The sequence below is a fragment of the Notamacropus eugenii genome, chromosome 3, assembly GCF_028372415.1.
Source record: "Notamacropus eugenii isolate mMacEug1 chromosome 3, mMacEug1.pri_v2, whole genome shotgun sequence".
Taxonomy (NCBI): domain Eukaryota; kingdom Metazoa; phylum Chordata; class Mammalia; order Diprotodontia; family Macropodidae; genus Notamacropus; species Notamacropus eugenii.
In genome coordinates, this window is record NC_092874.1 from 419,398,643 (window position 1) to 419,542,821 (window position 144,179).

Sequence of the window (144,179 nt, forward strand, 5' to 3'; positions counted from 1 at the left end):
GAGCTAGATTAGGAGACTAGAATAAATACCTCAATTCTTGTCTTATCTCTTAATTCACGCTGGCTGAATGTCTCTGGGAAGCAACGGAATTCCTCAGTTCTCCCGGCAGTTCACTAGGACGTTGAATGGCAGAAGTGTTGCAAATCTGCATTTGTAGAAGGAGTTTCTTTATTAGAACTTCCTACCCTGATGGAGTCACAAATTTGGAAAAAACATCTTCAATAATCCATCAGAAACTAAAGAAAAAGACATAGACAATTAGTGCTTTCCAAGAAAGAACTTAAACTTTACTGCATTCAAGGAAATACGCCCCCATCTGTTAGTGTCTATACCTTTGAGATTATATGTATGTATATGTGTTTGTGCGTGTGTGTGTATACACACATTTGCTGTATATTTTTTTTGGTATTGTCTCTTTAATTAGAATGTGAGCTCCTTCAGGACAAAACATATTTTCTCTTTGCATCCCTAGAATGGAGTACAATCTGTAGAACATAGTAAGTGCCTAATAAATGTTTGATGATAAACTCTGAAATCAAATTAGCATATTTTAAAATTTACATTGCCTTTTGTACTTCAATATTTCTTACAAGGTACTAAAGCTGTTTGTGTACTCTAAAGAACTAGCTTCGATTTGACTGATAAAATGCAGAAGCATTACAGTTGTTGCCTTTTCAAGGGTGTAGTCTAAAGAGGACGATCCCCAGTTCCCTACTGAGAGAGAGCAGGGTGAGAAAAAAAAACAGACTAAGCATAGGAATCTTTTCTTTGAATAATCCTACCTGATATTTGTTGTCACAGGTCTTGGTATATCACACACATGTCATTATCTGGAAGCATTGTTCTGTTCCATGGAATATAAATGTTGAATTTTTCTTTAGAATTAGGCTGCCTTATTTAGATGAATCCTCCTTTGGAATTCCTGTCCATCCTTTTCAAATGATGACACCATTAGGGTAAAGTATAGAAAACACTATGAAGATTCTAAAGTACTGTACAAAAGTAAAGGGCTAGTACAAGGAGTATTATTACTGCTATAAACAGTGGGAGAGGCATTGTCTCCCAGGTTATTAGGGTGTCATTTATGCTAAAGAACTCAGGATAGAGGAAGCCATTATTTTCTTAGCTTCCTTTCTCAACCCTGTGGCATTTTGGTTGCCGCCAGTATTTGTCAGTTGGCACTAGATTTATTATTCAAGCCCAAGAGGATATTAATCACAGCTGTTGCACAAAGACCATTATTCATAGGTACAAGGCTAATTTCAGCAATAATCTTTCTCACTTCTGAACAGGCTTTGCGGCCAGGTTAAAATTATGGCTCTGGCTTTCCTCTACTGAATTATTGAGTTGTTGACAGTTTCTCTAGCACAGATTGGTACAGTATTGGAACTAGAATTCTGAATGACAAAAAGTACCCTTCCGATCTGAAGATTTCACTTCTGACTGTAATTCCTCCAGCCGCAGAATTCAAAAGTAGCTTTGCCAGAGGCTCAACCCAGGAGCTAGGGAAGAGACCCAGTTCCATGACTAAAGGTCTTATCCTCCTGCTTACGTTAAAAAAAAAAAAAAAAAAAGGAAAAAGAAAATAAAGAAAAGAAAAGCAATAAAGGAAAAGGAGAAAAAAGCAATAAAAAGAAAGTTAAAAGGGGGGAGCTTCTAAAGCAGGAATTATTAACCTGTGGCCCAGATAACCCCAAGAAGTCCATGGAGAGATTTTAGGGAGGTCTGTAAAACTTGGATGAAAAAAATTACATCTTTATTTTCACAAACTTCTAACAGAAATTTAGCATTTTCTTTAATTTTTTTTTTTAAAAACATGATTCTAAGGAGTGCATAATCTTTACCTTGCTGTCAAAAAGGAAGGCCACCAAAATAAATGAATGAATGAATGAATGAATGAATGAATGAATGAATGGAGTGAATGATTGAATGAATGAATGAATGAATGAATGTTATGAACCCATGGCTTGGAATTTATCCATGCACTAAACTGAAAATGAAAAGCAAAGCAATGTCTCTTCTTTGATCCCAGAAACTTCAATATATTCCTTCTGTCCTAGATCACTTGCTTCTATAAAGAGAAGGAAGGTAAGGGTTAATAGCTATCACATTAATAGCCTAAGAAAAAGGTGGGGCAGGATAATAGGTAGGTGCTGCAGAAGTAGATGAGGTTTTTCATTTCACTGCTTGTCATGTAACTTGCTGCTTTCTTCACCTTCTTTCAATGTTTGTTTCAGCAATATTCAGTTAATCATTTTACCTTGGTCTCTTAGACAAGTGATGTCAGCTCTCTGGCATCTCAGACGTCTGGCCCTGGTCACCATCATCCCACCATCATTGCCAGATGCGTGTTCTTTTTATTTCCAAGAGCCATCTTCACTGACATCTTGTCAGCTCTGTTAAGGTACAGAACCTAATCATTTCCCTGCCTGACATATTTAAAAATACTCTGACATCATCCTTTGAATGTTGGTTTGAAAAGAGGGAAAAGAGAACACCATTTCTTAAAACTGGATAATGAACATGCAAGAGGCAGTTTTATTTCAGAATTATAATATGCTTTATTAAGTGTTGTCTGATGATCTTTAAATATTTTATTCATATGACCTTTAGTGTAGCTCTCTTTCTAGTCCATTTCTTTTTCAGAGACCATAGGCTAAAGTGTTGTTTTTCCAATGTTATTAATTAGAAGCCAACAACAGTGGGACAAAGTAACTTTAAGGGATAGGAGGTCACTTGTCTAGATGGTCCAGTTCATTAGCCTTATTAATCTCATTTCCTCATCCTGAATATAGCTGACTACTCCCCCATTTCCTTATCTTTAATTCTATTTTTATATGAAATTCATTCGTTTTCTTTTTAGTTTACAACATTCAGTTCCACACGCTTTTGAGTTTTAAATTTTCTGTCCCTCTTCTTCTCTCCGCTCCCCAAGGCAGCGTGTGATTTGATATAGGCTCTACACATACATTCACATTAAACATATTTTCACATTAGCCATATTGTTTTAAAAAATTGTAAGCAATGGAATGAGCCACAAGAAGGAAGATACAAAATAAAACAAAAAAGAGAGAGAAAATAGAATGTTTCGATTAGTATTCAGCCTCCGTAATTCTTTCTCTGGATGTGGATAGAATTTTCCATCCTGAGTCTTTTGGAGTTGTCTTAGAACCTGGCATTGCAGAGAAGAGTCAAATCTATCCGTTAGTCATCGCACAGCGTGACTGTAACTGTGTACAGTGTTCTCCTGGTTCTGCTCCCCATTTTAATTCTATTTTTATCTGACTTTTGCCCTAATCGAGGACACCTGTCTCCTCTCTGCAAATTCACTTTCCGTCATTTCTTTGAAGACCTAGTTCAAAACTCCCCTCCACCAAGAATTCTTTCCTGATTAACCACACTCAATTTTCATAATCTTATCTTCTGAGCATATGTACTATACATTTCCCCTATACTTTATCCTTTCTGTGAATTAGGCTGCTCTTAGTTCCTAAGTGGCCTCATGGTATCATATAGCTGATATGGTACTAGAAGATTGAACTTCAAGCTCTAAACAGGTTACAACCTCTTGAAATTTTGTGAGTCACTTAAATGCTATTTCCTCATTTTAAAAATGGAGGAAGCAGTAGTTTTTCTGCCTAGCTCAACCTCTCATGAGATCAAGTAGGTCTCAAAGGAATAGGACAGGAACAGACCTCAGTGGTAATCTGACCTATTCCCTCCTGATATAGTGAATTCTGCTTATAACATCCTCAGTGAAAGTGAAGTCACCTTCATTCTTCTCTGACAGAGACCTGTCTCTGAAATTGTGTTTTTCAAATCAGTGCTTTCTAAACTGATGGCTCATCCTGAAACTTCTCTCCATGCCCAGAGCCTCATTGATCTGGAAAAGGTTACTACCCTTGCAGCCTAAATAACCAGGAATATTCCTCTGTAAGATCCACCCACTTTTTCCCACTGATGATTTCCTCCTGCAGTCTATATTTTGTGAAAAGGCCCAGATTGGTCTTTGTTCATTCTCTTCTTGGCCCCATTTTGACTTTGTGGGCCTTAGAACCATGCCCCCACAAGGAACCTACCCCTCCTCTTTTGCTTTATATATGCCCTTGTTTTTCAATGACCTCCTTCCATCACTGGAATAAAAGCTCTTTGAGGGCATTGACTATCTTTCCTGTTTGCTTGTATTTGTATCCTCAATGCTTAAAATGGTTCCTTACCCATAGTAAGTACTTAATAAATGTTCATTTCTTTCCTTCCCACATTGAAAAGAGAAGATTTGGATCCAGAGATGTTACCACCTGAGTGATGATCAACAAGTTATTCAAGATCTCTCAGTTCCATTTTCTTCATACATTAAACAATGGGGTTAGATTATATAATGTGAAGTTCCTTCTAGTTCTAAGTCCAATATCCCCTAAGAAGAAGTCATCTAACATTTGAATGAAAATGTTCAGTGATGGAGAATTCACTACCCCTTAATAACAACTCATTCTACCTATGAATAACACTATGAATAGCATTGTTAGATCATCCCTGACATGCTGAAGTGAAATCTGCCTCCCTTTCCCTTCCACTAGGGCCAAGGAAAACAATTCTAATCCCATTTAGGCAAGATAATGTTTCAGTAAAGGCAGAAATCATGCCTATATGCTCCTCCCCCTCCTCCCAAAAATCACTTCACCAGGATAAGCATCACAATTCCTCCAACTTGTCCTGTTATTGTGTACTTTTAGATCTCTTGTAGGGTTGTTGTTCTCCAGCAGTAGACCCACAAGATAATAAACTTAGATTGAGTAGAGGCATCACAAACCATCTAATCCACCTTCATTTTACATAAGGGGAAGTTAAAATGAGTTGCCCAGGGTCAAGTAGGACAGTCAGAATTTGAGCCCAGGTTTTTCTGACTCCCCGGGCAGTATTCACACTAAACAATGATTCCCTCTCCATATCACACTGTATCCTTGTGCTCCAGCTTGTCAGTGTCCCTAGTGAAATGAAACACCCAGAACTAACACAATACTATAGAACAGTGGTACTAAACTGGAATAGAAATGAGGTGGAGTCACTAATCCATACATAAGGATCCCTGCTGTCACATACTTAGTTTTAAAATGTAATATTATTTACGTTTTATTGTATTTTTAATTTATTTTGCTAAATATTTTCAAATTACATTTTATCTGGTTGAGCAACACATAGGACCGTTGCAAACAAGCAACATTTTGGTTAGATGATGTCTTTCAAAGAAGAGTATGTCAGAACTATTGTTTCTGTGCATGTGTGTGTATGCGTCCAATGTTGCTAATATATTCTTATATTATATCAGTTCCTGTGTTCCCCACCCACCTCCGCCCACAAATATAATTATTGATTCATGTGGAAATGACATCCAACCAGAATATTTTGGTATTTATCACATGAAATACTTATGCTATCTAGTCATGCCTCCCCTACCCTCTGTAGGATTGTGGTGAAGATCAAATGATTTAACACATAGAAAGATCTTTGCATACCTTAATGTAAGCATTTAATATCATCATTACTTGTGCTACTGATTTTTATAGTCAGATGAAAGACTTTATATTTAGCCTTATTCAAGGTCATCTTAGCTTTAGTCCATGATTCTAGCCTATTGAGATTTTTTTTTTAATCTTATTATAACCATAAAGCCCATTTAAATGAATACTATTGCATATTTTTTTCTTTTTCAAGAAATGAGAATATGTTTACTAAAACTCTCTATTCTCTTTTCTGTCACTCTACAACCTTAAGTTGTGGGCCACAAAAACTATGATAAATACCTACAAAAGACTAGGGGTCTCTTTTTTTAAATTTCCATTTATTTCATGAACTTCCAAGGCCAAAAGATTTCTCACCTATCAGGTCAATCTACTGAATTCTCCCCAGTTAGATGTGGTAATGTCTCCTGACAGAGGAGGTAGAGAAAGAAATGGCAAACCACTCAAATATCTTTTCCAGGAAAACCACAGATGGGATCATAAAGAGTCAGACACGACTGAACAACAAGAAGATGTACTATAGGATTATTTTCTCCTTTCTTCACATCTCAATGGCACTTAATATTGCATTGATGATATGCTTCTTAACTGAATGTTTACTGGAAATGTGAAAGGAGAGGCAAGAGAAAACAAGCAAAAATGGAATGAGTCTAAGAAATAAAGGTTGAATCAAAGAGCTATATTTGTACCACAGAAATGGATTAAATTACATAAATAACCAAACTTACTGTATTCAGTAATATTGCACTATTGTTAATTATACTAAAAGGGAGGGAGCCAAAATGGTGGAGTAATAGCATGCACTTTCTAGAGTGCTCCTGCCAAGCCCACCCAAATACCAGTGAAAAAAATGGCTCAACAAATTCTGGAGCGGCAGAACCCACAGAATGATGGAGTGAAGCAAATCTCCAGCCCAAGACAGCCTGGAAGGTCCCTGGGAAGTGTTTATCATGCCACAGTGGGGAGAGGGTACAGTCCAGCTTGGGTCACACAGATACAGAAAGGACCTGAGCAGAACTTGCAGGGACTGAATCTCTTGAAGTTGTGGCAGTTTCCAGACTTTAACACCCCAAAACTCCAAGGACAAATTGGAAAGTCAGTGGGAAAAGCCTGAGGGACCAGTACAGGAGACTGGAGTGGTCAGGCCCCAGCCCCAGGGAGACAGAAGGGAGAGGGGCAGAGGAATTTGCAGCAGCCACAGCAGCTGCAAGGGCAGCTGCAGCCACTGTTTCTGGAGATATAGGTGCCTAGATTGTGGGAGGATCAAGCTGCTGACAGTACACCCCCCAACTCTCACTGGAAGCAGAGAATTACCTTGAGAAAGAGGTCAAAAGTCCAGTAAATGGCTGGGAAAATAAGCAAAAACTAAAAAAAGGATCAGACTATAGAATCATATTTTGGTGATAAGTACAACCAAAGCATGCAAACAGAAGAAAACAAAGTCAAAGCTCCTCCATCCAAAGCCTTCAAGAAAAATATGAATTGATCTCAGTTGATGGAAGAGCTCAAAAAGGATTTTTAAAATTAAGTAAGAGAAGCAGAGCAAAAATTGGGAAGAGAAATGAGAGTGATGCAAGAAAATCATGAAAAACGAGTCAACTTCTTGCTAAAGGAGACCCACAAAATTCTGAAGAAAATAATACTTTAAAAAATAAACTTGCCCAAATGGCAAAAGAAACCCAAAAAGTCAATGAGGAAAAGAATGTCCTAAAAAGCAGAATTGGCCAGATGGAAAAGGAGATGCAAAAACTCACTGAAGAAAATAATTCCTTAAAGACTAGAATGGAGCAGATGGAAGCTAATGAGTTTACAAAAAATCAAGAAATTATAAAACAAAACCAAAGGAATGAAAAAATAGAAGAAAATGTGAAATATCTCACTGGAAAAACAACTGACCTGGAAAAATAGATCCAGGATAGACAATTTTAAAAATATGGGACTAGACATTATCTTTCATGAAATTATCAAGGAAAACTGTCCTAATATTCTAGAACCAGAGGGTAAGACAAATATTGAAAGAGCACACTGATCACCTCCTGAAAGAGATCCGAGAAGAAAAACTCCTAGGAACATAGTAGACAAATTCCAGAGTTCCAAAGTGGAGAAAATGTTGCAAGCCACCAGAAAGAAACAATTCGAGTATTTTGGAAATACAATCAGGATAACACAAGATCTAGCAGCTTCTACATTAAGGGATTAAAAGGCTTGGAATATGATATTCCAGAAGTCAAAGGAGCTAGGATTAAAACCAAGAATCACCTACCCAGAAAGACTTAGCATAATAATTCAGGGGGAAAATGGCCATTCAATGAAATAGAGGACTTTCAAGCATTCTTGATGAAAAGATTGAAACTGCATAGAAAATTTGACTTTCAAACAGAAGAATCAAGAGAAGCATGAAAAGGTTAACAGGAAAATGATTTCATAAGGGACTTACTAAAGTTGAACTGTTTACATTTCTACATGGAAAGATAATATTTGTAACTCTTGAGACTTTTCTCAGTGTTTGAATAGTTGGAGGCATTATATACAAATAGAAACAGGGAGCAAGATGACTTGAATAGGAAGGGATGATATCTAAAAAAAATAAAATTCAGGGATGAGAGAGGAATATATTGGGAGGAGAAAGGGAGAAATGGAATGGGGCAAATTATCTCTCATAAAAGAGGCAAGAAAAAACTTTTTCAATGGAGGGAAAAGGGGGAAGGGAAGGTGGAAAAAGTGAAGCTAACTCTCATCACATTTGGCTTAAAGCAGAAATAACATGCACTCTCAATGTGGTATGAAAATCAATCTTACACTACAGGAAAGTAGGGGAGAAGGGGATAAGTATGGTGTGGGGATATGATAGATAGGAGGGCAAATGGCAGGAGGGGATAATTGAAAGTAAATACTTTTGGGGAGGGAAAAGGTCAAAAGAGAGAATAGAATAAATGGGGGGGAGGATATGATGGAGGGAAGTATAGTTATTCTTTCACAATATGACTTCTATGGAAGTCTTTTGCATAACTACACATCAATAACCTGTATTGAACTGCTTGCCTTCTCAGTGGGGATGAGTGTGGAGGGAGGGAGGAAAGAGAAGCTGGCATTCAAAGTTTTAAAAATAAATGTAAAATTTTTTTCATGCAACTGGGAAATGAGAAATACAGGTAATGGGGTATGGAAATCTACCTTCCCCTACAAGAAAATAGAGAACATGAAGAGAAGGGAAGGGAGGGGTGTGATGGAAGGGAGGGCAAACTGAGGAAAGGGGGTAATCAGAACACATGATGTCTTGGGGTGGGGTGGGGGGAAAGATGGGAAGGAAAATTTGGCACTCAAAATCTTGTGGAAACTAAAAATAAATAAATTAATTAAAAAAATAATATGCTAAAGGAGGGGAATGTTTCAAGACTCTATGCTAGATTTGAAATCAAAGGTTCTTATAAATATCTAGATTACAGTCAAGATGTTCAATCACTAATGGCTAAAAAAAATAGCATTTGCTAATTAGCTCTCCTGAGTCAAATGTGTTTCCTGCAGTTAATATATAAAGGCATTTATTTATAGGACATTGTTAAGATGGAAAACTTCAAAAAAATCTATTCTACTACATTTTATATTACAGATTTGATTAATTATCTAGCATTGTACTTTCAATCAACTGTCTTGTAACTAGAGAAAAAAAAACCCAAGCTCACTATTCCAATAGCTGGTTCAGAAATATATTGGGCTTTTCAGTGCTATGAACTTGGGATTTCTCTGAGTCAAATGCATTGCTAATGAAAAAGCATAGGACCTTATAGTAATGAGGCTTTTGATTTTCAGCGGCTAGAATCAATTTATGCCATGGTTGTTTTAGAAAATGCACATTGTCCTGGATACCAGAGAAAGGAATAATTTTTCAGTAACAAGGACAATATCAATCCATCACTAGACAGAGGTATTATATCTACATGGTAGAATTTAGATATGGATAAGTCTGGTACATCACACTAAATATTTCCAAGAGCTAGAGTTGTTCAGCATAAATATTTTTTCTTTGATGATAAATTATTTTTTTCAATTAGCAAAAATTTACTTTCTCACCTCCACCTCTAATCTGCCTCCCCTGCCCAGGGAAACAAATAAAAACAAAGCCACAGTTACAAACAAGTAAAGCAAAAAAAATTTCTGCATTGACCATGATTAACATTATATACATATATGTATATGTGTGTATATATACAGACATATAGATACATATATAAATGTATGTAATGTGTGTACATATATATATATATATATATATATATATATATATATATATATATATATATATAATTATACAGAGAGAGAGAGAGAGAGAGAGAGAGAGTCCCATACTGCACTGAGTAATTCACCCCTCTATCAGGAGATGCATATAAAGTGATAAACCACTTGAAATCCTCATTCTTTGTCACCTTTGAAAGAACCATTTGAACATCCTTCAATACAATTTGTTTTGTTTAGAAACAATCCCCCTCCTCTCCTTTCCTTCCTCCCTCCCTCTTCTTTCCCCTCTCTCACTCTATTCCTCCTTCTCTTCTACCTATTTCCTATTTCCATTCTTCTCTTAAGATCATAAAGACAACAGAACCATTTGCAGGTCTTGTCTTCTAAGACCCCCATTATGATTCCTGAAGATGACAGGGCTTAGAGGGATCATGCATGCAATAATTCCCATATTTGAATATAAGCAGTTTATCCTTGTTTAGTCTCTTCAATCTACATTCCATGTTTTTGCTATTAGAGACCTCACATTTTCTTCTGTTTTTTCAGTTTTTTACTTTGTTTTAATATTTCTTGCTCTCCCATAGAGTAATTGGTTTCTATTTGCTCTACTCTAATTTACATGGAGTTTGTTGTTGGGGTAACTTTTTACATCATTTGTCCCAAATGGTTAATTCTCTTTCCAATTCAGTGCTCACAGAGTACCCTGATTTAGGAAAAAGTCTAATTACTTCCCCCACTCCACTACATCTAGAGCTCTGCAAGTTCCTGGATTTGAATCTGAACCACACTAAAATGCTGCTGGACTCAACTCCTTTCAGTCAGCTGGAAAACTCTTGACTCAGAGTGAAAGAACTGTAGGTTCTTTTCTGGTCTGGGATTCCTGCCATAGTCATTCTTCTGCGCACTAGGATTAGTTCTGGAACTGAGACCCAACTCTCCTCCTAGCATCTTCATCATGCTGTGACTGCTCATTTCTGAACTTTCTCTTTCTCCTTTTACTGTACTTAGAGCCTTTCCACAATGGAACACCATCCTGGGTGCAGGTTCTCTTTTGAGTCTTCCCTGGATTTGTGAACAAGATCTGGTAGTGGGTAATAAAGCAATCAGGAAAGACCTGCCCCTGTCACAGTGTCCTAGAATGGGTCTAGTGGTGCCTTGGAATAACTTTCCTCACAACTACTAGTCATATTGCTGTTTTTCAGAGAGTACCAACATCTTGAGAGCACTGGGTTATCACTAGTCTTCCATATATTTCCCATTTTTCATTATTTCTCAGCAATTAATGTAAGTGTCTCTGAGATAATACTCTCAGTATGATTTTGTTCTGGGTCTGGAGACTTGAACTCATTTAGAGTAGTTATAAGAATTTTCTGATAGACATGGACAGTGATTACATAGGATGAGAATGTGGGAATTGGTGGCAATCTGCACCATTGGAGGAAATATCTATACTGACAAGATCATGAATCCACTAATGAATATGAATAGGCATTCCATGATAGGAAATTAGGCTTGCAGAACTGTATGCAGTAGGTGGCAGGGAAAGAAATCACAAATGAGGAATTCCTATTCTTTTTTACTTTTTGAACAACAAGAAAAGGATAGTTTCCTTCAGTTATGAATTTTTCTTTTCCCTTTTGCTAATTTCTTTTTTCATTTCAATGAATGCACTTGGCACAATGCCTAGCCACGTAGTACAACTTTAATATATGCTAGTTGATTGATAACTGTCTGCCTTCTCCTGATACATTTTCTCATTTTCTAACTTTCTAAACAGCAAATCGAATTTGTTATTTTTTTCTCTCTTTTTATTGAAATTGTTCAATTTCTTTTTTAAAAATTATTTTACCTGTTTTCTGTGTTTGACAATCACTTCTATATATCCTAGAATTTTTTCACTCTCTTCCCCTAATTCCCCCTCCATCACCACTCTCTTCTTGAGACAACATATAATTTAATATAGGTTCTACACATATATTCCTATTAAATACATGTTGCACAGAAGAATTAAAGTGAATGGGATAAACCATAAAACAAAAGAAAGCAAAATACAAAAGAAAATAGTCTGCTTCTATCTGCTATACAATTCCACAGTTTTTCCTCTGGATGTGGAAGGAGTTTTGCCTCAAAAGTCCACTGGAATTTTTTAAGTCCTTGCATTGCAGTGAAGTACTAAGTATACCAGAAAAAATTCTTCACACACTGTGGTTGTTGCTGTGTACAAAATTCTCCTAGTTCAGCTCCTTTCACTCAGCATCAGTTCATGTAAGTCATTCCAGACCTCTCTGAAGTTTTCTTGTTAATAATTTCTTATACCACAATAGTGTTCCATTACATTCATAGACCACAATTTTTTCAGCCATTCCCAAATTGATAGGCATTCCCTTGATTTCCACTTTTTAGCCACCACAAACAGAACTGCTATAAATATTTTTGTACATGTGGGACCCTTTCCCATTTCTATGATCTCTTTGGGATAGAGTCCCAGAAGCAATATTGTTGCATCAAAGGGTAGGCACATTTTTGTAGCCCTTTGGGCATAGTTCTAAATTGCTCTACAGAATGGTTAAATCAGCTCACAGGTCCACCAACAATGAATTAGTGTTAGAACTCTCCTACACCTTCTCCAACATTTATCATCTTCCTGTTTTGTCATGTTAGCCAATCTGAGAGGTGTGATGTGGTACCTCAGAGTTGCTTTGATTTGCATCTCTCTAATCAATAGTGATTTAGAGCACTTTTTCATATTATTATAGATAGATTTAATTTTTTCCTCTGAAAACTCCCTGTTCATATCCTTTGATTATATATCAATTGGGGAATTATTTTTACTCTTGTACATTTGACTAAGTTCTCTACATGTTTTAAAAATGAGGCCTTTCTCACAGACACTAGTAATAAAAATTCTTTCCGAGTTTTCTGCTTCCCTCCTAATCTTGGTTACATTGGGTTTCTTTGTGCAAAAACTTTCCAATTTAGTGTAATCAAAATTATCCATTTTGCAGTTCTTAATGTTATCTATCTCTTGATTCGTCAAAAATTTCTCCATTCTCCATAAATCTGACAAACACACTATTCCTTCCTCCCCTAATTTGTTTATATTATCAATCTTTATACCTAGATCATGTATTCCTTTGGATTTTATTCTTGTGTATAGTGTCAGGCTTGGTCTATACCCATTTTCTGCCACACTTATCTAGTTTTTTCAGCAATTTTTGTCAAAGAGTGAGTTCTCATCCCAAAAGCTGGGATGCTTGGATTCATCAAAAAGTAGATTGCTTCATTCATTGACTACTGTGTCTTGAGTACCTAACCTGTTCCACTGGTCTACCTCTCTGTTTCTTAGGCAGTACCAAGTGGTTTTGATGACTGCTGTTTTATAACACTATTTGAGAACTCACACTTCTTTTCATTAGTTTCCTTGATATTCTGAACCTTTTCTTCTTCCAGATGAATTTTGATATTTTTTTCTAGCATTAGGAAAATAATTATCTAATAGGTTGATTGGTATGGCAGAGGATAGTAAATTAATTTAGGTAGAATTGTCATTTTTATTATATTGGCTCAGCCTACCCATGAGCAACTGACATTTTTCCACTTACTTAGATCTGACTTTATTTGGTGACAAGTGTTTTGTAATTGTGTTCATATAGTCCCTGGGTTTCTTTTGGCAGGTAGACTCCCAAATATTTTATAGTGTCTACCCTAGCTGGAAATGGGATTTCTCTTTCTATCTCTTGCTGTTGGGCTTTGTTAATAATATATAGAAATGGGGAGAGGAGCCAAGATGGTGGAGTAGAAAGATACACATATGCTAGCTCCAAACCCACAGCCCATAAAATACCTGTGAAGAAGAACTCCCAACAAATTCTGGAGCAGCAAAAGCCACAGAACAATGGAGTGGAGGATATTTCTGTTCCAGAGAGACCTGAAGAACTGACATGAAAGGTCTGTCTTGCACTGGACCCAGAGCAAAGCCCAGCCCTGCCTTGGCCATGCAGCACCTACAGGAGCAGATCCGAGCAGGCTTCAGGGACAGAATCCTCAGCAGCTGCACAGGTCTCTCCACCCACAGGCACCAAAGGTCAGTGAGAGGGTCTTTTCAGCTCGCCAAGAGGGGAGTGGGGTGTCCGCATAACTCAGGACTCCTTGGGAGGCAGCAGCAGAGGCAGCCACGGACAGGGGCTCCCAAGGCAGGCAGGAGCTCAGATCCATTGTGGAAGGTCTCCACATAAACTCCCTAAGGGAACTAAGCCCCTTGAGGTGGCCCTGCCCCTACCCAAGCACCTGAACTTAATCTCACACTGAATAGCAGCCCCACCCCCGCTGAAAGCCCTGAGGCTAGGAAACAGCATTTGAATCTCAGCCTCCAAGCACTGGCTGGGTGGATCTGGAGGTGACGTGGATGTGGAGAGGACACTCAGAAGTCAAGTAACTGGCTGGGAAAATGCCCAGAAAAGGGGTGGGGGACGAACAAGACCATAGAAGACTTGGTGAACTGATATCTCTTCTCTTCCTTTCAGATGAGGAAGAACAATGCTTACCATCAGGGAAAGACATAGATATCAAGGCTTCTGTATCCCAAACATCCAAAATAAATATCCAATGGGCTCAGGCCATGGAAGAGCTCAAAAAAGATTTTGAAAATCAAAATCAAGTTTTTTTTCAAAATCAAAATTTTGAAAATCAAGTTAGAGAGGTGGAGGAAAAACTGGGAAGAGAAATGAGAGAGATGCAAGAAAAGCATGAAAAGCAGGTCAACACCTTCCTAAAGGAGACCCAAAAACATGCTGAAGAAAATAACACCTTGTAAGATAGGCTAACTTAACTGGCAAAACAGGTTCAAAATGCCAATGAGGAGAAGAATGCTTTAAAAAGCAGAATTAGCCAAATGGAAGAGGAGGTTCAAAAGCTCACTGAAGAAAATAGTTCTTTCAAAATTAGAATGGAAAAGATGGAGGCTAATGACTTTATGAGAAACCAAGAAATCACAAAACAAAACCAAAAGAATGAAAAAATGGAAGATAATGTGAAATATCTCATTGGAAAAACAACTGACCTGGAAAATAGATCCAGGAGAGACAATTTAAAAATTATGGGACAACTTGAAAGCCATGATCAGCAAAAGAGCCTAGACATCATCTTTCATGAAATTATCAAGGAAAACTGCCCTGAGATTCTAGAACCAGAGGGCAAAATAAGCATTCAAGGAATCCACCAATCACAGCCTGAAAGGGATCCAAAAAGAGAAACTCCTAGGAACATTGTGGTCAAATTCCAGAGTTCCCTGGTCAAAGAGAAAATATTGCAAGCAGCTAGAAAGAAACAATTCAAGCATTGTGAAATGCAATCAGGATAACACAAGATCTAGCAGCTTCTACATTAAGGGATCAAAGGGCATGGAATAGGATATTCCAGAAGTCAAAGGAACTAGCACTAAAACCAAAAATCACCTACCCAGGAAAACTGAGTATAATACTTCAGGGGAAAAAAATGGTCTTTCAATGAAATCAAGGACTTTCAAGCATTCTTGATGAAAAGACCAGAGCTGAAAAGGAAATTTGCCTTTCAAACACAAGAATGAAGAGAAGCACGAAAAGATAAACAACAAAGAGAAGTCATAAGGGACTTACTAAAGTTGAACCGTTTACATTCCTACATGGAAAGACAATATTTGTAACTCTTGAAACTTTTCAGTATCTGGGTAGTGGGTGGGATTACACAGACACAGACACACACACACACACACACACACACACACACAGAGCACAGAGTGAATTTAATAGGATGGGATCTTATTTTTAAAAAAATAAAATTAAGTGGTGAGAGAGAAATATATTGGGAGGAGAAAGGGAGAAATGGAATGGGGCAAATTATCTCTCATAAAAGAGGCAAGCAAAAGACTTTTCAGTGGAGGGAAAAGAGGGGAGGTGAGAGAAAAAACATGAAGTTTACTCTCATCACATTCCACTAAAGGAAGGAATAAAATGCACACTCATTTTGGTATGAAAACCTATCTTACAATACAGGAAAGTGGGGGAGAAGGGGATAAAGCAGGGTGGGGGGTATGATGGAAGGGAGGGCAATGGGAGGAGGGAGAAATTTGAAGGCAGCACTCTTGGGGAGGGACAGGATCAAAAGAGAGAATAGAAGCAATGGGGGGCAGGATAGGATGAAGGGAAATATAGTTAGTCTTACACAACACAACTATTATGGAAGTCATTTGCAAAACTACACAGATATGGCCTATATTGAATTGCTTGCTTTCCAAAGGGAATGGGTGGGGAGGGAGGGATGAAGAGAAGTTGGAACTCAAAGTTTTAAGAACAACTGTCGAGTTCTGTTTTTGCTACCAGAAAATAAGAAATACAGGTAAAGGGGCATAGAAAGTTATCTGGCCCTACAGGACAAAAGAGAAGATGGGGACAAGGGAAGGGAGGGATGATAGAAGAGAGGGCAGATGGGTGATAGAGGCAATTAGAATGCTCGGTGTTTTGGGGTGGGGGAGGGGACAAATGGGGAGAAAATTTGGAAGCCAAAATTTTGTGAAAATGAATGTTAAAAGTTAAATAAATAAATTAAAAAATAATATATAGAAATGCAGATGATTTATCTGGGTTCACTTTGTAACCTGCAACTTTGCCAAAGTTGTTTATCATTTCAAGTACTTTTTTACTTGATTCTCTGGGATTCTCTAAGTAGATTACCTTATCATCTGCAAAGGATGACAACTTAGTTTCTTCTTTGCCTATTCTAATTCCTTCAATTTCCTTTTCTTCTCTTATTGCTACACCTAGCATTTCTAATACTAGATTGAATAACAACAATAATAGTGGACATCCTTGTTTCACCCTTTATCTTATTGAAAATGCATCTGGCTTATCTCCATTGCATATAGTGTTTGCTGAAGGTTTTAGACAGATACTGTTTATTATTTTACGGAAAGTTCCATTTATTTCTATGCTTTCCAGTGTTTTCAATAGGAATGCGTGTTGTATTTTGTCAAAAGCTTTTTCTGCATCTATTGAGATGATCATGTGGTTTCTGTTAGTTTTGTTGTTGATATGATGAATAATGCTAAGAGTTTTCCTAATATTGAACCAGCCCTGCATTCCTGGTATAAATACAACCTGATCATAATATGTTATTCTCATGATATGTTGCTGTGTTCTTTTTGCTAATATCTTATTTAAAATTTTTACATCTATATTCATTAGAGATATTGGTCTATGATCTTCCTGGTTTAGGTATCAGAATCATATTTGTATAATAAAAAGAATTTGGTAGGACTCCTTCTTCCTCAATTTTCCCAAATAGTCTATATAGAATTGAAATTAACTGTTCTTTAAATCTTTGATATAATTCGCTTGTAAATCTATCTGGCCCTGGAGATTTTTTCCTAGGGAGTTCATTGATGGTTGTTCAATTTCTTTTCCTGAGATGTGATTATTTAAGTATACAGTTGCCTCTTTTTTAACCTGGGAAATTTATATTGTTTAAAATAATCATGCATTTCATTTAGATTATCACACTCCTTCTATCTATGCATATCCCTTTTACATTTCATAATAAATATACAATTCTCAACATTAACAAGTATCATCTTCACTTAGAGGGATGTAAACAGTTTGCCCATATTGCATAACAAGCTTATTGGTTTTTTTTTTTTTCTGTTTACCTTTTAATGCCTCTCTTGAGACCTGTGTTTGAAGATCAAATTTTCTATTGAGCCCTAGACTTTTCATCAGGAAGGTCTGGAGATCCCTTGTGTCATTGAATATCCATCTCCTTGCCTGAAATATTATTCTCAACTTTGCTGGGTATTGATCGTTGCTTGTAGTCCCAACTCCTTTGTCTTACAGAATATCATATTCCAATCCTTCTAATCTTTTAACGAAGAGGTTTCAAGTTTCTTTGTGATTCTGACTGTAGTTCCTCAATATCTGAATTGTTTCTTTCTGGATGCCTGCAGTATTTTCTCCTTTACTTGATAGTTTTGGAATTCGACAATGACATTCCTTGGTGTTTTTAGTTTGAGATTCCTTTCAGGAGATGAATGGTGGATACTTTCAATGATTATTTTGCCCTCTGGATTTAGGATTTCTGGACAATTTTCCCTGATGATTTCTTGGAAGATATTGACCAACTCTTTTTTTCATTATGGTTTTCTGGTAGACCAATAATTCTTAAATTTTCTCTCCTGGATCTACTTTCCAGGTCAGTTGCTTTTCCAGTTGGATATTTTACACTTTCTTCTATCTTTTCATCTCTTAGGTTATGTTTGACTGATTCTTGATGTCTCATAGAGTCATTAGCTTCTACTTGCCTGATTCTAATTTTTCTCAAATTGTTTTCTTCAGTTAATTTTTGTATCTCCTTTCCCATCTGTCCAATTGTTCCTTTTAAGGAGTTATTTTCTTCAGTTAGGTTTTGTGCTTCTTTTTCCATTTGTCCAATTTTTCTTTTAAATTCTTCTGTGATTTCTTTTTTTTTTCATATTTTTTAAAATTATTAGTCAGTTTTTCTTTGATTTCTCTAATTTGACTTTTAAAATCCTTCCTGAGCTCTTCTAAGAATGATCTTTGTGCTTTAGACCAGTTCATATTCCCTTCTGAAGTTTGAAATGGGAGTACAGTCTCAATGCTGACTTCTTTGGTATTCATTTTTAATCCTTGTCCTCACAGAAAGATTCTATAGTCTTTTATTTTACTTTTAAAGTAGATCTCTAGGTCTAGGGCACAGGATGCTCTGTCCCACAGTTCTTGTGCCCAAAACTTGAGGCTTTGTGTGTTGTAGCCTCTGGTTATTTCAACTAGAAGCTAAAATGCTGCAGCTTACCTATTACTGAGCTGACTGGTGTTGGAAAGTAGAGGTCAAGTGAAGCCTTTTTGTGTTTCCCCAGAGTTACCCCACAGCTAACTGTGTTAAGTGTGGAGGAGACGTAGTCTGGCCACAGGAGGTCTACTCTGCTGAGCTAAAGCATAAGCAAACTCAGTGGTTGGTGATCCTTTCTGCACTAGTGTCTTCCTGATTCTCCTGGGGTGCTGAGGCAAGCCTGGGGTCCTGCTGTTGGTGGTTACAGGCTTCATCCCCCTGGGGCTCAGAATCTTCTCCTACTTTGCTAAGATAGGGATGTCTGGGACAGCTCTAATCTTGCACTGGTCCCCTTCAGCCACAACAAGAGGACCCTCCTTAGTGATTTTCCTAGCCTCATAGGCTTAGAGACGGTTTACCCCTTCTTTTGCTCGCATTGTTCTAGGATTGCTCCTGGGGAGATAGTCTCTGGGCTCTTCAAGGTCAACAAGGGGAAGAAGATAGCAATTATTGATTATTCTTCCATCTTGGTTTCTGGAAGTCCTGGGAATTCTGTTTCTTAAAAAAAAAAAAAAACCTGTAGCTGCCCCTGTTAAAATATTTCTGGGCAGTGTAGTTTCTATCACAAACTAAAGGGGAATATTACAAACAAAATATTTTTGCACTCTCTTGTTGATGAAGTATTTAGAATTAGAATTGTACCAATGAGAAAGAGTTTTAATAATGGCAAAGAACTAGAAATTGAAGGGATACCCATCAGCTGGGGAATGGCTGAACAAGTTGTGGTACGTGATTGAAATGAAATACTACTGTGCTATAAGAAATGATGAACTTGATGATTTTAGAAAAACATGGAAAGACTTGCACAAAATAACGAAGAGCAAAATGTGGAGAACCAAGAGAACATTGTATACAGCAACAATAATATTGCTTTAAGAACAACTTTGAACAAATAAATTATTTGATTATTGTAGATACCCAAATTAACTATAAAGGACATAGGAAGAAAGATATTATCTACATACAGAGAAAGAACTGATAAATAGAATTATGTATAGAATAATTTTACATATATTTGCCTATTTGTGCCGAATGGTAGCTATTTTTAGGGCAGGAAGGAAGGAAGAAAAAAATAAATTTACATGACTATTTTGTTGTATTGTTGAAAGGAATGGCAAGTTGTGCATAGCAGACTTTTAGTTTCATATGCAATCATCTTTTTTTATTGTACTATGGTATTCTTCTATTTCTATGGAAATTCTTGTTTTATTCTATAAATTAAAAATAAGATTTAATAATGAAACAAGTGTATGTATTAAAAACCCCTGGGATGTTATCAATTTTATTTTAAAACTTCCAAAATATGTTATCCTTATTTTCTATTTGACTCATTCTTTATATTACTAATTTTATACTCAAAAACAACTGAGCAACAACAAAAAAAAAGTACTCTACTGTGAAGTAACTTCTTAGTTATTACCTCTATAAATCTATCTTTAGATGTATTTTAAGTATATCTTTAAATTTTTCTTGACACATACTTCTCATTGTTGAGTCTTTTCAATCATCTCCAACTTCCTGTGACTTCTTTTGGGGTTTTCTTGGCAATGATACAGGAGTGGTTTGCCATTTCTTTCTCCAGTTCATATTACAGATAAGGAAACTGAGGCAACCAGAGTAACGTTACTTACGCAAGGTGACACAGCTAGTAAGTGTCTGAGGTTAGATTTGAACTCACATCCTCATGACTTCAAGGCCACTGCTCTATCCACAGTACCACCTACCTACCCAAGACATACAAATATCTAGAATACATGAGTGATGGATTGATTATAAACACTGGTTTTGGTTGGGGGAAGGGAGGAAGAGGAAGACAGAGACAGTAGTTCTTACTGAAAAACAAGGGTGGGGCAAAGAAAATGGTTGTTTACTTAACTATGGTAATTAGAACAGAGCACTAGAAGAACATAAAAATCAATTTTAATTTAATCAATTGTGAGATTCCTACAAAAAATGTGTTTGTTTATATGTTATTGTTCAGTTTTATCCAATTCTTCATGATCCCATGGACCAGAGCACACCAATACTGTCCACAGAGCTTTCTTGACAAAAAATACTTGGAGTGCTATATGAACATGATTATAAAATGCTTTTCACACAAATAAAGTCAGATCTAAGTAACTGAGAAAACATAAGTTGCTCATAGGCAAGACAAGCTAATATAATAAAAATGACAATTCTACCTAAATTAGTTTGGCTATTCAGTGCCACACTAATCAAACTACCAAACATTATTTTATAGAGCTAGAAAAAATAATAATAAAAAGTTCAGAATATCAAAGGAATTAATGAAAAGAAATTCTAGGGAAGGTGGCCTAGCCATACCAGATCTTACACTGTATTATAAAGCAGCAATAGTCAAAACTGTCTGGTACTGGCTAAGAAAGAGAGTGGTGTGTCAGTGGAATAGGTTGGATACACCAGATGCTGTAGTCAATGAGTTTAGTAATCCACTGTTTCATAAACCCAAAGACTCCAGCTTCTGGGATAAGAATTCATTATTTGATGAAAACTGCTGGGAAAAAATGGAAAATAGCATGGCAAAATCTAGGCATAGACCAGCATTTTACACTGTATACCAAGATAAAGTCAAAATGAGTATACAAACATATATAAATAATGATACTATAAGCAAACTGGAAGAGCAAGGAATAGTTTACCTGTCAGATTTATGGAGAAAGGAAGAATTTCAGACCAAATAAGAGATAGAGAACACTATGAAATACAAAATGAATGATTTTGATTACATTAAATTCAAAAGGTTTTGCACAAAGTCAATGCAACCAAGATTAGGAGAGAAGCTGGAAACTGGGAAAGAATTTTTACAACCAGTGTCTGTGATAAAGGCATCATTTCTAAAACATATAGACAACTGAGTCAAATTTGTAAGATACAAGTCATTCCCCAATTAATGAGTGGTCAAAGGATATGAAGAGGCAGTTTTCAGAGCAAGAAATTAAAGCTATCTACAGTCATATGAAAAAAATGTTCTAAATCATTATTGATTAGAGAAATGCAAGTCAAAACAATTCTGAGGTACCACATCACACCTACGAGATTGGTTAACATGTCAAAACAGGAAAATTATAAATGCTGGAGAAGATGTGGGAAAATTGGGACACTACTGCATGACTGGTAGAGTTGTGAACTGATCCAGGTATTCTGGAAAGTAATTTGGAGCTATGTTCAAAGGGCTATAAAAACTGGCATACCTTTGACCTAGCAATACCACTTCTAGGTCTGTATCCCAAGGAAATTAGATGAATGGGAAAAGGACTCACATGTATAAAAATATTTATAGTAGTTCTTTTTGTGGTGGCAAAGAATTGGAAATTGAGGAGATGCCCATCAATTGGGAATCACTGAACAAGTTGTGGTATATGGATGTGATGGAATATTAACGTGCTATATGAAATGATGGGCAGGCCAACTTCAGAAAAACCTGGAAAAATTTACATGAACTGATGTTGAGTGAAGTGAGAAGAACCAGGAGAACACTGTACACAGTAGCAGCCACAAAGTGTGATGACTAACTTTGATAAGCTTATCTCCTCTTAGCAATGGAAGGATCCAAAACAACTCCAAAGAACTTATGATGGAAAATGCTATCCACATCCAGAAAAATAACTATGGATCTGAATACAGATTGACACACATTATTTATTGTCTTTTTTCTTTTTTTGTTTCTTCTTTCTTGTGGTTTCTCCCATTGGTTCTAATTCTTCTTTACAACATGACTAATATGAAAATAGATTCAATATGAAGGTATAAGTAGAGCTTGTATAAAATTACACACAGTTTGGGGTGGGAGGAGGGGAGAGATGGAGAGAAAATTTGGAACTCAATATGAAAGTAATTGTGGAAAACTAAAATAAACATTTTTTTTTGAAAAAGCTACTTGGAGTGTTTTATCATTTCCTTCTCCACCAATTAAGACAAATGTTAAGTGAATTGGCCAGGGTCACACTACTAAGAAGCATCTGAGGTCAGATTTGAACTCAGGTCTTCCTGACTCCAGTTTCAGTAGTCTCTCCAATGAGCCACCTAGCAGCCTTCATGTATCTAAATCAATAACAATATTGATATCAATATAGATACATATACACACATACATACATGCTTGCATGTATGTATGTGTATATATATATATATATGTGTGTGTGTGTGTGTGTGTATATATCAGTAATTGCTTTTTTGCTGACACTGGGGATGATACTGATAATTTTGTAACAAATGAAAAGTATATGTGTATATATGTATGTATACACATACACACGTATTTATTTATTTAAAGAACAAAATCCCAATTTAACAAAAACCCTTAGTTTCTAAGCAACTTTTCTGATGACTAGCAGTTTCCAAAAAAAATAAGGTTTTTTTTTTAATGTATTCTGGTTGCTTATATAATTCACTGTTGTGGTTTCCTAAACAAGCTGGGGCTTTGGGAAGGCATTCCGAATATGGAGCAGTGTTCTATCACCTTCTAAATCCTCCTTCCCTTCTTTCTGATTCTCTGAAGCATCTATGAGATTCTCAGTCTTCTTTTAGAGTTAATAACACTCAGGGATTAGCCATAGCTAGAAGCTGTCAACTGTTCAACTTATCAGGGAACAACATGACCTGTGGGCCATGAACCATGCAGGAAGCAAGGATAAGTTATGTCTGTAAAGAAAAATACAAAATAGAAATATTATTTCTGTTATAGTCATTAAATAGTAGAAAAATATATTGGGCTTTAGACCACATAGCATGACCCCATGAAATTTAAAAAAATGTAGTCCAAACATATACTTACATTCTCCAAGGTTTTTTAAAAATCACTGTTTAACATAGTATACACATTTCTACTCTTCAAAAGATAATTTTATTACATATTAACTGAGTTCAGGGCTCCCTATGTCATGCCCCTGTTAAAATCAGATAAAAATGTTTTTGAGGTGAAATTCTATTTTAAGATGAGTTATTTATCAACACATTCCATCTGAGACTTCCTAATGACTTATAATTTGAGCCTCCTTCTGTGGTTTGCTTTTGGTCATGTAGAAACAATAGGACCTTCATTGTCCAATTCACTGCCCAGTAATCCAGTTGGTTAACACAGCATCCATGATACAGGTAATTCCTACATGTAATAGAAAAGTGCCTGAGGAGGGGAAAGTCCAGTGTATATTGTGATATGAAATCTCATTTCAAAGATAATAAAACCACATTATATCTCCATTTTAAATGCATGTAAAGTTACACTAAAAAGCTGCTTTCAAAATTATGTGTTTATGTAGATGTAGATTTATAACAGGAAAGAAATATATTCCCTTTCAAAGAGGCATTCTCTATTGGATTCAAAGCTATAAAAAGCAGTTGTGACCAATCTCACCTAAAGAAAATAACTCACATTTATGTGACCAGCTTTTTAAAGTCACATCAATCCTATGAAACTGTTCAACACACAGTCCAAAAGCATTAATTGATTACAATGTACAAAGCACTTTTCTAGGCACTGAGGATGCAAGAACCAAAGCAAAATAGTTCTTGAGTGCTAATAAGAAGCTTATATTCCCCACCCTTCAAAGGGAGAACCTTAGAACAATTTAGTAAGAGAATGAAAAACATGTGTTCTTGATTGGAAAAAGACAATCACACAGTGGTCCAATGGCATTTAGAGACTATATGGCCACAATTCCTCTCTGTAAAGTTTGTGAAAGAGGCAAACAGAGCAGAGGAGCTAGAAAGGACTTTAAAAAATCTTTTCAATAAATCTCAATACCCAAAGTAGAATAAACAGACTGCTTATGACTGAGATTTAGTGTACCTTAGAAAAATGGTCCAGATTTGGAAATTTTAATATCTGGCATTTTTTTTAATTTTATCATTCTGACATCTAATAAAATTATAGAAATAGCTCTAGAATTATGAAAATACCTTTTTCCACTTAAGCTAAGGGTTTCAAGGTGAGTTAGAAAAAAAATGCCACATTTCCACAAACTCCATCTTAGTAAGCGTTTATTATGTACCTGCTATGTTAGTTTCTGGAGAAGGAGGAAAAGAAGGAAATAAGCATTTATGAAGCACATACTACTTGTCAGGCACTCTGCTAAATACTAGGGTGACAGTAAAATATAAGCAAAAAGAAAGATAGTCTCTCACTTCAATGGATTTACATTCTAATATGGGAAGGGAACACTAATTCCAATTTAGGAGTTTAAATGGGGATGGTGAAGGAAGGGAATGATGAACGTATTTGGATTTGAAGTCCTGAAAGTCAGAAACAGGGTTGAGAGGTGAATTAAGGCTGGCTTGGATGTCTCCAGAAAATGGAGATCTTGGGAGAAAATAACCAATAGGAGAAGAGAGTGGGCCCTCTCCAAAAAAAGGCAAAATTTAGATAAGAACATGGTCTTTTATCCTGAAGAGGCAACCCAGTTGTTTGTCCCTCGTTCTCAAAAAAGAACCATGACATCAGGCAGGTGATGCCATGACATACAAGAGAATTGGATTTAAGTGAGCCAGGGCTGTGAAAAGTGAGCAACCTCCTCACTCACTCTCTTCTGATCTGGGTCCAGTGGCAAGATGTAGCTCAGAATTACTGGATGTGCAGTGGGAGAGCTTGGGCTTTTTAAGCTAACATTTTCATCTGGTCTCAGTTTAACTGAGGCAATGCCCATTCAATGATTAAGGATAGTTCAGAAATGAGGCTGACAATAGTCTCTTTTACCTAGTTAAAAAAAAAAATCAATCTGGGAGGGGAAGACCCTCAGGGCTTCTGGCCAAAATGAAAGCAATTGCTATTTACGTTTATTCTGAGTCAATCTGGGTCCATACAATGATCAAGTGGGGCTTCCCTGGGATTTATTGTTGGCCAATCAATGAAAGAAAGGATGATTTGGATTTAAAGCTTGGTTCTTAAGAAAAAGATCAAGCTATAAACCCCATGATATCTTGCCAGGTTCAAGAGATCAAAATTTACTTTCCTTTGGGGAGAGCACCCAGAGGTAAGGGAGTCAAACCCTGTGTAAATATCATATACACACACAATAGATAAATAACAATGTATGGTAATCAATAAATAGATAAGGATTTATTATGTGGCTAAAATGTGCCAACCATTATGCTAAATGTGGAGGATAAAAAAATGGAGAAAGAGTACCTAGTTTCAAGATCACAATCTCAACAAGAAAATAAACATGCATAAAATAGCTATAGATATGATAAATAGGAAATAATTAGCAGAGGGAAGACACTGGAGTTTAGAGGGATTTGGGATACATTACTACAGAAAACAGAAACTTAGTTGGTAGTCAGGGAGATCAACAGTTAGAGCAGAGGAGGAAGACCACTCCAGACATGAAGACAGGCAGAGAAAATAGACAGAGGCAAGAGATATCTTGGAATAGCAAGGAGGCCAGTGTCACTGAATTGAATAGTTTGTAGCTATGATGTAAGAGGTGTAGTACTGAGGGGGTGCTTGGGTTCATGTGCTTGGGTCCCAATTCTAAAATCATGTTTCTCTTTAAAAATCACATTTCTCTCTACCCTCAAAACACTATCCAAGACAGTTTCTGGCTAGCCTGACCCAGCAACAACCAATATCTCCCTTCCTGATACAGCAGCCAGCTGAACCTATAGAACTTGTTTGTCTGAACCAGCTGGGTACTGGCTGAACAGGCTGTGCAGTGTCCTAACAGCATTTGCTACTCACTGAACAATCATGTATCCTAGACTTAGATGTATGTATAACCCCTCACATTTATCTTGTCTAACAAGACATTGATGAGAGCAACCTGAGCATTCCTGCGTCAGTCCTGACCACTAGTTAACTTAGTGACTTTTCAGGCCTTAAACCACACCTCCAGGTAATCTCCTTTTGGGCTATTTCCCGATGAACTCTGGGTAAAATACCTTCACAGTAGATACCAAAAGTGCAGGCTCTTAAAAGAACTAACCACTCCCTAATCCCACCCCAAAACATCTAGTTAGTATATTTGGCATATATTTCATTATAAAATATCCTATATAAACTTTACCTGTACTCCTCTAAAGTTGCAGGTTCTCTAAGGGAAATAGGGAGCCATTAGAGTTTGCCAAGTAAGAAGGTAACATGGTCAGAACTAAAGTTTAGGAAAATCACTGTAGGGGCTGAATGGAGGATGAAATGGATTTATTCTGTGCTACTATCTATTAGAAAATGTACTATATACCAAAAAATATACAGACAAAATGAAAACAGCCGTGCCCTCAAAGAGTCTATACTTCACTGGCAGGCATGGTAGTGGTACATAACATAGTACCTTATGAGTGTATATATATATGTGTATGTATATACATACACATATATATATATATATATATAATAACTTAAGGATTGAGAAAATATTAACAATTGGGGTGGGGGGGTCAGGAATTGCTTTTGATAGGAAGGGGCACAATGAAGTAAGTCTTGATGGCAGGAAGGGATTGATTCTTAGAGGAAGAAGAATGGCAGGAGTACATTGCTGCCATGAGAAATAGAGTATGCAAAGTGATTAAGGTGGAAAATGGAACATTGATTATGTGAGAACAAGTAGGACAATTCATCTGGAACCCTTGTGTAAAAAGAAGTATTATACTGTGAAATGAGACTGACAAAGGAGGGTGGCATCACAATGCAGCAGGTCTTAAATGCACCCTCCGTTGATACAAATTACAACCCCTCCAGACCTTAGTTAATGGCTTCATGAGTTGCTATGGCTGGGGAAACAAATTACAGTCTGTAATAACCCTAGTGATGAGGCTCTCTGAACATAAATAAGACAACAAACAGACAGTCCATTTCTGGGCCCACAGTCAAAACATTTCCTCATTGGGAGGACCTGTTAGAATTTGTCATTTTTTAACATAGACTTCTAGAACCCAGGGTCATCGCTACACCATGGTGAATCATCAGAGAAGGATTTTAGTGAAGGATAATGTGTAATACAAGTGCTGAAATACAAAGAATGAGAGTCACAGGCAGATCCTAACATCCTGAAGTGACAATCCTGTTAAAAATGCCAGAGTCTTCATTGAGTTAAACAATTTGGGCAGATGTAGTTCAAAACCCCATGGGATTCCAAGATATCAAAATAATGATAACAATAATGACTAACAAACATAGGAAACACTTTAAATACATTATATCATTTGATCCTCACAACAATCCTATGTAATTATCACCATTTTAGAGATGAGGAAAATGAGGTATTCAGAGGTTAAGGAATTTGGCAAAAGGACAGCTGGATGGCGCAGTGGATAGAGCACCAGTGCAGGAGTCAGGAGGACGTGAGTTCAAATCTCACCTCAGACACTTGACACTCACTAGCCGTGTGACCTTGAGCAAGTCACTTAACCCCAATTGCCTCAACCTGGGTCATCTCCAGTCAACCTGATGAATATCTGGTCAGTGGATTCAAATGGCTCTGGAGGAGAAGTGAGGTTGGTGACCTGCACAGCCCTCCCTTACTCAAAACAAAGTCAAGTGCAAGTCATGTCATCATTTCTCTGATGGCATGGTCTTTTTGGCAACAAAGGGCGAGCACACACACACACACACACACACACACACATACACACACACCAAAGGCATTCAGGTCTGTTATGATAATGACATTTATGTTAATAAAAGATCTTCCAGTCTCAGATTAGGGGAAGCTTGTTTTACAGGAAGACCCACACCTTTTGTTTATTGCCAAGGAGGCACTAGATCAGGAGAGTCCTGCCTTCCTGCCCTCCTTCTCCGAAAAGTGTATATATAGTCTAAGGTAAGGTTTTGCTTTGAAAGAATGTTCCTGTGATATGAGACTCTGGGTAGCTGTATGTGCCCCACCTCTCCAGCCCTTTGAGAACCTGGATGTTGGTGCTTCTCTCTCTGGTAACTATGTATGTATGTAATGGTCAGACAGTTGGATCTGTCTGTTGATCTGTGATGTATGTATTGCTAATGGTTAGACATTAAGAAGCCCTATCTGTTGTGTTTATTTCTCTGCCTGAATTTTCTCTATTGGTGAATCTAATTAAAGTAGATTGTTGACCCCCTTTAAGTTGTTTTCCTTAGAAGAGAAGATCGAAGAACCTGTACAGCAGACCCTCCTGTGTATGCCTTGGTGCTTGCTGCTACAAGGTATAGCACTCTATTCATTATACCACCTAGCATAGGGAGGGGCAACTGTGGTTGGGTCTTTTTCTCCAAAAAATATAAAGAAGTGATCACATGTAAATAACTAGATACAGTCAATCCTCAACATTTACACCTTACCTTTCCCTACTTCAAGCATTCCTATATTTTCCTAAATAATCTTATTTTCACTTCTACATTAGCAACCCTACCATCTCTGGCTATATGAGAGAGAGACAGAGACAGAAACAGACACAATACATGCAAGTTTCTAGAATGGCTGGTATCCTCCTCGGTATTTCACTGATCTTGTTCACTCTACCTTTGTAAAGAGTTCCTGTGTATTCGTTGTATGTTTTTATTGTTTGACTTTACAACCCAAGTTTTATGTTGCATTTATGCCCTCAAAGCACAGTGCAAGTTCTTTGAGCTCTAAACCCAAGACTACAGTGTCAATAATGTGTCTAAGTGAGAAAATAAAGGTATTAGATAAACTTTGTGCCACAATGTCTCCAGCTGCTGTTGGCCTAGAGACATCAAGGCCAATCCCATCATTGATGGCAGCCTCAAGGTTAAACATCAACTGGCCTCTGCTATGATCCCCTACTCCAAGACCCTTAAGAATCTCAAATGGTACATGAAGCAGACGTTGCTGACTGATTATTTCAAGATGGTGCATCCTTCATGATCTCTGATATCCTCCAGCAGCCATACGGAGCAGAGTATTGGAGGTGATGCTGAAAGGTCTCAGCATCTTCTGATAGCAGTAATTAAAGTCCCAGCAATCTCCCCCTTGGTTTTCAAAGAAGTGACAAGGTAAAGAGGCTTACAGTAGTGTAGTGTGCAGTACAATGCCCTCATATGACCATCTAACACAGTTAAAGGTAAAGTTTTGGTTAAAAATGTGTTAGTTTTAAGAATATTATTTCCTGTATAATATTTATGGTACTATAGTTTTCATGTGTTACGAAAAGTGAATATGGTCTGAAATTGTTTTGCTCTTTTGTTTTTTATTGACATGTTAGCACAAAAGGTCACAAAATTCTAGGGAATTACTAGTGAGAAAAATGTTTTGCATGTTACCAAATATATTTTGTGTACTGTATTTTATGGATTATTTCATGGTTATTGAAAATAATTGCAGAAAAGTATCTTCAGCAATCGCTAGCCAAAGATTGACCTTTTGGGTGGTTACAGGAACTGAACTCTCTATTTCCCTTTGGTTCAATGTATCAAAATTCTGATTCTTTACTTTGGCACTCTCCCTCCTTTGCCCCCCTCCTTTGCGAAAGTTAACCTTTAATTGTATATAATTATTAATTGTATATACAATTGTGTATTGTGTATACATAATAATAGTATTAATATGCATATTAAATGTCTATATATATTGTATATATAATTATAATATATGCAAAGTATAATATTGAAGGCAATCTAAAAGGGAGACATTAGAACCAGGGAGATCCAGAAAGGACTCCCACAGAAAGTGGCCTTGATTGTAATTCTTGAAAAAGACCGAGAAAATCAAGAGGCAGAGATAAGGGGAGAGAGTATACTAGGCAAGAAGGGACATCCGGTGCAAAGCCACAGAGTTGGAAGATGTAGGGTAATGTTTGAGAAAATACAAGGAGGCTAGAGTTGCTGGATTGTGTGGAAGGAAGTAAACTGTAAAAAACAAAAGAGCTTTGAATGCCAAAGAAAGTACTTTATACTTACTCTTAGAGGCAAAAGAGTATCACTGAGTTCAGCGAGCAGTGAAATAACATGGTCAGGGCTATCTATGCTTTTGAAAAAAAAATCACCTTGGCAGCTAAAGGGAAGATAGATTGGAGTTGGGAGAAACTTGAGGTAGAAAACCAGTTAGAAGAATGTCATGGTAGACCAAGTGAGAGGTGATGATGTTCTGAACTAGGGAGATGGCTATATAAGTGAAAAGGAGAGAACAAATACAAAGGATATTGAAGACAGAGTGGCATGATTTGGAAATGAATTGGATAATGTATTAAGAGTGAGAAGTTGAGGATAATACTGGATTTGCAAGATTGGGTGGCTTGGGTGGAGATCTAGATAGTAATGGGGAAATATGGAAGTGCAAAGGGTTTGAAGGGAAAGATAGTAAGTTCTGTTTTGGACATATTTGGTTTGAAATGTCTATGGGACATACAGTTTAAGAAGTCCAAGAGGCAGTCATATATCCTTATATCTTTGTACATATTCTTATCTTATATGACCATACCAAAGAGAGAGAGAGAATAGGAGTAGATATATAGAACTGGAAACCTTCTGCCAAAAGATGAGAGTTGTACCTATGAGAGCTGATGAGAAAATGGTATTCATCAACAAGAGAAAGCTTCCAAGGATGGAACTTTAGAGAATGCCCAAGGTCAGTGGACATGACATGGATGAAAAACTAGTAAAGGAACATGGAAAGAAGTGAACAGATAGAGAGAAGGAATACCAGAAGAGAAGTGTCACAAACACCTACAGAGGAGAGTAGATAAACATTGGCTACATTGAATGGGATTGATTGTAGAACAGAAAATAACTATTTTTTAAATTACAACTCAGTGAATTACATTATTTTCTTTGTCCACATGGAAAACTTTTGTTGAAAGGGTAAAGACAGTTTTAAAAAAGGAGACGGAATGAAAGGTTGTAGCTGATACCAATGTTAATAAGATTCCCTCAGGAAGGAACAATTTAAGCAACCCAAAAATGAACAAGGCATGGGCTAAGGACTCTGTGATACAGATCAGGTCTGTTGAGTATCCACCTGTGCTCAGCCATGGCTACATCACTTGAGACACTGTTAGCACTTGCAAGCTGTGCCTAGCTGAAGTTGGTTCGAGAAACAAGGAGCAAAGGGTTAGCAACACAATTGAACTAAAATGACGCAGGCACCACTCAATATAAGGAATGTGCCATATTGTACATGAGTTCCTTCAATATCAGGACGTGTTGGGTGCCAAGATTGTCTGAACTCTGGCTTGACTTGAGACTTTGTATCCTTCTTGGTTCTTGGGACTCAGAGACATCTCATTACTGAGCGATTCTTTCTATCCTTCATATCTTGCCCCCCATTAACCTTGAATTTCATGACTAATATCATAGTCACTGACCCTCATCCTTTGTACAACCTACATTCTGCTTTGGTTTCTCACTAACTGAAACCTGTCACTAGAGAATTTTCTTGCCCTGACTAGCCTGGCCATGCAAACAACACGACACGGCGATTGCAGCCAATCAAACACCTAAACCACACCCTATATGCACTCACCAATGGGAACAGTAAATGACAGAGAATCACAGGATCATGAAACATAAATCTGGAAGGGACATTACAGTCAGCAAATTCAAAATATTCATTTTACAAATGTGGAAATCTTTCAGAGAGATTAAATGACTTTTCCACCAGAAACAAGTAGTAGAGAATGGCATGAAACATTAGTCTTCTGCCTCCAAGCCTAGATCTCTGTCCACCACATTAACTTGACTCTTATGGATATCTCCTTGGTGGGCACGTGTGCACTGTTTGAACTTTAATAAGCCAGAACAATTAAAATAAAAACAGACCAGGATATTTTAGATTACTAAGAGGAAAGAGAATTTTTATTCTGGGTCAAGACTCAAGGACCCTTTAAACAGAAAAAAAAAGTCACAATTCAAAAGGAACAGACTATGTATTAAAAAGAGGGAAAAGCTGCAGTAATGGAAGGGGAATAACTCCTTTAATATAACCACCAGGATCCAAGATGGCAACTTCAAGGATATTAATACCTCTACCTTGGTTCAACCAAATATTCCCCAAAACTATTAAGCTATACTACTAAGGGGGAAATAGACAAAAATCAGGTTCCTACTTGCTACTTATTTATCCTAACTTAGTCAATCAACTAGCATGTATTAAGTAGCTACTACGTGAAGATTCTGTGCTAAATGCTGGGGACAGAAAGAAGACAAAAGACAGCTTTTGTTTTAAAGGAGCCCACAGTCAAATATGCAAATGATTATATGCAAATAAAATACATTCAAGATAAAGTGGAGGTTAACAATAGCATTCACAATTAAATGGTCAGAATTCATGGTTCCATGAAAAGCATTTTGAACTTCAAGCTGACTTTGACTTCCAGTTCTGATAATTTGCTATTGCATAACCGTGGACAAGTGGCAACCTTTCTCCCCTTCAATTTCATCATCTATAAAAAATCTTCTGAATTAGGTGATCTGTTACAGATAGACATCTAGAAACCTATGATTTTACTAGAGTATGGAGCATGAAGTTTCAAAGTGGACCTGAACAAATTGTCTTTTCTAGAAAGAATTACCCCAACTCCACCTGCCACTGCACTTATTTTTTTTAATATTGAGAACTTTGTGCTGTCTGAATTACCTGTCAAATGATAATTAGCTAATACACTCAATAGATTTTTAAATAAGAAAGTCCATTTGTAGAATACAGTAAAATTACAGTAAGACTGTCCATTTCTGCTCAGGAAGGTTATTGTGTGCCTTTGCTCTCATGTTTCATGAATCTTTTCCCAAGTTTTGCTCCAAAAAGTCAACCGGTAACATAATTGTTTCCCTTCCTTCGGATCTTCCTTCTGTACTCCAGAAACAGAACTTCCAGAGACTTCTGATTCAAATGCCAACTTTTTATATGACATTTCAAAGAGCTTTAATAATGTTCACTGGAGAGTGGATGCTGCTTGCCTGATATTTCTCGTTTCACTGTCTTTGAGAATCGAGTTCTCTCCTTTTAGAGATTTCTTCTTCTAATTTGTTGTACTAATCCACTGCAAGTTGATCTTTGAAATCTTCCATCTTTGTTTCAGTATCATGAACAATCCCTTCTGCCCTAGTCACAGTTTCTACACTTTCTTTCTTTCCTCTTATATATTTAAGTGTTTGTCTCTGTGGTTTATCCTATTACAGGGAATTCTGATTGAATATAAACTCCTGGAGAGAAGAAACTCTCTTTTTCCTTTGTCTCCACAATGATTAGCATACAGTAGACTCTTAAAAAATGCTTATTGATAGACTGATTGGTGGTATTCGGAATAATCTAGTGTTAAAATAAAAATAATTTTAGGTATCATCAGATGCAACTTTCTGATTTAACGGAAGAGGAATTTCACAGGCTCAGGAACTGAAAGAGACCTTAGTGATCATCTAGGCCTAACCATTCATTTTAAGATTGGGAGAACTTAGGCCCAGGAAGATTAAATAACTTTCCTAAATTGACCCAATAGTACTAGATTAAAGATGGCTATTATTGGGGCATCATTTTTCTTGTCTTTTTTTCTCTATATACTTTATGCTTATATCAAATGGTCAACATGCCTTCCAGGTATGAGTAGGTATTAGGTTAATTTAGTTAGATGCACTTTAAAGATTAAAAAAAATGATAACTTTAATGTAAAACCCATGCTGGGGAGAAAGTAGAAACTTTTTTTAAAAAGCAAAACAATTTTTAAGACTTTTAGAGACTGCAGATTTTTAGATTTTATTTTTTGTTCGGTATTTCATCCAGAGTACAAATCCTATCCTCAGATACTTGCTAGCTGTGCAACTCTAAGCAAGTCCTCAGCCTCAGTTTTCTCATATGTAAAATGAGGATTAAAAAACAACCACACATAGGTTTAGGTGCAATACTGGCAGCCACCACACAGTGATATGCCTAACTCATTATCAAATGCAGTAACATACATACAGAACCTTGCAAACCTTTGTTGCTGTTTCATTGTTTCAAACATATCCAACTCTTTATGACCCCGATTGCAGTTTTCTTCTCAAAGATGGTGGAGTGTTTTGCATTTCCTTCTCCAGCTCATTTTACAGATGAGGAAACTGAGTCAAATAGGGTTAAGTGACTTTCCCAGGACGACACAATAAGTGTCTGAGGTCAAATTTGAACTCAGATCTTCCTTACTCCATGCCCAGCATCCTATTCATTGTGCCATATAGATACTTAAATCTCTATAAAAAATAAATGCTAGGCGCTATTATTCCAAGGCATATAGGTGGCAAAGTGTATAGTGCTGAGCTTAGAATCATGCCCATTTAAATTCTGCCTCAGTCACTTACTAGCAGTGTGACCTGGGCAAATCACTTAACTTCCTTCAGTTAAACAGCCTCAGTTTCCTTATCTGTAAAATGTGAATAATAATAGTATCTACCTCCTCAGTTTGTTGTATCAATTGAGATAATATATTAGTGTTTTGAAAACTTTTAAGTGCTATATTGAGCTAACTGTTAGTATAGTTATTCTGTCATCGTTATTATTTTCTATAACAGGACATGCTAGAAATCAGGATACGGGGGTTTTTTCACAGTTCTGCTGCTGTGTGTGAGTTTGAAGAAACCAACCTTTGGGGGTCTCAGTTTCCTCATTTGTGCAATGAAGCTATTACCATCTCCTTTGTGCTTTCTCCATTTCTCCAATTCTATGATTCTTTTCTAATTTGGGTAGGGCACTTTTAGAAATAATCCTGATTTTTATTGAAAACTAGGAAACTGAAGTCATTTCCAAGGAGTCTAAACAGGAGCCTTTCACTCCATAGCTGACCAGATACACCCACCAAGAGTGCAATTAGGCAGGGAGAAATAGCTACCTATGGGGGAAAAAGGAGAAATTTCTTATGCCTCCAATGTTATAGGGGTCATATGTTACTTAATGAATATTCTTTATCCAGGTTTTAGTGCTATTATAAACAGCCTGGAGAGAGAAAAAAAAATATTTCAAGGAGAGCAAAAAAACAAAAAAAAAAAAAGAAAGAAAGCTTAAGTGGTTATTTTATTTCAAATGAAAACTAGAAAAAGAAAAAAAGAAAAAGGGGGGGGGGGGAATTCATGTTCAATTAGACAGTAGCAATTACAGTCCAAGCCTTGCACAAACTTACCATTTGTAGATTTCGTGATTCTGCCCACTCTTCTACCTGAAGCATCTGAATGGGTCAGGGGTCTAATTGCTTTGATAGCATATTTTATACAGAACAAGTGGAGCGTGAATGAACACAGGGTTCTGTATTAGGTCTTCATGTCCTTTCAGGTAAGCGTAGTGGTACAATTACACTAAGAAACCAATTTGCTTGGAATTTCCAGAGTTTACTTTGAGCAAAGTCCCTTGAATTCCTTCAAACAAATGAAGGGTGCCTATGGATTTCATTTCACATTCTCTAAAGTAAATCTCCTTTAAAAGAATAAATTAGCAGAATCATGCTGCATTTTTAAAGACATATATGCATTGAACAAGATCACTAGTTTATTACAGGATGGTTGTCTTTTTCCATTTTTGATCCCCCATTGGCTGGGGGATATATCCCCTGTTCCTTAATTAATAGATATTGAGTATAGTGCCGATGATTTAATATAAACCACCACTAGAGTGCCTAGGAAATCATTACTGTTCATAAATAAAGAAGTTATCTTAAGTCCCACTTTGATGCTTTATTGGTTTTGAAGTGATCTTGGTTTTTGGAAGACTCTTCTAGCGAAGATTAAAGTTTCAAATTTTTTTTCAAGCTAGAACATCTTTGAGTATAGGTCTAGTGTTAGGATCTGTCTGTTGCTTGAGAACCAGCCTAGCTAAGTACAGAGGAATTCATTAATATCATTAATAGAAAATTGACCAAAAGGCATTGGGATTTGAGGAGAACAGGTTGTTTCCTTAGCAACTCATGAAACTGCCTATCAGAAGTATCACTGATGAGGGCTGGAAAGCTAGAGGAACCCCAAGGCTGGAGTTCCCTGAATGGGCCATCTGGAAAAGAGTTTGCAAACTTAAGCATTCTTGAGTTCAAGGTGGGAAAAATTTATTACATTTTTCAGAGGCAAGAGTTCTTAGGGAACCTGAAACATCAGAGGGATACAGTTAAAGATTATGTAGGGTTTTCTATAGTAAGATACAGGCCAAACATGCTACTTAGGTGATTTGCTGGGGGGGGGGGGGGGGGGGGATTAGGGCGTGGTTAAGGAGTGGTTAGTTCAAAAAGGAAAATGCACTTTTAATATCAATTGCATAGGTATTTTACCAAGAGTTCATTGGGAAATAGCCCCCAAAGAGGGGTAGGTTGTTGCATGCAGGTGTGGTTTTTAGACCTCAATCAACTAACTGTCAGGACTGACTAAGTAATATGCAATCGGCTCTCATCAATGTCTGTTAGACAAGACAGATGTAAAGGAGTATACATACATCTAAGTCTAGAATACATACGATTAGCCAGTAAGTTGTAAATGTCATTGTGATCCAGTACACAGCTGCTTCAGCCAGTACACAGCTGGTTCAGACTAATAAATTCTATAGGTACAGCTGGCTACTGCAGCAGGAAGGGAAATAACAGTTTTTGCTGTTTTGCTGGGCAGGCTTTTCTTGGGCTGGGGAGAAACTGCCTGGGATAGTGTTTTGAGGCTAGAGAGAAAAGTGATTTTGAGAGAAATGTGATTTTAGAATTGAGGTCCAAGCATAGACGCCCAAGCACCCTATAATCACTATCGGTATTGGTTGGTCAAGGGAGTTTTAATATCAAACAAATCAAAAGAAAGCAGATCCAGAGCTGAAAGGGACATCAGAATTCATTTAATCCAACCTCACTTTACAGAAAATAAAACCAGGTTAAAAGATGTTTCCAAGGTCATGCAGGCAGTAAATATTAGAGGCTTTCAATCCAGGTCCTCTGACTCCAAACTAGTAATTTTTTTTCATTCTACTAACTGTCTCCTCATCTGAATTATCTGAAGTAGAAAAGTTAAAAAGCTACATTGCAAATTTGTAATTTATCTTTGAAGCAAAGGGCAAACCCTGATGTTGCTGCCTGTGACTGGTAATCAGTCAAGGAGCACAGGGCCCAGGAAGGACATAAAAGACCAAATCATTCTTAGAATGAAATGTTCCCCTATTGACTTGCCTGAAATTCCTAGAATGTTAATAGCCAATAATTATAGAGAACTGTGCTAACAAGGTCTTGAAGTTTCAATGAAATCCTGCCCAAAATGAGTTTTCCACATAGGTTATATTATTTGTCCTTGTTTTATTATTTTAAAGGAAAATCTGCCCTCAAATCCGTTAAACTGTCATAATGAACATGATGGAAATAACCAATGTTAAAGGAGCTATGGAAAGACATGTATATTAATACAAAAGACAGACTACAGTAAAACCATTCTGGAAATGAATTTGTGAGAAAAGTCACTAAATGGTCCCTATCCCCTTTACCAACACTTCTACTATTGGTCATAATGTATTAAGGAGGTTAAAAATAGAAAGGTCTCATATATACTAAAATATCCATAGAATCACTTTTTACAGTAGCAAAACAAGTAAATGATAATTGATTGGGTAATAGATGAATAAATTATAAATGAAACAATGGAATATTATTAAGCCATAAGAAATAATGAATACCAGAATTCAGAGAAATGTGGGAAGATTTGCATAAACTGAGTCAATATAGAGTAAAAAAACCCCAAAAGAACAGTACTCACAACTGAAAATAATGTGAATGAAAACAATGCTAAAAAGCAATTGAATGAAAAGATTTATCTTTGTCTCCTGCTCCTCCCAAGTTTTCATGTTCGATAACCTCAATTCTTTGAACTAACCATTCCAAACATTTTCCAAGCTCTCTGACATCAGGTTTTTCCTTCCTTTGTGTATCCTTCAGTTTTTCAATGTCCTTCCCAAATTATGGAGAACAAAAATAGCTCTCCAAATGGGGTGTGGCCAGGACAGAGGACAGCAGTCAACCTAGCCAAAGAAAACTGAAGTATAAGCACAAAGAAACCTGATGAGAAGCAATAAAGCTGGGTCATGAGCAAGACAAGATGAAGTGTGACACACTTTACCTTTGGTAGGACATTTTAGTCTGCATCTTATGGAATCTGTGTAAAATTCCAATTATATGATAGTCCAACTAACAGAATATTTTCTTAATCTTTCTGACTTTCATTCTAAGATTAGAAATATTACTTAGGGGAAAAAAAGCATATTAGAAGCCAATATGTTTCAGGAGAATGACAACTCTGGGCACTGATTCAACCAAATACCTTTAAGCAGAGTACCTACCTGAGGGCACTAATTAGAAAATTGGTACCATTCAACAAATGAGATTAGAGAGGCTGTATGGTGCAGAGGACAGAACTGTCCATTTGATGAAATGAGTTGGATTTAAATCATGGTTCTACCACTTGCTAGCTGTGTGATAGCGTTGGTCAAGTTGTTCAATCTCTCTGGGTCTCAGTTTTCTTATCAATAAAATGAAACACTAGGAAGAGATGATCTCTAAGTTCTCTTCCAGCTCTACATTCTTTGATACTCCCTGTTAGAATGTAAGCTCATTCTAATCATGAATTGTTCAGTCTTTGTACCTGTATCCATCACAATGCATGAAACATAGCAAATGCATAATAAATACTTGTTGAATGATTGAATGCTGCTGCCATTATAGCAACCAACTGTATTTCTATGGTGATATAGCTGTCAGGTTATTAGGAAAAAATGCCTAGCAAATGAGATCATTATGCAGATCACTTTACAAACTTTTAAGCATTATTTCAATGTAAGTAATTGTTGTTAATATTGTCAGCACTTCATTTTGAAAGAGGAAATCAAAATGCTGTCAGTTCAACCTTTGCTCTCAAATCAAACATGAGCATGGCAGATGCCAAATACAAACTTTATTTTCACATTTACTTAAATAGCTTAGTAGGCAGCATTAGCTCAGAAGATACCAAAATGATAACTGGAATAACATAACTATCTTCTGCATGGTTGAGTCCAAGTCGCCACTTGGAAGTTATCCACAGTTAGACTCAGCAACTAGGGCTTCTTTAGCTGATGACTCTGACAATAAGTGATATTTTGTTACCTTCTTTTTTGTACCATTCGGGACTGTGCTAATTTTTGCAAAGCTCCCAATCATGTCCATGACCAGGGTGCAGTTCTGTGGAGTTTATCGAAGCTGACAATTTGAAAGTACAGAAGGTTACATAGCTATGCCAGCAAGTGCAGGGACCACCCACTCTCTTGATCATGCACAAGGAATTAAGACTAAGTATGGTGTCATGCTGACCTTTAGAATTATATATTTATATATAGGGTATAGGAGGGTATAGGAAAGTATATCGTATTATTTCATTAGTTTTATGACTTCATCGGGATCCACTTAGGCCTTAATAAAGTACAAACTCCTTAAAAAGTGATTTTGAGTATAAGAGTAACAACTCCTATGCCATTCCCTCCAAACATAATCTCAAGGGTGTCTTATTAAGATGTAAGTGTACTTTGAAAAACTATAACTTAAGGGATAGAGTTGGTCTTAGAAGTAGAAGACCTCAGTTCAAATCCCTTCTCTAACAAATACTCTTGGTATGATTTATCTTCCCAGTGCCCCAGGAAACTCATTAAAATTGAAAGTTGGAGAAGTATAGGGAATTCCTTACATCGAGGAAATCACAGACCTAAACCAAAAATAAACTGTAAATATTTTAAAATAATGTAATAGAAGTCATTGATGGGAGATTAATTCACCATTCACATGTGCCTTGTGAAGACACAAATGTAAAGGTGTCAGGTATGGGGGATAAGCAGAGAAATTCTAACGGCTAAGTTAGATAAAGTAGGGATGTATGAGAGCAGAAAGGTCAGAAATATAAAGGCACTTAAAAAGCAAAACTATAAATAGATCCCAACAGAATGAAAGGAGAAAGGTAAAAAGAATCCATAACTTAGAGCAGGATGAGACAGATATCTAATACAGATTTTTTTTTTAATAGATGAGACTATAAATGAATTGCTGAATCACAGGGTTTCAGGGCTGGAAGGAATTTCAGATGCCATCTATTTCAGTTTGCATTTGAGAAAGGGTGCCTGCTACAAGACACTTGCCAAGTGGTGGTGATCAAGTCTTGTGGAAAGACTTCTTGTCAAGACAACCCCACTTCCTCCTGAGTCTACCCATTCCACTTTGGGATGGTTGTCATGTGAATCTTTTTGTCAGTTTTACCCGTTGTTCCTAGTTCTGTGCTTTGGGACCAAATAGAACATGTGTCAATCAACAAGCACTTAGTAATCAACAATATGTGCCAGACACTGTACTGAGCTCTCTCAGGGAGGTTGTTTCAGGGACTTATAGGTAGTCATCACATCTTAACTGAGTTTTCTCTTTTTTAGGCTAAATGTCCCCAGTTCTTTCAACTGATCTTCAAATTGATTCTCCTATTGTTAATGTGACCTAGAGAGGAATGAAAGAAAGGAAACAAACAACCCTGAGAAGTAAGTGCTATCATTATCCCCATTCTGCAGCTGAAGAGACTGACACAAGCAGAGATTAAAGTGACTTGTACAGGGTCACCTCACCATAAATATCTGGGGCCAGGTTTGAACTCAGATCTTCCTAACTCCAGACCAAGCATTCTATCTACTGAATCAACTAGCTGCCCAAGGTGCAAGTAAATGAGTCAAGGTTCAATTTCAAGTCTTCTGACCCCAAATCTCTCTCTCTTTCCCACAACTATACAATTTCCAGAGAGGATCCAAAATTTCTAATGTAAAGAAGGGGTCAGCAGTGCTGGTTACAATGTTCTAAGAAAAAGAAGACAAAAAGCAGAACATTCAGAGTACTCTAAAGGAGAGATCAAGACCATTGCCACAGGTAGAAGAGAAAACAGTAATATCATTTGCATTTTCAGGGTAAGGATAATGTAATTCATCTTTGCATTTCCATAGGTGTATATGTTTGTATGTATATATACACGTGTGTGTATATTAGGTGAATACTTAATTATTATTAGACTAATAATGTATTACTATTTCTATTATAAATATACATTTATAGCATTTAAATTATAATGTATATACATGTGTATGTGTTTTATTTATGTACAGATATACATATGAGCATGCAGATACATTAATACATCTGTGTGTATATATTTTATTTGAATGGTGATGGTAGAAATAAAGCCTAAAATCCATAGAGAGAAGTCCTGGTACCAAATCCACTCTCAAGAAATATAGAAAAATCTCGTTAGCAGGCTGCCTTAAGTTTCTTTATTTAAGGGCCTCTCACTGCATTTCCAATGTTATTGTTGTTCCAGGTTCACAAAATGCATTCTCATTACAGTTTTGTCTTGCACAATCCTTTGGCATATACTGTACCTTAAGACTTCCAATGACACAGTGAAAATCACCTCACAAGATTCTCCTTAGGTCAAAGACAACAACATGGGCAAGCATAACAATATGGACTGCGTTTCCATGTAGAAGTCTCTCCTGACTTGGGTTACCCTCCTGTCACTTGAGTCAATTTTGCATTTTAAGGACCACTTTAGGAAAAGCATCCCAGAATCCTGTGCAATCTCTGCTTTTCGAAGGACCTACAAGCAGCCTCAAAAGAGAAGAGAAGCCAAGGTTCTCATTGGAGCTATTTTAGCAAAAGCTGTGACCTTCTTGTCTTATAGACCCAACTGACCTACCTACTTAATTATGACAGCAATGGGGATGTCTTGGCCTCAAATAATCTTGAGTCAATCAAGTTCATAGCAAAGAGATAAAGGATGTGATCAGACATTAAACTGCACCTAAAAACCTTAGAACCACTATGATCTACAGGTACCATGTTTGTGAACTCTGATTGCTACTAGCCAAAATGACCATTCTAAGCATAGAGAAAATGTTGATCAAGACAATTCTCAATTATTAGTTTAACATACTAAAGCTCACTATCTTTTTGCCTTATTTTATTTAAGTGTATGTGTTAGGAAACAAAAGAAAATGAACTCAAGTTTGTTTCCACGTAACAAATTATTCTCTTCTCCTTTTTGAAAACCAAGGCATTCTGCTTTCCCTAACCCTGTGCCACCTTCCCTGCCTCCATGTCCTTTTTCAGACAATGGGTTAACAATCAGGTCAATTGGCTCACTGAGTACTGTGGGATGCAATTTATCTGGAAGTAACTGACTTATTGAAGGGAATAAGGTGCTCTTTTACTATCTCTCCTCTTGGATTTCAATTTGTTCTTATTTATTTTTTCTTTACTTTCCAATATGACAAATATTTTCTTTGGCAGAGGAAACAAAAGCCAAATATGAGTTGAGTAGTTCTACCATCTTCCTGTCATATGTTATTATTTTCCCATTCCATCTAGCCTGAGCAACAATGCTTTCCTGTCCTTGATTGTCTTGTGCTCAACTTAGATTGAAAAGCTCTTTTATTTTCCATTGCCAACCCCATCTCAATCTATACTTTAATGGTCGGGACACTGTACATTCCTTTTAGTAGAGAGAGGAAGGATGTAAGTCAATCTACAAGCACTTAATGAGTGCTTATTATGTGCCAGGTACTGCCCTAGAAGATACAATGACAAAAGGAAACAATCTCCACCCTCAAGAAGGTTACATCCTATCAGGGAAGATGACACATTCATATATAATTTTAAAGAAAATGCTATTGTTGTTCAGTTGTTTTTCAGTCATACATGACTCTGTGACCTCACTTGGGCTTTTCTTGACAAAGATACTGCAGTGGTTTGCCATTTCTTTCTCCAGATCATTTAATAGATGAGGACACTGAAGCAAATAGAGTTATTTATCCAGGATCACACAGCTAGTGAGTGTCTGAGGCCATATTTGAACTTAGGACCTGACCCCATACTGTACCCACTGCACTCTAGCCACTGTACCACACAGTTGCCCCCAAATAATAGAAACAAAAAATAAAATATAAGCAAAATAGATATAAGTACATATATTATATTATAAATATCATCTTAATGACTTTGTAATTAAGGTAAAAAGCAATTAAAGTTAGGTTGATGATTGAGCGACATTTGGGGAGAATTAGAAATATATCACTTCTATTGATTTCATCCTTTATTACTTGTCTTTCCTTTCCTTCCACTTTTACATGACTTGTTTAATCTAAATTGGTCAGTGGCCATTCATATTTCATCCTGTGCATTCACTAAAGTCTCTTTAGGCTTAGAGAGTTCTCCTAGTTTGAACAGACACTGAAATAAAATAGCAGGAGCAAGTTTAATAATAGCAGACAAACACAACGACCTACATGATCACTTTGTCTCTCTCTCCGATTCTTTCCTTTTGGGCCAAGTAAAGGGTTGGTTTTCCTGCAATAAATTGATTGAACATAAATTTATCTTTCCTTTGCCTAATCTAGGGCAGAGTCAGAATGATTATTTTTTTCTACATAACTAAAAATGAATGAGGGGGGACAAATCCTCAGAAGATTTAAGAATAATCACTCTTATAAGAGTTTACAATTTGGGGTATCACTTTTCTATTTTAAGAAGTAGTGACAATTTAGACATTGTTAATCCTTCCCAAGCAAAAGATACTGGGCATGAGAAAATATTATATTACTACTATACAGTATAAACATTAAAACACTGAAAAATATGTCATCCTATCAGTGGTATCTACATTATATTCATGATCTATGGATCTATTAGTCATCAGCCAGAATTTACTAGATGCCTACTATATTCTTTCAACTCTGTGCGTCACTGTGATGCTTTTAATAACTGCACTAAATGGCCATTCTCATTCACAATGAAAGTTACAGAGTGAGTGGATCATCATTCAAAAGACAAAAAAAAAAGTTTATATTAACAGTCATATTCTTCATTAATACCACCTTAGTTCATATTCCATGTTTGAAAAATCTTATGTACAATGCATTTACTTTAAATGAAAAGGACAAAAAGCCTTTACTGATCATCTGTTAGAGTTCAAATACTGTACAAATTACTGGGATACAAAAACAAAATTAAAGATTGTATTCAATCATTTAACCTTCATAATACTTTTGTAAAATATACAACGCAGTTATGACCCTTATAGAGATGAGACACAGAGAGATCAGTTCATTGGTCTAAAGTCACATAACTGTACCTGAGATTTATTTTAGCCCCAAGCCCATCATAAGAGTTTTCACTAACTAGCAGCATAATCATGATTCTGTTAATAAATTTCATAACTATAGTTTCAAAGGGCAGAATTACTATGTACGTAAACCTTTAAATCTGCCTGGTCAAAACCTAAGCCTAAACCTACTACAACCTCTAGTGGTCAGTTACACTAGTAAGGCCATGAGACACTTGTGCAGCTAAATAAGTTACAATGAGAAAAGCACATATGAGAAGCTGAGTGAAAGGATGAGAGATTAAAAGTGGGGGCAGAGATCTCTTCTTGCTAAAGGATGGAGGTCTTCATAGAGAAGATGACCTTGGATCTAGGTCTTCACAGAAAAGAAGGAAGTTACAAGCAGGAATTTGGAGAAATGACTTTCTGAATCACTGCTTTTGCAGCTATAAATCTATGATTCTATGATAGACTATGATGTTAACTATACTACTATGTAAGCTGTTCAAGAGCATTGGTAATCTCACTATTGCATTTGTATCTTTAAAATTTTTACAGTGTCCGGCCCAGGATTGATGCTTAACCGCTCCTTGTTGATTTATTGAGTGATGTGATACTTAGGGTCGGGCGCAACATAAACAAGTGCTCAGACAAAGAAGAGGACAGAGCAAGATTAGGAAATGACTCATCCAGTCTGTGTAGCATGTGAAATATAAAAAGTGAGAATTATGTTCAATAAAGCTAGACAAATAGGTTGGAGACAAACTATGAGAGATCTTGAATGACAGGTTCTAGAGAAAGGGTTTCTCTTGATGATATTTAAAAAGTGAATTGATACAATTGGGACCATACGGTAAGATTACTTTGGTAGTGATGTGAAGAAAGGATTGGAGAAGTAGAAACATAGAGGAAAAGTGATCAATAAGAAAGTTGTGATAATTTTTCAGGACAGAGAAAATCCTAGATTAGTATTGGTAGCAACAGAAATGAAAAAGAGGGCATAGATTTCAAAGCTATTTTGGTTCTAGAAATGGTAGGACTTAATCTGCTATATATGTGGGTTGAAGAAAATGGAAGAATCAGCCATGACCCTAATAGTTCAAGGTTTGAGATATGGGAATATGGGATGTAATTAACAAAGATATTAGGGGAAATAGAATGTGTTCAGGGGAAAAGAATTAATTCAGCTGTACACTATTAAGTTGGAGGTACCTGGTGATGCAATCAACAGAAATCTCAAGGTATCATAGAATGGTTCAGGTTTGTGGAAGCAACTGGTGATTAGGAGATGGATGCATCTACATGCAATGGTAAATAAACAAGTTATCTTTTATCTACCATCTCTTGTTTCTCTTTCCATATTTATGTATGCCTACCAATGACAATCAAACTTAGGTACTAAGAGGCTTCTGGACTCCTGAAACTGTTACAAATGTAAAGCCCCAGTGATCCAAAGTTGAATTTCACCTCTGTATTATAAAGAACATTCAAACAAAGCTAAATTGGTGAGTTAGTATGAATCAAATGATATCTATGCTACTTTCAAATTAATAACTGTCATTCTGGGCACTCATGAAGTGTGAGGGTAATATGAATCATTTGCTTGAAGAAATGAGACTTATGTACATTGTGATAACCAAATGAAGTACCAATTCAATGTGTTTTTTTAGATGATAAAAGCTCTAGCAATTTAGTTACATCATTGACATAGTTTGTGCTAATACAACATAGCCTAGTTTTCTAGCAATTAGCCATCTCTTCTACCTTTTCTCTTGTGTTCAACTAAACACAGAACAAAGTCAAGTGCAAGTCATGTCATCATTTCTCTGATGGCATGGTCTTCTTCGGCAATGAAGGACAAGCACAGCTAAACACATCATTCTGTGAAAGTAGGAGGTGAAAAGGTAGAAGACTGAAATAGAAAAAGGACAAAGAATAACAATCTCTTAGGACTAAAGTCCACTAAATCCTTCACCCATTTTCACAGAAATGGTTGGTAGTCATGTCTTTCTCTTTCTGTAATTGAGCAGTAAAATTAATACTTTTTCTAGCCAAACTGTGGAACATCATATTCACTTATTAAATTTCATCTTGCCAGATTTATCTCATTGTTATGGTCTTTCACGGAAGTCTTGGATGCTGATTCTGTCATCTAACAGCTAGTCTATCCCATACATCTCTGTGTCATCATCATAAATATTAATATAGCACTTAATATGTGCTAGGTACTGTACTTAGCTCTTTCAAAATAGCTTTTGATCCATCCTTACCACTACCTAAGAGGTGGATAGTATAAAGATGCTCGTTTTATATTTGTATAAACTGAGGCAAACAGAGGTTAGATGACTTGCCTAGGGTCCCACAGCTAATAAATTTATTAGGCCAGATTTTAACTCAGTTCTTCCACTCTCCTGGGCAAGCTCTATATCCACTGTGCCATCTAGCTGCCCCATTCAAATACTTTTAAAAGCATGCTTTCATTCAGAATGTGAACATCAGAAGGCCAGGGGTTACTTCTATGTTTGGTCAAAATTCTTCATAACCTTCCCATACCACTCCTACCAACCTTGCCAGTCTTCTTATATACTTTGCAAATCATCACTTACTCTTAATTCAGTGACACTGTGTTGCAGCAAGCACCCCAGCATACACAGGAAGGCCCATTGTACAAGTTCTTAGATCTGTTTTTCTAAAATGAAAGCAACCTTTGAGGGGTCAGCAATAGTTTTAATTACATTCACCAACAGAGAAAATACAAGCAAAGAAATAAAGACCAACACACAGGGCTTCCAACTGTCTGACCATAAATAATACATACATGATAGATCAACAGACAGATCCAACTGTCTGACCATTACACACATACATAGTTAAAAGAGAGAGAAGCACCAACAGCTGGGTTTTCAAAGTTGGGAAGCATAGCTACCCAGAGTTTCATCTGGCGCAGGAATCTTCTTCCAAAGAATAAGCCTCCCACAAACAAAATCTCACCACAGAGTATGTATGTATGTGTGTATATATGTATATATGTATGTACCCATCCATCCATCTATCTATCTATCTATCCATCTATCTGTCCATCTGTCTATCTATCTATCTATCTATCTATCTATCTATCTATCTATCTATCTATCTATCTATCTATAGATATCTTAGACAGACAGACAGATAGATAGATAGATGTATGGCAGTCAAATTATTATTCTTTGCTGTTTTTCTCTTACTGAAAGTGACTTTGATTGAATAATGTGATTAAAGAAGATCTTTCCCACCCATTGATGGGCCTGCCAATTGTGGGAAACTTGACTAGGGGAACTAAGTGAATGATATATGTGCTTGATCAAAGTGATCGTTAACCCCTCAAAAGTTGCCTTTCCTTTTATGAATGCAGATCTAAGAACCTGTGGCAGCAGGTCCCCCTGTGTGTGTTGGAGTGCTTACTGATACTGTAAGTAGCAAAAGATTTGGGCATTCCTACAAAACAAGCCTCCCCAAATCAAGTTCTCCTTAATGGGCTCCAGGTGAGGCCTATTAATGGGCAGGAAAGATGTCTAACTTTAATTAACATTATACACTGACCTCTTTGATGTTCTTCGAACAAAACATCATATCTCCTGACTCAGCATTTTCATTGACTCTCCACCATACAAGAAATCATCTCCCTCCTCATCTCCATCTTCAGGCTTCATTCAAGTTTCAGCTAAAATCCTGCCTTCTACAGGAAGCCCCTTATCACATGAGGATAAAACAGGGAGAAATATCATATATATATATATATATATATATATATATATATATATATATATATATATATATATATATATATATGAAATATCATATATATATATATATATGAAATATCATATATATATATATATATATATATATATATATATCAGAATCTATACACTATATGGAACCCACAGAATGTGAGATACTAATATACTAAAGTTTCTTGCTTTGGCCTTCTAAGAAGTTGGGTTAACTCAGACAATGTTGAGGTCAAAGATAAAGGCTCCTCCACCAGAGTCTTAATTGCAGTCTTAGAATATTGCAATGAACCAGATGAAGACTTGAATTAAGAGGACCCCAAAGACAGTAAACTATACTGACTAACTACACTTAAATCCCCAAAGAACTGAATTATATGGGATGCTTTGCACTTCATACAGACTCTTTATTCCACAAGGAAAGAGTTATGGGTAAAAGTAGATGCTATATGGGGCTTTCCCAGTGCCTGATGCACATAGTAGGCTACTAATATTGATTGATAGATTAATTAGGTAATCACATCCCCTTTAAGAGTAACCAGGAAAGCAGTGCTTTGGGGGGTAAAGGGAGTCTGGTAGATTTACTGACCTCCAGAAAAATAAAATAAAGAGATAGTTTGTTGTAAAATCTTCCCTTGGAGCCCTCTCCAGCTGCTGTATTTACCTGGTCATCTATACCATGGAAATGAGATAACTAACATTGAAAATCTTCTATCTAGCATTGAACAAAGCCCCCATTTCACTTTTAGAGTCATTTTTTCCATGTGGCTCAGTGTCTAGAAAAAAAATTGGGGCCTGAAGATTTGACTCTAAATCTTCATAAATCTAAAGTATGCTTGATAAGGACTGGAGAGATTAGATAGAGGAATGGTAGAGGAACCCCAGGACTGGAGTTCCCTACATGGGCTGTCTGAAAAAGAATTCATGGACTCAAGCATTCTTGAGGTCAAGATGGTAATGATTTATTATGCTTTCAGCTGGCAAGAGTCCTTAGAGAACTTGTAATCTTAGAGAGTTACAGTCAAAGTTTACAAAGGATATTCAATAGTAAAACTTGTGCCAAATATGTTACCTAGGTGATTCAGAGTGGGATTAGGAACTGGTTAAGGAGTGATTAGTTCTTAAAGGAACATGCATTTTTAGTAACTATTGCACAGGTGTTTTACCCAAAATTCATTGGGAAAAAGCCCAAGAGGGTGCTACATGGAGGTGGGGTTTCAGGTCTGAAATGTCACTAAATAAACTAAAGGTCAGATTTGACTAAGTTATACTCAGTCTGCTCTTATCAATGTCTTGTTAGACAAGATAGACATAAGGGAGTATATATACATCTAAGTCTAGGATACATATGATTGTTCAGTGAGTAGTAAATGTCATTATGATCCAGTACACAGCCAGTTCAGCCATTACACAGATGATTCAAACTAATAAATTTCATAGGTGTAGCTGGCTATTGTAGCAGGAAGGGAAATAATGTTTTTTGCTGGGGCAGGCTGCTCTTGGACTGAGGAGAAATTGCCTGGGATAGTGTTTTGAGACTAGGGAGAAATGTGATTTTAGAACTGGGGTCCAAGCACAGGCACCCAAGCACCCCATCATCCCTGTATCTTGAGTTTTGTGACCTTGAATCTAGATTTAAATGTAAGAAGGAGGGTTAAAGAAACCTTCCTTCTTCCCTTTCTACTTACTTAGCTTGCCTCAGTTGCTGAATATAGATATTTCCCTACTATTCAAATACAACCATGTATTTTCACATTCTAGTGCCTCCAAATTTTGCTGATTTGGTACTAAGCCAAATATTAATTGGGGACCTTAAAAGTATAGGAGATAGTGACTGCATACACAGTAGGGAATAGTTTAATTTTTTTCCCCTAGAATTGTTACAAACATCTATAGATAAGAGGAAAAACAATTCTAAATTATAGTCATCCCTTTTCTTGTGTCCATAAGTCCTGTTTTTCAATAAATCTAACTTCAGACAAGAGCAGGTATTCTGAACTGTTTTCCCCCTCTTACCTATTATGTCTCTAACAATTTTCCCCTCAAAGACAGTCATGAAGGGGAAAAAATACCAAGTAAAAAAAAAGCTATAATTCCCACCCAGATAGCAGATTGCTATGGAATTCGAAAAGTCTAAATGTTGCTTCTCTTCATTATGAAAAAAAGATTCATTAGCAAGTAGAAATACCTACCTGTATCATTGTGACTTTCTATAAATTGAAATTAGTATTGTGTTATATAATAATAATGGTTAACATGATATAAGACTGAATAATTATATAAGAGAAAGAGTGAACTTTGAAGAAGTGACAAGAATCCAAGAAAAAAGCTTTCCATCTTTACTTCTTCCAGTGTTGCTAATTTTCTCCTTGGGAATAATTGAAGCTTGAAGGTAATTTGCCTGGCTTGGGTATTAGTTATTGGAGGCATGAGAGAAATAGAAAGGAATTTGCTTTCCTTTGCCTAGTTAGGAGGGTAGTCTGTCATTTTGGAAAATGGGGGAATGTCAAGTGAGGTTGAAAAAGCACTTTAAAAATTACCTGAAGGGCCCTTCTAAGGTATTTAGATGGTCATGGATATGGACCCAACAAAAGAGCTAAAAATGAATTCATTAGCCTTATCAATATTGGCCAGGGCAGCTTTACATGTCAACAATTCAATTCAATTCACCAATCATTAATCAATTCCTATGACCTGTGCTAGGCGCTGTGGGTACAAAACAGCCCCTTCTATCAAGCTCCTTGACTTAAGGAGATTACATTTTATAAAGGATGTAAAAGTATGTAAAAATTAGTTTTAAGATCATGTAAGTTAGTATTGTAGTTTGAGCTAAAAGTAAAGTTAAGTGGAGAAGAGTACTGTCCATTAAGGTCAGAAAGGTAAATGGGAACCAGATTATGAAGGAATTTAAATGACAGGCTAAAGATGTTGCATTTTTTCTAGAGTCAATGAAAGACAATGCGGTATAGTGAATAGAGAGCTAGATAGAAAACAGGGAAGACTTAGTTGCAAGTATTGTCTCTGAAGCATATTGTCTGTGTTACCCTGAGCTTACCCTTATACTCTTCTGAATACCTAAGACTTTAAGTTGCCAAAGACTTGCCAAATTTCATTAAAAGAGGGACCTTCTTCATCTGAGAAGTCCCTATTCCAATAAAAGATGTGTTCCTTATCACTATCCTAGAGGCAGAAGGGAGCCATTGAGTAGGGGAAATGAAATGATCAGATTTGTACTTTAGCAATAATTTCAGGTATTTAATCTATGCCTGTTTCACACCAAATATATAAATATATAGCAAGGTGGGGGGCTGGGGGAGATGAGGGTACCAGGAAGGTTGGAGCAGGAATGATTGGCCATTAAGTATTTTAAAGACCAAACTGGTCTTGCTAAGGACAATTCTCACTTCTATTCTTTTATTTATTCTTCTAGTTAACATTCACTGAGATCCTATTACATGCCAGACATGGCCATATCATAAAGCACATTGTACTTTTCTATAGGGACAATATTGTAATTGGGGGTAGTATCCCCAGCCAAGGACCCTTTGTCATATAAATCACCGAAATCAATAAAAATGTCATAAAAGCAAAGATATAGCAACTATAATCCTCTATAATAATTTAACATAATAAAATTATGACCCAAATCCTATAAAATATAGATAAATGTACTGTATCTGTGGATTATACAGGAGTCCCAAGTGTGCTATAAATGTGCATGTAGCACATAAATATATAACTTTACTATGTAATAAATTTGGCCTAAAATGAATGTAATGCCATAATACACATTAAACATGTAATTAACAATAATCTTGTGAACAATTTGGGTGGTTTAAGTATATCTTTTAGAAAGCTTTGCATATGAACTTTACTGATGCCACCTTTATCTCCCAGTTAAAGCCCCAATAGCAAGGAAAAGCATTGAGTCATCTCATTGATTTTAATTCAGGGCTTTGAAAAACATAGCCTGTAGTTCTCCTCTTTCACCACCTGGTGATCTCAGTGAAGAGGTCGATTAACACAAACATTTATTAAGCCCTTATTTTGTGGCAGGCATGAGGCTAACCACTGAGTATTAAAAAAAAAGCAAAACATGTTCCCTTCCAGAAAGGAACTTGTACTCTAATGGGGGATACAGCATGTGAATATTGGACCTTAAGATATCTACAAAATAATTGGAAAGTAATCTCAGAGGGAAGGCAATGAATTGAGGGGTATAGGGTGGAAAGCAAAAGTTTCCTGTACAAGTGGAGATTTAAACTGAATCTTGAAGGCCAAGGGAGGCCAAGAGGCAGAGGTGAGGAGGGAGCACATTTTAAGCATGGAAAACAGCCAGTAAAAATGCTGTGTTGGGGAGATGGAGAGTGAAAGCAACAGCAAAAAGGCAGTTATGTTAGATTGTGGAATGTGTACAAGGCAATCAAGTGTAGGAAGACTGCAAAGATAGGAAGGGGGGAATTGAGAAGGGCTTTTAAATTCCAAAGAGTAATTTTACATTTGATTCTGGTGATAACAGGAAGGCACTGCAATTTGGAAAGATAGGAGAAAAGTTGCCATGATCAGACCTGCACATGAGAAAAATTATTTTGGCAGGTGAAAGGAAGATGAACTTGAGAGGGGGAGAAACTTGGGGAAGGGCAATCAACCAGAAGGTTATCTCAGAAGTCCACAATGTAGTCTGTGTGAGCAGTAAGAAAAAGGACACAGAGTAGAGATACTGGCAAGGGAGAAAGGAGACTTGGCAACAGATCAGATATGTGGAATGAGGGTAAATGGAGGATGAGGCTGAAGTAGTAGGGCCTTGTTTGGTGGGAGCTTGGAAGTGCTCTTGGCAATGATAGAGGAGTTCAGAAAAGGGGAGGGCTTAAGGAAAGATATTTTCTGTTTTGGATATACTAAATTTTGACATTACTAGAGAAAAGGCTTCTCTGATAACGAGTTTGAAACATCCACAGGACATCCAGGTCAAGCTGTCCAAAAAACATTTGGTAATGCAAGACTGAAACTCATTAGAGAATCTAGGACTAGATTTTCTAGATCTCGGAATCATCTGCATAGAAGTAATCAATGAGCTCCTAAGAGCTGATGAGCCCACTTAGTGAAAAAATGTAGGCAAAGATTTGATTAAAGGAATGAAAACTACGTTGGAAATCTAAATTAATAATTACAGACTAATAAAAATGTGAAAGTTGTATTTATGGGTCAAAAATCTCTTCCAGTTAGCTGGTGAATGATTTTTTTCACTTTTATCCATGTCCAGTTCAACTGCACTTCAACAGACACTGGATACTAATTTTTGTATTGTACTCTATCTATTGTTAACAAGGTATATTGCATTCATTATCTCATTCTGACTTTGCAACAATCTGGGAGATAGTAAAAAATATCTTCCATTCTACAGCTAGAGAAACTAGAACTTAGAGTAATTAAGTGATTTACCCTGGGCAGCTAAGTGGCTCAGTAGCTAGAATTCCAAAAAGTTTCATCTTCCTGAGATCAAATCTGGCCTGAGATGTTTATTACCTGTGTAACCCTGGGAGTGCCACTTAATCCTGTTTAAACTCATTGTCTTCATCTGTAAAGATGAGATAGAGAAGGAAATGAAAAACCATTCCAGTATCTTAGCCAAGAAAGCCTCAAATGAAATCATGAAGAGTTAGGCATACATACACACACACACACACACACACACACACACACACACACACACACACACACACCAAACCTGTTGTTCTCCTCCAGAAGCTCCTGTAGCTCCCTCTTACCTTTATGATGAAATACAAATTCAATTTTGCGTGATAGAACCTTTAACTTTTTTCAAAGCTCAGTTCCAATGCCAGTTCCCTCAGGAAGCTTGTCCTAATCCTAAGGATAAGTATGCCCTCCTTCTGAAAATTATTTTGTCTATGTTTTATTTTAATTTTTAATGTACATATTTCCCTCCAATAGAAGGTAAGTACCTGGAGGGCAAAGATTGGCTCATTTTTATCCTTGGGTCCTCAGCATCTAGACCAATCTCTGGCACACAGTAGGTACTTAATAACTACTTGCTGAATAATATAAATTAGTTCCACAGTCAGGACTAAAACTGAGGTCTTTTGATTTAACAGCCATACGTAAATTCCACCTATCCTTTTCTACAAACACTAGGCAAATTAGAATCATAAAATGTTAAGCAGATAGAGTTCATTAAATAAGAATCTATTATCTGATAACTATGTGTCAGGTACTATACTAGGTGCTCAGAATTCAACAACAAAAAAATCAAAACAAAACAAAAAGATCCTAGATAATTCTTGCCCTCAAGGAGCTTATATTCTACCTCAATAGTCCTAATAGAAGACACTAATAAATGTTCATCCTTTAGCAAACTGCTAAAGAGAGGGGCAGGCCAGCTAAGTGTTACAGTGGATAGAGCAATAGAACACTGGGCTTGGAGTTAGGAAGCCTCATCTTCTTGAATTCAAATCTAGTCTAAGACACTTAGTAGCTGTGTGGCCTTGGGCAAGTCACAACCCTGTTTATCTCAGTTTCTTCATCTATAAAATGAAGTGGAGAAAGAAATGGAAGATCACTCTAATATCTCTGCCAAGTCCAACGGGATTGCAAAGAGTCAGATATTACTGAAAAATGACTGAACAGGGAGAGGGAGGTTTTTACTTATCCCTAACTAAAATAAAAGGTACAGTAGGGAGGGTGGATTATTCTCTCAAAGAGTCTGCTGAATTCTGTAAGTGCAGTATGAATTCTTTCAGGTTTTTTTTTTTAATATCAACACCATTCTGTTGTAGAGCATAATAATTACAATGTAATTCAATAGTTTGATTCTCCTTGGCATTCCAAGGATTTCATATTTTCTAAGAATATGGGAGGGGGTGAGAAATAAAACCATTTTCTGGAACTCAGCTATAATATCAAGACATTCTTACAGAAGTTGCTTCTTTGGTTCCTTGAATAGACTCACTACAGAATATATAGTTATATTCCCTACAGACGATGGCAGCTGAAAAGGTATGTACAAACTTTACTTTCATGATCTTGCCCCTAGCAGCAATATAATAACTACTCTGAAAATTAGGAAAGGATTTGCTTATATCCAGACCAGTAGTGGTTTTTATTTTCTTTCTTTAATTTTCATTTTAACAACATGATATTTTTTTAAAAATTCTTCTGCTTTTCTCCCTAAGTGATCAATTTGGACAAGTCCTTATTAAGAGGGAAAAATTATGCAAAGGAGGAAAAAGCATATGGGAGAAAAGTTACTGATTCAATCTCAGATGATCTATGAAGGACTTACAACTGGGTAAGGAAATGGGTTTTGGATGCAGACCAACTGCCTGAAGTTGTCTAAAGAGTAATATCACCCTGTCGTTTGCAACTATAAAATCAATGATTGAATTTCTTTAATAAAAACACTTGGAGCCAAGTTGTCATATTCAGGATGAATGGTATTGAACAAACAACTTTTTAGAGATTCTCCTGATGAATTAATTGTATTCATTTTAGAGGAAGAGTACAGGTAAAATGTCATTATAATGATCTCCACAAGGCCTCCAAACTATTTTGTGATGGTGAAATGTTGTTACGATCAGACTTGCTAGAAATCATATTCTCAGTCTTGAGCTAGCAATGAAATGAAGCTGGAGCCTGGCCTCAGCAAAGTGAATTAATAAATAAAAAGATGTATTTCAAAATAGCATTGGACAGAAAAGATGATCATATTGAGAGAAAAGAATACCTTCTAAGATAAATATAAGATTAGAAAGGAAGCCAATTATATTGAAATAATTTTTTTTCCCTATTCAAGCTCACAGACCCTCCCAAAAAATAATATATTCACAGATTGACTTTATGGATCCCAAGTTAAGAACTCCTTGCTCAATTTGTTTACAGTGTGATCTTTTATATATGTCATGTGTCCCTTTGGAGCTCATACTGCTATGTGGTATGGAATACTGATTTCTAGTTTTCCCACTGGTTTATTTTTTTTCAAATAGTCTTTACCCCATTAGCTCTGATCTATGTGCTTGTTAAACACTAAACTACCTGTTGTGTACTTAATCTGTTCTACTAATTGACCTCACTACTTTTTTTAACCAGTGCCAAGTCATTTGGATGATGACTGCTTTGGAATATGATTTGATATCTGATATTGATAAGTTCCTTTCCTTCCTACTTTTTTATTATTTGCCTTGAGATTCTCAACCTCTTAACCAAATCAATTTTGTTTTTGTTTTCATTACTCTATAAAGTAATCCTTTGCTATATCTTTTATATTAATCTATCAGAAACAGGAATCAAAATTGAAGGAAGAAGCAGTGTGGTATAATAAAAAATTTACCATATTCAGGAGTAAGAAAAAAAGATTAAAGAATCAGAAAATTTTAGGGTGATAAATGCCCTCTTTTGAAACCAGTTCCTGAGCAAGAATTAACTGTATAAGTTGCCCAATAAGTTATCAACCAGATTTTATTAGAAAACTTCATCTGAAAGCTATCCATCCAAACCTCTTCCATCTTTGGGAGATCTAATTTTTTAGGTAAATTTTTCATTAAGCCAATCTTTGAATCTCTACAAATTTCATTCATTACAAATAATTCTGCCAACTGGGACCAAGCTACTACATCTTTCATATGAAAGCGCTTTGAAGATAGCTATCATGCCCTAACTTAAGTCTTCTATCCTTCAGGTAAAACATTTCCATTTTCTTCAATTGGTCTTTGCATGACATGACTGTGAGGTCTTTCATTCTTTCCTAATTGACCTTCTTTGAATGCTTATCTCTGTCATCCTAAAATATGGCACCCAGAAGTGAACAAAATACTTTAGAGGCATTCTGCCTATATAGTTAGCCTTTCTTTTGAACAACACTTTTTAGTGTTTCTAGGAATTAAAGTTCACTAGTCTATAGTTTATAGACAATTGTGTTCCACAGGGATATTTTAAATCAGCACAACATTTCCTCTTTTCCACGGCTGAAGCACCTCCTCAGTTTTTCATGATTTTTACATTGGCTCAGTAATCGTGTCTGTTGAGTATCCTGGAGTGTGATTGGTCTTGTCTGGGTAATTTGAATTCATCAAAAGCAATTAAGTGCTATTATCTTTTCACTTAAACTTGTTTTTAACTAGTTTGGTACAGCTATGTGGCACGGTGGATAGAGTGCCAGGTCCTGAGTCAGGAAGACTTATCTTCCTGAGTTCAAATCTGGTGTCAGAAACTTACTAGCTGGGTGATCCAAGCCAAGTCATTGTTCATATTTGTGAGATGCTAAGGATAATGAGAGAATTTATGCAGTCAACTGTATTTAGTCTTTTATTCACACTGGAAATTCTCATCTGCTTTGTATTTGTTTGTTTGCTTCGATAAAGTCTGTGCAAACTTTCTCAAGTTTTCTACCAAAAGACTTCACTGGGAAATTTTATTGTACATAGTTGTTTTTTGTTTTTTTTTTTTTTTTACTTAAATACCTGAGTCAAAAAAAGCCAAATATGTGCGAAAAAATAGTTAGGAATCATAAAGCCCTGGATCAATGCAGTGACCAATAATAACTCCAAAAGAATGATGATGAAGCATGCCACCCACCTCTGAATAGAGAGCTGATGAACTAGAAGTTCAGAATGAGACCTACATGTTTCTGGCATAACCACTGTGTTGAAATATTTTTCTTGATTATACTTATTTGTTACAGGTAAGGGTTTTTATAGGAGTGAGAAGGTAGGGAGGAAGGGTAGTAGGTAGGAGGAGAGAGGAAAAAATATTTAAAGCATCAACAAAGGTACAAATTATATAGAAGAAAACAAAAATACTATTGAAGAGGGTAAAAAAGACCAGATTTGTCACTGTTGTGTGAAAATTAAACACATAGAAAAACTATCTAACAGAAATCTAAAAGTTTTAGGCACAATCTTTTTGTTCTTTGTACTCTGAAATGTTTGTTTTTGTTAATTAAGTTGATATTAAAGAAAATTTTAAAAAATACAAGTTTTGAAAATTATTTGAGTCATTTAAAATACTCAGTATTTGTTCTGTCTTTATAAAAAAAAATTAATCAGGGATTTCTTGGTTATCTGTTTAAATACCAAAGAAAAAAATTTTAAGGGACAGAATCAAGATGGTAGAGTACAGGCAGCAACCCAGTTGAACTCTTTGAACATTCTTCTCCAAAAAAACTTTAAAATAGTACCTCAAACTTAATTCTGGAGCAGCAGAGCCAAAAAAATGGTCAGGGTGAGACACTTTTTCCAATTAAGAAACTTAGGAATTTGGCAAAAAAAAAATCTAAGAAGCTGGGAGGAGAACTTGGAACAGTTCTCCTGTCTACAACATCTAACCTAAAGTTAAAAGTCAAGAAATAGGCTTGGGAAAAAGAGCAAACATCAAAAAAAGAACCTAACCATAAAAAGTTACTTATGAGGGAAGGGAAAATCAAGGACAAACTTACTGAAAACAATAATGTGTGAGATAAGGGATAGCTATAAGCACAGCCTCTAAGAAGACTGAAAATTGGACACAAGCCCAACAAGGATTCCTAGAAGAATTAAAGAGCTACAAGAGGTAGAGAAAAAAATTGGGAAAAGAAATGAGAGTGACTCAAGGAAATTAAAGAGAATTAATAACTTAGTGAAAGAGAAACAAAAATCCTCTGAAGCAAAGAACTCCTTAAAAAGCAGAATAGGACAAATGGAAAAGAAGATTCAAAATGTTCTTGAAGAAAATAACTCCTTAAAATTTAGAGTTGGACATGTGGAAGCTAATGATTTCCTGAGACAGAAAAAAAAAAAAAAAAAACAAAGTTAATAGAATGAAAAAAATAGAAGTAAATGTGAGATATCTCATTAAAAACACTGACTTGGAAAACAGTTTGAACAGAGACTATTTAAAAATTAGTGGACTGCCTGGAAGCCATGATCAAAAACAAAGAGCCTAGACATCATTTTCAGGATGGAAAACTGCCTCAATATCTTAAAATAACAAAGGAAAATAGAAATTTAAGGAATCTACTGATTACCACTTGAAAGAGATCCCAAAATGAAAACTCCCTGGGATAGTATAATCAAATTCCAGAGCTCAGTGGTTGAGGAGAAAATATTGTGAGGAACCAGAAAGAAACCATTCAAATATCACGCAGTCATATTCTGGATCACACAAGATTTACAATTTAGCAAATTCCATTTTAAAGAAGAGGAGGACTTGAAATAATATTTCAGAAGGCAAAGGAGCTAGAGTTACACCCCAAAATAACCTACTCAGCAAATCTGAGTATAATTTTTCAGGGGGGAAAAATGGATATTTTATGAAAGGATTCACAAGTATTCCTGATGAAAAGACCAGACCTGAATAGAAAATTTGACATTCAAACACAGGACTCAAGAGAATCATAAAAAAGTAAACATGAAAAAGAAACCATAAGGTACTTAAGGTTAAAAGGTTTACATTCCTATATGGGAAAATGACACATGTGACTCCTAAGAACTTTATCATAACTAGGGTAGTTTAAAGGAGTTTACAGGGGGAGGGGGTAGTGCAGCCAAGATGGCACAGTAACAGCATGCATTTTCTAGAGCACTGCCCCCACCACCAGTGTAAAAAATGGCTCTAAACAAATTCTGGAGCTTCAGAACCCACAAAAAGATTGAGTAAATCAAATCTTCAGCCAAGACATCCCAGAAGGTGGCTGAGAAGTGTCTATTGCACCATACCGGGGCAGGGTGCAGGGCACAGTCCAGTGTGGGTCATGCTGGCACAGACAGGACCTGAGCAGGGCTTAGGGAGACTGAATCTTGGGCACCTGTGGCAGTTTCCAGACTTCAGGACCTCAAAATGTTGAAGACAAAATGGAAGGTCAGTGGCAAAAGCCTGTGGGACCAGTGTTGGGAGCGTGGAGTGATCTGGCCCCAGTCCCAGGGTGGCTGAGGGGGGAGGGAACAGAGAAACCCACAGCAACCACAGCAGCAGCAGGGGCAGAGACAGCAACTGTTTCCAGAGCTCTAGGTCTACAGACTGTGGGGGAATTGAGAGGCTAAAAATACATTACCCACACCCACTGGAAGCAGAAATCTACCTTGGCAAAGAGCTCAAAAGTCAAGTAAATGACTGGGGAAATGAGCAAAAAATGAAAAAAGAATCAGACTGTAGAATCTTACTTTGGTGACAAGGAAGACCAAAACATGCAAACAGAGGACAACAAAGTCAACGCTCCTCCATCCAAAGCTTCCAAGAAAAATATGAATTGGTCTCAAGCCATGGAAGAGCTCAAAGGGGATTTTGAAAAGGAAGTAAGAGAAGTATAGCAAAAATTGGGAAGAGAAGTGAGAGTGATGCAAGAAAATCATGAAAAATAGTCAACTACTTGCTAAAGGAGACCCGCAAAAAATGCTGAAGAAAATAATTCTGTAAAAAATAGAATAGCCCAAGTGACAAAAGAGATCCAAAAAGCCAGTAAAGAGAAGAATGCCCTAAAAAGCAGAATTAGCCAGCTGGAAAAAGAGATTCAAAAGGTCACTGAGGAAAATAATTCCTTAAAGATTAGAATGGAGCAGATGGAAGCTAATGACTTTATGAAAAATCAAGAAATTATAAAACAAAACCAAAGGAATGAAAAAAATAGCAGACAATGTGAAATATCTCATTGGAAAAACAACTGACCTGGAGAATATATCCAGGAGAGACAATTTAAAAATTGTGGGATTACCTGAAAGCCATGATCAAAAAAAGAGCCTAGATATCCTCTTTCAAGAAATTATCAAGGAAAAGTGCTCCTGTATTCTAGAACCACAGGGTAAAATAAATATTGAATCTACCCATTACCTCTTGAAAGAGATTCCAAAAGGAAAGCTCCTAGGAATCTTGTAGCCAAATTCCAGAGCTCTCAGATCAAGGAGAAAATAAATATTGCAATTAGCCAGAAAAAAACAATTTGAGTATTATGGAAACACAATCAGGATAACACAAGATCTAGCAGTTTCTACATCAAGGGATCGCAAGGCTTGGAATATGATATTCCAGAAGTCAAAGGAATTAGGATTAAAACCAAGAATCATATACCCAGAAAAACTGAGAATAATTCTTCAGGGAGAAAACTGGTCATTCAATGATATAGAGGACTTTCAAGCATTCTTGATGAACAGTCCAGAGCCGAATAGAAAATTTGATTTTGAAACACAAGAATCAAGAGAAGCATAAAAAGGTAAACAGGAAAGAGGAACAAAAAGGACTTACTAAAGTTAAACTTTTTACATTCCTACATGGAAAGATAATATTTATAGCTCTTGAGACTTTTCTCAGTAATAGGTTAGTTGGAGGGATTATATACATATAGACAGAGGGCACAGGGTGAGTTGAATAGGAAGTGATGATATCTAAAAACCAAGGGGATAGGGGAAAGAGAGGAATATATTGGGAGCAGAAAGGGAATAATGGAATGGGGAGAATTATCTCTCACATAAAAGAGGCAAGAAAAAGTTTTTTTCAATGGAAGGGAAGAGAGGGGAGGTGAGAGGGAAAAAATGAACCTTATTCTCATAACATTTGGGTTAAGGAGGGAATACTATGCATATTCAATGTGCTATAAAATCTATCTTACACTACAGGAAAGTAGGAAGAATGGGATAAGCAGAGGGGTTGGATTGGGGGGATAATAGAAAGGAGGGCAAATGGGAGGAGGGCATAATTAGAAGTAATTTCTTTTGAGGAGGGATAGGGGCAAAAGAGAGAATAGAATAAATGGAGTCAGAATAAGATGGAAGGAAATCTATTTAGTCTTTCACAGTATGACTTTTATGGAAGTCTTTTATATAACTTCACATGTAAAACATATATTGAATTGCTAGCCTTCTCAGTGAGGATGGGTGGGGAGGGAGGAAGGGCAAGTAGTTGGAACTCAAAGTTTTAAAAATGAATGTTAAAAATTGTTTTTACATGCAACTGGGAAATAAGATATACAGGCAATGGAGTATAGAAATCTATCTTGCCCTCCAAGAAAATAGAGGGGATAGAGATAAGAGAAGGGAGGGATGTGATAGAAGGGAGGGCAGATTGGGGGTAAGAGTTAAGCAGAATGCATGCTGTCTTGTGGTGGGTGGAGGGAAGAGATGAGAAGACAATTTGGAACTCAAAATCTTGTGGAAATGAAGTTGAAAACTAAAATTAATAAATAGATTAGAAAAAAATCAAAGTTAACCACCCCCCACAACAGAAGTTTACATAGAGAGCTCAGATTAGAGCCAATTATATATTGGGATAATTCTTCAAAATATGAAGGGTTAAGAAAGAGGGATACATTGGGAGAAGTGGAAAGGGAGAAGAAAAATGGGGAAAATTATCTCACATCAAAGAGGAATGCATAGGAGAGTTTTTAGAGTAGAAATGTAATAGGGAGTGGTGGGCAACACTGAAACCTCATTCTTATATAAATTGTTTCTAAAAAGGAAGAAATTATATTACACATTCAATTGGCTATAGAAATCTATCTTAATCAACAAGGAAATAGGAGATAAAACTGATAAGAGAAAGGCATGGATTAATAAAATGGAGAGACAATTAAGAAAGGCATTGGTCATAAGCAAAATAGAATTTTTGAGGAAGGAAAGGGTAAAAAGAGAAAGAAAGGGATAAACAGAGGAAAACAGGATGGAGGGAAATACATAGTAATTATGACCGTGAATATGAATGGGATGAATTTACCCATAAAGGGGAAGCATATAGCAGAATGGATTAAATACCTGGAATTGAACAATATGTTATTTACAAGAAACACACTTGAAATAGAAAAACATACACACAGAGTTAAAAATAAACAATTGGAACAGAATCTATTATGCTTCAATAAAGGTAAAAAAAAAAAAAAAAAAAGGGCCAGCAATTATGTTCTCAGAAATAGTAAAAGCAAAAAGAGATAATAAGGGAAATTTCATTTTGCTGAAAGGTATCATAGACTAGTAAGATCAAAAAATTTTAAAACAAATTTCTCTTATAAAGCCTTAATTTCTTAAATATATAAGGAATTGAGTCAAATATATTAAAAAGCCATTCTCCAATTGATAAAAGGTCAAAGGGGAAGAACAGGCAGTTTGCAGAAGAAATCAAAGCCATCATATTAAAAAAATCTGTAAATCACTATTGATTAGAAAAATATAAATTAAAATACATCTGAGGTATCATCTGAGGTATCATTTCATACTTAGCTGATTAGCTCACATGACATAAAAAGGAAATAAATGCTAGAGTAGATATGGAAAACAGAGGTCACTAATATATTGTTAGTAGAGTTGTGAACTAGTTCAACTATTCTGGAAAATAATTTAAAACTGTGCTCAAAGGGCTATAAAATTGTGCATTCCCTTGACCTAGTAATACCACACCTGCGTCTCTGTCCTAAAGAGATTTTTAAAAAAGGAAAAGTGTGTGTGTAAATATATCTTCATAAAAATATTTCAGCTCTTTTTATAGTGGAAAAGAGTTGGAAATTGAGGGGATTCCCATCAATGAGGTAATGGCTGAATAAGCTGTGGTTTATGATTTTAATGGCTATCATTGGGTGATAAGAAACTGCAGATTGGATTGCTTCAGAAAAATCTCTGAAGAACTATGTGAACTTACGTAGAGTGAAGTGAGCAGAACCAGGAAATTAATGTACATAGTAATAATAATATTGTAACAAGGAACAACTGTGAAAATATTTAGCTACTCTAAATCAATTCAATGATCCGAGATAATTTCAAAGAACTCATAAGGAAAGACACTATCCACCTCCAGAGAGAGAACTTATGAATACTGTGTACAAATTGAAGTATAACTTTTTTCACTTCATTTTTCTTGCCTTTTTACAACATGGATAATATGGAAATTGTTTGCGTAATTTCACATCTGCAATTGATATCACAGAGCTTGACCTCTCAATGGCTGGGAAAAGCTCCCTCCTAGCAGGAATTCAACATTTTAAACAATGAATGTTATGCATAGATAAATATTTTAAAAATAAAAGGACAGAAGGAAAAATAAAAATATGTAGTCTTTGCTTTTATAAATCAATATGTTATTTACAATTATAGAGACATCTTAAGAAGAATAAGCATGAAATAAAGATGTTTAAAATTCATAATGGTCTTGAGTTATTAGTATTGTGTATGATAAAAGATACAAATAAAAATGAACTTGTTGTGAAGGATAGAGAGGACATCAAGTCTATGACTGCTAGGTGGCATAGTGCTTAGAGTACGAGACCTGGAACTAGGAAGATTCCTCTTACTGAGTTCAAATCTGGCCTCAGACACTTATGAACTGCATGACCCTGGGAAAATCATTTAATCCTGTTTGCCTCAATTTCCTCATCTGCAAAATGAGTTACAGAAGGAAATGTCAAACCACACCTATATTTTAGACAAGAAAAGCCCAAATTGGTTCACAAGAGTAGAACATAAATGAAATGATTAAACATTGACAATATACTTAAATGTGGATTGATTGCCTATTTTTATATGGATTTTAATTCAGATTTCACTATAATGCTCAGATTTATATTACTATTACCCTTACTATATAATTGATTGCCCAGGAAGAGTAAGCAATTATACTCATATTAGATTTAAATATGTATTTATTTAGAAGTAATGTGGTATACACCTATTGCATTAAAATTAAAAAGCCAAAACCTCTACACATGTGGTTGCTTAACAGTGTAGGTACTGCAAAACCTCGAAAGGACTTTCTTTAGTACATCAGAGGAGGCATTTCACAGTCATTCTTTAGAAACCTAAAGATCAAAGCTGTTAATTTCAAGTCAACTCATTTAAAGTATGAAATTTCAACAATACAGTCTAGTTTTTAGCAAAACTTTTACAGGATGGATTCGGGGATATGTAGAATTTTGTTAAGTATAGGATTATAGACTTAAAGCTAGAACAGATATTTTGTCCATTTTCTTATTTTACACATGAGAAAACCGAGGTCTAGGCAGGAAAATAACAACTTATTCATATTATTAAATGAGATAAACTATGTAAAACATTTTATAAACTTTTAAAATGATTTGAACACACACACACACACACACACACACACACTTCTTAGCTATTATTGTTAGAGTTGTTCAAGTTGCCACCATAAGTAAAAAGGAGAGCTGGGATTTGAATTCAGATCTTCTGACTCTGAAACTAAGCCTCACTACATGGTATCCTTTTGTTTCTCATCAGAAATCAGATCTTATCATTCCATTCTTTTCTATAAAAGTGACTCCCTTTTGTTTAACAAATAAAATTCACTTTAGCTTGGTTTTCGAGGCTCTCATGACCCAGCTGAAGTCTGATTTTCTATCCCTATCTCACATGATTCTACTTTACTCTTTCCAGGGGAGAAAAAAAAAGGATTAATTACCACATACTTTCTCCACAAAACCATTCCTTCATCTTTCAATGTATTGAGGAAATAGCCATGGTTTCTCAAAAATAATCTCAGCAAAGCCCAAACTCTGGACATTTTTCCTAGGCTGAGAAAGCTTCAAGGACAGTTCCAGAACCAGACCGTCTGTTTTCAGAAGACTAGTCTAGTTAATAATAAAAAATTGACCACCAGTAGGGTAAGCCATTTGGTTATAATTCCTTTGACCCCAACAACCCATGGAGCTATGAGAAATACAAAAATGAACCTCAGTTCTATGCAATTCCATCCTGCTTCTGCTGAGGTGCTGACAGTATTGTGAAAAGGAGAACTTATATAGTTTTTGGACTCTCTATAAACTTTAACTCCAGTGGTAGCATCCTAATAGTGAGATCCTTATCTGATGACCAATGAATAGACATATTACCAAAACTGAATTACCTCTGACTTTGAATAGAGTCAAAGGAGAAAAAGATGTCAAAACTCACTAGAAGGGTAGCTTACATTCCTTATTGGAAAGTCAAATAAAAAAATCCACAAAGTTGGTTTTCTCACACGTTCAAAGACAGAAACAAATACTATTCCATGGGAAAATTAGTCAGTCATCTCATATTCAGTGATCATGATAAATATGTACCAAAAGAAAACTATCATAAAAATAATTGTAGTTTATGTACCAATGTCTCTTTCAGAGAATGATGGGACTAGAGAATGTATGCAAACAATGTAGCATTGACCAACAAATTAAAGATAAATTTTAATTCTGTACTCCAATGCAAAAGTAACAATAGATGAGGATGGCAAAAACATTTCAGAAAATATGGATCAGGAATAAGGAAAGAGACAAGCAAAAGATCTGCAGATTATGCAGGAACATCATGAATATTTTCTTCAAGAAAGAGACTGAAAAGAATTGGACATGGCAGGCACTAAATAACAACCCATACAAATATGAAATTGATTTAAAAAATGATTTGTTACTGATATAAGGAGTCAATCTTGAATTAACTCTGTGCATGGTTAAATACATCTCAGGCTTGTTAGAGCAAAGATCAAAATTAGAAAAAAAAATTAGTAAAATAAGAAAAAGAGGCAGTATGTATGTAAACAGATTCAACCTGATATTTAAATGAATTTTGTGCTTAAAAAAATAGATAGGAATCAAATAAAGGACAATGAAACCAATTATTATGAAGTGATACAAATGTTAATTCAATTCTTCCACTAATTAACTGTGTGATCTTGGGCAAGTCATTTCACATTTTGGCCCTAATTGACTCATTAAAAATGCAAAAAAGAAACAAACTGCCTAAAACTAAGTTTCTTAAGTGAAGGGATACTTGCTGATACATTCAAGATTCAGGAACCAGTAGTATTAAGTGGTGTTTCATCATTTAGAGCCATACACCAGAAGAATATTGGGATTTTTAACAATAAATGTGGCATTAAGATGCTTGCATCATTGAAATCAGAAAATGATTTTCCAAATTTATTCCAATGCAAATTGTACTTCATATCCCATTCTGAGACTCCTAAGAACTTTGCCATAAATGTGGTCTAATTGCAGACTAATTCAAGGGACAGATCTCCCAATTGCATGAGATTATCTAGGCCACATGTGTTTTTTAACCTATTCCAGTTTTCTATTCTAACTGTAAGGTCTATTTTTTTGGTGATTATGGATTTAATTGAGGAAGTTTTACAGTGATTTAAGCCTCAACACAATCATCACAATGTTATAAATCAGTGATTCTCAAAACTTTGTCTTCAAGATTCCTTTATATTCTTAAAACATTCAAGGGCCCCCTCAAAGAACTTTTATTTTTGTGAGTTAAACCAATAGATATTTATCATGTTAGAAATTATAATATTTTAGTATTATTATGAAGAAAGTTTTGACCTCTTAGCCTCCCTGAAAAGGTCTCAGGGATCAGTAGGCATCTCCAGATCACACTTGGAGAACTACTGTTATACAAAATGGAATATCTATATAACTTCACCATCAGTAGGAAATCTCATTTTGATTGAATTCGACATCTTCCATGAAACTCTAGTTTGCCATATCTCAGTATATGATACCTCATTGAATACATGTACCCAGTGCGATGTGGGAATAGAAATATTACTTAGCTCAAAATTTTGGCATTGTCAAAGGAAACTCTAGTCTGTGATAGAGATCTGGTTTTGTTGTTTGTTTATTTGGGCTAGTATTTCTTGTAAGGTCTAACCTCACATATGGAGGAGAATAACAAAAAAATCAATTTGTGAAATAATATTAAATAGGAAATTAGATATTGACCAACACAAGGATAATTTTTTGCCTTCTTGGTCATCTTTTTTCTTTCCTTTGAATGTTTTCTTTAACATTCCTAAGACTGCATGTACACAGGAGTGTGAAATGGAGTGAATTGATGTCTTAGATGCAATTTCCCCTAAGTTATTAAAGACAAATTTCCTGGCTGTATAAAAAAAAAAGGCAGCTTATAATAGCTTTGGAGATACAACATACACTAACAGTACTTGGAGAGAACAGGTTATCAGGTTTGTCCACTATTGTCTCTCTCTGATTGTATGCAAGAAGTTCATTGATACGCTAGACCTGATAGCAAATAAGGTAGTGACAGGGGTTAATCCAACAATTTCCTCAGATGAGATAATTAGTATTTTAAGGAACATCAGAAAGAAACTCTATGTTCCTCAAGCTTAAAAAGAACACAAGATAACCATGGCCTCTCAAATTGATTTTCAACTGGATCAAATATTTATCAATTTAAGTCTTGGTGACAAATAGTTTCACAAGGTAGGTCATCCACCTTAGCAGAAAGGCAATTGTTCAATTACGGTCCAGGACAATACTCAATGATCTGGCTGCATTTAATGGGGAGCATCAGTAACACTGCCTAGAATAGATGGTGGTTAATAGGCTCATGCACATTCATGTACATTCTACCTTCTATTACTGTTCTCTTGCTTCCAGCTATATAATTAATTCAGTAATGGAAGACTTGACAGGTGTTTTTAATTTTCTAGACCACTGAGAGTGAGACATGAGATTACAGTCAGGGAATACAAATAGAAGTTGAATGTTTGTTTTCTAATGCTTGGCTTTCCATTTCCATGTGGTTTATTTTGTCATTTTAAAAACAGAGTATATATGGAATGGGATTAACAAGGTTTTCATGGTATCGGGGCTACCTGTCACTAGGACATGAAAAGACAAGTTTAATAAAGGCAGAAAAACAAGACAATTTCATACTTCTTCATCCATAGGTTACCTGACCAGAATCCTTCCTACACTCTCTGGAGCTGCTCAGAAAACCCCAGAATTTATCATAACCAGAATTGTACATATGCTGACCCAAGCAGCCTAGCATAGTGGACCTGTATTTGAAACCTTCCTGAGATACTTGCCAGAAATACGCTCTGGAAATTTGCTTAATCTTCCTGTGCCTTGGTTTCCTTATCTTTCAAATGGAGAAACTGAATTTATCTCAGAACTATTGTGAAGATCAAATTAAGTGTTACATAAAATATAATTACAAGTGTCTGATGCATATTAAGTATTTTTTAAAAACTTTAATTTTTTTTATGAAGGTGAACAAAATTATGCCAAATACAAGTAACAGAAGGAAAATAAGCTTGGATTCCAGGAATGACTAAGCACCTTCTTTGCTCTTTTCTCCCAAGCTGTGTTCTTCAATTAAGGACCTGGGACTGAAAATCATAAAATCATTGGATAATTATATATTTAGACCTGGAAGGGATTAATAAGGCCATCTAATTCATCTCCTCATATTACAGATAGAAAAACTGAGGACGAGAGAAGTTGAAAACTTTCTAAAATACTATAAGTAGTAAGGGATTTAAACCCAGAGTAGGGATTGAAACCAGAGCAGGGATTTGAACCTCGAGTCCTTGACTCCAGGTTCAACAATGGGTCAACACCCTGCTGGTTTACACCACTAATATTTTGTTATTCTATCATCATTGCCTTAGTGTTTTCTTAGCATGGAAGGACAAAGATCCATGCTCTTCCTTTATCTCACTTTTGTTCAAATAAAATAAATTAAATTATTGTTATTGAATAAGAGAGGGATGATCAGTGACCATTTATAAATTTGTAGGCTCATGTCTCAAAATGTAGAACAGCACTTCAGTCAGAAGTAGAGACACATTAAAAAGAGACTGTAAAATTGTTACTTGCTGATAAGTAAATGAGCAAATTTACAAATCTGTATGCATGTATGTGTTTCTGAGAAGGCAAAGTTGTAGCAGAAATCAGAACTGGCCAGTCTATCTGGAGTCAAAAATAGCACACCAGCTTGATTTAGGGAAGGGAGCAGTGGATTGAGAATCAGGCAAGAAGGAAGTCCCAATACCACTTTTTCTACTAATTAGCTATGTGACAGTGGAAAAAACATTTCACTTTTTTAGACCTCAGATATTTCATTCTAACACACAGAACAAAGAAAATTAAAAACTGAGTTTAACAAGTGAAGTTGAATTGAATATTCAAGAGTCAGGAACCTGTGAAGTGAGGATGAGGAGGGCTCAGAAGAGATTCAGATGATTCTCTGATCATTGATCTCATCTTGGCTAGTGTTAGAGCTCCTTGGTTTCTGTTCTGTTTGGTCCCAATGAAGTGATCCTCTGAAGACCCAGAAAAGAATGGCAAGTGATGTTTCTACAATCACACTCTTGTAAATGCATAACCATGCTCACACAAGATGTTCCCTGAGTCTTCTTTCCAATATGCATCCCAACAAGGCACAGATATTTTCAAAGAAAAGGTATCTAGATCCATAAAACATTATGATCACTATCACATGCATGGATTCGTTACTTCTTTCAAAAATATTTCTTTCATAATCCCACTGCATCTAATGCTTCTATCTGTTATAACAGAATTATATGTATAAGAGACATTATGGTATGGTGGAATAAACACTGAATTTGTCATCAGAGGACCAGGGTTTACAACCTAACTGCACTATTTGCCAATGTCTATGAGTAAGCCACTTCCTTCTGGGATTTTCAGTTCCTCAATTGTAAAATTAAGGAGAAGACTTGGACAATCTCTAGGGTCCCTTCAACCTCTAAATCTGTTGATTCTATGAATATTTGATCCTTGTAACAATACACTTCCATAAAGCAAAGCATGTATGCTGCTTAGGTTTATATACCCTTTACTTCCTCCCCACTGGAAACTTGGAATCTGACCTGGAAAACACCTTGGATTGATTGGTGAGCTTTGGCTATATTTTGTTTATGATTTATCTGTGTTATTTAAAAACTGCTCTTACTTTTATCCATTAATTCTATTTTATGCATTCAATTATATTAATTTCTTTGATTTTTAAAGATTTCTGTTTAGGTATTAAATTTTGTTATTTAATATGTTAGTTATTTTCTAATTTGGCTCTCCGCACACTCTTCTTATGCTGCCCAAAACCTAGCTACAACTTCAATTCCTAGCTACTGTCTTCCAGCCATGCCACTAGTTTCATACCCGCCCTCTCCCTTTCCAGCTCTCCTTTTTGTTTTCTATTCCTCTGCTATAATGTACAGAATTTAAGCATCTTGAAGATAGGAACTCTCTTGCTCATTTGGATTTGTAATTCCAGATTTAACACAGTGTTCGGCACATAGTGAACACCTAATAAATGGGGCCTTTTGGAGTTGTTATAATATGTTCCACAATATTTCCCATTCTTTTCCATTCTGAGACTGTGTGGCACAGATATTCTTTGTGTGGTCCTTCCCAACTCTGGAAACTAGGACGTTTGTATTTAAACTTGGAAGGCTACATTCACTAGAGTACAAATTCAGTCTAGACTTGGATTAGCACTTTTGTCAATGTCATATAAAGTAAAAAATGACATCCCTATGAAATTGGATATTGTACAAAACTAAGAAGATAATAAACACACTGCATGACTGAGTCAAAATTTTAATAGATATTAACAGGTTGTAGCATTGGGGTTATTTATTAAGGAGAAAAATAATGGGGACAAGTATAAAATCTTATATTTAAGTTCTCAAATTTGCTTCACAAATATAAGACAGGGGGAGGAGATATGGCTACAAGTAATTTAATCTCCCAGTTCAAACAAAAATATCTAGCCAAATCAAAAACTTAATCTAGTCAAGTGTGTTATAGAAGAAAGCTGATTAAATTTAGACATTAAGAAAGGGATGGCATTCAAAAATAAGAGGAAGAAAGGGGTTGGGAAAATTTTTCCCCTTAAATTCTGACCTTGTTATGCCATGTCTTATGGGAACAGTATTTTAAAAAGAATTTCATTGAACTAGACAACATTTAGAGGAGGACAAGGTCATTGAGTTCCCAACCGAGGTAGACTGGTTGAAGGAACAGATTAAGTATAACTTTAGAGTGGAAGACTTAGAGGTGACATATACTGCACATACTGGAAGAATCATTACAAGGGGAAAAAATTAGATTTCTTCTACAAAACTTCTACAAAGTTCTAACAAACTTCTACAAACTACAAAGTTCTACAACTTCTAACAAGTAGATCTCCAAAAGGGAATTATTCTACCTAGGAGGCACTGCATTCTCTACCTCCTCCCTAGAGGTCTTAAAGAAAAATCAGGATGACTGTTTGACAGATATGTTGTAAAGGGTCTTCTTGTTGATTTATGAGTTGGACCAGAAAGCCTCTGAAAATTTCAACTCTGAGCTTCAATGACTGAGATCTTCTCAAGTGTCATTTCTAATTCCTTATGTTGGAAATGAGGTCCAAATGTTATGGTTCTACTGCCAATGATGAAAAGTCACAGTTATAATTATAATATTGTAATATTATATATCTATATATATTGTAATATATAATATAAATATAATATAACTATATTATAATAATTAATAATAATTATGAATTTGTTCCATTTCCCATTAATTTCCTGTTCCTTCCTATTTCCTTCTTGAAAGCTTTTGAGATGATGTGAAATATTTCTCATGCTAAGAGTTTTCATACTTATTTTTTCCTCCACTGCTTTTTACTCCTATATAGAGGAAGGAATTCACAACTAGAGGCAGGATAGAGGAAATTATAACACAGAAGGACATTCTATGTAACATATAAAATAGTTTGCACAAATAAAATCAAGAGGCTAGAAGTAAAAGAAAGGGTATATAGAGGACTTTTGCAAAGATGGCTGAGTGAGTGAGTCTTGACTTCCCTTGTCAACACTATCACAAAGAAAAAAGAAAAATGTCTCAAATGTTATATTAAAACTAAGAATGATTAGAGAATGGAATAATTTACCATAATGCCATCCTTATGTGGGAGAAACATTAGCAACAGAACAAAATTTTACAAGGACACCTCTCCTATTTTAATCCAGCACATCATTCAACAGTTGTTAACCTGAGTATAATGCTCTTAATCCTATCTGGCTTTATCACAGTCTGTTATTGTCTCTTGGTATCTCCCCTTGACAACAATAGAATTACATTCTCCAATCCTGCTCTGGTTTTAATATAACTCTGCTTAGTTTTAATATAACATTTGAGACATTTTTCTTTTTTCTTTGTGATAGTGTTGACAAGGGAAGTCAAGACTCACTCACTCAGCCATGAATTAGTTAATGAGCAAACACTTATTAAGCACCTACTATATGCTAGGTATCATTGTGCTGAGCATACAGGATTCAAAGACAAAAAAAAAAATGAATCGGTCCCTGCTCTTAGGAAACATGAATTTATCTACACATTCAAGTACGAACAAAATATATGCAAAATGAAGACATGATAATTTGGGGAGGGAGTATTTCCTGCTGGATGAGTCAGGAAAGACCTTGTGTACAAGTTGACATTTAGTTTGAACTCTGAAATCAACAAGGTACTCTAAGAGGCGGGATTATGGGAACGAGGGTAGCACAGACAAAATAAAAAGTATTGAAGAATAAAAAGTTCTACTAAAATGAATAAAAATGATGGTGTGGAAGAGTTTGACTCAGAAATTCCTGATAAAGAAGGAACAATGGTAATTAAGATAAGAGACCTAGAAATGATAGTAAAGCAACTTTGATTATTTCTAGAATAGTTTAGATAACCAACCTTAAAAAATTAAAGATGGAATAAGAAGGGAATTTAGGGGCAAATCTGATCTTTAGAGATAAACTCACAAAGGCATATAACAATCGATATGTATATATAAATAAAAGATGAGAAGTCTAGGTCCCTTTAAGAAAAAAAAGGTTAAAGTGAAATGATATGGAGACATAACCTCATGGAGATATGGGCTATAATATGGCTGTTCACAGTATGCTCAGGTAGGGACAGTAAAGACTTGTATTTCAAAATGTTATCAGTTCCAATATTCTTTTGGACTCAATTCTTCCTGTGTGAACAAGCAATAATTATTTCAAGCTGAGAGTCAAAAAGAATGAAAATGGATTCTCTTTTGGAAATCATCACTGTACTTAGTTTGGGGAAACATATTTAAACTAATATTTCTACCAGTGACGTAAAAATAAAAATGTCTTAGCCCTATTATTTTTTCTCTTTTCTTTGGTTTCCATAGCAAGTACTTCTTCTCTATTCCTGAATAAATTTAAGCTGAGAGAGAATACTAATATTCAGATGAATTTTTTAGAGTGATAAATGGGGACTTAATTTTTTTGTTATGGCTATTAAAAAATAAAATGCAACTTCAATGTGAAATAACTGATTGTCAATTTTCTTTCCTACATTGGAAGTACTAACAATTTCAGATCTCTTTACTGATATAAAAATCTTGCATTGTATATAACAGTGGGTTCTTATTAGACAAAACAGTGGTGCTCAGTGAGTGATCAGGGTAGGAGAGTTGTGAGAGAAAGGGAGGAAATACTTTTGTGATGTTGCAAGAACACGATGTCTTAAATATGGATCTAAAAATTGTACCAGCTCTTCATCAAATATAACTACAAAACAAATGTATTCTTCTAATGTTGTATTAATATTTTCCTAAGAGAGTCAGGATGGCACCAATCAAAATGTATGAGTGGGTTCAGAGAAATAAGATTTTACTTTTGTCCCCCTTCACGATGTACCTGACCTGAGAAATGTATGAACAGGAGAAAATTAGACCTGGGAACTTCTTGTCGATAGGACATTTTATATGGGTCAGCCTAAATTACTTAATTATATTCATTCATTTATGTACTTATTAAATAAATATTTATTATACACTTTCAATATACAAGATATTGTATTAGTAACTGGGGATACAAGACAATTGTAAAAAAATCCCTGCCCCCTAAAAGATGATGTACCACTACTGAGTCCAGATATCACGTACACCAATAAATAAAATAAAAGTTAGTTTAAGATAGGAGGAAGCCATTATAGCTGAGGAAAACTGAGAAGGTTCCATCAAGTAAATGGAACATGAACTGAGTTTTGAAGGAAAACAGGGATTCTGAGAAGCAGCGATGAGCAGATAATATACTTCAGGCATGAGAAATGGCCTATACTTCTCAGAGTCAGTCAGACCACAGCTCAGTATGTTTTTGTGAATATTCTCTGTCTTGCTTTTTCTGGATTAGATACTAAATCTATTTGTCAGATTCCTAGCCAACATAGATTCAGGTTGGTAAGGCTGATATATTCTTATTACTACAGGGTCATAAATATAGCACTGAAAGGGACCTCTTCAAGCTATCCAGTCCAAATTACTCAGTTTACAGATGTGGAGGTTTAAGAAAATGAGTGACTTCCTGGTATCTTACACCTGAGCCAGTGTTATCTTTTAAATATATGTATGTGTGTGTACGTACATATATACATGTTACATATGTGTATATATGTATGTGTGTACGTACATATATACATGTTGCATATGTGTGACTTTTGTATATAATATACACATTAGCTAGGGAGCACTGGGCTTGGAACCAGAGTCATCTTCATGAGTTCAAATCCAGCTTCAGACGTTTACTAGCTACGTGACCCTGAGCAAGTCACTCAAACATCCTGCTTGCATCAGTTCTGCATCTTTAAAATGGACTGTAGAAGAAAATGGCAAACTACTCCAGTATCTTTGTCAAGAAAATCCAAAAATTAGGTCATGAAGATTTGGATAATACTGAAATGAATGAAAAATAATACATATCATAAATATATAAAGCATAAAATATACGTATATAAAGAGATATATATGTATAAATACACATATGTGTATTACAAGCATTTATAATGAGACTTTCCCACTGCCTCCACAAATGGGGCAAATTTTTTAAAAAATGGAAACATTCCCATATTGGCCATGTCTAAAAATGTATGCCTTTCTACATTACAGGTTAATTACCTCTCTTTCAGGAGGTGAGTCATGTGCTCCATCATAAGACTCTTATGATTTATTACTGCATGATTAGAGTTGTAAAATCTTTCAAAATTATTTTTCTTTGTTAATGTTTTCCTATGTAAATTATTCTGCTTTTACTCACTTCATTTTGCATCAGTTCAAAGGTCTTCCCATTTTTCTCTGAAACTGCCCATTTGTAATTTTTTATGGCACATTCCATTAGATTGATGTTCCACAATCGGTTTAGTCAATCCCAAATATGAGAAAATTCTCTTAGTTTCTTATTAAATATCATTTGCCTCTTTCATTTCTTTGAGGCAAAGGCCTAGTACAATATATTTAACTGAGTCAAAGGGCACATGCAGTTTAGTAACCTTTTCTGCATGGTTCCAAACCGATTTCCAAAATGGCTGGACCAGTTCACATCCCACCAACAGTGTACCGATGTGCTTATTTTTTAGATTTTTTCTAGTTATTAGCCATTTCAAACATTTTTTATATATGTACATATGTATGTATGCATATATATAGTAATTGATAAGTTTTTATTCCCTCCTTTCAAAATCTCCTATTCCTATATCTGGCTACTTATTGGCAAATAGCTCTTTGTCTCATAGACTTGAATCAGCTCCTTATATATTTTAAATGTGAGACCTTTATCAGTGAAATTTGTAGTACAGACTTTTTTCACAGTTTCCTCTCTAATCTTAATTAGACTTGTCTGTGCAATTTTAAAAATTATATGATCAAAACTGTCTATTTTATCTTGTATTATTCTCTCTCTTGCTTGTTGGATCATGAACTCATTGGTGGTCTTTAAAACCAGCTCATCAGCTTTATGTCTCTAGTTGTAGAAGGACTATATTGAAATAAGCAATTCCCTACATTCTAATAAATGTTATGCCTCCTATCGTCCTAAAGACCTCAAGGGTTTCCATTCCTATGAAAGTTGTATTTTCCTTTATTTTTTGTATTTTTATGTTTTGATTCATTTCACTGAAGCAAATTATCTGAGGGTATGTGTGGGAGGTTTGGCAAAGATTAAAGCTAGCTTTACTCTTTAAATGATGCTACTCTTATCAATCTCCTGTTTAATTCAACAATTTAATTGGAAATACATTTAGGAAGCACAGGGTACTAAGGTTCAATTCAACTCAATAAACATTTATTAAGCACCCACCATGTACCAAGCACTATGCTAAGTGTTGGGGAGACAAATAAGAAAAAAAAATGCAATCCCTGATTCAAGGAGTTTACAATCCAACTGAGGAAGACAACACAAAATGAAGCTGCAAATGACAGGGGTGATATCAGGGGGTACCAAGGGCATCTTGTTTCTTGATGTTAAAAATAGGCAGAGCTGCAGATGAGAAGTGAGGTGAATTGGAAGTCCAATTTCTGCTTTCTATAAAAGAAGGAGGAGCTTAATACTCTACCCTTCAGCCCTCCAATAAAAGGGGAGAGGAGATTGAAGAATGTGGGAAGTGGTTTGAGTGTCCTAGACTGAATTAGCATCATGGTGAGGAGATAAGAAGATGAGATACAGCTAGAAGGGACATCTTGTTCCTTGGAGTGAACTAAGGAGAACTGCAGATGGAAAGTGGACCAGAACACGATAGAAAAAGAAAAAAAAGAGCAAGTCCACACTCTCAAGATATTTACATTTTACTAGGGTGAGGAAAGAGAGACAATATGTGTGGGAGTAATTGTGAAATTATTTCAAATAAGTGTATGGACTAATAATTGGGAAAAGCCTTCATCGAAACTAGTAAAAAAAATTGATATCAATATTTGATTCTGGAGGTGATAGAGAGCACCTGGAGTTCAAGACCAAGAAGTGGCATATTATGACCAATACTTTAGGAAGATAACTTTGATAGTTGAGTGGAGAATGGGCTTGGGGTGGGAGGTACTTGTGGCAGGGATACCAATCATCCAGGTATTGAAATAATCCAAACAGGAGGTGAAAAAAGACATAGGAAGTTTGAGGAGAGATGAAAAGGTTAGAAGGGTTGCTGTGGTGAATGAGATAGTGAATTAATTAGGGAGGCAAAAAAACATTGCTCTGACGTGGTAAGAATTCAGCTGAGGTTATGCTACATAAGTTTGTAGTGGACTCAGTCAACATGGCTCTGTGATTTTCTCCAACTTTTTCAGTAATGAGTTTGTAGGAGCAAAGGCACAAGATAGTGGAAGTGATACAGAGCTGAGAATGTCAATTTCCTGATGGCAGAGACTTTGTTCTTGCCTTTATGTCCTCAGTTGTTAACACACTACCTGGTATATTGTTAATGCTTAATAAGTACCTACTGACTGATTGGTGATTTAGATTGGATGAAAGAGAACCAAATAAAGTTAATGACCAAAACATACAGCCCTCGCTTAGTTCACCTTCATATCTTCTGAAACTGTCACAGAAAAGAACCTTGTTTTATTCTTGATGGAGATTTTCTGTTATTATGGCATGCTTAAAGCAATTTCCTTTTTATGTTGTAAATTTATAATGAAAGGACTTTGAAAATTTCATTTCCATGATGGCAGAGGAAATCTCAGGCATAATTCAATAAGAATAACCTGGCAAAATAGGTGGAGCTGACCTCCTCAGCAGAGGCAGGTATAAAGATACATTGAGCTCATAATCTGCAAATGAACTGGGAAACAGAGACAACTCCTGGACAGGGATGGGGACTTAGTGGAATATTTAGCATGGGAGGAGAGGGGAAAGATTTTGAAACAAGAAGAGAAAGCAAGTCCCATGCATAGTGTAACCGCAAGACTACTAGACTCCAAGAAATTATGGCACATAAATAGGGAGAAGTTAGTTTAGACTATTTAATGGCCTCATAATTGGCCTTTATGCTTCCATTCTCCCCCTTTCAAACCATTCTCCATATAGCTGCCAAACTGATAATCCTACAACATTGACATGGCCACAACAGATTCCATCTTCATATATTAAATATTCTTCAACTCTCTATTTCCTATTAAATAAAATACACAATTCTTAGCCTAGCATTTAAAGCCCTCAGAATCTGGCTCCCACCTATGATTCCAAAGTTATTGCACATTACTTCACTTTGTATACTCTTTATTCTAAGTCAGACTGGTCTCTTAGCTGTTCTCTGGACGCGGTATTCTATCTTCTGCCTCCTATATTCTTGCCTTAGTAAAAGTGATTTTCCCCATTTTTGGAATGTACTTCCTCATTACTTCTATATCTTAAAAACCCTAGCTTCCATCAAAATATAGCTCAGAAATCACCTCCTACTAGCAGTCTTTCCATAGCTCTTTTTGTCCAATCATTAGTCCATACTCTTATTTGAAATAATTTCACATTCAATTACTCATACACATATTGTCTCTCTTTCCTTACCCTAGTACAGTAAAAGTACTTTGAGAGTATGGACTTATTCTTTTTTTTTTCTATCATGTTCTGGTCCACTTTCCATCTGCAGCTCTCTTCTTTTGTACCTATGTCCTTAACTTCATTTTCTCCATCTTCCCAATCACTGATATTTTCATTCTACAATCTCCCACATCCATTTCTTCCCTTGAACCATCCTAATTTTCTGTCCTAAATACTGTGATTGTTAAATCCATTCTCTTACTCCTAGGCATGAGATCTTGACCTCAAATTAACAGGACCCCAAGTGGTTCAATGGTAAGTTTCAGGAGGTCTAGGAAATTGGATGAGAAAATAATACATCTTTCATTTTCTCTAACTTGTAACTGAAATTTATCATTTTCTAGAATTATAAATATAGGCAACAAAATGTTATTCCACAAAGGAGCCCAGCAGCTTCACCAGATTGCCAAAGGGGTTCATGAAACCAACAATGATAACAAAAGCTAAGAAACCCTGCCCTAGGCTTTCCTACGAAGTTTTCCTACTTGTGACTTTCAAATACATCTAGTCAACAACATATCAAGTAACTTCTTTATTCCAGGTACCCTTCTCAGCTCTGGGGATGTGAGGAAAGGTCAAAAACAGTCATTGCTCTCAAGCAGCTCAGAGATTACTGAAGGAGGCATGCAAACGGTGAGGAGACATCAGAAGCTATATATATATATACAGGTTAAATTGGAGACCTTAGAGGGAAGGGACTAGCATTAGGAGGAATCAGAAGACCCTAAAATACTACTGTGATCATATCATCTGCCTTCTCAGAAGTACTTAGCTCCTTGTCAGTGTGCGAATGGGGTCTGAACTCCTTAACTTGCTGTTGAAAACCATATTCAGGTTTGTCCCTACAACCCACATGGTGTTTGGTGCTATATAACTGCTAGCTGCTCTTATAGTTGTTATGTGAGCCTGGACAAATCAGTAAGCTTTTTTTCTGACTGTTTCATCATTTATAAAATGAGAATAATCCTAGCTTCTACATGTAGGGGTTGTTGTGAAGATCAAATGAAATAATATTGTTAAAGTGTTTTGTAGATCTTAATTTATTATATAAATTATGGCTACTGATTACTGTCAGTTTTGTGCCTCTTTTCTTACTACTTTTCCCTACCTAAAGTGGAAGTGACCATTTCCCTCCTCTACTCTTCTGTTAGTCCTAATCTTATTTGATGATCCAAATATAATAAGCCAGGAATGCTATGAGGCAAAGAAAAAAGGAGCCTGCTACCTACCATCTAGGGCACTACTTGGAGAAGAAGGTACCCTTCCAGGGCCTAGTTACAGGCAGCATAAGGTTGCTTCAAGGTTAGTGATGGCTGATTTGTGAACTGAGCAACTCACCTGAGAGCTGAGACTGATGGTTCATGGAATGTCAGTTAACTTTTAAGAAAAAAAGTGTTTGGTTTTACGCAGCAAAGAATTTGGAGAGTGAAGGCTTATTAAAGAATGAAAATGGAGAAAGTGCAATACTGGAGTGGGCTACATAAATGCCAGAGAGATATTTTAAGTTATGGGAGGAATTCTAATGCCACCTGTGTGCAATGGGACTGGAAATAAAACAGAGAGCTGATTAAGGTATATCTGTGACCTGGTTTCTAGTGCTTCCTCTATACACTGTGTTTACCAACAGGGTATAGGACATCAGGAAAAGACTACAGGATTGGATTGTTTTGACTTTTGGGGGGTGCAGTCAAGATGGCAGAATAAAAGGACAGACTTGTGCCAGCTTTTCCCCCACAGCCCATAAAAAACCTGTAAAAAATGACTCTAAACAAATTTTAGAGCAGCAGAAGCCACAAAACGACAGAGTGAAAGAGATTTCTAGCCCAAGACAGCCTGGAAGGCTGACAGGAAAGGTATATCATACCAGCTTGCAGCAGAGCACAGCTTAGCCTTAGCCAAGCAGCGCGGCAAGGACAGGATCAGAGGAGGCTTCAGGGCGAGGAATCTTGGGTAGCAGCTGTGGTTCCCAGATCTCTCACCCCACAAACACCAAAGACAGCTTCAAAGGTCAGTGAGAAAGCTCTTTCACTTGAGTGAGAAGAGAGCAGGGTCCTTCCCTAGCTCTGGTCCCAGGTGGCCCCAGGCAGCACCATCCATTTTTGGAGCCCTTTGCCTAAAGACCCTAAAGGAGAATTGAGCAACTGATCTGAATCTCAGCCCTGAGTGGTAGACCCGGGGTGAGGAGGAGCAATGGCCTAGTGGAACTGGTGAATGCTCTGGAGACAGAATTCTATTTGCAAATCCTGGGCAGAAAAGCTCATGGTTGCTCCCAGACTAGAGCAAAGGCAAGGACAGGAGGAAACTCCTCTGCCTTGATTGTGCCACCCTGGAAGAAATGAGAACTTACAGGTCCCTAGAGTATACCATCCTCTGGACAAAAGACTCAAAAGTCAAGTAACTGACTGGGGAAATGCCAAAAAAGGGGAAAAAATAAGACTACAGGAGGTTACTTTCTTAGTGAACACATATTTTCTTCCATTCTTTTGGATGAGGAAGAACAATTCATATCATCAGAGGAAGATATAAAAATCAAGGCTTCTGCATTCAAAACCTCCAAAATAAATATGCAATGGTGTCAGGCCATGGAAGAGGTCAAAAAAGATTTTTGGTTTTTTTTTTTTTTACATTTATTTATTTATTTTTAGTTTTCAACTTTCATTTCCACAAAATTTTGAGTTCTTAATTTTCACCCCATCTATCCCCCACCACAATCCATAACACCTTGCATTTTGATTACCTCTTCCCTCAATATACCCTCCCTTCTATCCCATGCCCTCCTTCCCCTATCCTCATCTGCTGTCTTTACTTGTAGGACAAGATAGATTTCTATATCCCATTACTTGGACTTCTGTTACCCAGCTATATGCAAAAATAATTCTCAACATTCATGGCTAAAACTTGAGTTCCAACTTCTCTCCCTTCCTCCCTCCCCACCAATCCCCACTGAGAAGTCAAACAATTCAATATAGACCATAAGTGTACAGTTATACAAAAAACTTCCATAATAGTCATGTTGTGTATCACTAACTATATTTCCCTCCATTCTATCCTGCCTCCCATTTATTCTATTCTCTCTTTTGACTTTGACACTCCCCAAAAGCGTTTACTTCTAATTACTCCCTCCTCCCATTTTCCCTCCCTAATATCATCCCCACACGTCCTCTTCTCCCCTACTTTCCTGTAGTGTAAGATAGATTTTCATAGCAAACTGAATGATTATATTATTCCCTCCTTAAGTCAAATGTGAAGAGAGTAAACTTCACTTTTTCCCTGTCATCTCCTCCCTTGTCTCCTCCACTGAAAGAGATTTATCTTGACTCTTTTGTGAGAGATAATTTGCCCCATTCCATTTCCCCCTTTCTCCTCCCAACATATTCCTCATTCATCCTAAATTTTATTTTTTTAGATATCATCCCTCCTTATTCAACTCAACCTGTGCTCTCTGTCTATATGTGTGTTTGAAAGTCAAATTTTTTATTCAGCTCTGGTCTTTTCATCAAGAATGCTTGAAAGTCCTCTATCATTTAAAAAAAGAAAGAAAGAAAGAAAGAAAGAAAGAAAGAAAGAAAGAAAGAAAGAAAGAAAGAAAGAAAGAAAGTCCTCTGTTTCATTGAATGACCATTTTTCCCCTGATGTATTATACTCAGTTTTGCTGGGTAGGTGATTCTTGGTTTTAATCCTAGTTCCTTTGACTTCTGGAATATCCTATTCCATGCCCTTTGATCCCTTAATGTAGAAGCTGCTAGATCTTATGTTATCCTGATTATTTTTCCACAGTACTTGAATTGTTCTTTCTAGCTGCTTGCTATATTTTCTCCTTGACCTAGTAACACTGGAATTTGGCTACAATGTTCCTAGGAGTTTCTCTTTTTGAATCTCTTCCAGGAGGTGATCAGTGGATGTTTTCAGTATTTCTTTTGCCCTCTGGTTCTAGAATATCAGGGCAGTTTTCATTAATAATTTCATGAATGACGATGTCTAGGCTCTTTTTTTGATCATGGCTTTCAGGTAGCCCCATAATTTTAAAATTATCTCCCCTCAATCTATTTTCCAGGTCAGTTGTTTTTCTAACAAGATATGTCACATATCTTCTATTTTTTTCATTCTTTTGGTTTTGCATTGTAATTTCTTGGTTTCTCATAAAGTCATTAGCTTCCATCTGCTCCATTCTAATCTTTAAAGAACTATTTTTTTCAGTGAGCTTTTGAACCTCCTTTTCCATTGGGCTAATTCTGCTTTTTAAAGCATTCATTCTTCTCTTCATTGCTTTTTTGGACCTCTTTTGTAATTTGAGTTAGTCTATTTTTAAAGGTGTCATTTTCCTCAGCATTTTTTTGAGTCTCTTTTAGCAAGCTGTTGACATGTTTTCATGATTTTTCCCACGTTGCTCTCATTTCTTTTCCCAGTTTTTCCTCCACCTCTCTTACTTGGTTTTCAAAATCCTTTCTGAGCATGAGCCAAGATGGTGGAGTATAAAGATTGACCTGTAGAAGCTTCCCCACAAAGCCCACAAAATACCTGTAGAAATGACTCAACAAATTCTAAAGCATCAGAAGCCAGAAAATAAGAGAGTGAAAGAGGTTGCCAGCCCAAGACAGTCTGCAAGGCTGAAAGGAAACGTCTATCACACTGGGCAAGGAGTGGAGTGTAGGCCAGTGTATGCTATGTGACATGGTAGGGACAAAGACCCGCAACAGGCTGCAAGGAGCCACCAGAAGCAGCAGATCCCTGATAGCTCAACCCACAAAAACCAAAGAGAGCTTCAAAGGTCAGTGAGAAAGCTCCTTCACCCCAGAGAAAGGAATGTGCTCTGGACTGCCAGCAGCACTCACTGCAGTGGCAGTGTCCATTTTTTGAGCCTTCCATGTAAATCCCTAGGGGGAATTGAGTGACTGATCTGAATCTCAGGCCTGAGTGTCCACCCCCAGAGCCCTCTGCCTAAAGCCCCTGGGGGAACTGAATTACTGATTTCAATCTCAGCCCTGTGTGTGGCTCTGCGGTGAGGAGGAGCATTGGGGTGGTGGAGCTGGCAGTAGTTGTGGAGAGGGAATTCTGCTCACAAATTCTGGGCAGAAAATTTTTGGTTGCTCCCATACCAATGTGTAGGACACTTGATTGTGCTTCTTTGGAGGAATTGAGAACTTACAGGTCCCGAGAGCATACCCTCCTCTTGCTAAAGGACTCAAAAGTGAAGTAGCTGGCTGAGAAAATGCCTAAAAAGTGGAACAAAATAAGACTATAGAAGGTATAGACTGTGGAAAGAGGCTAGACATCATCTTTCATGAAATTATCAAGGAAAACTGCCCTGATATTCTAGAACCAGAAGGCAAAAGAAATCTCAAAAGAATCCACTGATCACCTCCTGAAAAAGATTCAAAAAGAGAAACTCCTAGGAACATTGTAACAAATTCCAGAATTCCCAGGTCAAAGAGAAAATATCGCAAGAAGATAGAAATAATTTGAGTATTGTGGAAATACAATCAGGATAACACAAGATCTAGCAGCTTCTACATTAAGGGATCGTGGGGCTTGGAATATGATATTCCAGAAGCAAAGGAACTAAGATTAAAACCAAGAATCACCTACCCAGCAAAACTGAGTATAATTCTTCAGGGGAAAAATGGTCATTCAATGAAATAGAGAACTTTCAAGCATTCTTGATGAAAAGACCAGAGCTGAATAGAAAATTTGACTTTCAAACAGAAGAATCAAGAGAAGCATGAAAGATAAACAGGAAAGAGAAATCACAAGGGACTTATTTAAGTTGAACTGTTCACACTCCTATATGGAAAGCTAAAACTTGTAACTCTTGAGACTTTTCTCAATATTTGGGTAGTTGAAGGGATTATATACATATAGACAGAGGGAACAGGGAGAGTTGGATAGGAAGAGATGATATCTAAAAAATAAAATAAGTGGTGAGAAATGAATATATTTGGAGGAGAAAGGAAGAAATGAAATGAGCCAAATTATCTTTCATAAAAGAGGCAAGAAAAAGCTTATCAATGGAGTGGAAAAGGGACAGGGTGAGAGGCAAAAAGTGAAGCTTGCTCATCACATTTGGAGGGAACAACATGCACATTCAATTTTGCAGGAAAATCTATCTTACACTACATGATAGTGGAGGAGAAGGGGAGAAGTGGGATGGGGAGTGATAGAAGGGAGGGCAAATGGGAGGAGGAAGAAATTGGAAGTAAACACTTTAAGGGAGGGACAAGGTCAAAAGGGACAATAGAATAAATAGAGGTTAGGAGAGAAGGGAGGGAAATATAATTAGTCTTTCACAACATGACTATTATGTAAGTCTTTTGCAAAACTCCACATATATAGCCTATATTGAACTGCTTCCCTTCTCAGTGGGGATGGGTGGGGAGGGAGGAAGGGAGAGAAGTTGGAATTCAAAATTTTAGGAACAAATATGTTGAAAATTGTTTTTATATGCAACTGGGAAATAAAAAATACAGGTAATGGGGTATAGAAATCTATCTTACCCTACAAGAAAAGGGATAAGATGAGCATAGGGGAAGAGAGGGTTGTGACAGAAAGGAAGGCAGATTGCATGAAGGGGTAATCAGAATGCATGGTGTCTTGGGGTGGGGGGAGGGGATAGATGGGAGAAAATTTGAAACTCAAAATCTCATGGAAATGAATGTTGATAACTAAAAATAAATAAATAAATAAAAAGAAAGAATAAGAATAAAAAAAGATTGGATTGTTTCTCAAGAGCATTTGAACTCTTTCTAATTGAGGAATAAATTACTTGGGAAAGAGGAACATGGGGTCATGAGATTTTTGAATCCCTGCATCAAAAACTCCCACCACCTCCACAAAAACATCCTTACCTCCCTGCCTCCTCAGTTTATTTCCTGTATCACAGGAAAATTTTTCATTTGGTAAATGCTACTTACATTTTATTATGAGGCATCTAGGTGGTATGGATAGAGTGCTGGATTCAATGTCAGAAAGACCTCAGTTTGAATTCTAACTTAGACTCACCCTGTGACCTTGTCAGAGTTACTTCATCTTTGTCAACCTCAGTTTACTTATCTGTAAAGTAGGGGGAAGAGCAGTGCCTATCTCATAGGGGTTTTGTGAAGATCAGGTTAGGTAATTTATGTGCAATTGTCAAAATGGTCAAAAAAGTCGGTCTTGTTGTGCCAATGTAGAATGCATTAGCTTTCCTGGCTGATGCAGTTCACCATATGTTGATGTCTAGTGGAGCCTGATTCTAGGAGAGGTAGTATGATTTATAATGGAAGTACCAAAGATATTTTGGAACATGCATATACATTCCCTGCCTGGTCTATTATGATAACCACAATGTCAATGGAAGTCTCTTTGGCTACAACTGTGGAATCAGAATGCAAGGTACCTTCAAAAGATATTAGTTGGACACAGCCATTACTCTCTTAGTTGGATCACCTATCTTTGATCCATTTGCTGGTAGCATCAAGTGATCAACTATGTCATAAAGAGAGAAGCCTTAATCCCTCTCCCTCTAATGGCAACATGTAGCTCCATAAACAGAAACCTTGGTTTTTGCCTACCTTGGTGATCTGCTCGTTTATTTTGCTTTTAAGTAAGGATTAATTGGGAAATTGCTTGGGAAACCTCCTGGGTCTAAACACATCAGAAGAATGAGTCATTTGGGTATATAAGTATTTGCCATGTTTAAAGTTGAGGTAGTTGGGTTTCACAGTCGGCTGAGCACTAAAGCCCCAAGGAACAACCTTCAGGATCTACTTCCTTGCAATTGAGGCAGATGATTTCAAGAGTGATAATAAATTTGGACATGAACTTGGTGGAATCAGTGCTATGTAGAACTGTCAAGTCTTAGATACTCTCGCTAGAGTGCAAAGCAAGATAGGGGAGAGTGTACCTCCATGGTTTTGAAAGGAAAACGCTTGGAATTTTGTTCTTGCTATATCTTTAAAGTAAATGTTACATTGTAAAAGCTAATCAATATTAATTATTTAGATGGTAATAAGGCCCTAGTCAATGGTGGCTAATGGGATGGTGGTCCAAGCAGATAACATTAGAGAAAAAAAATTATATCAACTCATTAGGGGTACCAGTATAACTCTGAGAGCTAGATGTTGCCAACCTGACTCCGGGATGATGAGAAATAGTCCCTACATATAAAAAGATCCTAGTAAACCTTAAAGTGCTACACAAACGCTAATTATTATTTTTATATTGCCTTGTGTATATGTGCCCTATCAATAGATTAGTGATTTTAAATTAGACTTTTAAATTCTGTGGTGGTACCTCTTTCTATCCCTGATAGCTAGCATAATAATCCATATATAATTAATCCATATATAATGCTATCTGTTGATTATGGCTAGCAATGGTAATTAATTTTTTACTCTCTCATTCAATACCAAACACTGGTTCAGGAATGAAGACTCTTTTGAGCCCTAGTCCAGGCCCCACAGTGTCAACATTGCAAGGATTCTACATGTAGTTTAAGGTGAGAATTTTAAATATACTTCAATCATCCTATAACCAGTCTGGTTCCAGAATTCCATCACCCACAATCTTGACTGTCAGGAGGAAACATAGACTAGACCCTTGCCCTGCCACTCTTATCCCCTCCCCCTCCCAACATTTTATATCTCTTTTTCAGGTACTGATAATCCCATTAACTGAATATCATCCCTTTGAAAGGCTTCATAAGCCACCTATTGCCTTATGAGTTTAAGTTGTAGCCTACCAGTATACATTGCCCAATTAGAAAATGACTGCATAACAACAATATTAGGGGGAAAAGTTTCTAGAAATTTGGACCAGTATTTTAAAATGATTCTAATAATACTAAATATACTGAAGTAAATATCTTCCACATAAAAACATGAAAACTGGGAAAAACTGAAAGTGCTTAAGCTTTAGAAGTTGATTTCTCTTCAGCAGAGTAATATTTGAAAGGGTATAAGGTAGAATACTACCCTTTCAGGGCTTCTACTACAATATTTTCACTTTCAATCTTTTTATAACACTATGATGACACCCCAATATGAATGCCAATGCTTTGAGCAGTTTGATTTTTTTTTCATCATGCTAGTTATTTCAAGGATGTAGGAAACTGCAGGTGAGAAGTCTCCCTCTAGTGATAGAGATTGCCATCTGCTATACAGTCTTAATTCTGCTATTCTGCTATAGAGTCTTATAGAATTACATGTGGGTACTGAGAAATTAAAGAGTTAACCCAAAATCATGAAACTGGTAGGTATCAAAAGTCCAGACTTAAATCCCTATCTTTCCAACTTAGAAGATCACTTTTTAACCAATGTGATATATTGGAAGGCCCCCTAACTGAATTAGGGTAATCATTTCATTTACCTTTCTTTAATGGTGTGATAATTTGTTCTAGTGGAACATACCTGTGGTTTTCTAAAACAAATCACTAGAATTGAAGAATTTGCTTCAAAATGTGCTTAAAGAAAACCTTATAAGAACTGTTGTTCAATCATTGAATTGTGTTCAACTCTTCACAGTCCCATTATGGAGTTTTCTTGGCAAAGATAAGTGGTTTGTCATTTTCTTCTATACTAGGTAAAGGTTGTTATTATTTGTGAACTGAATTTAGGTGACAGGGAGAGGAGCTGTGAAAAGTCATCAGCCTCACTTTGTCCCTGGAGCCATTTGGGTCATGTTTCGAGATAAAGATTAGGACAACTGGAGATGGCCCCCCAATAGATTAAGGTAAATAGAGGTTAAGTTACTTGCCCAGGTTCACACAGTTAGTAAGTGTCTGAGGCTGAATTTGAACTCATGTCTTCCTGACTCCAGGCCAATCACTCCGTCCATTGAGTTACCTAGCTATAAGAATAGTAGGAGGCAAAAAAAATTGCTTATTTGCCTTCTAGATAATAACTCCCTTAATGGGTAAAACAGAGAGATTTTTAGAATATGCTTTTTTCCAGTGGTATAAAATTCAAATAGAAATGATCCTTGTGGGCCACATATTGACTTAGAAAACCACAAATTCACATTACCTATGTTGTATTTTTATTTATTCTGTTAAACATTCCTCAATCACATTCTGGTTCAGGCACTCAGGAGGTTTGTGGGGCTCCAGTTTGACACTTCTACTTAATAGAATCTGAAGAGATATTTAATTATGATGGTTCAACTAGTCCCTTTCTCAAACATTTCTCCCTCCTGGTCTTCAGACAGTTATGCTATTCTCAAAAAGCTATTAAAGGAATGTTGCAGTAATAGGTGAAAGGTTAAAGTTCTATTATGTATTAAAAATTAATCACAAGTGGAAGTGAGAGGCTTAGGGAATAAGTATTGGAACAGCCAGCCTTAGTAATGGGATAAATAACTCATTAGGTTCCCTTTTTGTGATCATTTTAATTTGGGGGGTGACAGGGGAGGGTAAAACTATGATTCAATTGCTAATTGTAGAGTTTATGTTCAAGTAAATTTACCAGTCATTAAATATGTTGGGTTGACATCCCTAGAGACTGAAGCACACTATTTAATTGCATTACATATGACGTTTTACTGTCTGCTTTACATACACTTTCCTGGTAATTGACTTTGCTCCTGAAATTGACTCTCTTTATGAATGAATGGACACTAGTTTTCACAGAGTCTAAAAGCCAGAGGGAACTCAGAGGTCAATGATTCCTCCAAATTACAAAAATGCTTCATAAACATTGAATTTGTCTCTCCTCTGAATAAAAGGAATAAGTATTCTCCTACACGGAGTGGAAAATTATTCATGAAAATATTCTAATACTTAGCACCTAGGTGGCTTAAAGAAACCATAAGAAGCAACAAATCCAGCTCCCTCCTTTTATAAACGAGGAAGTTGAGGCACAGAGACAGAGGTTAAGTGGTTACAGAGCTAGTAAGTAGCATATGCAGTACTTAAAACCAGATATTCTTGATTCCAAGTCCAGAAGTCTACTCACTGTACCATGCTGTCCCTCATCAACCTTAGGGCTGAGCCTTTCCAAATGTAATTGGTTCAGTTTTCAGAAGTCTAACACTTGGCCTGTTCTTGAAGATTTTCCAGTTTTTAGGATTTAAGTTTAATATATCTCTAATATAGCTAGGTGGAACAATGGATAGAGCACTAGGTGTAGCACTAATGCAATATTCACATGGCCTACAGCAGTCATAATATGACAGTGCAATTCTGAATTGTGAAACACAACAGGCTCTCCACGCGGAAGACAGAAACAAAACAGCTATTCAGGCACCAGAAAGCCAAATCCATCGTAGTAACAAAGACATCTATACACAGTAACAATTCAGACGACAACACCATCCCCAAACCTTCTCTCCGTTGGTTTCTTACAAATCAACTCTTACAAAATCACAAACAAGTTCTTTCACTCACACTAGCCAGTTGTCTTTGACAGCTCTGACTGTTCTCTGACCAACTTCCTCTTAGCTCTGCTCTAGCTCCACCTCTTCCTGTTCTACTCTTCCCATTTCATGTGACTTGACTCATGTGACTCAGTCTTCCAAAAGACCCAGGCAGGTTACATGGTCCTATCAATGAATGGGAAAGATGTTCCCATTTAAATTACCATTACACTTGACTTAGAGTCAGAAAGACTCATCATCTTCATAAGTTCAAATCTGGCCTCAGACACTTACTAGATATCTGACCCTGGTCAAGTCACTTACTTCTATTCCTCATCAGTAAAATAAGCTGAAGAAGGAAATAACAAACCACTACAGTAACTTTGCCAAGAAAACTCCAAATTAGGTTGACAGAGAATTGGACATTACTGAAATACAACAACATAGGCTTTGGGAACTCTGAGATATCTTGTCATACAGATGGAACAGAATGTTTGTGGAAGCTGGACATCAATAATTCGTTTAATTAAATTGCAACTTTTCAATTATTAAACGTATTTTTTTCTTCCCACCCCCTAACAAAAATGGGGGGGGGGGGGAACCTTAGAATAAATAAGAATAGTTAAGCAAAACAAAATCCATGTCAAAAAAATCTGGGTCTCATTACTCATAGTACTCCATCACTTCTCTGTCAAGAACTTAACCTCTCCCTGCCTAGCTTTCTTCACCTGTAAAATGGGAAAAATAATACCACTGCCTATTGATGTGAAGATAAAGTGAGATATTTATAAAGGTTAAAATACTATATAAATGCTAGATGTCATTATTAGTGTTGCTTATTTAAATTTTAATGCACTTGTGCTTCTTGACTCTAAAGATTAGAATATAAATAAATGGGTATAAGTTGCAAAGGGCAAATTTAGAATTCACACCAAGGACAATTCTGCAAAAATAGCTACCTCAGCATGTAGGAAATTCCCTCTCCTTAGATTTTTTCAGGAAATGCCTGGATAACTGTTTCTTAAATATGCTATAGGAGGACTCCATTTTCAGATGTGGACTGGCCTGAATGGTCATTGAGGCCTCTTTCCATTATAAAATTCCCTGGTTCTTTAGAATTTAGCTGTCCTCCCCTAACCTAGGAGCTTAGTACTAGGACATAGTCTGTCAATAGGCCTCTACTTACAGAAAATTAATATTTAGTTGATCAAAATATACATTCAATGCAAATTTCATTTCAGGAATCTGGATTGAGTTAATCACTGCTTCATTAGAATATAATAAAAAAGATCAACCATGAAGACATTAGTTGAAATAATTTGGCTTTAAAAGTTTCTTTAGATTCATTCCTACCCACATTACATAGAACAAGGCTCAATTCAGTGCATAATGAAATCAAATTAATCTTGCTTCTTAACATCTTCTCTCTCCATTAATTTTTCCTCTAGTCTTAAATAAATTAATGAAGTAGAAAGAAACAGAAGCTATAGCAATTCAGAAACCCCCTGAAGGTTTATTGACAAATTTAGAAAGAAGTATACACAGACACATTCACACACATCCAACCTCGTAGTTTCTCTAGCACTAAGACTTCCCCTGGAAAGGTTATCGCTATAGGGTATACTATTCTGAAGTTTGTAGGGAGGAAAATGTTATTATCAGGCTCTTAAAACTCCTTAGCTTAAACAAGTGTTTTCTAAAGATTAGCAATTGAAATTTCCCATTATATTTTGTATGTTTCCAGTTTTATAAGGTGATACAATATAAATCAATAACTATGCAGCATTTTCTGGTTTTTACAATAAACCCAGGTGGCAAAAACTGTTGCTGTTATCCTTCCTGTTCTTATCCTATGTCAAAGAAGAGTTGTACAGTGCAGAGAGTCAGTGAATCTAGGTTTGAATCTAGCTCTGATACTACCTGGATGACCATGGGCAAGTTGTACAGTCTCTTTGGGCTGAGTTTCATCATCTATAAAACAAGACAGCAGGACTAGATAATGTCTAATGTCCCTCTGTCTCAGTGATCCAGAAATTGAATAATTATATATAAGAGGTTGAAATGACAGTTCTAGGTGGTACAGTAGATAGAGCACTAGGTCTGGAATCAGGAACACTTGAGTTCAAATTCAGCCTCATACTTAATAGCTATGCAATTTTGGGAAAGTCATTTAATCTTGTTTGCCTTAGTTTCCTCATCTGTAAAATGAGCTGAAGAAAGAAATGGTGAACCATTCTTTGCCAAATGAGGTTACAAAGAGTCAGATACCAAAAATGATTGAAAAACCAATCAACAAGACTTCTAGAGCAGCAATGGATAAAGGTTACAGAGGGCAGAATAAACTCCATAATACTTAAAGTTAGGTCAAAATCAGAATGGGCTTCCTTTGGAGTTATTGGTTTCTTTCTTATAAGAAGTCTTCACATAAAAGGCTGGGAGATCATTTTTGATGTGGAAGAGATTGTTGTAGGGTATGGGTTGGAACCAACAGCCACTGAAATCCCTTATACTTCCAAAAATTTAAATTCCATTATTCTGAGGTTATTCCACATGCTTGACTCTTCCAGTAGAAATGATGCATAAACATCATTCATGTTTAATCTCTCCATGTATCTCTAATAACTCCTAACTCTCTAGATCCTCCTACCTCTACCCAGGCCCTGAGGCCTCCTCCTCCTTCAGTTGGGAACTCCTCCCCAACTTCCATTTTAAGTAGTACACATGTCAAGACATGATTACCTCTAACCTGGCTCAGCTCCAGACACTACAGACTCTTTCACTTCCCCCTCACTTTTATATGTTATTGAAAGTTGGGAAGATGCAGTGACCCATTGATCCCAGACCTGTTTGTCAATCAGTGCTGCGGGGAGAAGTCACATAGTCTTTGGCTTTACATTACCTGATGATTGTCATGTAATAAGTCATTCCCCTACCTATTTGTACCTGGAAATCGTTACTTACTTGCTACCTTGGGGAACTGAGATGCAATGGCCCATCACTTTTTGATGACATAGACCTATCCAAATTTTCTCCATCATTAGAAGGTGGACCCATTTTGAAGCCACTGATGATAGTTAGTGATTAGTCCTTCGATATGACATTTTTAATAAATTCTTATTAATTTTCTTTGTCCTGAGGTTTGTCTCCTTAATCAGGGTAAAAGCCTGAACAAAGAATTTTCCTTTTAATACTGTCATCTCCATTAGAAAGTAATCTCCTCTAGAGGAGAAACTGTCTTTTTACTTTAAATTTATATTCCCAGCAATTAGCACAGTACTTGGTACATACCACATGCTTAATTTTTATTAATCTGCAGGTAATTATGCAAATATGTTAGTTTTCTATCATGTTCTGTATATAATAGTCTAAATCCCTATTACAGAGAGGTACATCTTGAGTGGAATAGGAACCAAGAAAAACAGGGGCCCAAGGCGATATATGTATGTATGTATGTTTGTATGCCCAGCAAGATTATCTACAACAGTGGCATTCAATATGCCCTCAAGGGTAAAAAAAAAAATTACTGGGCCAACCCCCTTACACTCTGTGACTTCAAACATCCTTTGCTTATAGGGCTCAATACCCTTTCAGGCTTAAAGAGAAAGGTCAAAGGTTATGATCTGAACATATAAAAGCAACAATAACAATAACACTTTTAAGGTTTTCAAAGTGATTTAAATATTATCTAATTTTTAATAAATAAATATTTGCATATACTCTCAAGCCTGTGCCTTTAGCTACAGCTTATGATCAACTAATCTTTTTTGGTCACTTGTATCACATTGGTGCCTCATCTATTAAAAGCCCCAGATCACTTTTACAGAAATTGTTTTCTAGCTCTATTACCCCTATCCTGTATTTACAAAGTTGATTCTTTTGTAAAACATTTATCTACATGAAATTCAGTCTTATTACATTTGGCTTTCTGCAATCTTACATTTTGTGCTATCTACATTTGGTCTGTACCATTTATGCTTCCTTTGACTAAGTCATTGATAAAAATGTTAAACAACACAGAACCAAACAGAGATGTCTAAGCACTCCACAGGAAACCTCCTTCTAATTGGACATTATAACTATAATCATTATTTTGGGGTCCAACCATTATTAATCCAGTTCAGAATCCACCTAATTGTAGTGATGAAAGAAAAAAAATAATACCATACCCTACATTTATCCACAAGTTGGAAAGCAATAATTTAATTTAATGTTATTCTAAGTCCAAACCATTTCTAGTTCAGAGAATGTTTAAAACTGGCATAATCTACCACCACTCTCCACCACCCCATGTCCTTAGACATGTCTTGCTGCTCGGGGTCAGGGCCCGAGCCGCCTGGATCCCCCTGACTCACGAGCCTCTAATCTGTAGGCCCTGAAGGAAGGAGACCAGAGACAAGATGATCCAAGCAACAACCTTTATTCAGCTGAAGGTTAGGATTTATAAAGGCTGTATCCACCAATCACATACATGCTGAGCTCATCCCTTTACTTCACCATCTCATGACTATTCCACATCCTTACACCCGCAGTAAGGAAGGAAGCTTATCTTGTTCCTGCAGCTAGTTCCTGGGTTCCCAGGCTCACTTGTTACTTTACTGTAGAGGACATCAGTATCTGTGGGAACATGAGGTTCCAGGGTCACACAGAGCTTCTGCCAGGGCGTGCATCAGCACCGTTCCCATGGGAACAGGCTGTGCCTCTGACTTCTACTCACTGGGACCCTCTGGGCCCCATACATCTCACTACACTAAAATAACTTGTGGGAACATATATAGGTATTTTAAACATGCAAAAAGTTATAATATGTTAAAATACAGGTTTGGTTTAATGTTCCACCACACTCTACTAGAAGTCAAACATCTGGATTCTTTGCTTTATCATTGCCCTCAAGAATTGAAAAGACTTCCTAGATAATTATCTGAATCTCGGAATGAGAAGAAGACATTCCTCTTAGGTGGTTCATGGCTCCATTTATTTTGAGGGAGGGAGAGAAATGATCTTATCTAGACAAGATTTAAGGTTTTGTCACCATTAGTTCATTCTCTATTTAAAATGATAATTTTTATTATATCTACTTTACTAAAGTGAAAAACCTAGAATTTTAAGATGAGAGAAATGATTGCATCTTAATATTTCTAAAGAAATTAATTTCTAAAAAAATTTAAAAGTTTCAATATACTTCTACAGTATTATCAACTAGCCAATATTTCTCCAAATTATCCACAAGAAAAGAATGAGAAATCTTATCAAATGCTTTCTTAAGAACCTAGTTCAGGAGTGGAGGCAAGATAGCAGAGTAGGAGGACAGACTTGCCCTAGCTCTCCCCTCATAATCCATAAAATACCTGTAGAAAATGACTCTAAACAAATTCTAGAGCAGCAGAAGCCACAAAATGACAGAGTGAAAGAAATTTCCAGACCAAGACATTGGAAGGCCAATGGAAGACAGCCTGGAAGGCCAGTAGGAAAGGTCTATCACACCAGGCTCAGAGAGGAGTATAGCCCAGCCTGGGCCATGCAGCAAGGATAGAACTGAAGTAGTCTTCAGGGAGCAAAATCACAGGTAACAGCTGCAGTTCCCAGATTTCTCCATCCACAAATGCCATGCACAGCTTCAAAGGTCAGTAAGAAAGCTCATTCACCTGGGTGAGAGGGGAGTGCTGTCTGGCCCCAGCTCTGGCCCCAGGGCAGCAGCAATGTCCACATTTGGATCCCTGGGGGAATTGAGTAGCTGATCTGATCTCAGTTCTGAGTGGTGGTCCTGGGGTGAGGAGGAGCATTGGCATGGTAGAGCTTGCTGTGGGTGTGGAGAGGGAATCCTACTAGCAGTTCCAGGGCAGAAAATAGTATATGTGATTGCTCCCAGACCAGAGCAAAGGCCAGGACAGGAGTAAACTCCTCTCCCTTGATTGTGCCACCTTGGAGGAACTGAGAACTTACAGGTAGGTCCCTAGAGTATACCCTCCATTTGACAAAGGACTCAAAAATCAAGTAATTTGCTGGGAAAATGCCCAAAAAAGAGAAAAAATAAGACTATAGAAGGTTACTTTCTTGGTGATAAAGTATTGTCTTCCATCCTTTTGGATGAGAAAGAACAAAGCATACCATCAGAGGAAGACATAAAAGTCAAGCCTTCTACATCCAAAACCTCCAAAGAATCTATACAGTGGTCTCAGGCCATGGAAGAGATCAAAAAGGACTTTGAAAATCAAGTAAGAGAGGTGGAGGAAAATTTGGGAAGAGAAATGAGAGCAATGCAAAAAAATCATGAAAATGTGTCAACTGCTTGCTAAAGGAAATCCAAAAAAATGCTGAAGAAAATAACACATTTAAAAAATAGACTAATCCAAATGGCAAAAGAGGTCCAAAAAGCCAATGAGAAGAATGCTCTAAAAAGCAGAATTTGCAAAATGGAAAAGGAGATTCAAAAGCTCACTGAAGAAAATAGTTCTTTAAAAATTAGAATGGAGCAGATGGAAGCTAATGGCTTTATGAGAAACTAAGAAATTACAAAACAAAACCAAAAGAATGAAAAAAATAGAAGACAATGTGAAATATCTCATTGGAAAAACAACTGACCTAGAGAATAGATCCAGGAAAGATCATATAAAAATTATTGGTCTACCTGAAAATCATGATCAACAAAATAGCCTAGAAATCATCTTTCATGAAATTATCAAGGAAAACTGCCCTGATATTCTAGGACCAGAGGGTAAAATAGAAATGGAAAGAATTCCCTAATCGCCTCCTGAAAGAGATCCCAAAAGGAAAACTCATAGGAACATTGTAGCCAGATTCCCAGGTCAAGGAGAAAACATTACAAGCAGCCAGAAAGAAACAATTTGAGTATTGTGGAAATACAATCAGGATAACTCAGGATTTAGCAGCTTCTACACTCAGGGATCAAAGGGCTTGGAATATGATAATCCAGAAGTCAAAGGAGATAGGATTAAAACCAAGAATCACCTACATAGCAAAACTGAATATCATACTTCAGGAGAAAAAATGGAATTTCAATGAAATAGAGGATTTCCAAGCATTCTTGTTGAAAAGACCAGAGCTGGATAGACAATTTGACTTCCAAATACAAGAATCAAGAGAAACATGAAAAAGTAAACAGGAAAGAGAAACCTTAAAAAACTCATTAAAGTTGAATTGTTTACATTCCTTCATGGAAAGATCTTATTTGTAACCCATGAGACCTTTTTTCTGTATTAGGGTATTAGAGGGAATAAACATATATCTGTGTGTATGTACATATATGCATACATATATGCACAGGTGTGCATGGGCATGTGTATATTATATGTGTGTAGGTATGTATATGTATGTGAGTGTATATGTATATTTATATATGTGTGTGTATGTATGCATATATATTTATATACATGCATGTATATATACATAGAATTACAAGGTGAGCTGAATATGAAGGGGGAATAGATAAAAAAATTTTTACTGTTGAATGGAATGTACTAGGAGTGAGAGAAAGGAAGAAGTAGAATATAACAAATCATCTCACATAAAAGAAGGAAGAAAGAGCTTTTAAAATGGAGGTGAAGAGGGGGAAATGAAAGGAAATAAGTGAGCCTTCCTCTCATAGGATTTGACTAAAGGAGGAATAACATACACTCAATTGGATATGAAAACTATTTTACCCTGAAGGAAGGCAAGGGGAAAGGGGATAGGAGAGGGAAGATAATGGAAGGGACAGCAAATTGGGGAAAAGGATAATCAGAAGCAAACACTATTGTGGCAGGACAGGTCAAAGGAGAGAATGGAATAAATGAAGGGCAGGATAGGACAGAGGGAAATGTGGTTAGTCTTTTACAACATAATTATAATGGAAGTGCTTTGTATTGTTACACATGTATGACCTATATTGAATTGTTTGTTTTCTCAGTGAGGGTGGGTGAGGAGGGAGGGAGATAATATTTAACTCAAAGCTTTAATAATGAATGTTAAAAATCGTTTTAGCATGAAACTGGAAATTAAGATATATAGGCAATGGAATATAAAAATCTAATTTGCTCTTCAGGAAAATAGAGGGGAAGGATGATGGAAAAAGAGTGGGTAGTAGAAGGAAGAACAGTCTGGGGTGGATGGGCTGCATGCTATCCTGGATTGGGGGATGGGGAGAAATGGAGAGAAAATTTTGAATTCAAATTGTTATGTAAGTGAATATGGAGAACTGAAATGTGAATAAATTCTATATTTAAAAAAGGATGATTAAAAAAAGAATCCAGTTCAACCATATTTCCTGAATTCCTTTGATCTCCCAGTTTAGGATCCTACTTAATAAAGAAAATAAAGTTAGTCTGGCATGAATTGTTCTTGATGAAGCTACAATAATTCTTTGAATCACTTTTCCATTTTCTAGATATTCCTTGTGGCTTAATAAGACATTCAATAATTTTACTAGGAATCACAGTAAAACCCATTAACCCCTCATTTGTGGGCCTCATTCTCTCTCTCTCTCTCTCTCTCTCTCTCTCTCTTTTAATAAAGATAGCAATTGTCCTCTTATCTAGTGGTCCCATTCCCATTCTACACAGTCTATCAAAGATGGTTAGATAGTGGGTCAGTAATCATGTCTATCAATTCTTATGAGAGAGGATAATATTGATCTCACTCTAGTAATATGAACTTATCAAAGGCATCAAGATGTTCTCCTTACATGCCTCAGTTATCACCTCTCTTTTATCAATTTTTTTTTCTGTCCTAAGTCCATAGGTCATTCTCCTTATCTGCAAAAGAAAAAAGAAGAGATTTGAAAAACTCTTACATTCTTCCTGGCATCATTTATAACTATGCCATCCATGTTTAGTGGTTCTATATCTACTTTAACTATCTTCTTTTCCCCTACAGAGTAATTTGAACTTTTAAAACATTTTCCATGACTAGGTTAATTTCATTGAGTATTCATTTGGTGTTTCTAAAACTATTCTGAGTTATAATTTTGTATATCTTCTTCATTACTTGGCCTTGTTTCAAATACATACAGATACATGTAGACACATACACATATACAACAATGCACACATATGTATGTTTGCATATATCAGATTCTGATTTAGCTATTGAGTTCTTTTGAATCCACATCTTTCTTCCCTTTTTCTCCTTATTGTAGTTATTTGTCTTACGTTGCATGTCTTGAAGTTTTTTTTATGAACTCCTTGTCCTCTCTATAGGATGAAATCCTCCCTACTCTTCCTTTGAATTTTCTGAAATATACTCTCCCAAAATTGAAATTTAATCCCAACTTTACTCACCATAGACTGTAAGAATGGTCATTCCACTTCAAACATCCCAATATTCCCAACACAACAACCAGTTCCTTTCTGTTGGTGAAAATTACATACCAAATAAGTTTCCTCTTGTTGGCTCCTTCCTTTTGTGAAGCATAAAATTGCTAGAAAGTTAAATCAAGACGTCGTTAGCTTCTCTACTTTTTGGCAGAGACAGAGACATCTGTCTTAGACATGGATTTTAGTACCGACTACTTTCCTATATTTTGTCTCCTGAAGACTTCTAGATACCTCTACTATTGGTCTTTTTCCTACATTGTGGCTACTCTTTATGGTGGCTTCATGGATATATACATAAGCAGCTTTCTCCCTCCCTCTCCATTTCAGTTTAATGACCTTTTAAGCAGATTTGTAGGTCTACATGACAATACAGTCTCAGTAGCCCCTTTTAGGTGCTCTCTATCTCTAAATAGTCATTTCACATTCCATTCTTAAGTGCCATTTTTTAAATACAATATTCACTGCCATCCTTAAACCTCCTCTTCTCCAAGCCTAACCATACTTAGTTTCTTCAACTGATCATTATATAACATGATCTTAAAGTCATTCAAAATTCTAATCAAGCTTGTCTGTTTATTCTAGGGCATGTGGTGGAATAGTATATGGCATATTTGGACATGGAGTCAGGAGATACAGCTTCAAACTTTCCTTAGATATATGACTCTGGGTAAGTCACTTAAAGTCTCTCAGGCTCATTTTCCTCACGTATAAAATGGAAATAAAGACTTACCAGCAAGAGTGTTGTGAGGATGAATTGAGATGATACATGCAAAGTAAAGTTTAAATAACTATCAATATAACCTATTTATTATGATTTGTCTTTCCTAACATTTGACCCATAAACAAGAACAATTTGGCCAAAAAGAATACTGGACAAGGAATTGATTAGGATCTCTGAATTTAATTCTAGATTTAATATTTTCTCTGCAACTTTGCTAAGGTCACCTTCTTTGGGCCCTTACTTCCTCATTAATCAGTTCAAGAATTTATAAACTCTGTGTTTTCTAAGGTCCTTATCTCTAACACAATGTATTTATGAATGATGCTATGAATTCAAAGTGAATAGTTGAAGATATTAACACAGAGGAAAAGGCAAAAGAATAAAAGATATTTTAAGTAAAGATAGTAACATTCACACTGTCTCAAAAACTCACTAAACACATTTTGTCTTTTCTTGGATAAAAAATATTTCAAATCATATACAATCTATTATATGATCTATGTATAGGATTATACATGTTTCAATAAAAGTTCTGTTCTAGGTTATCTCATTCATCATCTATCATTTTTTTAAAGGAAATCCAAATGTTCTTTTAAAATGAAAGCACTATGAAAGTTGCTCCTATGAGAACCAACATTCAGTTACTGCTGGCTAAATAGCAAAATGTTCCCTTTGAATTACTGTTATTTGTAGCCTTGTTACTTAGCAGCCAGTCATCTAGCCGGGTGATTGTAATTCTTTTGGATAAGACTCCTTTCCTCGATTCTTTTTTTTTAATTCCTAGTCTTGACCTTACATAGCTAATTTTCAGTTTGATGTTTCATGTTTGTGTAATGAAACTAAATACGTAAAGAGCCACTGGAGGAATGGGTGCTTGAAAAAGGCCAGTCTGGTTTCTTCATTGCATCCTGGTGATTTGGAGTAATACAATAGGAACTCAATAATGAGGTTCACAGGGTCAGTTTCTCTGGTACTTTATATTAATTTTAAGAGTCATGTAGATGAAAATCCAATGAAGTATGCTATAGGCCCAAACTGAATGCACTTGTTTTCTGTACTAGATGCCTTCCTGTATCCCTTAGGAAACGCATACTTAATAAGGGAGATTTAAGGTGGGAAAACCAAGCTTGGGGAAATTCATTTTGGAAAAGAAATGGAAGCAGTGGTAGACAGTCCCTGAAAAGTACTGAAAGTAGTCAGTCAATCTGTGCCCTTCAGAGAATTCTATGGAATACGTTGGTAGCTGTTAACTGTGTCTCTGTAGTAGAACAAAACAAAGCATGGCGATTAACAGTTGTCCTAAGAGGAAAATACACCCTGTCACGTACTGGCACCGAGGACAAGGACTTTTTCTCCCCATGATAATACCAGCTCTGCTCAGAGAGGAAATATACATACCTGTCATGTTCTATACATTCATACACTTGAAATGTTTGTTTATTATCAGATACAAGGAGAGAAAATGTGATGAGAGATGAAATAATAATATCCAAAAGAAATAGATACCCATTTAAATTGAAAGATTAAGCTGAAGACAGCACCAGTTTCAAGACACTCAAAGTTTGAATGGTTATGGAAAAGTTCAAGAAATTGTAATTTGCGATGACTGCCTTCCTTAATAATTTTTAGTTTCAAGGAAAGCTGACCCTTTGTGCAATCTTGTCAGTTTAAATTCTATTTTGAGAATTTACAGACACAGATGGAGATGAACAGTGAAAGCAGGAGTAGGAGGCATAACGAGAACACATGGAGAGAGAAATGTGTAAAGGAAAAAAACCCATATGAAATCATAGGATTTCAAAATAGATGAAATGGAAGGAGCCTACCCAGTTTTAGTTGGAATCCTAGAATTAGAGCATTTTAGAGTTGAAAGGAAGCTTAAAGATCATCTAACCCAAGCCCTCATTTTATTAATAAGAAAACTGAGATTAACTGATTTTCCCAGAGTCGCCTAGTTAGCTACAGCAGAACTAGAATTAAGGACTTCTGATGACCAAAAGGTCCAAGCTCTTGTCCCAAGCATCATTGTTCAAAGAAGGTCTGGCTGTATGAACTGCTTGATACTTACTCATTTGAAAGACTCTTTCCCTCTCAATATTTCTATTTAAAGTTTTGAGTTCCACCTCCTACCCCTCCCTCCCTGAGATGGCAAGCAATCAGATGTAGGTTATACGTGTACAATCATGAAAAACATTTCCATATTAGTCATTTTGTACAAGTATGCTCAAATAAAAGAAAAAATGAAAAAAAGTGAAAAATAGCATGTGTCAATCTACATTCAAACAGTAAGAGCTTTTTCTCTGGAGATAGATAGTGTGCTTCACCACAAGTCCTCTGGGATTGTCTTGGATCATTGTATTGCTGGGAAGAGCTGTCATTCACAGTTCTTCATCGAACAAATATTGCTGGTATCGTGTAAAATGTTCTCCTGATTCAAGTCTTTCTAGGGTTTTTTTTTTTTTCCTGAAATCGTCCTGCTTGTTATTTATTATAGCATAACACTTCTCCATTGCAATCATATACCACAGCTTGTTTAGCTGCTTGGGCATCCTTTTGATTTCCAATTGTGAGACACCACAGAAAGCTACAATGAATATATATAATTGCAGATGCAGATGCAGAATATATATATATATATATATATATATATATATATATATATATATATATATATATATATATATATATATATATATATATATATAATTTACAAAACGATCCTCTTTTTTGCATTTCTTTGGGATGGAGACCTACTTGTGTTATTGTTGGACCGAATGATAAGCACAGTCTTATAGTCCTTTGGGCATAGCTCCAAATTGGTCTCCAGAATGGTTGGATCATTAGTTGAATCAGCAGTGCGTTAGTGTCTCAGTTTTCCCACGTCCCCTCCAACATACAATATTTTCCTTTATTTATCATATTATCCACACTGGCAGGTGTGAGGTGATATCTCAGAGTTCTTTTGATTTGCATTTCTCTAATCAATAGTGATTTAGAGGATTTTTTTTTCATATGACTAAAGGTGGCTTTGATTTCTTTGTCTGAAAACTGTCTGTTCATATCCTTTGACTATTTAACAATTGGGGAATGACTTGTATTTCTATAAATTTGACAGTTATCTATATATTTGAGAAAAGATACCTTTATTAGAGATACTTGTTGTAAATTTTCCCCCAGTTTTCTGCTTTCCTTAAAATTTTGGTTGTATTGGTTTTATTTGTGCAAAAACTTTTAAATTTTGTATAATCAAAATTATCTATTTTATAATGCTTTCTATATCTTCTTTGGTCCTAAATTCTTCCCTTTTCCATAAATCTGACAAATATAACATTCCATGCTTTCTTAATTTGCTTATGGTATCACTCTTTATGTGTAAATCATGTGTCCCTTTTGACTTTATCTTGGTAAAAGGTGTGAGATATTATTCTCTACCCAGTTTCTACAATACGTTTTGTTAGAAGTTTTTGTCAAATGAAACTTTGTCCTGAAAACTTTGATCTTTGGGTTTGTGATATTTTAGATTACTATAGTCATTTACTATCATGTATTTTTTACCTAATCTATTCCACTGATCCACTACTCTATTTCTTAACCAGCAGCAGATTGTTTGAAATTACCACTTTATAATATAGTTTGAGATTTGGTAGAGCTAAAACACTTTCTTTAGCATTTTTTTCATTGATTCCTTTGATATCCTTGAACTTCTGCTCTTCCAGAACAAATTTCTTATTTTTTTCTAGCTCTATAAACTATTTTTGTTAGTTTAATTGGCATGACACTGAGTCAATACATTAATTTAGACAGAACTGTCATTTTTATTATATTGGCTTGACCTCCTCATAAACAATTAATATTTTTCCAATATCATATTACAAACCCTCACTTTCTTTAATATGGAAGCTGTCAGTTACTGTGTAATCCTGACTATAGCTCCATGACATTTTACTTATTTCTTTTTGACTGTTTCCAACACTTTCTCTATGATCTGTGAACTCTGGGATTTGGCTTGATGTTTCTGGTAGTTTTCATTTTAGGATCCTTTTCAGGTGGCGATTAGTGGATTCTTTCAATTTCTATTTTGCCCTTTGGTTCTAATACAAGTTGTCCATATCAGATTAGCCAACATGACAAAGCAGATGACAAATGTTGGGGAAGAGGTGGGAGAGTTGGAACACTAATTCATTGTTGGTGGACCTGTGACCTAATCCAGCCATTCTGGAGAGCAATTTGGAACTATGCCCAAAGGGCTGCAAAAATGTGCATATCCTTTGACCCAGCAATATTGCTTCTATGACTATATCCTGAAGAGATCATAAAAATGGTAAAGGGTCCCATATGTACAAAAAATATTTATAGCAGCTCTCTTTGTGGTGGCCAAGAACTGGAAATTGGGGGAATGCCCATCAAATGGGGAATGGCTGAACAAGTTGTGGTACATGAATGTAATGGAATACTATTGTGTTATAAGAAATGATGAACAGGAAGACTTTAGAGAGGCCTGAGAGGATTTATATGAATTGATGCTGAGTGAAAGGAGCAGAACCAGGAGAACATTGTACACAGTAATAACCACAGTGTGTGAAGAATTTTTCTGAGAGACTTACCTCTTCACAGCAATGCATGAACCTAAAACATTCCCAAAGGGCTCTTGAGGCAAAATGCCATCCACATCCAGAGAAAGAACTATGGGATTGGAATGCAGAATGAAGCAGACTATTTTCTCTTGTGTTATGTTTTATTTTTGTTTATTTTTTCTCATGGTTTCTCTCATTCATTTTAATCCTTCTATGAAACATAACTAATGTGAAAATGTGTTTAATAAGAATGTATGTGTGGAATCCATATAAAATTGCATCTTGTCTCAGGAAGGGAGTGAGGAAGGAGGTTGAGAAACTCTAAGTCTTGTGGAAGTGATTGTAGAAAACTGAAAACAAATAAATTAATAAAAAAATTTAAGATGTCCAGGATCTTTTTTATCATGGCTGTCAAGTAGTCCAGTAAATTGTTATATCTCTTGGATCTGTTTTCTAGGTCAGTTCTTTTCTTCAATGAGAAATTTCATATTTTCTTCTATTCTTTTATGTTTTTTATTTTGTGTTATCATATCTTGATGTCTCAAGGAGTCATTAGTTTCCACTTGTTCAATTTTAATTTTTAAGAAATTATTTTCTTCAGTGAGCTTTTGTACTTCCTTTTGCATTTGACCAATTCATTTTTTAGGGAGTCATTTTCCTCAGTAAATTTTTGTATGTCTTTTCCCATACTATTGACTCATACTTCATGATTCTCTTGCATTACTCTCATTTCTTTTTCCAATATTTCTTCTACTTCTCTAATTTGCCATTGAAATTTTTTTTTCTAAGCCCTTTTATGAATTCTTTTTGGGCCTGAAACCAGATTACATTTTTCTCTAAGGCTTCACATATAGCCATTTTGACACTATTGTCATCTTCTATGGTTATATCTTCATACTTCCTATGATGATAGTAACTTTCTATAGTCATCTCTCTTTGGTTTTTGATCATTTTTCTGAATATTTTGTGAGTTGCTGTTTGTATGTGAGAGTTGGACCCTGGTCCTACATTTTCCTAAACTTTTTGTGCAGGTCATTTAGATCTTACTGATGACTTTCATTGGGCTTAGCTGCTTGCTTTCTCTGGAGGGTAGACTTCCCTTCTGACTTTAATTGGGGGGTGAGGTCTCCCTGTTAGCCTTCCCTGGGTGTAGGGTTTATGTGCTAGCCTTTTCCAAGGTTGGGACCTTGCTGCAGGGTTGCTAGGGCAACAGAATCTTTCTGGTGTCTGGCTTTGGAGGAGGGATATTGTTGCTTGTCTGCCCCAAGGATGGGGCCCTGTTGCTGAGTTGCTATGAAAATAGTCTCTCTGCTGGTAGGACACTGGGGCATGATCTCACTCTTGGCCAGCACCAGAGTGGGGATTCACTACTGATCAGCAATGGGGCCAGGGCCTTAGGTGCTGATGGTAGGTAGAGTCACTGGGGTGGGGCCTTGCTTTGCTGCACAGACTGTGGCTCTAATGTAATTAAGGAAACAGGACAAGTAAATAACACTATAAGACACCAGATGATTGTCAAAGAGAGATACAAATAGAGATAATCAAAACTTGCCCTTAACAAAGATATTTTATTGGGAGTACTTATGCATGGGGTGGAATGGTATATAAATGTCTGTGAAATGCCATGGAGGATCCAGCAATACTTGAATAGATTTTAAAAGTAGGGAGTCTAAGAGGTAGGGGTAAGAAGGGAGTTCATTCTAGGCACAGGGAACAGTCTTTGAGAAGAAACAGAGATGGAATTTTGCGTGCTAGGTACAAAAAACAGAAGAAATCCTCTTTGAAGATTAGAGACGACTATGGGAATTACAGGGTCAAGTCCCTAGAGTGAATGGGATTGAGTTCAATTCTGGCCTCAGACACTTGCTAGCTGTGTGATACTAGGCAAGCCACTTATCCTCTATCTGCCTCTGTTTCCTTAAATGTACAATGAAGAAGATAATAGCACCTGCCTCCCAGGGTTATTATTAAGGATCAAATGTATTAATATTTGTAGAGTGCTTAAGAAGGTGTCTTACACATAGTATGCTCTTTACAAATGCTTTACCCCCACCCCTAGTTCAAAAGCAAGGCGGCAGATGAATGTTGTATGCGAGGAAAAGTATGTAAATTGGAATACATATAAAGGAGAAAGCACATAGAGGAGGAATCTGGTGGCAGAGAAAGATCTCTGAATTTACTGTGTCTTGACATGAGTTATGCTATTTTACAATAAAGCTCTACTTCAGTGTAAATGGGAAGTCACTTGTAAGAACTGTTTTTATTTCCAGTATCAGTACTTATGCAAAGACAGCCAAAAGACAAATACAGTCGGCCCAATCTTAGAGTCCTGTCCCTTGACAAACTAACAGGTTAGGGAGTCTCAGTCCCTTCCCCAGCAACACAATAATCTGACCTGAAGGCCAGTGGCTGACCAGCTGTAAATCATGCATGAGCATGTTTTTAGTGTATTATAAGTACTTGAAGAAAATTAATATTAGCTGTAATCATCATCATCATCATCATCATCATCATCATCATCATCATCATAATAGCAACTTATATTCAGAAACCTCCTTGCCCTATAGAGACGTCTCACCTCTGTGCACCATCTAATACTTCTACATATCTTGATCTGTAAGTATGGATACAATAGAACCTTTAACTGTCATTTGATCTAAATTGTAAGCAATAGGATTCCTTTTCATGATAGGCTTAATGCACAAGGATGGAAGGGAAGACCAGGCAGAGTGTGAAGACCAAAGAACCATAAATTCATCAGTACAGAATCAAATCTTGTCCTTTTTCTTAGGTCTCTGTCAAGATTGTTTTTTCATCCATGAGTTTTTCTAACTACCACAGCCTGCAGTGATCTCATCTTATATAAACTCTTATGGCATTTATTGAGTATGTCCCCAAAGAGCTATCAAACTGCAGACTCTTTAATTCAGCAATTCCACTACTAAGTATTAAGTCCATATCCCTAAGATACTTTTTTTCAAAAAAAGAAAATGGCTTATATGTCCAAAAATGTTCAAAGAAGCTCTTTTATGGTGGCAAAAAAAAAAAATGGAAGTTGAGGGGATGTCCATCAATTGAGAAAGGGCTGAACAAGTTGTGGTATATGGTTGTGATGGAATACTATTGTGTTATAAGAAATGATGAGCAGAATAGTTTGAGTAAAAACTTGGAAAGATTTTTATGAATTGATGCAAAGTGAAGCGAGCAGAACCAGGACAGTATGCACAGTAACAGCAACATTGCACAATGATCAACTATGAATGACTTCACCATCCTCAGCAGTACAATGATCTAATACAATTTTGAAGGACTCCTGATGAAAAATGTTATTTGCTTTCAGAGAAAGAAATGATAAGAGCCTGAATGAAAATCACAGCAGACTTTTTTAGCTTTATTTTTTCTTGAGATTTTTTATCCATGTTTTCTTTTACAACATGACTAATATAGAAATATGTTTTTCATGACTGCACATGTATAACCTACATCAAATTGCATGCCTTATCTATGATGAGGAAGGGAGAGAGGAAGAGAATTCAGAACTCAAAATTTAAAAAAAAACATTAAAAACTGTTTTTACATGTAATTGAAAAATAATACTATTTTATATATTACCTTTATGATTTTAAAGGCTAGATTATTGTGTAAATTTCATATATATGTGGTTTAAAGAAAATTCTAGTGAACAAGTATTTTAAAAACTGTTTCCTAGTTATTTTTCTTATATTCTTCACCATTCACTTACCCACCAGTATAGATGTATGGAACAGGTATCCATTTGCTTTGGTATGGACAGTTGCACAAAATCACAGAACTTGAGGGTTGTAAGAGAATTCAGTGGCTACCTAGTCCTACCTGTACTCACTGAAAGACAAAAGAATCTTAGCTGTTAAAATACAGTCAAGAAATCCTCATTCAGCTTTCACACACCATCTCTAAAGAGAACCACATCAGCAGTTTTCTACACACAGATCCAAGTAAAAAAATAGCAAAACTCCCTCTTGTAAAAACTGGTATACTTCTCAAAGCTTCCACATTCCATTATCTTGTTGCAGCCTCTCAAAGACCCATTGAAATGTTTAGGTCAGATGTTATGGTCCACAGGTGACAGATGAAGCAGTTGGAACTGAGCAAGATTAAACACTATCTTCAAAGTTACAGGTATGACTAGCTAATGATAAAGCCAGAACTAAATTTAAATTTCTTGATTTATAGTCCAGAAAGAGTCTTTCTGCCACATCATCCTGGTACCAAGACCATGTCCCACATGCCAGAGATTAGGTAACCCTGGTTTCTCTATCCTTTAAGATCTTACATTTTATCAGATTCTCTAAGTATCCTTTGTATTTGAGGTGTGCAGAAAACCTCTAGGGCCACACAGGATGTTCAAAGGTAGCAACAAAGTCTTCCCCTTTTATCTCTTCTTAAGCCTCCATTGCTTTTTAAAGTCTTTGCCCAAGCTCTGTCTTCAAAAGTTTCCACAGGGCATTGTCTTCACTTTAAAACTATAAGACAATTTCACTTCACCTTCTTTTTTCAGATGCGTCCACTTTTGAAGTTCCTTGAGAACTCTTTAAGAAAGCAACTTTCTCCATAAGTGAGCTGAGTCAACTTTCCTAGGTTAACACTCAACTTAGAATTTTCTTTCTTTCCCTTCTGTAACTACTCTTAAATACATATTGGTGGTACCTACATATAGTGACCATATCTTACCAAGTAGTCATTCAGAGTCCTAACACTTCTGAAAGAGCCACTCTCGAGATACTAGAAAACACATATAAAGCAGTTAAGTGGAGAGGGCACTGGGCTTGGAGTCAGGAAGATCTGAGATATTTACTAGCTGTGTAACCCTTAGCAAGTCACTTAACCTCTGTTGGCCTCAAGTTCTCTTGATAACAGCAACTACCTCTCAGAGTGGCTGTGTTGATCAAATGATAAAATTGTTCCAAAGTACTAAACACGGTGTCCAGCATGTGGTAGGTGCTGAATAGATGTTTATTTTCTTCTCTTCTCTTCTCTTCTCTTCTCTTCTCTTCTCTTCTCTTCTCTTCTCTTCTCTTCTCTTCTCTTTTCTCTTCTCTCTCACTGAAATACTAATGAGGGTTAAAGATCTTCCCCACCCATTAATAGGCCTGCCCATTTAGGGAAGCTTAATTGTGGGAGGCCCACAGCTTTTGTCAGTTTTCTAATGAGGCACTGGTTCTCCAGGGTTGTGATGCCCTCTGGCTCTGAAAAGTATATAAACACTCTGAGGTGAGGTTTTACTTAAAGGCTTACTCATTGAAAGTGTTTGTTTGGCCAGAGGAGACTCTGGGTAGCTGCTAAGGAGCCCTCCACCCCATCCCACCCCTGCTTTGGAAATCTAGATGTTGGTGAGCTTTTCTCTCCGGTAACTATATACATACGGTCAGACAGCTGGATCTGTCTGTTGATCTGTGGTGTATGTATTGCTTCTAGTCAGACAGTTGGAAGTCCTGTCTATTGATTATTATTTCTTTGCATTTTCTCTGAAGTTCAGGGTGCTGACTTTTCCTCCTGAACTAAGTGAATGATACATGTGCTTGATTAAAGTGATTGTTGACCCTTAAAATTTGCTTTCCTTTTGAAAAAGCAGATCTAAGAACCTGTACAGCACACCCCACTTTGTATGTCAGGGTCCCTGATATGTCTGTCTGTCTGTCTGTCTGTCTGTCTGTCTGTCTGTCTCTCTCTCTCTCTCTCTCTCTCTCTCTCTCTCTCTCTCTCTCATCAAGAAAAAGCAGCCCAGAAATTCAGGTTTTCCCTCCTTTTTTTTCTTTCCTTTTCTTTTTTTTTTTTTTTGCAATCCCTCTAGGTAGCCTCTGAATGGAAAAAAAACAAAAAACAAAAAACGAAGGTGCCCTCATTAAAGATTTCAGCAACAACTATTGTCTTTCTTCCCCATAGATCAATTGTACTGATTTTCTGACTGTAGTAATATAGTTGTGACCTGGAATTTGCCATTCATTTTTGGATATTCCCTCTTCTCTTGATGGCTGGATAGACCCTGGATTTGTTGATTAAAGAGTTCTAGTATAAAGCCCATAGTTTTAGGCCAGCCTGTGTCTGAAAATACTGCCAAACCACAAGCCATTTTTTATCGTTCATTGCCCTTAATACGTTTATCATGATTTATTTCCAGAGGCTGAGGCAATCGACACATTCCATAAATCAAACAAATGAATAAATTATTGTTTGTTTGTTTTCTGTTTTCTATTGAATGGCTATGATTGATGATTTTCCTCTAAAATTTGTATTTTTTTCTAAGTGGAATCTGTATTAAATGTCTAACTATCAAACATTTACTTTTCTACTTTCTCGGTCCCTAATAACTCTGTACATTAGATTGATGTGCATTAATTCCACTTTCTGATCACTGAGGTCTTTCAAAAACTGAGCATTAAGAGGCTGGCTGTAATCATGGTATCCTAACACCCCCGCAAAGTACTTTAGGAAGCCATTATGCATAACATTCTTTAAAGTCACTGACTGCCCTATTTTAAAGTACAACACGCTGACCAAACTTTGGGTTGGATAGATTAGTGTGATAATTAGGAAAACCCAATATTTTCTTGGGGAAGAAAGGGAGCCAGCTAATAGCGGTCCAGGATAAGAGAAGATGCTTCATTTGTCATTGTGTTGCTATTTTCAATGTATAGTGGGCAGCTAGTGTATAAAAATAATAAGAACAGGTGATTAATATTGCTAGCAGATCTGGATGGAACTGTCCCTTTAGATCAAATTTGGTTTTATTGTGAGAGGAACTAGATGAAGTAAACCTTGGGAAGTGGGGAAAAACATAGTCACAAGTGAATTGTTGACCTTATACCTTCCATTTGTAACAAGTAAAGAATTGGATAGAGAGGGACAAATGATATGAATAAAGGCACAACGACTTCTTATAGCATGCTATGACATCTCACATAGGTATAGCCAGGAGAATAAGGGAGGAAATGACCTCAGGACATCAACATCATCATCCTTGTCACATTTATATAGCACTTTAAGGTTTGTAAAGCCATTCAAATCATCTCATTTTATCCTCATCACAACCCTGGGAAGTAGGTATTATTACTGTCTACCTATTACAGATAAAACAACTAAGGCAGAAAGAGGATGTGAGTGATTTTTCCAGGGACATACAAATGGTGGGATTTGAACTCTTGCCTATTTGACTCCAGGTCTTACGTGAGATTTGAACTCAGGCCTTCTTGACTCTGAGTCTAATACTTTCTCCACTATACCACCTAACTGTCTTTAGGTATTATAATACAAATCATATTTTAGTGAGCATAAAAGTTTGTGTCAAACTTTCATTAGAATGCAATTAGAGGAAAAGGCTTTATGTTTGCTTATATGGTGCTCTTAAGTCATTTTGTAAAAATACATTTTAACCCATACTACATACATCATTAGATAATGAGATCTGTGAGGTCAGTTTACCCTCATTCTCTTTTCTCCCATTTCTTTTCCCTAAATCTTCTATGTTCACTGTCTATTCCCTCCATTGCAGTTGTCAAACATTTCCAAATTTTAGGAGAACAGAAAAGGCAGAGAATAAGAATAAGCCTCTGATGAAATTAGAATCTAAGTAGTATAGTAGATCAGATTCTGGTATTAGAGTCAGGAAGACCTGAGTTCTAATAAATCATCACAAATTTACTAGCAGTGTGATCCTGAGCAAATCACCTAACCTCTCTGACCCTCACTTTCTTCATCTGTAAAATGAAAGATTTAGAATTGTTGGTCCTAACAGCTTTATATCTATAACCCAAGAAATTCTCAAAGTTCTCATATTCTGTGTAGATCAAGGGTTGCTCCAGTCATCAAAGTGCAAATATATATTTTTAAATGTGCTAATGTTTAAGTGTTCTGTATGTCTGTTGTCTCAGGACCAGCCTGGCTGAATTCATGGAAGCTTGACTATTTAATTATTCATTTTTCAACGAAAGCAATTTTCAAAGATTATCTGCTAAAGTACATGTTCTAAATTTGTGGATAGAGTAGCCACATTGACAAAATCATAGATTCTTGACACATTACTAATCTTTAAACTACCATTTGTAACAGAACCATATAAAACATATGACTACAGAATGTGGCTTTCTAAATGCATCAGAACAAGGGAAAGGATGTTAAGGAACAGTAGTGAGAAGATCTGGGTGGGTTCTCTAGGGATGAGAAGGTTAATGATAGGAAATTCAGAGAAACTTCTAATTCAGAAAGTATAACAAGAATGATAAGAAGAGAGAAAAAAGATAACTAAGGGAAAATTGAGAAACCTCTTTGGACATTTATCTTGAAATTTAAAAAAAAATATTAATAATAAAAGAGAGACTGGGTTAGGAAGTTACCAATCCAGATCAACCGTTTTAATGTAAAGAAGTGAATCTGGACAAGCTAGCTAGAAAAGATTTGCATTCTGCAATGGCCAAGGGATGAGGGGAATAAGTGCCACACAGAAGATGAAATGAGATGGAGCTGAAAAAATTCAAATTATTGCACCAAGTAGTTTGGCAAATATAAAATAGGTGATGAGAAACTATTTACCTATTTGTCTAAGGTATATACATATTTTACCCACATCTCTTCCAAGGCATAGACATGTAATAATGAAAGCTGACTCTGCCTGAGTTGTCCAGAAAGGCTTATTGTAGAATAGGGATACAGCAAACCACAGGAAAAACAAAATGATAAAGCAATTTCTTTGGATGGTCATGGAGGGAAGTTACTCAAGTTACCCCTAAAGTGTAGTAGTAAGAGAAAAAGAGAAAAGGAAAATTTAGTCTCCATGTGATACATGGAAAAACCTACAAATTCAAACTATCCATCTCGATGACTAACAGCCCCTTTGGCCAAAGAGGTCTTCCTTCTCCTTTAACCTCTAGTAGTTTATTTAAACTTATTTCCTCTTGTTCTGGAATTACAGGTAGATAGAATTCTTCAATTGCCCATTTCAACAGTAGTTAGGACCATTCAACAATCAATAGCATCCACAAGCTTTTTCAAGTAAAACTAAATTAATAGTCAAGGGCATCATCTTTTTTGGGGAGAGGGGCAAGTAAAGATGGGCTGTTACTTGACTGAGTCAAGAAGGAATAATAAAAATGATTTCCTTTCCCTTTTAACCAAAGAACAGGGACAATCAAGCTCACTCTATAACAATTTCTATCTAAACACTGGAGAAAAATACTGTTAGGATTTCACAGTCACTGATGTGAAATTCATGACAGAATCATGATGAAAGACCAAAGTACTATGTTTGTCTAGAATCTTGAGAAGCATATTTTGCTATGCTTCTTTCTAAGGAGAAAACAAATGGAAAGCTCTTTAATAAGCTATCATCAGAACAATTCATTTTCATGAAGCTACTCAATGAATTTCAAATATTTAAACTTGATTTCAAAGATGATGGATTTTCTTCTTCTTGAATTTAGATTCTGATGAACATGGTGCTTAAGCTCTTCTTGATAGTTTGTCAAATGCTTAGAATATCAAAATACCAAGACTTATTCAGAGTGGGTCTGATTTTCTTGTTTATACATGTCATATTGTGGCAAACTTGAAAGATGCTCTCACTGAAGTAATCACCACAAGTTGGTTGTTTGAAAATGCAAATTAAAACTACTTTAAATATAAATAAATGTAGGACTGACATTTATTCCAAGAATCTGATGTTTTCTTCCTAAATAGTACCCCTAGGACTTTCTTCTGTATATAGTTTAATGGAATTTTGGATGCATACAATTTTTCAAGTTGATTGATTGAGGGTGGGGTAATGGTGTGAATCATGGTTCCTTGTCATTGTCTCTATAACAAGACATCCAAATGAAAAGTGAAAAAAAAAAGTGAAAAGTAGCAAAACTGTGGACTTTAGAGGAATAGATATCTAGATGCTTTACTAAAAAAAATTTATTGTCAGGGGGCAGAGCCAAAATGGTGGAGAAGGATGGACCTGTTCTTAGCTCTAACCCTAAAGTCCATAAAATACCTGTAAAAAATGACTCTAAACAAATTTTAGAGCAGCAGAAGGCACAAAACAACAGAATGAAAGAGATTTCCAGTCCAAGACAACCTGGGAGACTGACAGGAAAGGTCTATTGCACCAAGCTTAGAGCAGAGCACAGCCCAGCCTTGGCCATGGCACAGCAGGAACAGGACTGCAGCAGGCACAATCCTGGGCAGCAGATGTGGTTCCAAGATTTCTCACCCCACAAACATCAAAGACAGCTTCAAAGGTCAGTGAGAAATCTCTTTCACCTGGGTGAGACAGGAGCAGGGCCCTCCCCTAGCACCAGGCCCATGGCAGCAGCAGTTGCTGAGGCAATAGCATCCATTTTAGGGGCCCTCAGCCAAAAGCCCCTGGGGGAATCAAGCTGCTGATCTGAACCTCAGTCCTAAGTGGCAGTCCTGAGGTGAGGAGGAGCACTGGTGTGGTAGAGTTAGACGTAGTTGTGGAGAGGGAACCCTACTCACAGATCCTGGACAGAAAGGTGTAATTGTGGTTGCTCCCAGACCAGAACACAGGCCAGGAGAGGAGTAAACTCCTCTCCCTTGATTGTGCCACCTTGGAGGATCTGAGAACTTACAGGTCCCTAAAGTATACCCTCCACTTGACAAAGGACTCAAAAGTCAAGTAACTGATTGGGAAAATGCCCAAAATAGGGAAAAGATATAAGACTACGGAAGGTTACTTTCTTGGTGAATAGGTATTTTCCTCCATCCTTTCGGATGAGGAACAAAAAAACATACCATTAGAGGAAGATATCAAAACCAAGGAGTCTTCATCCAAAAGCTGCAAAATAAATTTGCAGTGATCTCAGGCCACGGAAGAGCTCAAAAAATATTTTGAAAATCAAGTAAGAGAGATAGAGGAAAAATTGGGAAGAGAAATGAGAGGGATGCAAGAAAATCATGAAAAGCATGGCAACGGCTTGATGAAGGTGATCCAAAGAATGCTGAAAAAAATAGACTAACCCAAATGGCAAAAGACATCCGAAAAGTCAAGGAGGAGAAACATGATTTAAAAAGAAGAATTAACCAAATGGAAAAGAAAGTTCAAAAGCTCACTGAAGAAAATAGTTCTTTAAAAATTAGAATGAAGCAGATGGAAGCTAATGACTTTATGAGAAACCAAGAAATTACAAAACAAAACCAAAAGAATGAAAAAATAGAAGATGATGTGAAATATCTCACAGGAAAAACAACTGATCTGGTAAATATTCAATCCAAGAGAGATAATTTAAAAATTATGAGGCTACCTGAAAGTCATGATGAAAAAGACAACCCAGACATAATCTTTCATGAAATCACCACGGAAAACTGCTCTGATATTCTAGACTCAGAAGGTAAAATAAATATTGAAATAATCCACTGATCACCTCCTCAAAGAGATCAGAAAAGCAAAACTCCTATGAATATTGTAGCCAGATTCCAGAATTCCCATGTCAAAGAGAAAATATTGTATACATATCGCAGAAGCCAAAGGAACTAAGATTAAAGCCAAGAAATCACTTAACCCAGAAATACTGAGTATAATACCTCAGGGGGAAAATGGTCAATCAATGAAATAGAGAACTTTCAAGCATTCTTGATGGAAAAAACCAGAACTGAATGGAAAATTTGACTTTCAAACACAAGAATCAAGAGAAGTATGAAAAGGTAAACAGAAAAGAGAAATCATAAGAGATTTACTAAAGTTGAACTATTTACATTCCTAAATGGAAAGATAACACTTATAACTCTTGAGACTTTTCTCAGTATTTTGGTAGTTGGAGGAATCATATATATATATAGACAGAGGGCACAGGGTGAGTTGAATAGGAAGGGATGATATCTAAAAAAATAAAATAAAATTAAGGAGAGAAGAGTATATTGGGAGGAGAAAGGGAGAAATGGAATAGGGCAAATTATCTCTCATAAAAGAAGAAAGAAAAAGCTTTTTCAATGGAGGAGGAAAAGGGAGAGGTGAGAAAGAAAAAGTGACACTCTCATCACATTTGGCTTAAGGAGGGAATAACGTGCACACACAATTTGGTATGAAAATCATTCTTACACTACAGGAAAGTAGGGGAGAAGGAGATAAGTGGGGTGTAGGGGGATGATAGAAGAGAGGGCAAATGGAAGGAGGGAATAATTAGAAATAAAGACTTTTGGGAGGGACAAGGTACAAAGAGAGAATAGAATAAATGGCAGACAGGATAGGATGTAGGGAAATATAGTTAATCTTACACAAGATGACTATTATGAAAGTCTTTTGCATAACTACACGTATATAGCCTATATTGAATTGCTTATGTATACAATGGGAATTGTGGGGAGGGAGTAAGGGAGAGAAATTGGAACTCAAAGTTTTTGGAAAGAATGTTGAGAATTGTTTTGGCATGCAACTGGGAAATAAGAAATACAGGTAATGGGGTATAGAAATCTGTCTGACCCTACAAGAAAAGAGAAAAAATGGGGATAATGGAAGGGAGGGGTGTGATAGAAGGGAGGGCAGATTGGGGGAAGGGGTATTGAGAATGCACGGTGTCTTAGGGTGGGGGGAGGGGAGAGAGGGGAGAAAATTTGGAACTCAAAATCTTGTGGAAATGAATGTTGAAAACAAAAATAAATAAATTAGAAAAGAAAAAACTTATTTTTATGTCATGAGGTTACAAATTTCACATGAAATTTTTCGTGAATGTACCTTTCCTCAGTCAGTCAAAAAAATAAAACCTTAAGCATGTGCCCCCCACTTAAGTACTATTCTGATTCAAGAAAACAATGATTAATGATAATAGCACTCATTTATATAGTTTTCTGTTTTACAAAGTAATATTTACATATTACCTAATTGGATCCTCCCAACAACCTTATGAAGCATACACTATCATTATCACCATTTTGCAGATGAAACAACTAAGGATGAGTGAATAAATAGCATATCCAGTATCACAAAGATAGTAAGTATCTGAGTTGAGATTTGAACTAAAGTCTCCCTGATTCCAAATCAAATATTCTGGTCCATTGTATATCTAATTTTCTAAAAGGAGTCTGATTCTCATGAGCCTGGGATCCTCCTGGGAAATTCAGGTAACCATTCTGAAGTTCATTTACATATCAGGCAAATTAAAATAATACTTCAATAAGAATCATTTTGATATTTTGTGTAAAGCACTTTGATAACCTTAAAATGTTCCATAAATGTTAGATATTGCTGTTGTTACTAAGTTCTGTTGTTGTTGTTGAGTCATTTCAATTTTGTCTAATTTTGTGACGCCACTTTGAGGTTTTCTTGGAAAAAACACTCCAATAGTTTGCCTTTTCCTTCTCCAACTCATTTCATTGAGGCAAATAGGGATAAGTGACTTGCCCAGGTTCACAAAGGTAGTAAATGTCTGAAGTGAAATTTAAGTTCATGAAGATGATAGCAAGCTCAGTGCTCTATCCACCATGCCAACTAGCTGCTCAGGAGTTATGAAAACAAATATCTAAAAGGTCCAAGAAATGGTAGGCAAAATTACCTGATATAGTTAGTTTTCACGACTGTGAATGTGAATGAAATGAACTCACTCGCAAAATGGAAGCAGCAGAATGGATTAAAAAACATATTCTGATAATTTATTGTTTATAAGAAAGATACCTGATATAGAGAGACACACAGAGTTAAAATAAGGGGCTAAAACAGAACACATTATGCTTCAGATAAAGTTTTAAAAAAGGCAAGGATAACAATCGTGACCACAGAAAAAGCAAAAGCAAAAATAATCTAATTTAAAGAGATAGGCAGGGAAACTACATTTTGGCAAAAGGTACAGTAGACAGTACCATAATATCAATACTAAATATACATGGATCAAATGGTATGGTATCCATATTCTTAAAGGAAATGTTGAAGAGGAAATAGACCATGAACCTACACAAGAGGAGGACCTCAACTTTCTGCTCTCAGAACTAGAAAAATGCAAACACACAATATGGGAGAAGTTAAGGAGATGGGTAGAATTTCAGAAAAAGTTAGATATGATAAGCTGCTGAAGTAAATTGAATGGGAATAGAAGGAAATGCACCTTTTTATTCCAGCTATACATGGCACCTTCAAACAATCGCTCACCGTTTATATCCATTCTATTGCCAATGACTATTAATTGCCCCTTTACAACATTTCTTGACATACCCCCTTCTCTTTCCTGACATTGCCACTAGTGTGGTATGCACCCTACTTACCTTACTCCTGGACTGTTGTGATAGCTTGTTGGTGGTTCTTCTTGCTTCAAGTCTCTACCCATTTATCCATTCTCCCCATCTTCCATTCAGTCAGCAAAGTGATTTTTCTAAGGGACAGGTCATTACACATCATCCTCAAATGCTCAGACCTGCAATAACTCTCTATTGCCTCCAGAATCAAATATAAAATCCTCTTTTTGGAAAGGTAGGAGAGGGCTAGATTCTGAAGGACTTTGAATGCCAGTATTCTTGGACCTTACTCCCTTTCCCATTTTCTTGAGTCCAGTGACTCTGGCTTCCCTACTACTCCACAAACAAGGCACTCTATCTCTCAGCTCTGGGAATATTCTCTGGTGATCTCCTATGTCTGGGATCCTCTCTCACTGTTTCTGCTTACTATCTTCACTGGCTTTCTTTAAATTCCAGATAAAATTCTATTTTCTATGAAAGCATTTCCTTATACCTTTTAATTTTGGTGCCTTCCCTCTTTATTTTTCCTCTGTTTATCCTGCATATAGTTTGCTTATAGTATTTATTTGCTTGTCTCCCTCCTTAGACTGTGAGTACCTTTAGGGCAAGGACTGTCTTTTGCATCTTTTTTTTATATCTCAATACTTAGTACAGTGCTTAGCATATAGAAAATATTTAATAAATGTTTATCAACTGAATATTCATCTATTAAATAATAACGAAACAAATTGTGGCATAAGAAATATAATGGAATATCACTGTGCTCCAAGAAATGATGAATGTGATGAATACAAAGAAACATGGAAATATTTGCATGAACTGTTGTAGAGTGAAGTAAATAGAGCCAAGGAAACAATATGCACAATAGCTACCACATTATAAACAGAAAGAAACCTTCCTCCCCAAACTACCAAATGTAAATGTTACAAAATTGTAAATAAATCACTTCAAAAGAAGAGATGAGAAGATGGCCCAAGCCACTGCAGAGGTGAGAAGTCCACAACTGGTATACATACACATGTTTTTAGATTTTTTTTGTGTGTATTGATCAGTTATGATAATGCTTTCCTCTTTTTTTTCTTTTTTCTTCTGGTCTTTAAAAATGTTATCTAGCATATAGAATGTCTTGCTAAGAAGGAGAAAGAGATAGGAATACTGAAGGGAAATACAGTGATTTAAAAAAAAAGACAGCAATAAAATCTTATTTTTTAAAAAAAGTACATGTACAGAAAATGGAATAAGGTTCACACTTCCAAGAAGAGATACAAAAGAATAGTACTCATCTGCAAGGACAGTGTGAAGAAGCCAAAAGTACAGAAATGTACTGAGACTTGTGAAAAAAAATGTTAAGGCCCAAAACAACAAAGACTCCTTTTAGATATTCTTAGAATAATAAGAAAAAGAAAAAGATGAGTCCGGTGCTTAGGCAGGTGGTGAAATTTTAACAGAGGACAGAAAGAAAACTATTATTTAGCATATGTATTTCTTGTATTTTCTATGGCAAGGAGAATAATTTTCAGATAAGTATGAATAGACTAAGTATGGTTAAAGAGGAAATCTAAGTAAAAGATTACTGCCCACCCCCTACTTTACATCAATCCAAGTCTTTTGGCCTAGAGAGAAAAAAAGAATCCCTTATTACAGAAAGAAATTGTAGAGGAAAATTCTCTGAACAGTTTCCTAAGAATTATGAAAAATGACAGAGATGCGAGAAGACTAGACATCAATCCATCCATAACTGATAAGAATTTTTTAATTGGCAACTCTATGCCTAATCCCATGTGAAGTACTGATGAGAGAAAGATAAACACTAAAGCATTTCTGGCCTTAAGAAGCTTATATTCTATCAGCAAATTTTGTACTCATTTTTATAATATAGAAGAAAATGGATTCTGGAAATGAAAATAGTGGGTGGAATGATCATTCCCTGAAAAATTGTAGACCAGACAATTAAAGGGCATATGAGTACTGAGAAGGAGAAATAGTCAACACTATAAACCAGCATGTGTTCTTTTTGAATGATTAATAGCAAGCTAATCCAATTTCCTTTAAAAAAAATAAGATTCCTCAATCAAAGGAATGCTTTAGACATAATATATTTCTATTCAATCAATTAAGACATTGAATAATGTTCCTTACTACAGCCTTTGGTGCAAAATGGAGAGATGTGGCCTCATTGAATGCAATGCTATGTGGATTTATAGTTAAATAACATTGATTAATATATTGATGTAAATCTGGAGAGAGGTTTCTGGTGCCAAGGCACAGGACTCGGCTCACCTCTCTGTTCCATTCAAGCTTTTTATTATTATCTTGAGTGAAGACAAATATAGCATGTATGCTTTGAATGTTAGAATCAGAATCTAAAAATATATTGATAAATTAGAATAATGGGCTGCATCTAACAAGAAGAAATTAATTATTAACAAATGTAAAGTCGTGACTTAGAGTTTCAAAAATCAGTACAAGTTTTACAGAACTGTATAACAATTCACTTTGGGGAAGGTGACAATCAGCAAGAAATTATATGTAAAAAATGTAAAATACCGGGAGGGGTTAACTTAACTGAAAGCTCAAAATAACTAAACAATGTGATAGAACTGGAAAGAAAAAACTAACCTTATTACGCTTTACTAAGAAAATATGAGTATCAAGTCAAAGGAAGTAATTACTCACACTCTGCCATGATCTGACCACATGTTGAATAGTGTTTTCATTCAAGGCAACCTATTTTAAGAGAGATTAAGAAAATAAGGAATGGTCAGCATGATGAGAAGACTAAGCATTGCTTAAAGGAAGCACAATTTCTTATCCTAGCAAAGAACTGGTAGAACCTTAAAATTCTTCAGGGAATAGCATGTGAAACACAATTTAGAATTAAGTGATTTATATCTAAGAGGTAGAATATGACTATTGGGTGAAACTTTCAGGGAAATACTTCTTAGAAAACTGTGAGAAAGGATTTTCTAAGAATCTGAGTCGTCCAAAATTGTAATCTGCCATCTCTTGAAGTAGTGAGTTTTCTGTTACTGCACATATTCAATAAGAAAATGGGTGATGACTCGAGATGCAATAAACCAGGAATTATTAAACTTTTTTTTTTATCATGGACCCTTTGGGCAGTCTGTTGAAGATATGGACTCCTCAGAATAATATTTTTAAATAAATAAAATACATGGAATTATAAAGGAAGTTATATTAAAATAAAGTTATCAAAATTTTGAGAAAAAAATCAGTTCATGAATTCCAGGTTAAGAACTTCTGCTAGAGGAAGATTTAATTCATACATCATATAGAGGCTGAAGGAAAACGTTCAAGTTTTCTTCATACTCTTTCATTACATGTTATTTTAAGCTACTATACTCTAAATTCTATTATTATGAATATTGCTGAAAGACAACATGCCATAATTGTTATTTAGTTGGTCATTGAACTATTATAAAGGTGTTCAGGTGAATGGGCATGGGGAAGACACATTGGCAGGGCAAGTGAAGGCACATAACCCTTACAACTCCACATGGCATAGGGGACCCCTTTATATTACAACATCATTGTGGGGGCATCTCCTTCACAGACTGGCAGAGCCACTAGTGGGGAAGGAAGAATGAAGGACTCAGCCTTGTTAGCTATCAAGCTGAGAGGCCTGAGCTCTTTCTGGACTCTCAGCTTGGAGCAAGAGAGAACAAAGGGGACCATAACCATCTTGGCTTGACAGTGAATAAAACAAAACTTATATGAATTGTTTCTTGTCAAGTTGTCATGACAATGTGACCAAACAGCCATCATCTTCTAGAGTCAGAGATCCATAAGACGTTAGTGAGGCTGAAATTTTGGATGTTAAGATATTTGATATGTCTGTCTCATTAAAAAAAAAAATCCTAAGGTGCACTTTTCATCACACGTAGACATGGTCTTTGAGGTTGATGAATATAATTTTGGAACAGGCCACTAAGCCCTGACAGAAACCTGAAGTTATACTCAGCCAATAGTCTGTCAGCATAATTGCACCGTTCTGTACATGACAGTTTCCAGTATGGTCTGCAGTCAAAAACTATATTTAGGTTCTTATCTTGGAAACTAAAGGAAAATATTGCTGGCTAATCATTTAAGAAAATCCAGAAAGCCATAGACATGCTTTATTGAAGTTTAAAGTCACATCATTTTTCATATAGAAATAAATTTACATTTTTTTCTTAGAATAGGCAAATGACTCAAGAGAATAAATGGTGTGATTACAGAAGGCAGAAGTATTTTCATGTATTAAATTAGACAGCATCTCACCTAACTCTGAGGATCCTAGAACTGATGACTTAGCAGGGGAAAAATGGCTACATTCTACTTTGTTGAGATAGAGTGCTTCATAAGTAGTTTATAAAGTATTTTTAATAAATCACTTCATACGTTACATCATCATTATCACTATTATTAATTATTTTAATAAAGGCTTAAAGCCTTTTAGTAACACAAATGTCTTTTGAGGATAGTAAAACAGACAATGGGTGCAACTTCAAGAATGTTACCTCAACGCTTTGTGGATTCAAGAGTGGACATAGTTATATGGTTTTTGGAAGTTGAACCTGTATGAAGAAAGATAAGCAAGCAGCTTATTCTGAGTGAGGATTACTTATTTATAACAAGTTAATTTAAGAATATTATGGATAGTTATTCAATTATAAATATGTAACTCAAGTATATGATGGACAAATTATAGTTACTCTAATAAAAGAGATAACTAATCCTAATTAGCCAAAAACCCTTTTTACAAAAGCCATGGATCTTCTCATAGAGAACTAGATTTGACTAGATGCTCAGTGGAACTGAGAATGAGGAAGAGGAAATGAGATGATTGGTCAGGACACTAAGCTGCAATAAGGTTTGTGTAAGTAAGGAGGTTCAGAAATAGTTTTGTAACATCCCAGATGCAAATTTCTCATAGGGGAAAATTATCTTGTTCTTGGTCACATTCAAGTTTATCTATCCTTTTGTTTTGGTTCATTTACACAGCTTTCTAAGTTCTTCCTGCAGTTTTCCCCTATGAACATCTTAATTCATAGAAGAGTTTAGTGTCATCTTCAATCTCTAATATTTTATTGTGCATTCCCTCCAAAAAATAATTTGTATAAATGTTCAGTAAGCATCCTTCATCCTGATCAGTAACGCTTAAACATCGCACACTCTTTGTTTTCTATATCTTTAGTCATAGTGAATCAGTCACCTAAACTTATGGCAGTACAGACACATCTCAAATACTTTTTTTCTGGAAGTTTTAATTAATTGATTTGAAGTAAGTTTCTTTGTTTCATGAATTCAGGCATAAAATAGTCTTTTAATAGATAAGTGTTTGAGCTGGTAATTAACGAGGCTTCTTTCAAGTTCTACATCAGTGTTGCGATGTTAACAAAATGCTTCCTTATAAACAATTGGAATTAATGCCAAGTAAAATCATTTTTTCTAAAGAAAAATTGTGGCATATATACTGTCAACTTCTCTATATTTTCTAGAACATTTTAACCAACAGATTAACCAGAAAACATATGCCGTGTAGGACAGAACATTGAAATATTAACTTTCTTTTAGAACAAATACTGTGACCTCCCTCCTAAAAATGGATGGGAAGAGTATTTCAGAAAAAGGAAGGCAGATCAAACAAATAAACAATGGACTCTAATGTTCCTAGGACCTTGGGTGATATGCTGAAATCTATTAGGTCTAAACAAGTGTGACTAGGATGTTGAAGAACCCTAAGTTCCTGATGTAAGGGAATAAATTGAAAGAACTGGAGATGTTCAGCTTGAAAAAGAAAAGATTTCAACTGAATTTACTCTGTTTTCTAGTATCTGAAAGGTTATTATTGGGAATAGTCTATGTTTTTCTTGGCACCTAAAAAGAGAACTGGGAATAATGATAGATATTATTATAAAAGTAATCACCCCGATATACAGTGGAGGGTCTAAGATCACAGGTTCTTTCATCTGCTTTTCTAAAAAGCAAATTTTGAGGTGTCAACAACCACGTTAAACAAACACATGTATCATTCACTTAGTTTGGGGAGGGAATGTCAGCACCCTAAACTTCAGAGAAAATACAGACAAATCAAAATCAACAGACATGGCTTCCAACTCGCTGATATAAGCAATAAATGCACAGCTACCAGAGAGAGAAGCACCAACACCTGGGCCAACACCTGGGTTTTCAAATCCATGGGGCTGCTTAGTGGCTTCCCAGAGACTCATCTGGCACACAAACTTTCTTCAACAACTAAGCCCCAAAGTAAACCTTCACCTCAAAGTACTTACATATTTTTTGTTTTTTCCAAACCACAGGGCATGGCAACCCTTGAGAACCAGTGCCTCATTAATAAAAGGTATGGGCCTTCCTACAATTTCCAAGGCTCATTAATGGGTGGGGAAGATCTTCTTTAATCACATTATTCAATCAGAGGCACTTGGTTATACCAAAACAAAAAATGCATTATCAATACAATTGCAAAGAAATTTAGACTCCATGTAACGAAAAACTTCTTAACAATTAAAGCTATCTCTAAGTATGAGAGGGACTCACCTTTTTTCCCCTCATTTTTTCTCAATTACATGTAAAAAAATGAACATTTTTAAATCTAAATTTTAAATTTAAATTTAATTTTTAAATTTAATTTTTAATTTAAAATTATTTTTTTATTTTGAGTTCCAAATTCTCTCCTTATTTCCCCTTTCTTCCCCACCTTGAGAAGACTATATATATATATATATATACATATATATATATATATATATATATATATATATATATATATATATATATATATATATATATATTACATGTGAAGTCCTGCAAAACCTGTTTCCATATTAGCCATGTTGTAAAAGCAAACACAGACCCAAAAAAAGAAAGAAAAGAAAAAGAAAGTTTTAAAAAATGTTTACATCTGCATTCAGACTCCTTTCTCTGGAGGTGGATCACATTTTTCTCCCTAAGTCCTTCAGAATCGTCTTTGATCATCGTATTTCTCAGAGTAGCTGAGGCATCCACAGTTAATCATTATACAGTATTGCTTCTGCTGTGCACAATGTTGTCCAGGTTCTGTTCACTTCAACTTTGCATCAGTTAATATAAGTCTTTCTAGACTTTTCTGAAACCATCCTGCTCATCATTCCTTTTAGCACAATAGCATTTCAGCATAATCAAATAATTCAACTTTCTCAACCATCACCTAACTTTGGGCATTCCTTCAGTGTTCAATTCTTTGCCATCACAAAAAGAGCTTCTATAAATCTTTTTGTACATGTAGGTCTTTTTCCTTTTCTTTGATCTCTTTGGCATGCAGACATGGTAGTGGTATTTCTGGACCCAAAGATATGTGCAGCTTTATAACCCTTTAGGGTTATGTTGGGGTTAAATTGTTCTCCATAATGGTTGGACTAGTTCACAACTCCACCAGGAGTGCATTAGTGTCACAATTTTTCCATGTCCCCTCCAAAATTTGTCATTTTCCTTTTTGGTCATATTTCTGCTATATTAACCAACGTGATAGGAGTGAGATGGTACCTCAGAGTGTTTTAATCTGCACTGTTTAATAAATAGCATTTTTTCATATAACTAGAGGTTCATATCCTTTGAACATTTATTGATTGGAAATGATATAAACTTATAAATTGATTCAGTTCTCGATATATTTGAGAAATGAAGCCTTTATCAGAGAAACTTGCTGTAAAACCTTGCCCCCAGCTTTCTGCTTTTCTTCTAATTTTGGCTACATTGGTGTTGTTTGTATATGTTTTTTAATTTAATTATATCAAAATTATCCATTTACATCCTGTCATGCTTTCTGTCTCTTGTTTAGTCATAAATTCTTCCCTTTTCCATAGATTTGACAAGTAAAACTGTCCTTGCTCCCCAAATTTGCTTATGATATCTCTTTTTAAGTCTAAATCATGGCTCATTTTGAGCTTATTCTAGGATATGGTGTAAGATGCTGGCCTAGTTTCTGGCTAATTGCTTCTCCAATGTTTCCAGCACTCGTAAGAGGTCAAAACTACAATAACAACAAATAATAATGATTATCATTACAACATTTATATAGCACTTCAATATTTGCAAAGAACTCTACAAATTTTATCACATTTGAATCACCTACCCTGCTAGGTAGGTACTATTATTATCTGCACTTAACAAGTGAAGAAAGTGAGGCAGATAAACATTTTTTCTTTTATTTTTTTCTTTTCTTTTTTTTTTAATAATTAAATTTATTTATTTAACTTTTAACATTCATTTTCACAAAATTTTGGGTTACAAATTTTTTCCCCTTTTATCCCCTCCCCCCCCAAACACCAAGCATTCTAATTGCCCCTGTGACCAATCTGCTCTCTCTTCTATCATCCCTCTCTGCCCTTGTCTCTGTCTTCTCTTTTGTCCTGTAGGGCCAGATAGCTTTCTGTACCCCTTTACCTGTATTTCTTATTTCCTAGTGGTAAGAACATTACAGTTGATCCTAACACTTTGAGTTCCAACTTCTTTACCTCTCTCCCTCTCCACCCCTTCCCTTTGGAAGGCATGCAATTCAATATAGGCCAAATCTGTGTAGTTTTGCAAATGACTTCCATAATAGTTGTGTTGTATAGGACTAACTATATTTCCCTCCATCCTATCCTGTCCCCCATTACTTCTATTCTCTTTTGATCCTATCCCTCCCCATGAGTGTCGACCTCGAATTGCATTCTCCTCCCCATGCCCTCCCTTCTATCATCCCCCCCACCCTGCTTGTCCCCTTGTCCCCCACTTTCCTGTATTGTGAGATAGGTTTTCCTACCAAAATGAGTGTGCATTTTATTCTTTCCTTTAGTGGAATGTGATGAGAGTAGACTTCATGTTTTTCTCTCACCTCCCCTCTTTATCCCTCCACTAATGAGTCTTTTGCTTGCCTCTTTTATGAGAGATAATTTGCCCCATTCAGTTTCTCCCTTTCTCCTCCCAATATATTTCTCTCTCACTGCTTGATTTCATTTTTTTTTTTAAGATATGATCCCATCCTCTTCAATTCACTCTGTGCACTCTGTCTCTATGTATGTGTGCATGTGTGCATGTGTGTGTGTGTAATCCCACCCAGTACCCAGATACTGAAATGTTTCAAGAGTTACAAATGTTGTCTTTCCATGTAGGAATGTAAACAGTTCAACTTTAGTAAGTCCCTTATGACTTCTCTTTGCTGTTCACCTTTTCATGGTTCTCTTCATTCTTGTGTTTGAAAGTCAAATTTTCTTTTCAGCTCTGGTCTTTTCATCAAGAATGCTTGAAAGTCCTCTATTTCATTGAAAGACCAATTTTTCCCCTAAAGTATTATACTCAGTTTTCCTGGGTAGGTGATTCTTGGTTTTAGTCCTAGTTCCTTTGACTTCTGGAATATCCTATTCCATGCCCTTCGATCCCTTAATGTAGAGGCTGCTAGATCTTGTGTTATCCTGATTGTATTTCCACAATACTTGAATTGTTTCTTTCTAGCTGCTTACAATATTTTCTCCTTCACCTGGGAACTCTGGAATTTGGCCACAATGTTCCTAGGAGTGTCTCTTTTTGGATCTCTTTCATGCGGTGTTCTGTGGATTCCTTGAATATTTATTTTGCCCTCTGGTTCTAGAATCTCAGGGCAGTTTTCCTTGATAATTTCATGAAAGATGATGTCTAGGCTCTTCTTTTGATCATGGCTTTCAGGTAGTCCCAAAATTTTTAAATTGTCTCCCCTGAATCTATTTTCCAGGTCAGTTGTTTTTCCAATGAGATATTTCACATTATCTTCCATTTTTCCATTCTTTTGGTTTTGTATTGTGATATCATGCTTTCTCACAAAGTCCTTAGCCTCCATCTGTGCCATTCTAGTTTTGAAAGAACTATTTTCTTCAGTGAGCTTTTGAACCTCCTTTTCCATTTGGCTAATTCTGCTTTTGAAAGCATTCTTCTCCTCATTGGCTTTTTGAACCTCTTTTGCCAATTGAGTTAAGCTAGTTTTCAAGGTGTTAATTTCTTCAACATTTTTTTGGGTCTCCTTTAGCAGGGAGCTGATCTGCTTTTCATGCTTTTCTTTCATCTCTCTCATTTCTCTTCCCAGTTTTTCCTCCACCTCTCTAACTTGATTTTCAAAATTCTTTTTGAGCTCTTCCATGGCCTGAGCCCATTGGGTGGGCTGGGACACAGAAGCCTTGATTTCTGTGTCTTTGCCTGATGTTAAGCATTGTTCTTACTCATCAGAAAGGAAGGGAGGAAATGCCTGTTCTCCAAGAAAGTAGCCTTCAATAGTCTTATTTCTTTTCCCTTTTCTGGGCATTTTCCCAGCCAGTGACTTGACCTCTGAATATTCTCCTCACACCCACCTCGCCTCCTGATCCTCCCAGCCAGAGTTTGGGGACTGAGATTCAAATGCTGCTTCCAGCCTTAGGGCTTTTGGCGGGGGCAGGGCTGCTATTCAGTATGAGATTATGTTCAAGTGCTGAGGTCGGGGCAGGGCCGCCTCTCAGGCTCAGTTCCCTCAGGGGGTTTATGCACAGACCTTCCACAATGGATTCAGGCTCCCGCCCGCTTGGGGAGCCCCTGTCTGCAGCCGCCTCTCAGCTTCTACCTCCTGGGGGGCCCGAATCATGGGGGCACCCCACTCCCCTCTCGACCCACCAAAGAGACTCTCTCACCGACCCCCGTCACCTGTGGGCAGAGGGACTTGTGAGGCCGCTGGAGATCCCGTCCCCGAAGCCCCCTCGGATCTTTTCCTCTTGGTGCCGTGGCCGCGGCAGGGCTGCACTCAGCTCCCAGTCCCGGCGCCCAGTCCGCAGCGTGAAGGACCCCCCGCGAGAGGTTTGCAGGTCCCTCCGGAACAGAAATCTCCCTCGCTCCAATATTCCGTGGCCTCTGGGTGCAGAATTTGCCATGAGTTACTCCCCTGTAGCCGTTCTATGGGTTGTGGGTTCGGAGCTATGTGTATGTGCGTCTTTCTACTCCGCCATCTTGGCTCTGCCCCCCGAGGCAGATAAACATGAAAACATTTGCCTAGGGCCACACAGCTGGCAAGTGTTTGAAGGCAGATTTGAACTCAGGTCTTCCCAACTCTAGGTCCAGTGTTCTATCCACTGAGCAACATAGGTACCTTCTCAGGTAAAAGTTAGATGAATACATATGGAATAAGTTGTAGAGGGCACTTCTGTTCGGGTATACTTCAGGCTGCAATTGTCAGGATAGGTCTGGGACCCCCAATTTTGAAATTCTACAATTTTTGTGTAACTAGGCTTTTAGGGAAACACATGATTCATTTTTGTTTACTAATTAAAGTTAAGTGTGTTCCAGGAGCTCTAGAAAAGACCAGAATGTCTAAGCAAAATTCTGGATTGGAGTTCAGCTTTTCCGGACTCCAGGCCTGGTGTGCTATCCATTGTGTCACCTACCTGCCCATATAACAACATAGACTCATAGAATTTAGAGCTGATGAATGAAGCGTTTATTAAATACTTATATAGAGAGCATTGTGCCACATGCATAACAATGAAAACAGTCTAATGGGAGAGACACATATGGAGGATTTCAGCTACAAATCAGATACAAAAGTCCCTTGGTCTTTAAGGTACCATAGCAAAGAAAATAGCAATACATCTTCTTTAATGTCATTTCTACTGATAAAATTGTGTCATTTTCTGATGTTAAACTATTTAAAATTTTCAAGAACTTTACAGAGCTAATTTTTTTTCTGTTAGCACCTTCAGGGACATTTGTCAACATGCTGTATCCTATATTGCTGTCAAGGGACCTTACTGCTTCCCTTAATTTGGTTTGCCTGCCTTGTGTGTGGCAGTTGGTTGGTTGGTTGGTGGGGATGGCTGTCCCCTTCTCCACAGGAGTTGCCTCCCTGGATGATTGCTTTAAGGGCTGGGCTAGGCTAAAAGCAAAACCAGTGACCTGGTTCTGTCTCTGAAAGTATCTATGCCCATCTGAATGTAGGTAGTGATTAGTCAGCAGTTGGCAATGATGGTGATGAGGAAGCTGTAAGATACCTTGGAAAACCAACCCTTATTTTTCAGATGGGGAAACTAGTGATAAAAGGTTATTTTCCATGTACCTGGTGTCTCCTCCATTCTAATATAGACTCCTTAAGGTAGTAACAATTTTGTTTTAACTTTTTCTTTGTACCTGGAATACTGACTACAGTCCTGGCACATAGCAAGTACTTGATAAATACTGGTTGAAGGATGGATAGATGCGTCAGATATCCTTTTTCTCTATAGAAAATCAAATGGTATCTTTCAATAGATAATGCATGCTTCTGAGACGGATTTCTCCATGTCTATGAGAAATATTTCCCTCCATTCCCTCATATAAAGCATTCTATAAGTGTATGATATGGCAGTGGTCTGCCTGAAAAAATAGACAGATACATGCAATGAGAACAATAGGACATGTGACCAATAAATGGCACATACAATGAGTATAGGAGTTTATAGGAAGGGGAAAATGAAGAAAGAGACAAACCTCCCAAGAAAAATGTCCCAGATGCAAGAGTAATCAATTATTTGGGGACAGACTGAGAACTCCATCCTTTCCTCAAAAGGATTCAATGAATCTTAGATTAATGAGAGCCCATTTGGCTTCTGAGGATACAGCAGGAATGTTTCTTTCATTTGAATAGAAAACAGATGCATGAATCTCCAAGATGACACAGGGGGAAAACACATATATCTAAGCAAGCTGGTCACTAACATTTCTGCCGGCTCTGATGTAGTGAAATGAACACCAAAGGAATTGCCAGAGAGCTACTTATTAATGAAAACAGCTGGACAATGACTGTTCATGGTCATTCGCATAGCTTTCCTGAACTCAAGGAAAACAAACAGGTGGTGAATCATTCTGTGGGACAGAGAGAAGGTAAAAGAAATAACTTACACCAGTTTTCTGCAGTAAACATAAAGGGATGATCTTTACTAGGCTCCAATGGCAATTTACTGGAGGGAAAAAGAAGCAATGAAATCTAATGTAGGCTTAATTCATGTAGCTGGGGGAAAAAATTCCTGTCAATGAATCAAATTTATTTCTGAACAGGTCTAAACAGTCTATAGATGATTTTACATTTACTGGAAAATGATCCAACATGATGACTTCTCATTAACTTTCAAGGGCTATTTGGCACACAATGGAACATATCCACAGGAAACATTTATTTGTCTTGCCTTAGACACAAATTCTTCTCTGTGAACCATAAGATAAAAGGCAGGAGAAAAAGGCTATGGCATCATTGTTAGGGTCAAGAGGAAAAACGACAAGAATATGAATTTAAAATATGCAGAATTCATAGGTTCATATGTCTTCAACTGGAAGAGACCTCAACAGATATTAAATTCAGCCTCTTCATTTTAACAATGAAAAAAATCAAGCCCCAAGGAGGTTCTGACTTGCTCAAGGTCATGTAGGTAGAAATGTCAGTAATAATATTTGAACCAATTTCCTCTCATTCTGGAACCAATGTCTTTTTTATTGTTCCAAAGGAATACAAAATTAACCACAGAATCCAAAATATTATTTCTCAGTTTTGCCAAAGCAATCAAAATAACTAATGAAAAACACATTGAGCTAAAGAGAACAAAACAGTTTGGTTCATTCGCTTATGAGATTATGAATTTGTTCTTATATTTTATTATATTCTTGTATTATATTTATTATATTCTTGAAGACAGGGGTGGTGTCTTTCATTTTTGTATCCTCGGTGCCTTTGTATACAAAATAATAATAGACATTTAAACAATCAGTAACATTGTGTATAGTAACAGTAATATTGTTTTAAGAATAACTTTGAGCAAATAAGTCATTTTGGCTATTGTAAATATCCACATTAAGCATAAAGTCCATATGAAGGAAGATGCTATCTGCATCTAGAGAAAGAACTGGTAAATAGAAGCATGTATGGAACGATTTTACCAACATATTGTTTGTTACTATTGATCCTTCATTCTAGGACCAATGACATCAGGAAGGTAATACCTTGACTTGGAAATGAATCGGGTTTAAGTGAGGCAGAGCTTTGCAAGGTCAACAGCCTCATTCTCTAAAAGAGAAAAAATATATTTACGTGATAACTATTATATATTTTTAAAGAATAGCAAGTTGTACAGTATAGATTTGAAGTTTCAAGTGCAATCATCTTTTTATTAAGTTATGTTATGGAAATGCTTGTTTTATTCCATAAATAAAAATAAATTTAAAATGTGTTTATTAGGTAGCTACAATATTTCAGGTACTATACTAGAAAATTAAAATAAAAATAAAACAGTCTCTGACCTCAAGGAGTTCTATAAGTTCTATTGAAATTTCTAGGTATCACCAAGATAATATGTTAAATAAAAACTGGAAAGCAGTCTGGCAGAAATTGCACTTAGACCAACACTGTTCAACAAAATAGATCCAAAATGGATAAATGACCTTCTTATAAAATAATTAGAAGATCATGATATATACCCTCTGTGATGACAATCAAATTAGGATCTTTTGCCATTCTTGCTTTACTAAAAGTGCCTCTAATTGAATAATGTTAATCACAGGGATCTTTCCCATCCATTGATGGACCTGCCCATTGAGGGTGGCTTGATTAGGGGAGTTGTTTTGTAGGAGAGTCCCAAGTACCTTTTGCTTTTTCTATTGGGGTGCTGGGTCAGGTGGTTATGCCCTCTGGCTCTGAAAAAAGGTATAAATACTCTAAGGGTGAGCTTTTACTTTGAGGCTTAGTTTTTGTAAGAAGGTTTGAGTGTCAGATGAAGACTCTGGGAAGGTGCTTTAAGGAGCCCCCAGCTTTGAAAACCCAAATGTCTATGCTTCCCTCTCTGGTAACTATGGTCAGACAGTTGTACCTGTCTGTTGAATTATGGTCAGGCAGAGAAAGCCATGTCTGTTGATTTTTGATTTCTCTATATTTTCTTTGAAGTTCAGGGAGCTGACTTCCCTGAACCAGGTAAATGATATATGTACTTGGTCAATAGAATGATACATGTGCTTCATTAAAGTGATTGTTAACCCCTCAAAAGTTGCCTTTCCTTTGATGAATACAGAAATAAGAACCTGTGATAGCTCCCCCATGTTGGGGTGTTTACTATTACACTCTTTCCTGAAACAACAAGTTTCATCCTAGATTTTTTTTCTTTTTGTTAGGTCATTTGGTAAGTCTTATGAGTAATGATTAAGAATGCATTTTAAAAATAACATTTGAGGGGGGTGGAGCCAAGATGGCAGAATAGAAGCAGAAACTTCCTAGAGCTCTCCCCTCAAGCATCACCAAATGCCTGTAAAAAATTACTCTGAACAGATTCTGGAGTTTCAGAACCCAAAGAATGACAATGTAAGGCAAATCTCCATCCCAAGGCAGCCTACAAGATCATTGGGAAGCCTCCATTGCACCTGGCTAGGAGAGCACAGCATGGGCTGCTCAAGCACAGACAGGACCTGAGCAGGCCTTGGGAGCACTGAATCTCTGGCACCCATGGTGCTTTCTAGATTTAACAATCCCAAAATACCAAGGACAAATTGGAAAAAACCTGTCAACCTGTGTGAAAGAGTAGAATGGTCCATCCCCAGCCCCAGGGTGACAGAAGGGGTGGAAGAGCCCATGGAGGCTGTAGCAGGGGCAGAGGTGATGGCTATTTCTAGAGATCTATGGCCACAGATGGTGGGGGGGGAGATTAAAGGCCTGACACCCCCCAATCCAAGTGGAAGCAAAGAACTATCTTGACCAAGAGAACAAAAGTCAAGTAAATGGCTGGGGAAATGAGCAAAAATCAGAAAAAGAGTCAGACTATAGAATCTTACTTTGTTGATGAGGAAGGTTCAAATGTACAAACAGAAGAAGACCACAAAGTCAAAGCTCTTACATCCAAAGTCTTAAGACCTTCCATAGTCTTAGGCTATAGAAGACCTCCAAAAGAATTTTGAAAATCAAGGAAGAGAAATAGAGGAAAAATTGGGAAGAAAAATGAGAGTGTTACAAGAAAATCATGAGAATGAGTCAATTGCTTGCTAAAGGGGACACAAAAATGCTAAAGAAAATAATACCTTAAAAAATAGACCAACACAAATGGCAAAAAGAGATCCAAAAAGCCAATAAGGAGAATGCCTTAAAAGGCAGAATTGGTCAAATAGAAAAGATGATCCAAAAACTTACTGAAGAAAATACTTCCTTAAAGATTAGAATGGAGCAGTTGGAGGTTAATGATTTTATGAAAAATCAAGAAATTATAAAACAAAACCAAAAGAATTAAAAAATAACAATGTGAAATATCTCATTGGAAAAACAAGTGACCTGGAAAATAGAGACAATCTAAAAATTATTGGACAACATGAAAGCCATGATCAAAAAAGGAGCCTAGACATCTTCTTTCAAGAAATTATGAAGGAAAACTGCACTGATATTCTAGAACCAGAGAGTAAAATAGATATTAAAAGAATCCACCAATCACCTCCTGAAAGAGATCCCAAAATGAAAACTCCTAGGAATATTGTAGCCAAATTCCAAAGTTCCCAGGTCAAGGAGAAAATATTGCAAGCAGCTAGAAAGAAACAATTCAAGTATTGTGGAAATACAACCAGGATAACACAAAATCTAACAGCTTCTACATTAAGGGATCAGAGGGGCTGGAATATGATATTCCAGAGGTCAAAGGAGCTAGGATTAAAACCAAGAATCACCTACCCGGTAAAAGTAAGTATAATTCAGGGGGAAAAGTGGTCATTCAATGAAATAGAAGAATTTCAAATATTCTTGCTGAGAACACCAGAGCTGAACAGAAAATTTGACTTTCAAACATAAGAATCAAGACATGCATGAAAAGATAAAAAGGAAAGAGAAATCATAAGGGACTTACTAAAATTGAACTTTTTACATTCCTACATGGAAATATCATATTTACTCTTGAGACTTTTCTCAGTATTAGGGTAGTTGGGGAAATTATATACATATAGACAGAGGGCACAGGGTGAGGTGAATATGAAGGGATGATATCTAAAAAAATAAAATTAAGAGAGGATATATTGGGAGGAGAAATACAATGGGGTAAATTATCTCTCACATAAAAGAGGCAAGAAAAAGATTTTACAATGGAGGGGAAGAAGGGCAAGGTGAGAGGGAGAGTGAGCCTTACTCTCATCAGATTTGGCTTAAGGAGGGAATAACACGCACACTCAATTTGGTATGAAAATCCATCTTACACTACAGGAAAGTAGGGGAAAGGGGGATTAGCAGAGCATGGGAGGGATGATAGAAGGGAGTGCAATTGGAAGAGTGGGTAATTAGAAGTAACTATTTTTAGGAGGGATAGGGTCAAAAGAGAAAATAGAATAAATTGGGGCAGGATAGGATTGAGGGAAATATAGTTAGTCTTTCACATCATGACTATTATGGAAGTGTATTACACAACTACTCATGTATAACCTGTACCAAATTGCATGTCTTCTCAGTGGGAATGGGTGGGGAGGGAGGAAGAAAGTGAGAGAAGTTGGAACTCAAAGTTTTAAAAACATATGTTAAAAATTGTTTTTACATGCAACTGGGAAATAAGATACACAGGCAACGGGGTATAGAAATCTATCATGTCCTACAAGAGAATGGAGGGGAAGGGGATGAGAGAAGAGAGAGGTGTGATAAAAGGGAGGGAAGATCAGGGGAAGGGGTAATCAGAATGCATGATCTCTTGAGGTAGGTGGAGGTGAGAGAAGTGGAGAAAATTTGGAACTCAAAATCTTATGGAAATGAATGGTGAAAAGTAAAAATAAATTAATTAATTTTTAAAAATAACATTTGAGTTAAAGCTTCAACTAAAGTTATTTTTGATAATTTAACTTTAGTAAAGTAGCAAAATTTAAAATAAACCCACAAAATCATCATTTCTGTACATTAATAAGAAAACTTGTTCAGAAGAGGTAGAAAAAGAAATTCCATTAAAAATGACTTCAGAATGTAAAAAATGTTAGAGTCCAACAACTAAGACACATAGGAATTATATGACTATAATTACAAAATATTGTCAGTAGAAATAAAGACAAATATAGGAGAGATATTGATTTCTCATGATTGGGCCATGCTAATATAACTTTACAAAAACAATACTAATTTGCATATTCATTTCCATGCCAACAAAGCTCTACAAAAGGATTATTTCATAAAACTATAAAAATAATAACACTTTATTTAGAGGAACATAAGATTAAGAATTTTAAGGGAAATAATGAAAAAAATAAGTGGACAACCTATCAGCACCAGGTCTCAAACTGCATCACAAATCATTAATCATTAAAAAAGTATTTTGTCCTGGATGAAAAACAGAAAAACTGACAAAGAGACCAAATATGAAAAATTCCAAAGGAGGGTAGCATCATGTTTGTTACAGTTAAGCACTTAACACAAATTTGGTAAGGACTCACTATTCAACAAAAATACTCTTGGAAAACTGGAAAATAAGCAGACAGAAATGAGTTCTAAAACAATTATGGAATGGGGGGAAATTCTTTACCAAATTTATAATAGATAATTTTTAAAATGGGAATTTTTTTAAACATACTAACAAAATCAATGCATTTTAAATTAGAAGAGGAAGAGTTAACAAGCAAAAATAATCTTTGCCACAAGTTTCTCTGATAAAATGATTATATACATATAAAGCGTATAGGGATTTGGTGTGAATATACTAATGGCCAAATGTCATTCCCCAACAGATAAACGATCAGGGGATATGATCAGGTAATTTGCATAAGAAGAAATCCAAATGGTCAACAACTATAGGAAAAATTTCTCAAAATCACTTAAAGTAAGAAAAATGCAAAGTGAAGCAGTTTGAAGCAGCCATCAGATTAATGAATGTGATCCATATAAAGAAAAATGATAGTTGTTTGAGAGGTTGTGCATTGTTAATAAAGTTGTGAAGTGGCTCAATGATTGTGGAAAGTGGTATTTAAATATACCTTAAAAGTCACTAAATTATATATTTATTCTGCAACCCAGAAATACCATTACTATAAACTGAGGAAATCAAATAAAGAAAAGGACACACACACACACACAAATACATATATATTTTTTATTATATATTAGGCAATGTATATAAAATTTGTGGTCAAACTATTCATTATAGCAAAGAATTGGAAATAAAGCAGAAGTCCTTCAGCTAACATAGCATGAATATAGTAGAATATTATTATGCAATAAGAAATGATGAGAAGCATAGATTCAGAGACCCTTCTGGAGAAGGGAAGATTTTTATGAACTGATGCAGAGTCAAGCAATCAGAACCAGAACTAATTATGCCATGACTACAACACTGCACTAAAAACAAAGTGTGATACACTTATGAACTATGATCGACTTGATGATCAAAGGCAAGTCCAGAAAATTGATTATCGTTCATTCTTCCTGTTGTTGTTCAATCATCTGTCATGTTCAAATCTTCATGGCCTCATTTGGGGTTTTCTTGGTAAAGATACTGGAGTGGATTGCCATTTCCTTCTCCAGCTCATTTTACAGAAACTGAAGCAAACAGGGTTAATGACTTGCCCAAGGTCACACAGCTTCTAAGTGTCCGAGGCTGAATTTGAAATCATATGCTCCTGACTCCAGGGCTGATGCTCTATCCATTGCACCACCTAGCTGCACATCTTCTCCCTGCCTTTTTGCAAAGAAAAAAAGATAATGGACTAAGATTGAAAAGTGCGAGGTACAGTTTTCAGCAGAGGTTAAGGGGCAGTTAATTTTAGGAAGATTAATGCTTAAAAATGAAAAGAAAGAATGGAATGAATGTGAATCATATTACAAATAAACAAAAGAAAGAAAAAAGTTCAGGAATAGAAGCAAAAAGTGAGATGGCATTAGAACTACAATGGCAAATTTGAAATATACAGCAAAAACAAGTTATATGTGCTGGAGATTCATGACTTCATATGAAACTCTCTTTTGTTATTCTTTGCATAGGAAAATGTTCATATTTCTGATGTTTGTCAATGTCACAATCAAAAAGAAAAATTGAACAAAAAGAAAAGAAAAAGTGTGGCTGGTTTTAAAAGTGTGTGAAGATATTGAATATTCACAATGGTCTGACATGGGCATACAATGAAGTGAGGTGAGACAGGGACTCACTTGAGACAGAATAGATTTGCAAACTTGTTACAGGGTATGTGTTCATCTGCCATTTCCTCTCCTGGTACATTCATATTCACCAATTTATGAATTTTATCAAGTTATGTTTGCAAAGTTTATCAGATTATCAGAAGTTAAAATTGGTTGCTAATACAAGAAATTGGATTCATTTCCAATTAAAAACCCTTTAGAGTATGACTATTTGATTTATAAAATTATCACTTGTTCATTGTGCAACCAAGGATAGTCTATTTTTCCAAAGCATTATTTTTCTCATGTATAAAGTGAAGGAAGAGCTGTCTTGATAGTATCTAATATCTCTTCTAGGTCTCAGTTTATGAGATACTATTCTCCTGTAACAGGTTCCACTAAAATTCTGAACTTAAACATTAAAAAAAAATTCCATACACAAATTAGGAGAAAAATATATGTGAAACTATAACTCTCTATTATATACTGTTTTTTAAAATATATTAAAAATTCAACATGTTACTTTCAAACTGTTCTGTTTATCTTTGTTTCCTTCCGAACTTCCTTCCATTCATGTGAAATTTTCAATCGCTTTCTTTTTCATTTTCTTCTTTGGGTGGGTGAGGAGAGGGTAACATCACTAGGTTTCTTCTCCCCTCAAATACTTCTACTCAAATGAAAAAGAGAAAAATGCAATTACATAACAAGAAAACTGATACAAGCAGCACAAACCCATACATCCATCATGTCCAGAAATGTATGCATCATTCTCTACCTTGATTCCATTAACTTTCTGCTAAGAGGTGGGGAGTATGCTTTTTATTGGTTATCTGATAATTGGTCACTGCATTAATCAGAGTTCTTGAGTCTTTCAAAGTTACTTTTTATTTACAAAGTTGTCACTGTGTAAATGATTTTCTTAGTTCTGCCTGCTTTGCTTGGCAAGTCTTCCTAGGTCTCTGAAGCTTGTTCTATAGCTTTTTAACAGTGACATGAAGAAGAACAGTAACCAGAACTGTGCAGAGTCTAGAAATTACATGATATGAGACAGAACTGAAGGAACTGGATATGTTAGACTGAAAAAACACCTGAATGTATTAAGGGGACATGCTATTTGTCATCAAATATTTGAGATATTATCTTTTGGAAGAGATTGATTTTCTATTCCTTTCACAAGTGTGCTGGGAGGTGTGTAAAGAAGAGGGACTAGCACCATATGGGGATAGATTATAGTTCAGAATAAGAAGAATTCCATCGTGAGTAAAAGCCAACAATGGAATGAGCTGCCTTAAAAGGCAGCAAGCTAGAAGGATCATCCCTACAAGTAACCCAACACCTCTCTGAATTGACTGCAAGTGGTTTTGGGACCAGATCAATGAATCATATGTCTAGAGGTAGGAAGTTCTAAATATATGTGGGTCATCTAATTATCACTTGATTCATGTTCCAAATGAGCGAAGTCAAAACCAGAGACAATAAGACATAGTTCTGTCATCAAACTCTTAGGAGAAGGCTTTTCCACTAGTAGAACATGCACAGCTCATGCACTGTTGGCACAACCTTTAAGAACTCCAGAGTCATCTCTCCATTCTGGGGTGGAGCATCAGAGATGAGCTTTCATGGAAAAAATTTATAATTCTTTTAAATGATTTGTTGTCTGAGATGGAGGTTGTAGCAGAAAACAGAATTATCACATGCCTAATTCAGGTGAATTAGGAGAAACTTGAAGTCAAAGATCATAGATTTAGAGCTGGAAGGTATCTTATAGACTTTTTGGTTACAAGATTGCATAGAATCACAGATTTAGAGTTTGAAGACACCTCAAAAATCAGTAAATTTGCCATGTTTGGAACTCTTTCCCTCCACATCTCCATCTTCTGGTTTTGCTGGCTTCCTTTAGATGTCAGTTAAAACCCCAACTTCAGGAGGGGTCATTTCCTGAGCAGCTAGGTTGCACAATGGATAGAGCACCAGCCTTGGAGCCTCGAAGACCTGAGCTCAAATATGGCCTCCAACACTTAATATTTATTAGTTGTGTGACCCTGGCCAAGTCACCTAACCCCAACTGTCTCACAGAACCCTCCAAACAGAGTCATTTCTTCATTAATCTGAGATCATCTCCAAATTATCTTGTATATATTGTTTGTACATAATTATTTGTATGTTCCCTCTCCCTTTAAACTAGGAGATCCTAATTGTCATGCAATACAATTACCATTATGGATTTCATTCATAGTAATAATCGTTGACTTTTATTTAGGTCTTTAGGGTTTACAAAATGTTTTACAAATATCTTGCCATCACCATGAGGTGAGCAGGGCAAATAATATTGTCAGAAACAGTTTGATGTATTAGTGCTGATATTATAAGGGGATTGGAAGTGTGATAAGAAACAAATGTCCTATCAGAATCTCCGCATCTTCAAAGGGAATTTGAGGTGGTTAAGAAAAATAGTGGACATATGGGTGGATTGATTTTGCTCTGAGAGTTTTAAGAAAACTAAAAGGAGGGAGGGTAAAAGGAATAGACTAGCATAGAAAGGAGGAAGAAGAATTTTGTTTATAATTAGGGTATATGAGAAGAATGGTATACAAATATGGAGAAAAGGGAGTGAAAAGCAAACATCAGATAAACCTAGCCTTATCTAAAAGGGACAAAGGAAGGATGGAGAGAGAGAGACAGAGACAGAGAAACAGACACAGATCCAAACACAGAGACACAGACATAGAGACAGAGAGAAAAAAACATCTTGGAAACTTATTGACTATAGCACATATGTCCTGGGAGTGAAGCTTTCTATGTTTTTCATGTGGATTCATGTATAACCTGATAAATTTGTGCATACTAACATGTTAATAGGAGAAAAGTCAAGGACATCCCCAATGTCTTCTCCTTTCCTTTCTAGATTACATATATTTTAACATCAAATTTCTGATAACGCAATTGAATTAAATAACATTTATTAAGTACCTATTGTATACACATATGGACATAGAGAGATGAAATAAGACCTCCAAGGGACATGAATACAACAGTTATGGCCTCATCTTCACTTTCTAACTAAAAGTAATAACTAATGATAGAAATTCAGGGCAAGGTAAGACATCAGGAATGGGATGACATACAAGTTAGGAACAGAGGATAATTTCTAGGTAGTGTCTCCAGTTCATACATCAGTCTGTGACGTACCCACATGGCATGGGAATGAATAATGAGCTGGGTCAGGAATTATGTACTAGCCTACATAGCCCATAGAGAAGTTAAATGACTTAACTACATGCTAAATGAAGAAAGAGGCATCACATGCTCCAAACGGGTCAGTAGGAGGAAGTCTGGTTGTGGGAACCCTCAGAATCTTTTGACAAGCTTTGACCAAGGGAGAAGGTAGAAAGATACTGTATTATGAACTGACCCACCTAAGTAAAATGCAACTCAGTGCTGGAGAGAATAATAAGAAATATGTTAACTCTGGGAGTTTATAAACTATTTAAACTTTTCATCAAATGCACTACAATTTCATTTATTTGCTATTAGCAGGAAATGAGTAGTTCTACATAAATAAACTTTCCAGGTTAACTGAAACTAACCCTTTTATACACCAAATATTTCTTATTTTAATGATTTTTAAAGGAAATCTATCCAAAGCATATTACACACATCCCTGCCTTTTTCAAAGTGGAGGACACAGAACAGAATGATCTTAATGCTATGCCCAAAGGTGAGCCTAGAAGCTTCCCCCTTAAATTCGACCCTCTTATAAACTTTACTGTTTCTATTGAATGAATTATCATCCTCCCAAGTTCATATCCTTAAGAATCATCCTTGGCTCTTTTTAACCCCCATCATTCAATCAGTTGCCAAATACTACTGACTACCTCCACAGCATCCTTCTTCTAGCCTCCTTCCTCCATTTGCATAGTCAGTGCTCTAGTTGAATCCCTCATTTTTCTATTCTGGACTACTGTGAAAATTTTGAAATTGGTCTCTCTGCTTTTAGTCTCTTCTGTGTCTTCCAAAATGCCACAGTGGAAAGAATGCTAAATTTGGAATCAGAGGAACTGACTCTGCCACTTACTATCTGGATAACTATGGGCAAGTCTCTTAGTTTCTCTTGTCCTATTTTTCATCTAGAAAATAAGGATGGTTGGACTACTATACTAAGCTAAACTCTAAACTCCCTTCCAACTGTAAGTCTATGATCTTATAAATATTAACTCTTTTCAAAAAGATATTCCATCTCCTGCTTCCATGTATTCAAATTAGCTATGTCCCATTCTTGAAATGTATTCCCTACTCCTCTCCATTTCTAAGAATTTTAACTTTTATTAGAGACCAGTTCTAAGAATCTTTTCTTAAAGCTCCCAGTTGTTAGCACCCCATACTCCAGTGATCACATACTTAAATTATATGGATGTGTTATGTCCCTTTCTCCAATAAAGTCCTTGACCATCTTGTGTTATC